Genomic DNA, 137,720 nt, shown 5'->3' on the forward strand with positions numbered 1-137,720 from the left:
TCTGTCCTTAAAGTAACGTCACCACGTCGCCACATATGACGCCTTGAAACCTTTGTCCATTGCTTCAAAAGAAACTGGAAAAGCCATAACGTTGCAAGGGACGCGTGAAATTCATCATTATGAACACATCAGCCTGTTGAAACTTGAAGTCAGTCGTGTATCTTCTTCAAAGACAACATTCACTCTAAATACTTGAGCAGAATCGAAAGACATTAATCTTTCATGTGAGTAATTTATTGCGTGCATTTCTGAAGAGAAATGGTGGATTGGCAAATAATTGAGAATTCACAGGAACATCGTGACTAATGTTAATTTCCTTCATCCCCATAGACCCACGAAAATGTTTTTCTGGCCAAAAACACGTGACACATTCTGGATTCCATACGAAAACTGCATCATTAATATTGGAGTACCCAGTATTTCAACTGGTACTGACAGAAATTACAGCATTTCTGAAGAAGAAATTCAAGCTACTGAAAAAACCTTCTCTAAAATTGGTGATAAGAGAACTTAGGCTCAATATTTCAAATTGCTACAATCAACCAAACATGTAAATGTTATATTATTATTATTATTATTATTATTATTATTATTATTATTATTATTATTATTATTATTATTATTATTTCATAAGAATCATCAACTATTGTAGAGGAACATACTTAGCCATGCAAGTCGTATTACTACACTCTAAAAAATGGTATAGCTGAATTGACAATAAAAGCATTGTTGATGAGTATTGCTAATTGGTAAATTAATATTGACTATAGTATAGTTGATGTATAAATACTGATTTGTTATTTATACAACACCTATTTTTTTAGTATGGCTGTGGTAAGAAAAAAATATTGCTAATATTAGTATGGTTAATAATATCATGCATATTGTTTATATAACCAGATTATTTAGTATTGCTAAAATAGCGATAGCATTATGGTTAGAATGGCTATTACAATATAAAACTCTTGTTATGGCAACTATGCGAAATCCCGCCTTTTACGAGTTGTCATGTAGCCGCAGATATGTATTTCTAAATTTTTATTTGAATTGTATTGCGCACAAGCAACAAAAGTCCCTTGTACGAAATAGTGTATTATTAAGCATTTATGACACTTCCAAAATATTATTTTGGTAATAGTATACATGAGAACCCCCTTGTTTTCCGTGCGCGAGGATACTTCATATTATATATTTATACGTTACCAAATTAAATCATTGCGCTGTCTTCATTATATGTGCTTAACATTCTATTTTTACTTTCTAGAATATATTTTGTGGATTTCGATTCGAAAAATGTTAAATATTTTTAAATGTATATCGTGATGCAGACCAAAATCCTTATTGCATATAATGTAATGCGCTATAGCATATAAAGTACAAGGGCAAATAGGTACGTTCTTTTTTATTTTTGTATCAGTCGATAAGTAAATAAAAGTCGCTTTGTTACCCCCTTGGTAAGTTCGTAGATACTCAATGAATAATCCCTAAAAGTATGAGCGTCCAGCTCCTTCGGGAACAGACGCGGCTTTACGTATACTATATCCATATGGTATTTTTATTATCACCAAATCAAAATACTTCAAAATAGAGACACGATGTGTTCACGCAATTGAGGGTAAGTTTAGAGTTTCTAGCCCGTTTTTACTTGGAATTACGATATTAGAACCTGTTTCAGTCACTGTTCTAGTCTAACCAGGTAACCTGAACTAACCTAACCTAACAATTTTTAATGTTTTAACTGCATTTTCGTAGGTTGGAAACTGGAGGGGCAAATCTAAACTTAAGCCCGAAAATGTACAGATGAAATTATATAAGGTATAATAATGATTTAAGACTTCTTGTAAGATGTTTGTGTGAAAAGTTGAGAGAAAGGTTATTATTAATGTGAGCGTTCGTACTATTTGGAAGAGGCTTAAGCTTTTGCAGAACGATTCGATGCTTGAGGATCATAGTGATCCTATGTTGATATTTCTACGTTGAATTTTACTTAATTGGGCATTTATTCCGAAGTTGGAGTCCGATACTTTTCTACCAAAATTGCGTAAAAGCTATTAAAATGTATAATTTTTCAATTTCGCGAGTTGGGAGAAAGTGTAGGTTAGGTTAGGTTACGTTAGGATCTATAATAAAAGTACCCTTCGACGGGAGCTTCACGAAATTCAACACTGTCAGTTCACATCCCGTACAGCGATTCGGTATATTACCCGCAATATTGATATTATGAATGCTCGTTACTTTCCCACAATGCAACTATTCGGTTACCTTGCGCGAGGTAGTTCTCTTCGCTCGCTTAGTAGTCCCATGTTTATAACCAATTATATATAACAAATATAGAGAGTGTTGTTGTATTATCTTTATATATTATCAAGCACACAAACGATCAAATTATACGTATCTTCCGTGCAAGTTTCAAAATTTTGCTGAAAACGGACGTCCAACTTTGGAATTTAAGCCCTTAATTGTTATACTTTGTGCCCTTATTACTTTCTACAAACAGTACAGATGGGATCAAGAATTTTAATAATAATTCACCCTTAATTTTTACTAATTAATGCTGAACAAGCGACAGCGAGCGAAAGTATGGTAGGATAGGCTAGTTTAGGTATGTGTAGCAAAAAGAAAACACGATAGGTTACGATTTAATGCTTTTTAAGTGTGCTTCTGTCGCTTTCAAATTATTACAGAAGGCCTTTCTCTTTGTGTTACACTAAGTGACACCACCTTTGCACTTTTAATTTAATTCATGATGGTGATGTCAAACTTCAAAGCACATAAATAAGAGGTTTTGCAGAAACCATTTTCTTTTTAAATCCGATATTTTGTTTGAACCAGTTCATTTTTTTTTTAATATATTTAGGTTAAATTAAAGTGGAGTAAACAAAGTCCCTATTTAAAACTAAGTAAAGATGGGGCGCTGATTGGATTGAGTGCTCGGTTTTGACCTCAAGAAGTGATCTAACCCGATCAGACTCGGTCAGAGGTCAACTAATTCCTCAAATGATGTACCAGTAGTTCACAAATTATTACCAGTCAGCCCATTCAGTAGTACTGAAGCTTGACCTAAGTTTAACCATTCAGTACCTTCGTACAAGGGACCATTATCTAATGAAACTAATATATAAGCTTAGTTGATCTCACAGTTTACTGAAATTAGTCAAGTATTCATACTGATTTTGTATGTGATTGTTCCCACGAAATGGAGCTTATTTAGCTTTGGGGTTAACTGGTGTATCACCGGAACAGTTTTAGAAAATTTGCCGGGTCAGTTGAATTTTTTTTTTTTTTTTTTTTTTTTTTTTATGAGCAAGAATGAGTGAAAGTCATGTAAGGGGAATAGTAAAAATGAAGAAATTGGTTATTTTTGATGTTGTAAGCGACACTGTATGTGGAGGCGGATGGACCATTTCGCGGAGAGATATAGTTGTTATGATGTAGTGGCGCGAAGAGGAGTATGAAAATAGCTCGTGTATGTCAAGGCTGTCACATGTCGTGTGTTACGTACATAGAACTGTTCAAAAATAACGAGCGACAGTTGTTGAAATTTTGTGAAAGACCAGTATACTGAAAAGGTTGACGGTGTGTGGAAAATGTGGAAATGAATTGAAAATACAGAAAGGAAAGGGAGCGTATTATTTTACAGCGTCAGGGAAGAAGGAAAACCATTTAGAGGGCTATTTAGCTGAGTACTTGTTTAAGGAAAGAAGACCCCAAGAAACTGTTGTTCACGATTTTGAAGGTAAGCGACTTCTGTTTTTGCAAGTAAAGCATTATTAGTATGGCAAGTGCTATTGAAATGTATATGATTGCGGAAACCAGATGTTTCGAGTACCCTCGCTTACGCGTGTGCACATCGTCGCTGACGCGCCTGCTCCCTCCGGGCACACTACCGCGCTGGTCCGCTATCTCCGCCCTACCTTGGCTCGGTTAGATAGCATTCGTGCACTTAGTGGCCACCTAGCACAAGTTGGTTTGTGTTTTTTGCACTGTAGTTTTTTATGCCCTTATCCTAATGTGAGGTAATCTAATGTAAGTTAATGTAGTCCAACAAAATATAACCGTATACAGTACATTTTGGTACTTTTTTTCGATTTTAATACTGGTCCGGCGATGCGGCAGTAATGCCTTAGCTTTGTAATAAGCGAGAAGAAAATATAAACGTCATAGAAATTACAAGGTTCTAGAACACATGTCCCACTTCCCATTTAGCTGTAATAAAAACAGAAAACAACGTATCCTGCGGTCTTCTAACCCGCTTTCACTTGCTGACGCTCGCTAGCAATATTCTGTGAAATAAAATTTAAATTTTGGTACAGAAAGGAACCAACCTTGCTAATCTATATGGGGAACCTGTATTCTAGAACTTCTTCTTAGCAATTATCTGGTTCACATGTTGCATTAGAGCGTACGTTAAGTTAGGATAAACGCCGGAAGTTTCAAACTTTTCATCGTGCCATTAACTGACAAAATAATGGAACTGGCGGTTGACGTGGAAAGTTGAAACTTGGCATACATATAGCCTTCAGAGAAAAATATACAGGATTTTTTTTCTTTTTAGTAGGTAAAAAGGAAGAATGAGTAAACATCCCATCTTATTTCGGTGTACTTTAAAAAAAAAGTCTTAGGAAATTGTATTTGAGTAAAAACTTTACATTCGGTATTCATGTAGGGTTTTCATAAAATTAACTAAGTAAATCACCAAAACTATACATTTCCTAGTTCAGTGAGGTTGTTTGGGAAAGTGAAAAATTTTCCTTTGTTATTTATATGGAGATACCTTCTACAGCCCAAAATTATTAAAAATTATTAAGTTAAATGATGTAGCCGGAAGGTTAGAGTGATGCAGTTTCGCATGTTTGTAGCCTTCTGGAAGTAACTCACAAAAAATATCAAAAGTAAATATTTTTAGTTTTTAGGGTAATTCTAAAATAAAAAGAAAGATTTCCGGTGCTATTTAAATGTATGTTTGTTTTGGGCATAAAATCTCATGTTTTAGGTAATTGAAATTGGAACAAAAGTTTGAAATTTGGTATGCTTGCAAGCTTTTGATAGCGATATGCAAGTTATTAACCAAACATAATATCTAGTTATAGAGGGATTTTTTAATTTTTTTATTTTTATTTATTTATATATTATTTATTTTAGAAAACTGAAAACTCACAGTTATTTAATATCATATCTTCTACATCTCAAAATGCTTAGACTTTTCCTGAACATCTGCGGATGACATTTGGCATACTTGTGGGTTTATAAGGTGCGAAACCTCCAGCTAGCCGAAGGCTAGTCTTCAGTAATACGCACAGCTGCTGCACATGTTGGAATTGGTAGTCATCGATTGCGAGGAAAACAGAGCTAGTTGACATTTGCCTTCGAGTTTGACCGGGTTACTGTTTTTTTCTAAAGCGTTCACCTCCGGTGCTTGGGGTCCCTGGTTCGATCCCAGCTCGCGCCGTGTGGACTTTGTGGTGGACAAACACCGTGCTCGTGGGTTTTCTCGGGGTTCTCCCGTTTCCTCCTACTCTTCATTCCACCATTTCACTCATCTCTCATCATCACCGTCTCCTTTAGCCTAACCGGCATAACCGTGGGACGTAAAACTTAGAGATTTCATTTTTGTTTTTTCTAAAGGGGTTGAAATCGAGCTCAATAGCACCAGTACCCTCAAATTACTTTATTCTTTTTTTAAAAAAAATAGTAGGGGTCATCGTTATTCCACTTTAAACTTTATTTGTTGAGATTACATATTAATGAAAATGTCTGGTCCATATATACTTATTCAACAGTGAGGTTATGAAGGACGGGAAATACAGTTTAAGGTTGGACCTGAATCACTACTCGGTTTACATCCAAGAGAAATTGTTCTTCACCTGGACTTGAACTCGGGATCCCTTGATTAGGAAGGGGATGAGTTTATAGACTAAACCTTAGGACACGTGATAGAAATATGTTTAACCGATTTGCATACTTGTGCATATTTTCCGTCACTTCAGGACAACTGCATAAGTGAAATCACTTTACAGACTTATAATTGAAATAAGGGGACACGGTGGCTCAGTGGTAGGGCGTTCACCTCTGGTGCGTGGGGTCCCTCGTTCGATCCCAGCTCGCGCCAGTGGGCCGTCTGTCGGACAACACCGTATGCGTAGGTTTTTCGGGGTTCTCCCATTTCCTCCTACTTTCTCCATTCCACCATTTCAGTCATTACTCATCATCACCGTCTCTCTTAGCTTCGGTGTATAAACGTGGCACGTTAAACTAAATATTTCATTTCATAATTGATATAAATGGACAATTTCAAAAGATTATACAGGTTACAGAAGATTACTTTAATTCAAGTAGTTCACTGCATCCGAAGTACAGCGTCCTAATTTAAATTGCTTAGAAGTGAATAAAGATACTAATAATTTGTGTTCACTCTGGCTGTGAACCATTTATTTTATATTTTTGGCTTAAACCAATTGGATTTTTTAAAAATTTAAACCATCTTGGTTTACACCAACCAACTCTGATAGATAATAATCAAAAATACACACAGCTAGTTTTGTGACTGCTTCCTTGAGTTAGTTACGTTTTAATTATATTCGTTTCGTGCCTATTCATTATTGAGGGACTTACATGTCCAGATAGTTTTGTGACCTCTGGCGTAGGGTAGTTACGGTTAGGTTATGCTCGTATTGGGCTGTTGCGTTTTGGTCTACCAGATAGAGATTTCACTTCCGAACCATAGTGCAGTCCAACTCTAAATGCAGTAAGATGTATTATTTCTACACTGCTTCTTACCGGGACACTAGCTCTTGTATACGGATCTTGAACAATCTTCCTGTACTTTACTGGAGTTCCATTTTCCTTTCATATACCTCCAAACTTCCTGACTTGGTACTCTGTCTTACGTCTTTGCCCATTCAGTAAATACTGCATCCTTATTGCTTTCCCTGACGCTTTTCCATTGTTTGCTTTAATAAGATTGCATCTACGGGCGTCGTTAGCGTGACGGGGACATGCCCCCCCGTAATTCTCTGTGTCGTGTATAAAGTTACCAGCTGGCCAGTATTTTATTTATTTATTTTTTTATTATTATTTGCACTGCATGAGTTACGGTATATCATTAATTTATTTCGATAAAATTAAACCAAATCATAATATGTAATTAGAAAATAACTTGCACATGTGAGATATATCATGTGTCCCCCCCCTAATATTTAAGAGCTAATGACGCCACTGATTGTATCAGTTGTACTCATCTGTAGCATGGATTCAACTGTTGTTTTTCTTTCTAAATCTTCATCGTCCAAGTGTTTATTGTATGTGGCATCAGCTTGATTCCTCGGTAATTTTCACAATTTTGTACATCTTCCTTCTCTTTGTATATAGATACAGTACTACTCTCTCTCTCTCTCTCTCTCTCTCTCTCTCTCTCTCCACTGACTTGGCATTTTTCTCTTGTCTGTAAACTGTTTTCATTAGATCCCATAGTATGCGGTAGGACAACTTCTGGTCCTAAGTACCCATGTTTTAGCTTGTAGTTGCTTTCCCTGTCTTCATTTTCTTTAAAGCATATTCTACCTCTTCTCAGCTTATTTCTGAGATCACAATAACTGTAACTCCCAAGATTTGGTGTTCCATTACAAAAGACCTGTCTTTGGTTTTCTTAATTTAGCAGCTGTTTCTTTGTTGATTCTTCTCCATCAACGTACAGGGCATAACTGCGGTACATGAAGCTAGATGTTTATACTTCATTCCTGTTTACTCAATTAAAGATATTTTTGCAATAGTAATTATGCTTTCCTCATTAGCATTGACAGATCCTTCATTCCATTCACATATTGAAGTCATCAAAAGTAAGATTTTCCGAAAGACCAAACAAATGAAGAAATAATATCAAGAGAAAAGGCACAGAACAGTACCTCCTTAGTTCTACTTTGCCTCTTCAGGACAGACCTTCAGTTATTTGTATCCCAACTTCCAAGTAGGATAAATACTTTTTGTACATGCAATCACTAAGCTGTATTTCCGAATAGTTTTTTTTTTTTTTTTTTTTTTTTTAAGAGCCATTTGGCTTAAAGAAGCTGACCCACAACTGAAAGATAGGAATATGGGAAAGATGTCGCTCAGGACCTATATTTTAAGATGCTAACCGGTTTGAATGACATTGAAGAAAATAGCTAAGACGTGACAAAAAGTTGAACATATTTGTATAATCTGCCTAATTTTATCATGTCGTTTTATAAAATTAAATTGAAAGAATGCAGAGTTGCAGGATTCAATTTTTTCTTATTTCAGGGAAGTTTTATTCATATTTCTTTATTTCCTTAGAGCTTCTTCACATCCAGTTTGTTTTGCCTAGCGCTTGTGGTGTGAGGAGTGACGGATTCGATTCCCGAAAGGAGCTCAAAATTTATGTTCACCCAGCATCGTGTACCTTAGATTCCGACATAATCTTTATATTGTTCGTTAAATAGGAGCTTTGTGCAATCTGTGTATTTCATTGAACAAACATTTGTTATTATTTCAGAGGAAGAAATCGATTATGAGGCATTCGAAAATTTAACTGTGGATGCAATAAAGGAATAAGGTATAGTTTCTGAACACCCATTGAAAATTAGACTTAATTGTATTAATATTTATTTTATCATTGTCTTCAGAACAAGGAGAAATTTACAATTTAACTTACAAGTGAACGTTTTCCATAACTTATCAGAATACATTTTTCAATGCTCATTTTATTGAAGTACTAAAGGAATCCAGAAAAAAAAAAAAAGAAATTCCAATATGTCTAATTTACAGCATATATATACAGTGAAACTTGTATAAGACGGAACGTCAAGGAACAAAATAATTTTCCGTTGTATGCAAATACGAAAAGTTAAGTTCTGTAACAATAACTGCTGGTAAAAATAATCTCGTAGTACTATACCTAGGTTAAAATGGTTGAGGTGAAAGATTAATTAACACAAAAATGTATTTACAACATAAACTCAATTTACAAAGTGAACTTATTTGAATAAGACAGACGCTTAAAGTAGAAACTACAAGTATGTATTATTTTATTATGTATTTCCTCTCACATTCCTCTTTACATTTTCACCGCCTTTTAAGGATTGTTTTCATTTTCTGGGTTTCAGTGTTGGAAATTTGCGTTTGCAACATTTGAAATGAACTTTATATTTTACAAACATTGTCTCTTTTTCTCTCTTCAATAATCGTATTGTGTCCTCCAAAGTAACAATAACATTTGTTTTTGCCGTATTTGTGCACAACACTGGGCACACAAACACGCCACACTGAAACCACATTTTCTGCAGCAGAAACAATGGAAATTTTCAACAACTGGTCTAAATTTCTACCATTTTTTTTTCAAAAATGACCGAATTCTTGGAAATGCATGTGTAATGACGGAGTAGCAAGCAGTAAGTCTTTAATTTATAAAGAAAGTTTTGACAGTAGAAAAGTGCTTATGTGTGTATCAACAAAAACAGGAAACAGGTAACTTAAATAACAGAAACATTATCTCCATTCTTGTTCACGGCCGAAAGATCTTAACTATTGAAAACAGAAGTTCAGTAGTAACGCCAACGCAGAGACAGACAGACTACAGTGCCCCTTCGTTTCGAGCTGGCAATCAGTTAAGAGAAAAATCTTTACCATATGGCAAATCAGAGTTACCGGGACTAAAAACTATTCATCTTCGGCAAATTTCCGGTTTATATAAGTTTCGTTTTAAACAGGTTTCCATGTATTTTGTTTCTCTGTGGAAATAATATAGTTTAATTGTAATTTTGTGTTGTGCAATAGGATATCAGGACTGTATATTATAACAGTAATTTGTTTTTCAAATAGCATACTTACTACGTCCCCTATAAAGCTGCTCAAGGGAAGAAGGTTTTGGCAAGAAGGAAACTTTGGGACAAATATTGCAACACAAGAAGGTATTTGCGGCAAAGTGGTGTTTTGCCTTTGAGAAACCCGTGTGCAGCTACAACTTCTACCGAAGTCGATTTAGATGGTGCGTTCATAGTTCTTTTTCATTTATTTACCTTCATGTTCATAAATTCTGTATTATAATTTTATCAGTAAATCACGATGCATAGTGTTTTATGCTATCTTATATTCAGACAAGGGTACAAAACTTCCTAAAAGAGATGCGTGCCGATTTTTTTACATGATTGCACATATTCACGTATTATGGTCAATCAACAGATTCACAGTTCAAGGGCACTACCTTCATTATAAATCAACAAATTTCCGTGAATTTGTGAAATCAGTATATCTGCTGTTCATCTGTGTGTAAAACTCTATCACTGCTTTCATATATTAACGGGACGTTTTGTAAATACATGTTCCGAACACCTCATATGACAATTGTGTTCAGAAGTATAATACTGTCTGTTTCACATGTTTATTGAAATATTATTTCTTGTACTTCTGTCCTAGAAATTAATACATATGTATTTACGTATACTGAGTATGTACGTTTCTTTCACACTGAATTATGTAGATGGTGTCCTTTATTTTCAGAGTCCACTGATAAATTTGCCGAGGAAGCTCTCACGTGGTTGAGAAATAATATAGAGCCATGGGAGAAAGTGTGTGATCTGTGGAAACAAACGACATTAAATCGGAGAGCAAATTACATTCAGTCAAAGAAGGATATCAGCTCCTACTTCAAGGAATTTCCTGCTTTAAAACAGCCTCTTGGATACACACTTGTAAGTGTAGTGACATTGCTAAGAAGTTTACATCTTTCTATTATTATTTTATGAATGTAACCGAAGAAAGAAAATACCTTTATATTATTTTATAGAAGTGTAATTCCGTATCACAGAACGAACTGTACTTAAAGGAAAATGAAAAAAAAAAAACGTGTAACAAAATTTAATGAGTTAAAAAAAAAATCATGAACATAGGGGTCTTATGTTGATGCTATATATAAATTGCGAACACGGCAGTTTTTCTTTGCAAAAAAAGCACCTAGCATGAGGCGAGAGAGTTTATAAATGTTTTTCGGTGTATGAAGTTGTACCCTGTCTTGCACTATGTTTCGGAATTTTTCGGTTCTAATTTTTTCCTGTGAGTAAGCTGATGGACGAGATGGTGCATCTTGTAGCAGGTAGAACGTTTAGTAATTCTGAGAAAATCAACCGGATTTTCAGTACACCAAATCCTGTATAGATTCAGAAATAATGAAAAATCAGAGTGAAAAAGTGCGAGTGGGCCGAAAATAGATCTTTTGTCTTCGACGTACAATGCCAATAAGTTAACCTCTACGCTACCCAGCCCGCTCCCCGATCAGCCCCACATCCTCACTCTTGTTGATAATGTTCCTATGAAAACATTTAATAGTTTATTTTAATTTGCAAATATACCAGCATCAGCGGCAGAAGGTTCAGAATTATGTAAGCTTACGTTAAAGACACGTTTTTGTGTAATTAAAAACCAACCAATGTATAAAACAATTACCAGAAATTAGATAAAATACACGTGCAGTGCATGCGCGCAAAGATTTAAGAAAGAAAAAAAAGCTTGTAAGAGCTTTCACCTTTTATGGCTTTGTTATTCAGGAAGAGAAAGACGAAAGTGGAAGAAGAAAGATACAGAGTAAGACGAGTTACGCCATATTTCTGGGGGGCGCGGTGGCTCAGTGGTAGAGCGTTCACCTCCGGTGCTTGGGGTCCCGGGTTCAAACCCTGCTCCCGCCGTGTGGACTTTGTGGTGGACAAACACCGTGCTCGTGGGTTTTCTCGGGTTCTCCCACTTTCTTCATTCCACCATTTCATTCATCTCTCATCATCACCGTCTCCTTTAGCCTAACCGGCATAACCGTGAGACGTAAAACTCAGAGATTTCATTTCATTTTGCCATATTTCTGCTAGGTGCTATGGTGGTCATGTGATCACGTGACTGCTGTCAAGTACTCATACGAGAAAGTAGAGAACCTTGTGGAGAAATCACTGTTGGTATAGGTGCGGTCCTTGTGTCTTTCTGTATTTCTTATTCCACTTTCGTCTTTGCGTCCTTGTATGACGACTCCATAAATGCGAAAGCGCTTGGAAGTTTGTTTTATATTTGCGTGTATTTTATCAGTTCCACTCTAAGTAATTGTTTTTTACATGCCTACTTTGGGATTTCTTTTTCAATGAGACATAGTATTTTCTGAAAATGGATACTATAGTGGGGTGAATGCCATTGATGTTCATAACTTGATTAAAAACGCTCAGTTGAAACAAAGATTATTTAATGAACTTCAAAGAAAACTATACTACCAAACTTTTGTATAAAGAGAAGAAAGCATAGAACATTATATCATCAAACAGCGTTAGGTATATGTGACAACAATTTCTTTTACTTTTCAGATCGACATTGATTTTGGCCAGTTATATCCTGGGAAAGATATAACATTTTTTTCAACGTGGAATGCAGACTTAAAGAAGATTCCGCATATACTTACCACGACCAAACAAACAACAAATGACGGAACCACATTAGTAGAACTTTTGCTGCAGGAGAACATCAGGGAAGGTAATTATTTTTCTTATTAAGGGGATCTTCTACCTCTTCGCTTATGTTTCTAACTTCCCATTTGAAAACATGTAAATTTTAATATGGTAATTTCTAACAAAGTATTGTAGGTAATGACTTGAAATTTTTAATACAAATAGACAAGACCCATATAAATCCAACCACGGTCTCCAATTTACGTTACATGCGTTAGATTAATTGCAATATATTCTTCAGTAAGTTTGGCAACAGAGAATAAAAAGTATGCTGCAGAGGGAAGAGGGCTGACCATCTGTTTGCTTGTTAGCTGCTTTAAAAAGGACGCTCTTACCAGAAAAATCACGTTGTGATTCTCACTTCTCAGTGGTTAGAATGGTCTGGACTGGAAGAGCCCAAAACCACTTCTTTCTTCCTTTCACGGTTTGTTTGTTTCTTCCACCCCCTGCTGTCACAAGAAGACAACTTGTTTCGGAAAGCATTTTGAATTAGTAGCGAAAAGTCAAACGAATGACACCACGGACGGATTAAAGGGAGGGGCGGTCACTCCCTCCGAGAACATTTGAATACTTTGAATAATCGGAGTAACAAACTAGAAATTGCGTAATCTAATAAGAAAAGTTTGTTGAAGTATACAAATCAAGACGCATTTTAATTGTCACAGCATTGTACTCTCATCCCCTCCCCTCCCAATTCCCTTCTGAAGAAGTTCTCTTTTGTTTCTCTGTTCCATATTAGCCTTTACACTTACACTTTCATTATCCAGTATTGATTTTTACCATACCATCTGCACAGAAGGCGAATAAGGTTTACGAGTCCTTCCTGCCCCCTTTTTTAAAAATTGCTAATTATAATAAAATTTATCGAAGTGCATAGAAGTAAGTTGTGACTGTGGAGAAATGGTGTACACATTGTTTATTATTTCATTAAGTATTGTTCACTATAATTATTAAAACGCAACACTGTTCAGCCTACTCCCGTAAGCAAAGAAAAGATCAATTACAGCTGCTCCGGCAATTTTCCCTTGTCTCCTTTTAGTCGTAAGTCCGAGCAGAATAAATCAAAATCTAGAAGAAAAATAAATGATAATTGTAAATCGACAACATATCGAGCACTTAAAAAAGCTCTGTTATTCTTTTGTTTCATTATTGAGCTCAGATCACGAGAAATATTTCAACTGCTGTGTAGTAATTGAACATTTTTCGTTTAATCTCCCAAAGAGTCTGAAATACTGACTTCAGTGACCAGTTTACATCCCTGAAATTAGTATTTACTTGAATAACAGTATATGAAGAAGATAGATTCAGTAGGGTTAATAAGCAGATATGAAATCCCTTTTGTAGCAATGAATGAAACTAATGTTTAGAATTTGTGACGAAAGAGCTTTTCCGCAGCGTATAGTCTTTAACTTGTTGTTAATTGTCTAGTTTGATTCATTAAGCTGTTCAATTTCTCTCTTTTTATCCGTATCTGTTGCAACTTCCCAAAGAGAAATACATACGTTGACTTTAACCTTTGGTTCTTGAAATAATATACTTCATGTACAGCTTTTATACACGTACTTATAGGCGATAGATAAGTATCGTATTAAGATTAGTTTTCACCATTATTTGGACCCAATATTTGCATATAAGAAACATCGCATTATCCCTTTGCCGAATCTGGGTGTAGTTACAAAAGATGATACTTTTTGTGTGTGTTTTTTTCAGACTGCTGTCCATTGCTTACAAAATGTAATTTCCTTTTTTCTTTGATTATTGACTTACAGTAATATACAGTATTCATTGCGTATCACAGAGCAAACCTCTGCAGGTATGAGAATGAATGCAGTAAGAAAGTTAGCACTTACATTCAAATAAATTAGTATAAAGTGGTCCAAAAGTGGGCGTACCCCCCTTTAGTTTCAACAGTATAGTGTTAGTTATGGTAGAATGTCTGTACACAGCTACCTTGAAGTCGTAAGAGTCGTAAACAAAGGTATGATCACCATCCATGTCATAACACAACTGAATTCTGCACAAAGTTCTGGCAGATGTTTTGCGGAGATACTCCGGAGTCAACGAGGGTGAAGGCGTGTTCCACAGCTGCTCGTAATTCCTGCGTTGTGTGATATCGAGTGTTTCTTACGTGTTGCTTCATGAAAGCCCAGGGAGCATTGTCTGATATCGTCAGATCGGGACTTCTTGGAGGCCTGGCAAAGAGCTGGATGCACAACCTCTTCCAATCCAGCGGCCAGGAACTGATCTGATAACTGTTACCAAGCAGAAAACAAATGGATAGCAATGTTGCCAGACAATGCAAAGGAATGTTACCAGACAATGCCAAGCAGTGTTACCAAACAAATGTAGGTAAAACCAAAAACTGTCAGAAAACACCAATTAGAGGTACGCCCACTTCCGGACCTCGCTGTATAAGCGTAAATTAATTACCTACAAATGTTCTTGATATTTCATTCTTTTCCAGATGCCAGAACAGTCGTAATATTAATACTTCTTGGAAGATATTTCCCATCTGTGACCACGTGTATCAAAAGGAAAGACGGAGGTGGATTATGGAAACCTTCCAAATACGAGGCACAGCAAGGATTCCTTTTTCATGTCAGAGTATGTACCATTATGTAATATAATGTATTAATATCTACACTTGATTACCACGAAATATGTCATTAACATTTAATTAGTGATTGGAGAATGGAGAACATTGCACGAAACCTTATCGAACAAACAAACTAACAAAAAAAATCAGCTTTTCTGGAAAAACTGCTATGCTCAAACAAAAATATTGTGTAAGCAAACACCATTTTCATCAAACCACGATCCACTCTGACTCACCACGTGTCACCATGATCTACTGATCTACTTCGACCTACTGACCGAATATGTCGAGAGTGGATCAAAGTGGAATGTGTTATATTGAGGACTACAATGAGTCAGTTGTTATTGTTGGGTTAGGGTAGTCATACGTAACAGTGGAACATGTAAATGTAACCCAAGATCCACTAAAGTATACTCAAAATTATCCCCACGTGATCCATAGCCACTGACCCGCTCCATCTTTGATGTGCACTCAATTGATATGATTACCATACCATATCAAGAGGATCATATTGGTGGTACATGGAAACAAAAAAGTTTGTTTAAGAAAAGGCCCCCTCGGGACAGCACGCCCTTGGTGGAGTGAGCTATCAACCATATTTTGCAATATACATGACTCTTCTTCATGCAATTAGTAAAGCATATATCGGTGTATGTGACGCGATTTGTATCTTACGAAGATATCGTGAACCTAAGTTGTGTAGATAGAAAGGAATATGCATAAAATAGGAAAACACAATATTTATTAGCCGCTAACGCCCTCGCCTTTGGTGCGAGCGGTTCTGGGTTCGATTCCCGGTGGGATCACTCGATCAAAGAAGTGTAACAGCTTTTTCAGGCCAATCATCCTGAGTGTTTTTTCCTGGGTTGAGTGAGTTTTTTTTTGTTTTTTAATCGCGTCGGATAATATAAACACAGTGAACGATGCTAAAAATGCCGGGATGGTACCTAACACACAGATCCCAGACCGCTTCCTTTCCCATCCATTCCTTTCTTGCTTCCCCTCTCTCGGATTGTGTGCTCTCCGAGGGACGACATCCCTCAAACGTGACGAACTTAAGGCCGACCTAAAAGTTACTCCTTCGTTGCTAGTACACTTATCTCCTTTGTTGGGCGACTGCGTTCGATTTCCCGGGAGGAAGGGGGAGGGGAGTTTAGGATGTTATTCGTATTTTCGGTTCCACTGTAGGTTTATGCCTTATGAAGTTCCCGTGATGAAACCCTATATTCCAATAACAATAGTAAACGTAAAAATGCTGTAAAACTTTCGGTGAATGCTATGTAAACTTTCTAAAACATAAGTAGAGGTTAAATATGTTTATGGTCATGGATAAAATGTTTACTTGGCTCAAAACAGCTTTTTCCCAGTGTCTTTAAAAATGTTCTTCATTCAACCCTTCAAATATTGGAACTATGATAGCACTCCTTTCTTCATTTTATGGCATAAATAAGTAAGAAGTGTTTATACTCGAGGTAATGATATGTGTGTAATATCAATCTTATAAAAATACTAAACAGCACGTAGGGGAACGGCACCAACCTTTTCGCGATCATTATTTTAAAAACTAATTCATTGATATGGTAGCATCCTTGCTTTTCAAATTTCCGCAAAGGTTTTTCTTTCTTCTTCCTGGAGATTTGTAACGTCAAGAATTGCGGTCATTGACGTACAGGATCTAAATTTATTTTATCTTTAAAATATCCGTGCTTACTTTATGTCTGGATGTGATTCCAAGTTTGCCACATTTAATTGAAATATTTATTACTGTAAATGTAAACCATTAAGTGTAAGCTTAGGACAGTTTTATTGATGTCGCAGTTATCTATTCACGTAACTACTGTCAAGTTTATAAGTGCAATAATTCAGATTGTTTTTTTTTTGTGATTATTCTCAAACCTTATACTAAAGGGTAGATTCCTCTAAGGAACTTTACTTATTTTTTCCAGAACTTTTCTTAATTGCATCGGATAATACAAACACAATGAACGGTATTAAAAATGTACAACTCAAGGGGTATAATAATACATTCGAAATACTGTCATTTTAACCTATATTAGTTTTCAAGACATTTCATATCGCGTAGAAGTGACTCGCGTCAATTATGACCTCATTACATTACATTTCTAGTATAGAAGAATGCCTGAAAACAGTTGGTAGCAGTTTAATTGGATTGCTATATATATTATTGGTGCACCTCGTGTTTAAAATACAAGCTAATTTTAATTATACGTGTATTTGTAGTTTTTGGAATTTGATAACGTGTTAATAGGTGTGTAACGTGATAATAATTCTGTGTACATGACTTACAGGAAGCGTCCGATCTTCAAACAGAGTTAGAAAGGCATCATCTAAAGATGCAGCGCTTTGGATGTAGTGTGCAGCCCATGCCCGTCGTTGTCGCTTCAAAAATAGATGAACCTCAAGCCTTCTACGTGAGTATTGAGGATAATCTCTACAGAGTTGAAACTCCACTGAAAGCAATCGATAGCACATTCAAGTCGTTTCAAGTACTGGATGCAGAATATCCGAAGGAATCGGAACAGGTGTGGACATTTGTGCAGAAACATATGTACAAAATTGAAAATGACTGCGACAAGAATTTTCCTTCAGTGAACACGCTTATCTCTGAAATATCAAAGGTGTAATGGCGGGAAAGGTTGTTTTCCGTTAATCATTTAGTTTGTAAAATAGTTTTTTCATGTATATATGTTCTTTTTAGTTTGTAAGAAGATGCCTAAGTGTTTTGTTTGTCATAGTGACTTAAGAACGAGTCAGTCTCTGTTACTTCATTTAAAATTTTGTCACAAATTAGGTGCCATGAGCCCCTTTCGTTGTGGGGAATCATTGTGTGGACGCGAATTTGATAACGCCAATTCATTCCGCAAACACTTGCTGAAACACGAAAGAACAAGTACGGGTGGTGATGGGAACCAGCCTTTTCGTGGATACCAAAATGAGGTGTGTCACATCAATGTTGAGAGACAGTTGACTGATAATGGTGATATACCAATTGAAACTTCTGTGGAAAGCCTTTCTCTTGAAGATTACCGTGAGGCTGTAAAGGAGGAAGCCCTTCTTTTTATTACTAAACTGTATAGTCAATGTAACTTAACCAGAACTCATATACAAAACCTTTGCGACTGGGTACACGGGTTTATGGGCGGTAGTGTGATGCAACTGCTAAGAGAGAAAATTTTACAAACGCTTCGAGGAAATCATGTGATGATAATATAGTAACTGAAGTAATGAACATGTTTAGTATAATGTCCAGTCCATTTTATAGCTTGGAAACCGAATATAGGCGATTTGGCATGTTAGAGACAATGGGCAGTTTGATAAAACCAATTGATTATGTTATTGGACAGAAATTATCTTCAAAGAGAAAGAAAGGCGAGGTTTCGGTGGAAACATTACAAGTGCTTGGAAAGTTTGTGCCTATGCGAAAAATGCTTAAACGATTTTTGGAGTTACCGAATGTTCTGTCAACGTTACTCCACTTCAAGAACAGTGCAGAACAAGAGACTGAAGTACTTTTCAGTAGTGTGCAAGGACTGCATTGCAGAAACGAGGTAACGGTTTCTGATGATCGTTTGATATTACCTTTATTTCTTTACTTTGACGATTATGAAATTAACAATTCTTTAAGTGGGCATGCTGGTACAAAAAAGATAGGGGTAGTTTATTATACAATTGCATGTATTCCACCGGAGTTTTTCGCGAAACTAGAGAACATATTTCTCGCCTTACTCTTTCATTCAAATGATAGAAAAACTTTCGGTAATAAAGCAACCTTTTCAATTCTTATTGAAGAGTTGCGTTTCCTAGAATGTGAAGGTATATGTGTAATGTATAATGGTTTAGAAGTACAGATTTATTTTAAGTTGTGTGTTATTACAGGTGACAATCTTGGATTGAATTCCGTTCTTGGCTTTACAGAGTCATTTTCTGCTAAGTACCCTTGCAGGTTTTGCCTTACATCAAAAACAGATTTACAGGCGCAGTCAAGAGAAAACGTCCGGAATTTGCGGGACGTTGAGAATTATGAACTACATGTAATTCTCGGAGATGCTTCACAGACAGGAGTAAAAGAGAATAGCACTTGGAACATGTTGCCGAGTTTTCATGTTACCAAAAATTACAGTGTGGACGTGATGCATGATCTTTTGGAAGGGGTGGGGAACTATGATATGATGCATATTTTGAAGTACTACATCAACGAAACACGTCTTTTCACAATGGATATTTTAAACAGTAGGATTTCGGCCTTTGCAAGCATGTCAGATGACGTAAATAAGCCGGCACCTTTATCTTCTGAAAATCTTGAAAAGAATAAATTAAACTTGTCTGCTGCTGAAATGTTATTTCTCATAAGGTACTTTGGTTTGATAATGGGTGACTTAATCCCCGAGGAAAATATCGTTTGGAAATTTTATACTCTGCTAAGAGAAATAACAGTCATATTAACATCAAAAGTTATTCACGTAAACACTTCTGAATTACTTTGTACATTAATTGAAGAACATCATGAGATATACAAATCTTTTTTTCAGGATACATTAAAACCTAAGCATCATCATATGGTTCACTATCCACGTTTAATGCGACATATAGGACCACTTGTTTTCACATGGTGTATGAGGTATGAATCCAAACACCAACCGTCCAAGATTGCTGCCCGTATTGCTTATTGTCGAAAGAATGTTCTAGAAACTATAGGTTTGAAACACCAATTGCAGATATGTTATAAGTTCTTTCAGAAAAACGGTTTTCATATTCAACAAGAAATTGGACCTGGAGCAAAGATATACCTTTCACAAGATCAGAATTTTCCATTGTTTTCAATGTGTTTACCTCCTTCGTTGTTGAAACTTTGTCGGTCAGTAGCTTGGTGCATATACAACGGATTTGTGTTCAAGTGTTGCATGGTAGCGTTCGAAATTCATGAAGATGGTTTAAACTTTTATAATATAAAAAAAATTTTGTTAGACGAAGAGTCGCACATTTTCCTTCTATGTAAGAAAATGAAAACAGTTGGCTATGACAGTCACTACTGTGCATATCATTTGTCTTTCACGCAAGAGTGGATCTGCATACCAGTAAATTTGAATTTTGCAGGGCCTCCTACGTATTATAAGATAATCGATAATAACAACATATATGTTTCTGTTTCGGTATGATTTTGTGTTGCATGTGGGGCAGTGTTTTCTAACATAATCGTAATAGGGCTCGAGCATAAGAAAATGTTTCTTAATCCATGTGATTTTCAGTCAAACAATATTATATCCACTAGCAAAGCATTTGCAATGAAGCATACATTCCTGTACTACTAGATGTTTTGCCTGCATGGTCCTATGGCCACCGAAGTAGGAACTAAACTTTTAAAAAACATGGTTGGTTCTATGTGAATTTTATACAGATTTTTTGTTCGGAATAGAAAAAGGTTACATATCGAGTGTAAGGAAAAGATCGCACAGCTTGGACAGAATCTGACTCTACAGCTGAAATGAAACGAAAATATCTTACGATATTTTGTCCTCCGAGGTTCCCTTTTGAAGTGACAGACGGGTAAAATTTGGACTATGAGGTAACACCTTGCGGTACTCTGTAGAAACACGTGATATCGGCTTTGGAGTTTAGTTTAAACTTCTTCGTTATCTAAGGTTTTTTAAATCAGTTTTTTTTTATTTTAACAACAAAATGGCTAGATTTGAAACGGCATGTTTTGTCATGATCTGGGCACAGAAAGCTTCTTTTTGTACGACATTTATTCAATTTGACATTTTAAATGTACGTTTTCATCTCTCCACATTTTCCCGCCACATTTCAGACCTTTTGCTGCATCCCATATTCCATACTTTTATTTTAAAAAAAGAAGAAGAAAAAGAAAAATGACAAAGAGCTTTGAAGTTAGGTACCTTCGTTTGAAGTACGGCACTTTCCTCTACTCCACGATAAACACCATTCCAAAGTCGCTGCTATCAAGTGTTGTTACGGACAACCCGTGCGATATTGCCATATCGACCAAAGTTTACCGGTCTCTCCCTTCCAAAAGGGGGCCTTAAAGGACAACTTTATAAAGACATTTTCGTATCGTTTTAGCTGTAGAATCAAGTCTGTCTGCCTGTACTACCTTTTCCTTACACCCGATATATATAAAACCGCTTTGGAAAAGGAATCTGTGTACCCAGTCACAAAAGTTTGTATGGGTTCGGGTTCCTTTATAAGAATGTAACTTGGATTTGCTAATGAAAAGGTTTAGTGTTACCGAAATGGGTTTAAAACAAAAGTTAAACAATATTGCGTGAAAGGAAGGTAAATCGTTGTCTGCCATTTTTAATTCTAAGTATTTTTTTTAATTGGGAAGGATGTCATGTGACACTAAGTTTAAACTACTAAAAATATATTTATGAAAGCAGTTTTTAATGGGTTTCTGCAATTCTAATATAAATGTGTCAAAGTCAAGAACCGTATCTTGGGAAGGTGTCCGTCTTAAGAAAAAACATATGATGCCATTAAATTCCGATTAATATTATATGGTAGTATGATGTGTCGTACGTCGAAAAGAATAGCTTTTATTGATTGCAAATACATTGCTAGTGGTCATAATATTTCTTCATTCAAAATCTCACTGAATTACATAAACCATTTACTATAACCTTTACTGAGTTCAAACTATACTTTGTTCTAATTTTAGAGTTGAAAATATGCTATTGGACGTAAGATTGAATCTAGGACGTCAGCCTGACGATTCCTGTTCTGATCCTTGGTGCACTAACAAAATTTTTACTCCTTAAAATGTAGATACTTGCAGGAGCTGCCCCAATTTCTTTGTTATACATTTTGTCTCCTCATTTTATTTTAAACTTATAAAAATAAGGAAAGTTTCTAGGAGAAATCGAATACTATTAAGGAATAAAAACCACAGGCGTGACGTCGCGAAAATCAAATGCCATTAACTCTTAAAAAGAGATAGGTACGGAAACATGTAGCGAACCTATGATAGAACATGAATCAGTAGATATTCTTTCGTATTGTAACGTTTATATTATGTGTTACGAAACGTTACGCTAACGATGGTTCTAATTATTGTCCCTTGTATTTAAGTATTTTATTTGTCCTTGTGCCTTTTCTTACAAGTCTTATTACTGCTTAGCAAATACTTTCGTATTATTGTTAGATGCAAATAATGCATATTGTACCAAGAAAATAATTTCAGAAAATGTAAAATAATAATAATTACTTCTAACGAAAATATTCGTCGTGAAATTGTGTCGTTTGTAATCCAGTCTGTGTGGGCATTTAATGTAAATTTTTGTTTGCGTTTATCATGTTAAATAATGTCATGTGTATGATGGGGTACTCAGTTTCCGCAGTGTCTGTACAGTAAAATTCCGGCAGATGGCTCCTCGTGCATCACTTGGTGGTCAATGCTTAAGCGACTTTGTGCTAGAAGATCACGTTTAATTTTTGCATATATTTCCACTCGTGTGTTTCGTGATGGCAGTTTCGCTTGAGTGTTGTATACTGTTAAATCCTCGGCCCTTGAAGTTGATTTCCATTCTGAAGAAGAAGAAAATGTTACACGGTGCAGAGTTGGGTAAATCCGATGGAAAGTTAGTAGTATAATTTTTTTCACAGTCTTTACAGCAAGTCTCTACACAGCCTTTACAGTAATCCTCCCATGTTCTCTTCGTGGTACAAAATCCTATGCCGATTGACGGGTATCCTGAACGGACATTATTTTCAACCGATGTTCTGTCACTTTTAACATGCTCTTACGTTTGACCATGGCCTAAAGCATCTTTTCCAAATGTTGACTTCAACATTTCATGTGTTTCTGAAGCAGATTTTCTAGCTTTACCTAGTTTCATAAATTTCGTCACCTTCAATTTCGCTGTTACTCAGCGCATAACTGGGGGAAGATACGCTTAAAAACTAAATGCGACTTCCTAGGACAAAGCCGCTTAGGACACTGACTCACAAAGGATGTACGAGGAATTGCTTGGTGGTGTTTAATCATTCTAGCTTAAACTTCACGAGCTGCAAAACTATTCTGAAAACTTTTCAGTACTCCGTTATATACGGTACACTTTAGAAAGAAAGAAAAAAAAAATGAGAGATTAAATGACATTAGAAATACGCACTACCAACTCCAAAAAGCTTTTTGAAAAATAAGTAATAATAAAATGATAAGGAAAATTCAGTTAATATAGCGAAACACTAATTCAGTTCAATCTTTAAGCTTTATTTTATGCATGTTTCCGTATTATTTATCAAACGTAGGAAGAAACACATTTATTATGATGTAGGTATTGACACTAAAGAACTACATGGTAGTTACAAAATTTTCCATTTAAAAAAAGCAGTCTTGTAACATGTTTTGTATTTTTTTCATATTATTTACATTTTTAATGCAAACGGTTACCAAGTTTCAAAAGAATTGTGTATATTTGTTAAGTTGTACTCATTTTTTTTTCTTCTTGGTTTTCTGTCTAAGATAAAACTTAGCAGTTTTGGTTGAAAAATGATTTATTGTATCAGTATTAGGAATGTGGAAAATAAATTAAAAATAAGTGCAATATGATCTTACAACAATAAAGTATTAGTGTTAAATTCATTAATAATAAAACGAATCAGCCATAAATCGTAATATAATATATTCATTATCAGTAAAACAGTAAGTCTGCGTCTAATGGAATAATACATATATATATTTGTTTTCTTCTGATTCCTGTTCTGTGTGAATCAGTTTAAGCACAAATACTTGCCACTAAATTTTCAAGTTTGAATTTAGAATGTGAAATGAATCAGCATTTAATTTCATTTGATATTCATTTACATGCTCCTTACTAGAATCAATATATTGACAACCTAGCCACTCAGTGCCTAATTGGGGATGCAAATTGAGTGCTACTAGGCGCCTACCACTCACCATCTAAAATGAGTGGGACAAACTATGAAATTAACTTGCGAGAGGTTTTCATTTGGGGATTAGACAAATAAAGATACGTCCACTTCATTTAAAATAAAACACTGTATTACGATAATTTTATGGATGAATTATAAGATCTATGAATGTTAGCTATAACGGATATTCGGATTCATTTGCCAGACAGGTACAGAACGATCAAGTATTGAGCTTTGAATTCTGACTCGGTGCCACACATACCTGGATTAAACTGGTGTATTCCCTCGTCGTTCTGGTGTTGAACTCTGCTCCTTAAGTTGACACTCCTTGTTGGTGGATGACGAAATTGGGCATTGAGGAATGGCTCCTCTCAATGCAAATCTCTGCCTAAGTTCTGCGTCGTTAGACTCTGTTGAAGTACAACGTACTGTCTTCTCCCCTCATCTGGCTGATTTTCAAATGAAACTCGATTCTCCAAAATCGAACCCAAGAATGATCACGGTAAATTGATCATGGACTTCTAAGAATTATTCGCTGTCGTAACTCTGCCAACTCTCCAAGGACTCATCCAAGAACTGTTCGTGAACTGTCAAGAACTGATTCCAAGAACTCCTCAGAACTCCACCCAAAACCTTCTCGTCCTCCGGTTTTGTTTGGCGGGGTCCAACTCCCATCGTCTGCTTTTTCGTCTGCTGCGGCACGTGTAACACCGTTTTCACATGGAGAGACAAATTCCTTCCATGTGTCAAAACTCAAAATTGCAATCCTCGACACGCTCTGATTTCCCGGTTCTAAGCAATTCTCCGTACATCCGTAATCTCATGAAATTCATAAAATCCTACAGATTCAGTTTATACAATTTCTAGAATCTGGCTAATGTGAGGAAAGACACATTGTCAACATTTCCTTCCTACATTGCCAGACTCATAACGATGACATTCTTATACACAAGTGTTTACAATAAATTGCTGACACAAACGTTAACCAGACTGTGCAGCTTGCATTTACTTCACATTTACAACATTAAATTCCCATAACCTTATTAACAATTCCGCGACATAAACATAAAAATAAAATCAAAATATACAACTTATTATCCTCGAAAATCGAGTACTTCCACAATATTTCTTGCTTGTATGCATACCGAAGTCGTAAGGAAATGAACTTTAGAACACTAACTCCTCTACTATGATTGACAGAGTTGATGTACCATATTCCGCTCAAGGGAGTAAAACTTTCAAATTTGAATATTTCATAGTTTTGTGTTGAAACGTAACGGATATGGTGGAGGCGGATTGTCCTGCGAAAAACGTTTTTCTTTGTAGTTTTAAGGACTTTACGAGGACCAGGTATTCAAAGTTCATTTTCCTGCGAATTCGAGTTCTGAATCACCGTGTATATATGTGTATTGTATTAAGTGAATCTTGATTCTTCAAAACTTCTAGTTTATGTAATTGGGGCAATTCTTAGTATCCAAATTAGAATTATATCTTGTCTAACACTCTGGTTGTACACCTGACAGCATCTTCAGATAGAGAAAAATAGGATGGGAAAAGAATGGATTACAAAATTGAATACTTCGAGTTCTTCTCAATTTCCTTACCCATTATTTTCCATCTTATTTCCTCTCTCTGAAGATGGTGTCAGATGTACACTGAAACTGTAAGATGAAAAATAATTCTAATTTGGACACATCATCAATATGTGTCTTTCGTGTTCAGTTACTTGGAATAACTGTTATTTAGTAACATCCACATTTTATAAAATACGTGTAAAAATATTAAGAAAGAAATGTAAATCAAAAGTATGTGGTATATTTTCATTGCATTGATTAAAAGATTTATATACTTTCATAACTGCATTATTGTAAAGTTCCTTTTTTGGTATTGCTGTGCTGCATTTCTAATTTTTCTGTAATGTATACTTGATTAAAGGAAAATAAAAGTAGTTGTTATAAATGCTGTGTAATTTCTGATCTACATTGCATACCACCTCAGTTCCATTGTTATAGAAACAACACTGCATGGTTACGATAGCTATAAACACATCACCTTGATTCTGCTTCATATCAAACTTCACAGAAGATAAGACAAAAGTATTATTAGAAACATTTCCATTATCCATTTAAAGAAGTATTGAAATGGTTACTGGAACTGTTTCTAATAATACCTTTGTCTTATCTTCTGTGAAGTTTAATATGAAGCAGAATCAAGGTGGTGTGTTTATGCGTGTTGTTTCTATAACAATTCCGAAATTGTTCCACACACTATGCTAGATTGTTCTGTCAACAATCTAGCATGGTAACAGCAAACATACTTTATCTTCAATATTACAATACGGCATGGCTACCATAGCAATATAATATGGTTATAGTACCTATGCAGGTTGTTCCATCTACCATCTTACATGGCTGCTTCAACAAGACGTTCTTGTTCACATAGCCATACCGTATTGTAGATATAGTCATATAATATTGCAACTACAGCAATATAGTATGGTTACATCAAGTATAAAATTTGGTGCACCTACCCTGCTATATGGTTGTCTCAATAAGACAGTATTGTTAAAATAGCCATACGGTATTGTAGGTACTGTAATTTAGTCTTGCAAATACAACAATATATAATGGTTACAATGACTATACGGTATGGTTGTCCACCTGTTGTCCAACCATCTAGTATCTTTGCAATACCTATACGGTATAGTATTCGAACGAATATGGTATTGTAGGCAGAGCTATAAAGGTATAGTTGGGATGTAGCTGTATTGTAATCTGCATGGTAATATTGACTATTAACTCCGATTATAGTTAAATTTACAATACAGAAATATGGTACTATTGCACATATGTATGGTAACAATAACCCGGATTTAATAGCCATACCTGTATGCTATTACTGGCCATAAGCATAGCTGTCCCTATATAAGCAATACTATTCTGGTATTATTAACCATTTAATGGTTATGCCAACTATACCATTTTTTAGGGTGTGTGTATGCTAACTTGACACACGTCATAACACACATCTTTTTCATATAGTACGATCCAGCGGCGTAGCGTAAGGGAACGCCGGTACGCCCGGCATCCCCTATTAATAAGAAAAAATACGTATTTCATTGTATATAAATTGTTTGCTTGTAATTATCACAATTATTTCCACTGCAACGTTCTGGATGTGCTCTCTCGCCTTACTTTGATAAGCGGAACCTACGCATGCGCGTCACTCAGATGCACATTTTCTATCTTTCCTCTTGTATGCTATGTTCCTTGGGCATCCAGGCCTACTGCAAGAAACGGGGTTTTTGTCTGCTTTCTGTGGAGTGCGCATGCGCAACTACTTGCTTTCTTAACTCCCTTCACCCCTTGCAACTCTACATTTTGCTTTAGATATACGCTGGCATATCTTCAAGTATTTCCAACTCTATCTATTTTGAACTAAGCTATAGTTTCTGTACAGAACGTACGAGCGCTAACGTCAAGGAAAGATAACAAAATAGAAATGGCTAGTTCAATGCCTTTTTGAAGCATGTCGGTTATGTAAATAATAGTATAAAAGTAGTTATGCTTTAATCGTAATTAAATGCATCGTAATTGTAATCGTAATTAAAAACAAACTATTAATCTTCATCATAAATACATAGTATGCCCAGTGGCCTTGCCAGAAACTCTTTGAGGGGGCTCACACATACAAGCATAAATATAAAGCATTCTGTAGAATCACAGTCACCGATCTGGTAGACCAAGAGAGCCAGCATTCTCGCCCCTCGCAAAGATTGCTTGGGCCCTTCAGTCATTAGCACATATCCCGAGGAGATGAGGGGGACATGTCCCCTCCACCCGATTTGAAATTGTGATGATTTGTATCCGAATGCCACAAAGGAAAGTGGGATGAAATTGTTTCCCTTGACTTGTTTCATTTTAAAAAAGAATCGTGTTTTTTTTTTTTAATATTTCATTATCATTTATTATTGTTAGTCTATTTTCAACTATTTGTTTAATTCCTGTAACGATTCCTATAATGCTATTGTGATCATCATAATTTTGCTCAAATAAGAGTATTGTTGCGCCATACATAGTTGATTTTCTTTCATAGTTTTTGGGAAGTGATTATTTATATTATTACAAAACAAGTGTCCTAAAATTTTAATGTGGATCATTGTGGATGCGTAAATAGAAACATATCAATTATAAATATGCATGTATTCAGATTTCAGAATGTGTTCACGACACTCGATACGTATCACAATTTTATCTACATCGCCTGGTATATAATATACAACAGGTTCACCTCAGAAATCAGATTCATCTACCGTAATAAGAGTTTCATCACCCCTCCCCCCAGAGTAAGCCTCAAATATGCCCTTTTCCCTCAAATTTGCCCTCCTCCAAATGTTGAAGACAACTCTGGTCCTCCACAGCATTGTTTTTCAACTTCATAAATATTTTGAACACCGCTTTAAAAAATGGGAACGGTCTTACCCTTTCCCCGAATGTTGAAGACAGATTTGCGCCCCTGCCTTCAGTATCTGGATATCTGACAACGAAATACATACTCAGAAACAGGCCCCCAGAGTTGGTTTAAGTGTTTTCTATTTACATCTTCAAATGATATACGTATACACCCAGGCCCATATTCACGAATGGGCGTCTGAGTTTCGGACTCAAGATGTGACTTTTTAAAGAACGAGATTGAAGTATGGTATGCGGAGAAAGAAACTGCCCACGAGAAAGAAATAAAGGGAACTATACTGAAAACAATGTTCATACAACAGCGGGGCCGAGTTTTCTTGTCACACGGTAGTGGTACGAAGAAGCTGAGACAATTGCTTATTGGCTTCTGACGTAATCCACGCATTTGCTTCTGTATGCCCCACTAGGCCACCAATTAGGGGGCCTCCCCTCTTAATTTTTTACAACCCTATATTTCCATCGGTATAGCTATGTATTGCTGATTTTAGTAGTATTATATCGCACAAGTGACTAACTTTGGCATCCCCACTTCGGAATACCACGCTACGCTACTGGTACGATCCTAGAATTTCAATAGTTCAACGTTGTATTCTACAGGCTTCATAAGTAAAACAACGAAATGTCACAAACACCCGTAGATTTATTTAATTCTGAAGCTGCGTATATCATAGCTCTGCACCACGACGTCATTTTAATGGATCAATTCTAGTCAACTATTGTCAACCTTTCTTGGTATTATGTAGATATTGTTGTTGCCTTAAGTTATCCCATAGATTTGTTAGGTATTCTTGTGTAAACTGGCGTTCAACTGTATCTGGAATTATGTTCGTAAATAAATAAAATAAATATTATTTTGCCCTCATTGTAATTTAGTCAGAGGCTGATCTAGCCCGGGGCCGGGGGCCTTGGCCTCCTGTTTTTTGAATGACAAAAATAATTTGAGTTATTATTTATATACTTTTGTAAGTTTATAGTAAACTCATGATATACAGTGAAACCTCTCAATAGCGGACAGCAATGGGACATGAAGTTTTGTCCGTTACTGAGAGGTGTCCGTTATAGAGAGGTTACAGAAATTTAATTTCTCATAAGGGTAATTGTATGCAGTAATATCAGTAAATACATTATGTATGGGCGTAAATACGTAAAATTCAATATGAAAATAGTCTTATTTAGTACAATTTGACTGGGAGGGATGAAGGAGAAATTCATTTCTATTAAATCATAGTCTATTATTGCTGGGCAATGTTTAACGAAATAGGCATGCTTTTTCCTCTACAACGGTAATAAAACTCATTAGCAAGTGTCCTCTAAAAATCCTCAGTACGATTGCAGAAGAAACAAGTGTGTGGGTGTGTTTGTGTACTGGCGCGGCATCTTCGTTGACAGAATGGATGAAAAGGCAAGCTATTTGGGGGTGCATATTTATTGACCCAGGCCCAATCACAAAGAATATCCTTTTAGAGAAAATGAAAGAGGAAGCCGGGAAAACTCCAACCCAGACTTGTTCCAGTATCATGAGTAAAAGAAAAATGTTTCTTTTCCAAAAAAGTAAGAGTGGTAGCATTGCTCGTTGAAAATGTTATTGTAAAACAAACAATGTTTGTTTTGTTATCTATGAAATTGTCGGTAAAGATGCAAGGTCCAGACGAAAAGAATTAAATTTGTTAGGGAAGGGAAGGTCTTTCGCATAGAATTCCTGGCCTTATGACTAACCCTGCATGAGTGTTATTGCTTATTGAAAATTTTCTAGGATTTCCACCAGAAACCAGTTTATTGCGGACAGAAAAAAAGAAGAAATTCAAGTTCAGCTTGAAGCTACTCTGTTTCATAGTTCATCAAGTCTAGACTCATGATAGGTCTTTGTGGGGAAAAGACTTCTGTCTACTGTAAATATATGGCAGAAACGAGAATAATTACTGTCCGTTATGAAGAGGTTATTCAAACGTTTTGCGGGAAAAAAGGACTGTCCGCGTCCGTATCTGAGAGTGTCCGTAAAAGGGAGGGTTTTGTTCCGTAAGAGAACATATATTTTTGCCGGGACAAAAAAATCTGTCCGTATTATAGAGGTGTCCGTTATTGAGAGGTGCCCGTTAAGGGAGGTTTCACTGTACCTATCATAGTCTTGGTTCTGGCGGCCCGCCCCCCAGGTTTTACCTTTTAGATTCGCCACTGAATTTAGTGTCTATATCAGTGATGGTAAAAAGAAAGTGAAAAAGTGTATGATTTGGTCCTGTTTCTTTCAACTCCATACGCATTGGAAACAGTATATTTGGTCCTCATAACATACCTGAATCAAAATTTGATTTTCAACCATCATTTTTTTTCTGTAACCTTTTGGTACCAACCTTATTCTGGAAGGTAAAACCGTTGACACCGATCAGAGTTTTGTTCTACATTAGATTATACAGGACGATCTAATAAAACTTTCACTTTTATTGGTGAGCTCCTTCGTGGCTAAGCGGTTAGCGTATGCGCCTTTGGCGTGGGACACCCGGCTTCGATTTCCGGCGGCAGTTCGTGTGATTCGGATTCCAATGTTAAACAGCAGGTCCCGTCTCATAGCCTCACTGCTGAAAGGGACGGTAAACTCAAAATCAACTCAACTCCACCTTTATTGATCGACTGTCAGTGAAGGGGCGAGAGGAGTAGGGGGTGGTTGCTTCCGCTTATCATTCTCCTGCCATTTCAGTTGACGTAGTTTGATCAGGAGCTCATCGCACGTACGCAGTCTAAATCTTTTTCAAAAGCATCAGTTTTGTGATTACAATGTAAAGAATTAAAGTTTGCTATTCCACGTAATGAAAATATTCCTGATCTGAAGATTATCTTGCAGTGGATTAAGACTTTCCGAACAACGAGTTCATCATTGAAAAAACAATCATCTGGACGTCTGAGAATATTGGGACTATGAGACAGTCTATTTTCTAATCCCCAAAACGTTCCGCAATAGAGCATGTTGCAGCTATTGATCTTCCTAGGGAGAGTGGAAGAATTTTACAAGAAGGCCTGGAGGAATTACAAACCGTTTTCAATTCCACTTTATATTTCTGAGGGGACTCGGTGGCTCAGTGGTAAAGCGCTTGCCTCTATTGCGTGGGGTTCATGGTTCGATCCCCAAACAATTAAGTTTGTGGTAGACAACCTGGATTCCTGGAAACCTGGAAATCGTGCCCGTGGATTTCTCAGGGTACTCCCGTTTAGCTCCATATTCTCATTCCACCGTTTCTTCCATAATCATTCATATGCCTTAATCACCGTCTCCCTTAGGATAAAGGGCATAATCGTGGGACGTTAAATTCAAACATTTCCTTCATTTAATTTCACATATTTTTGAACAAACAACTTTCTTTCCACAATACTCTTTTTTTAACTAGCTTTTAAAATGTGGCAGGGTGCGAGCGATCATCCCGGGTTCGATTCCCGATGGGGGCACTCGGTCGAAAAAGTGTAAAAAATCTTTTCCAGGCCTGCTATCCTGAATGAGGCGTTCCTTGGTTTTCCTCATTCACACCAGGCAAATGCCGGGGTGGTACCTAACTTATAGACCCAGGTTGCGTTCTCCCTTCCCTTTCCCCGGACAGCGTGCTCGCCGTGGGACGTGATCCCTCAGACGTGACGGGCTAAATAGCGTTAGATGCCGGAAGCCCAGAAATATAAATCCTAACTCTAATCCTAAAATGTGGTAGGTTTTGTTGGATCACCCTGTATTTGTTCAATTACTTTCTTTGAAAGTATGGGTAGAGAATGGTTTTTCTTTTATTATTATTATTTATATACACACACACAAATCTTATAATTTCTTCAAGTTCCCATTGCTTATGAATGAGCTTACCGGGATTTATAGTGTAGAAAAAAAAAGTTCATTACAAAAAATAAAGCTAAACAGATGAAGGAATACATTTGAGTATTTCGAAGCGTCCTGATTTCTAAGGTTCACTTTGTGATCGGTGACATGATTCTTGTAGTGTTTGTTTACTTGAAAACTGCTGCCATTTTTGATCTAATCGAGACCTGTGGATTTTAAATTCCATTGCACAATCATACTGTGAACATCATTGAACACTATCCGAATATTATTGGTATCAGTGGCGGTCGTGAAATGCCAATATAAAGTCCTTTCTTTCGTAGATATGTCAGCCATTATCTGAAATCCTGGGCCGAAACTGAGTCTTCGATCTTCCTGTAGATCCTTTTGCTTTGTAACATTCTGAAAATAAAATAAAAATAAGCTCTAATGTTGCTTTTATATACAAATAGCATCTCCATCACCACCTAGGACTACAACTTGAATCACGAACACTTCTAGACATGAATGAATTCGATCACGAACACAATTTCGGAGCAAATTTTGACTCGACCCGCGAACAATGCCTCGGGACACGACTGCACGTACGTATGCGGCTTAGACAGTGTTTGTAGGTTTCCCTAAGAAAATTTCCCTTAACTAAAACAAATTTAACTTTTTCTTATCAAATTTTCCCTAGTTTATTGAGTGTCCAATTCGTATGACAGAAGTTATGTAATAAGATTAATTTAGCTATATTAAAGAAAGTGCCAATCATATTTGTTTCGTTCACTTGTTTTTTGTTTATATTTCTCTTACTTTTTTCCTTAATTTGTTTATATATGTACGAAAACACAAAGAATGGGTACAAATTATGCTCCTTTGCTATTATATTGGTACATTTTTGAAGAACAAAGAAGAGTTTAAACATTTGTATTGGTCAACTAGTCTGCGCGAGAATTTCCCTGCATTTTCACATTTTATCGAAAAAAAAATCCCATTTTCCCTTTTTGGTAAATTTACGTACGAAATTCCCTATATTAGGGAAATTTCCCTCAAATTACGAATACTGGACTTAGGCGCCATGTAGTGATGCCAATTCGTGGGAAAAAATCCTATATTATGGGAATTTTTGACGATAATTTCTCGAAATGGGATAAAGGGAATTTTCGTAAAATTGACAGGATTTATGGGATTTTTCATATATCTATTTCATTGATGGAAACAAAATTGTCTATCGGTGAGTGGACAGACGAGTCTTTAATAAACATGAAATCATTGCTAATTGTCCATTTTTTAAGTATAAAATGCATATTAATATTAAAGTAATTTATACAGTGACTTGTGAATCTAGAAAGAAAAAAGGACCTAGGAACGTTCATTCTAGTCTGGTATTAAATAGAAATGAAAATCAGAATTAAGGAAAGAAAGTGAAACAAGAAACGTTTTTTTCCAAAACGTTCCATACGAAATAACTGAAGAATAAAGATTGTCTAGATTGATTACGTTCAGTGGAAGATCATGGCACAAAAGCTTGATGGAAATATTCAAATCGCGACAAAATTTACTTCTTTTCATCAGCATTTTTAATTCTCTCTTTCAATTGAGGAAAAATACGTGTTCATATGCTGTCTGATAAACATAGACGATCGGAATTTTTGGATAATTCACTCATATATTGTAGAAAATGACTACATTAATTTCACTGTTCATGTTTTCTGGGATCCCATGATACAATTTGTACCATACGGGTGTTTCATGGTACATTACGTTATAACTCTCCTATTTGAGTTTTTTCGTCCGTTTTTTTTCAAGTCCAGATGCATTGTAGAACACGTTACGTATGGTTTCACACCTTCCTGCGTCCAGATATAGGAAATGATGACATCATAATTTTAAATATATATTTTCTTTTATGTTTTCTTTTTCGCCTATGTTCATTATTTTTTGGCGGGCTTATATTTGCACGTAGAAGATTGAAATTTTGCACAAACATTCAGTGCACAGAGTAGTATTTAGCAGATTTTTTTTCTGATTTCTGCGTTAAAACAGGGGGGATCCAGAGGGGCAAAAAGTTGAAAAAAGGTATATTTGTACCAAAAATCCCTTTCTTCGGGATTTTCCCGCCTTATATACATGATGGAGACATGTGAATGGTACCGCCTGAAAGGCAGTTCTATTCTGAAGAGAATGACGGGCGAAACATGACCCTAGAGTAATTAGGGAAGTGTCAGGGAATTTTTATCAAAATATACTTCTGTATAGGGGGAATTTTGGACATTTATGGTATTTTTTTGCAGTATCTATTCAGTAGTATACGGGAATATGGGGGGTCCAGGGAAGCTAAAAGTTAAAAAAAAAAGGATATTTAGACCCAAAAAATCCCTTTTTTCAGGATTTTCTCGCCTTAGATACACGATAGAGACACGTGAATGGTACCGCCTGAAAGGCAGAATGATTGGCGGATTATAGTCTTAGGGTAAATAGAGATGTCCCAGGAAATTTTTTTACCTGAGATCATGGTGTTTTGTGGTAATTTGGGGCATTGTGGGGATTCTTGATAAAATTTCTCCCGCCCTTAGTATTCAAGATAGAAACTTGAAATTTGGCACACACATTCAGTATACCAAATACTATTTATCAGATTTTTTTAAGATCTCTACGTTCACACAGGGCCGTTCCAGAGGGGCCCAAAGTGTGAAAAAAATCCCTCCGAAATTTTCCCTTTGACATCATTTTTCCTTCTCCTGGTATATGGTATGAGCATACAAGTGGTACCATTTTAAAGCCGGTTCCATTCTGAAGAGAATGAGGTATGAACCATGATCCTAGGATAAATAGTGACGATGCAGTAGCTGCTTGACTGAAAGTCTAAAAAATACCCCCAAAAACCCAGGTTACAGAAAGGGTTAAGAAATCTTGTTATTAGTATAGCGTAGGAAAGTAAAAAGCAAAATGGGAATTTCTGCGTTTCATCGCTAACAGCAAAAGTTGTACTGCTAACAGCAGCAACATGAGAAAGAACACCAGGAATACCAAGAGAGGAAACACCTATGAAGTTTCTCGACGGTATTATGGAATGGGATTCTCCTTTGAAGGAACGGTCTTCCTCCTCTACCTGTGGCAGAAGCTATTAACCACAAAGGTAAATTATACTATATATTTTATATTACTATAATTATTTTTTTTTGGCTATAATTATAGTGATTGCACGGAGTCGTGAAGTTTGACCTAGATCTATCAATTTCAGCAACCAATAAAACGAGAGGGCGTGCCCTTGTTGTCAACCAACTTCATGAAATTTTGCCACCGTCTCTATCGTGCTATATTGATAATATCTCTCAAGCGTACAGTATTGTCACTGAGCATATATTTTTTTTGTATTTTTGTATTATCATTGTTAGCGTTTAATTCAAATAATTGTTAATGTTTTTATGTTATAATTGAAGCTTTTAGAGGATAAAGGTGTTATGTTACTTTTTTCGAACCGTGTTGAATACTGGCGGTTCATGCACGTGCCAGTATTCAACACATCACGTAGGTTAGTCATACTACGAAACACATCATTTAGTGAATCCTCGTCCGAGTGAAGAGATTTGGAAACGATGAAGGGCGTATGTTAACATAGTTGTGAAAGTCAGTTTTCTTGAAATGTACACTCATGTCTCAAATGATTGTCGCATATCTATAACTGTCTTCTTGTAAGAATATAATTTGATAATGATTTTGCAGGATACTTTTAATACTAATACTATGTGTATAATCGGAAAATGTATATTTGTGGTAAATTTCATAGGAAAAGAATTATAAATACGAAAATTAGAACGAGTAAAACAAAATGTTGCTAAATGGACAAGAAAGATTTATTTGCGTTGTATTGCTTTTATTTACTGCCCTTTTGACATGAAATTTGTCACATACTTGTCTTTGCCGATTATACACACACTAACATTATAAGAAATACCGAGCGAAATCGTTATCAAATTATATTCTTACAGCAACATATTTATAGACATGCGACAATAATTTTGGACATGGATGTACTATTTTTACACGGCATCTTTAGGGCGGATTTTTATGCAAACGTCTGTTGCTTGCGATTACTGTGTAGCAAACAGAAAGTGGTGTTACACATAGAACCGTACTTAAACAACTTTCTCAATTGGTTATTCAGCCAAATCGCAAGCAAAGAACGCAACGGATGCTTCCATGAAAATCCACCTTTTTCCTTTAACCGCTTCATGTATTTTGACTTCGTTCTCCATGTCTTCCAAGTTTGGCAACATTGTTCTTGCACTTCTGCCGTTCCACATTTTCTGAAATGTGTGTTCGGAAGGGTGCTCCAGGAATCGTATCGAATTCTTCCAATGCATCATACATGAAGGAAAACAGTTCTATGATGGATGTAGACCAGTGTTGGGAAGTAACGTAACGCAAGTAACGCGTTACTTGTAACGCGTTACTTTTTAAGTAACGTTTCCTAGTAACGCGTTACATTTTTTCCAAAGTAACTGTAACGGTCACGCGTTACAAATTTTTAAGTAACGTACCTAGTTTGCGTTACTTGTTTGGCGTTACATTTCTGATGAGTAACTACAATATATGTACATTTTTTTTTTCGGAAACAAATGTTTCTTTCCTGTAAGTGAATTTCTCAGAATGAAACAATCGAGCGTGAACTACGTACGTCAGTGACCGACAGTCACAGACACACAGAGAAACAGATAAGTTCGTAGTGCCACTTGCAGTTTTTTGAAGATGAGGACAGCCTTAGGGAAATCACGTGTACTGATTGCAAGCACCTGGAAGATTTTGTCGTAGATTTTGACAGCTCCAAATCAATACATTCAGTGAGTGAACTAGGAGTGAAATGGTGTCGGTAGTCTATTTTACTTTGATTGGTATTGTTTTTACAAAGATGGAGAACGAAAATATTTTACCGTTCGCACATTTGAAAGAATACTTTTTTCTTAAGAACTGAGGATGATGGTGGACAGAATTTAAAAGTAAAGTGTCTGAAGTGTCACGGCAGAAAATATTTATCAACAACTAGGGTGCCATAATTAACGATTTACAATAAGGGTTTAATATGAATAAACTGTGTTCTGATGAGCAGGACTACTTTATTAGTAGAAAATAGTTTGCTGATGGTATGTGATATTGGAATTCTTTCAGATCAGTTTGCTTATCCTACAGTCCAGTTGATTATAGAGTAGTGTAATGTTTCTCTATATTCTTTATTTTTAATTTTACATAACAACATTGTTATTATTATATAATTAGTTTAGCAGAAATGTTAATAAGCAACCACTTTTCTAACGCATAGGGATGAGCACGAGTCAAGCTAAAACTCGACTCGACTCGCATTCAAGTCGAGTTTCGAGTCAAGTCAAGGGTAATATCCTCGAGTCGAGTTCCGAACCGATTCAGTTTTTCACGTCGAGTTTCGAGTCCAGTTCGTTTTAAGTCGTCTTGAAATCATGGCCTACACTGGAAAACGAAAGCCATGAGAAATGTAAGCTAAACAGTAATATGGAATACTTTTATTGTTGCTCACGAGAGGGGACACTGCTCGCATCTTGTCTCGTCTCGATAGCGAGACCACAAGAGATTTTTTATAACAAGCTGAGCTCGGCTCGGCTCAACTGAGAAGATGGATCGAGCCGGCTCACTTGGGGTGAACCATCGGCTCGAGCTGGCTTGGTAGGGATGAGTCATTTGCTCGGTTCGGCTCAACTGAGCCGAGGGCTGTAGCCGAGTCGGTTGGGTGAGCTGTTGGCTCGGCTCACTTCTCGGTTCGGGTCGATAGTGAATGAGGTGTGAGCCGAGCTGCTCGAGTCCTTGAAAATTCTAAACCCGGGTCGAACAGTTTTGAAGATATTTGGCCAGTGACCTATAACTTTTAACATTGTTTGACTCGAGCCCGAATACTCAACCTAGTCCCTCAACCTAAATTCAGAAGCTCGTGTACAATGTCCTTGAATCCTAGACTTCACGACTACCGAGGATGGCAATCAATTAGTTTTTTTAGTATTCAAATACTAACCGCCTATCTTTCATTTTTATATACAATGTTGTTGTTATAATAATAATAATAATAATAATAATAATAATAATAAGTTGTAGTAGTAGTAGTCTCATTGATAATAATTATACTCTCTATGTAATATAGAATACTTGAAGAATGTACTCGAAACTACACACCGGATTTGGCTCGAGTCGACTCGAAACTTGACCCCAATTCGAGTTGAGTTGGAGAAAATTTTTCGAGTCGAGTTCTCGGGTCGAGCTCAAAGATGTCTGTTTCTAGTCGAATCGAGTGTGAAAGAAAACTCGATAGAACTCACTCGTGTCCATCCCTACGAGTAACGCAGTATGGCATTTTGTCAATGTTACATTATATGAAAATGTTCATATATCAAGTAAAAATTTGTCCTTGCATTTACATAAAGCGATTCAGAACGTGCAATAATAATAATAATAATAATAATAATAATAATAATAATAATAATAATTATAATTATTATTATTATTATTATTATTATTATTATTATTATTATTATTATTATTATTATAGTGGTAGTAATAGCAGTACGGAAAATTGAAGTCATATTTTTTTCACATTTTTAAAGTTTCGGACCTAAAAGTAACGCGTTAGTAACGCGTTACTTTCGAAGTAAAGTAACAGTTACTTTTGGGGGGCAAGTAACGCGTTACTAACGCGTTACATTTTAAGAGAAAGTAAAGTAACTTGTAACGCGTTACATTTTTACAAGTAACTTACCCAACACTGATGTAGACCCCAAGTTGGTGTTATCGCTTCAGATGGACGAACACCTGTAATAGACATACACCCGATTACGAGTGATTCGACGTATTAATTCTGTGGTAATATTGTGTTCTAGACTTGTGCTGTGTTCTTCAACTGTTTTCTTCGTGTGTTGTGCATTAGTGCAAGTTTTTTTTTTTTTTTTTTTTTGTCGCTGCTTAACATGGCAGCCTTACCTGATGGAACGTGCTTCGGACCACTAATATGGATACTTCTCCGCCTTCCAATTCTTCAAATACCCATCCATCCAATGTGCCCTATGCACATACTAACACTAATACTTACAAAGAATACCATCTTGGACCTTTTGTTGTCCATGTTGCATCTTTTTCTTCTCTGGGCAAACAACATCCCATGAAACTAGGTAGACTCCTATACAATAATAATCTAACTGATGTCACTGATATTCGTACTCTTAGACCTTAGGGCTTAAAGGTATTTTTTCGTACCAGCAAAGCCGCCAACGATTTCCTTCAACACCCATTATTGATAGTAAATAATTGGCGTGCTTACATTCCTAATTATGCCGTTTCTTGTCAGGGCATTTTACGTGGAGTCGACCCGTCCTTAACGGACGATAAACTCATCACTGCGTTGCGATGTAGTGCTCCTATTTTACATGTTCGCCGCATATTTCGTAAATGTCCTTCCTCTGATGATTCTTTTGTTACCATTCAGCTGACTCTCCTTTATTCCCTAACTCCCACCCTAACCCTTCTGTTACGGATTCCACATCCTCTTCCATCCCCACCGGAACAATTGTTGTTATTTTTGATGCCAACACTCTTCCCTCCCATTGCTTCTTTTCAATTTTCACCTTCCTGTTGAAACATATATCCCCCACCTAAAACAATGTACTAACTGCCTATTTTACGTCCATTTAAAGCACGTCTGTCGTGGTAAGCAATCTTGGGTCACGTGTGGCCAACCTGACTACCCTTCTTCCTCCTGCTCTGCACCTCCCAAGTGCAAGCACTGTGCTGGTGACCACGTGGCTACATTCCCTCAGTGTCCCGAACGTCTCATACAAATTCAAATTAACACCCTCATGACTACTGAACATCTCTCCTAGACCGATGCTAAACGACGATATTTGACTAAGATCCCTGCTCAACGCTCCTTAAAGGGAGATCAACCTCCCTATTCTCATTCGTCCTCTCCCGCCACTTCTAGCTTTACTCCGTCCATTATCCCTACCTCTGCTTCTTTTTCATATTTAACCGCTATCTCTTGACCTTCCTCTTCTCATTCTCCTTCCTCTCCTTCAGGTGTTAGAAAAAAGCGTTCTCTTAGTCCTCACTCTTCGCCATCTCTTTCTACCCGGTCCCCATCTATTCAAACTGAACGATCCCCATTAGCTTTTTCTCCCCTTCCCAGCACCGTCACAGCTTTTCAGAAACCGTCACATGCGGTAGATCCTATGCCTTGTTTTTCCTCTGCTGTTTCTTCTATCCTTTCTATTTTGGAAAAATCTCAACATAAATTTTCTCCTCCCGACTATAAATCATGCATCACCATACTCAAGCTATTAGAATCACATTCACTATAACATGTGGTTTACTCTTTTCCTATCTATTACAATGGAATATAAGGAGTTCTCGCAGTAACTTATACGCCTTACATCACCTTATATGTTTGTTCCATCCGTCTTTTCTCCTACTCTAAGAAACCTCGCTTACAGATTCCTACCGCTTTAACATCCCTTCCTATCATTGGCTTCATGATGTTCGCCCAGATGGTCGAGGGGGACTCTCTCTCGGCATTCACAAAACCTTACCTTACGTTCTACACCCTCCTCGCATCCAATACCCCGAAGTTCAATGTCAAATGGTCACTGTCCACTCTCTCACCCTGGTTAACCTTTATATTCCCCCGCACGTTCACTTTCCTGATCATCTGTGGCTCTATCTTTTTAATTTCCTCCCTGAATTTTAGGCAGTGATGTAAATTGTAACCACCCGTTCTGGGGGCTCCCTTTTCCAACCCAGCTGGCTCTGCCCTGTATCGCCCACTTCCCACCTTACCCTGTACCCTTCTGAATACTGGCACTCCTATACGTCTTCCCCGTCCCCACGAACTTCCTACCGGTCCTGATCTTACATTTTGTTCTCTTGCTTACTCTAGCTACCTCACATGAACTGTTTCTTCCGACTCATACGGCAGTGATCACTTCCCCATCATTTTACATAACGATAATTCTCCTCCCTTTCCTTCCTTATCCCCTACAGGTCACCCATATTCTACTAACCTCGATTGGTCCATTTATTCTTCCTGCTTTGACCAGTTTACTCCCCCTCCCTCGTCCCGCGATCCTTTACCTCTTCACACTGCTTTATGTTCTCGCCTTTCCCAGGCAGTATCACACTCCCACCCTGATCCCTTTCACTCAATTTGTTCCTCCATTGTCCATTCTCATTATCCTAAATGGTAGATTAGGGAATGTCAGCAATGAAGTTTCAGAAGGCGTCGAGCCCTTAAAACATACCTCACCACTCACTCCTATTCCAACTTCCTGGTATATCAACCATCCCAAGCCACCACGACCCATATTCTTCAACAAACCCGTCGTAATGCCTGGCGCCAATTTTGTTCAAGCCTACGTTATGGTTCCTCTCTATCCTCCATTTGGAAATTTTACCAGCCCCTTCGTAACAAGACGTGTCGTCCTCCATCTGGTGAATCTATTTCTTCTCCCTGGCTCCATTAATTCCACTCCCAATTAGCCTCATCCACTTGTCTCTTCCCTCCTCTCTGGCTTTCTCCGCTTTATTTCCCAAAACCATCCAGCCCTCTCCATCTTCCTTTCACCATGTCTGAACTCACTCTCATCTTAACGCGACTACCCAACTTTTCATGTGGCAAAGACGGCATACATTACCGTCACCTACAACACCTTCCTCCTCCGTATCAGCAATTCTTACTCACCTTATACGTATAACACTGTATGGTCTTCTGAACGAATTCCCCCTCCGTGGAAAGATTACCTTATTATTCCCATCCTCAAACCCATAAAACAACCTCGTATCGCTGAACATTATCGCTCTATTGCCCTCTCCTCATGTGTCTTAAAGGTCTTTGAACATCTCCTGAAACAACGCTTCCAATGGTTCTCTGAACACCACCTTTTATTTTACAAACAACAATACGGTTGTCGTCTTGGTTCCAGTGTTTCCGACTGCTTTTCCATTCTTATCTCCGATATTTGACTTGCTTTTTCCCGTACCTAGTTTGTTCTTGCAGTATTCATTGACCTTTCTCAGGCGTATGACTCTGTTCCTCTTTATGACCTGTTAGTACTGTTCTCTGCGGACGGTACTGCCAGTGTTCTGCAGCAGAGTTGCCAACCTCAGAGAACAAAATTATCGATTTTCGTCTTTAAAATTATCATATATTACAGAAAAAAATCATAGTATATTCGTTTTTCATATGATAATAGTAGAAACAAGTATAATATCATACTACTAATAATACCAATAATATATAATAAACTTATCTAGTCATCTTAAGTTCCGATCTCCAAATCAGTATCACTCTTCTCATCATTTTTTAAAAATCCTTTTTAAGACTACTCTGAACAAAAACAATATTTCCATCCCACTCGTAAACATAATTGAATTTAAAAAATGGAAGTAGGGTTGCCATTTGCCAATTCTCAAATCATTATTGATTTAGTTTAGCGGGAATGATGCTAAAAACCTCAGTGTGTGTGTGTGTGTGTGTGTTATAATTATTTAATGCACATCTACAATTTATGTACACATTCAAAAACTGCAAACAAAAAAGTGTAAGTTCTAAAATTATCGTATATTCACCTATTATCGCAAGCATATTATCATGTATAGCATTCGTACATTACGATAAATTATTGTATGGTTGGCAAGCCTGGTCTGGAGGCAATACGTGAAAGACAGCGTTACCTACTATCCAATGGTGGTTTGTGATGTTCTCTACAGCAATCAATAAGAGAAAATGAATGTTTGATATTTGTAACATTCACCAGGTATACTTAAGAATTGTTAAATCTGAAGGATAAATATTTTCTTGAAACAATTGAGTTTCCTTTTACGTTATGAGACTGTGGCAGACTTTTTAATTGCAGGTACTGACGTATCATTTATCGTATTGGTCCTACAGGAAACGGTCGATTTCTTCAAATTTCGGTTTGAAGAGACGATTGAGAGAGGAAATATCAAAACACAGCTTCTATCCAGTGGCGTCATTTCAGATTTTGCTTCAGGGGAGGAAGTTCTTACGGACATAAAATTATAACGTTTCTTTTTAAAAAATAGAAATTAGTGTACAATCGATTAAACTATATGCAATTACTTCTCGAATATTATGGGTGGACAATTGCTCCCTCCGCAAATGACGTTCCTGCTTCAATCTGTCTATTACAGTTTTGCTTTATTGGAGTCAGTGCTGAAACTAGTTTTGTCAACGGCTCGAGCGGCTCGGCTCACAGCTGAGTCACCACCGAGCCGAGCTCAGAAGTGAGCCGAGCCAACTGCTCACCGAACCGAGCCGCCTCGAGACCTCGGCTCAATTGGGCCGAACCGAGCCGAGCCTTCTCGAGCGGATGGCTCACCTGAGCTGAGCCGAACAGAGTTGATAGCTCATCGCAACCGAGCCAGCTCGAGCCGATAGCACATCTGAGCCGAGCCGGCTCGAGTCGATAGCTCACCTGAACCGACCCGGTGGCTCATCGCAACCGAACCGGCTCGAGGCGATGACTCGGGTGAACCGAGCCAAGCCGAGCCGGAGCTCAAACTGAGCCGGTGGCTCGGAACTCGAACCGAGCCGGTTGGGCGCCAGATTATCCTGATTAACAACAAGAAAAAAATACAAGTTCGCTTCGAAATATTTTTTCAGTTATTGATAAATAGATGGAAATAATAAAACAAAACAAGTCTCTAGATAAATACAAAAGATGCCTTTAGAAAATTACGTAGATGCTGTTACACTACCTTAACAATAATAGGGAATGCAATCAGTGGCGGCTAATGTTACTGTTGCAGCGTTGCGCAACGACCAAAGTATTTCAAGAAAAAAATATTATTAGCAATAGTACTAAAGAACAGAAAAAATACTTTCTAATACTCCCATATATACTTTAAATAACATATTTTTTTACTTCTGTAACTGTCCGTTTCGTTAATCCGTTTTAAAAAGCGAAAAATAATCCGTCACAGAGTCTCTAATTTATATTGTGTTGCAGCGAGCGTACAACGACCAGATTCCTTCAGCGCGGGAATTGGAGCAAATGTTAAGTCTCCCTTCCCCTATCTCAGAAGTTAAAGGGTCTGGTCGTTGCAGTGCTTCTGCAACACAGCACAGTTTCCAGTGAATGAGAAGGTTTTTCGCGCTAAATAAGCTTTCTGAATTTTATTTCACTAGCAATTAACAAGTGGAATTTGTTTTTATGCATTCATATTTTTATATTACGGTACTTATACTGGAGCAAATCAATATAATGACAATTAAAAAAAAGTGATAGCAGAATTACAAAATAAGAAAGAAAATATGTAGTAGACCAGAAATCAAATGAAAGTAGATCTGCATTTACAAGTTAATTCTTAGCTTATATAGATAATGAAGGTTTCTTCTATAGTAATTTGTGAACCAAACATTAATAAGTCAATATGCAGAATCCCCCCCCTTCTGTGGATAGTATTTTAGTATATACATATTTCTTTTATAAAATAAGTATATTTTATACTCTTGATAGAACTGTAAGGTGGGGAACGCCACATTGAATTTGGGACTAGTTAGCAATGCTCAGAGGCGTAGCCACGAGGGGAGTCCACCGGGCCCGAACCTCCCCAAAATTTCGAAACTCGACTAGCATTTGTAGACTTTCTTAACGAACTATACTTGTTTAACAGAGAAATGATTCATGTAGGCTAAATATTTTATTTTACGCCTCATCGTGTACTCTTTCTTTTCTTATAGAAATAATCGTTCTATCATGTTTTCTAAAAATATAGGTGACAGTAATTAAGAATTACTTATCTTTTCGGGTACAGTAAAAGACAGGTTCGTTATTACGTAGACGTATTAGGCCTTCCTCAAATACTTTGGACTTCTCCCAGCTAACATGTTGTTCCTATATCTGGCGGATTTCAAGGTTGCTTTGCAGAACGTTGATAAACATTGTTTCGCTTCATGTGGAAGTATATTGTGTTCATCGTGCATTGCGTAACAACCAAGACGAATGATTTGAAATGTAGTTTTTTTTTCTTTTACGCACATGTGTGTGTGTGTGTGTGTGTGTGTGTGTGTGTGTGTGTGTGTGTGTGTGTGTGTGTGTGTGTGGATATATGAATAGGGTTGCCAACTCTGTAAAATAAAAAAAAACGGCACTTCCTCAAAATTCTCTATGATATAGGTCTCAGCGTGAGGTATCTCTGTTCGGACTTATCCATGGAAAGGAAATGTACTATCGTGAACGAAAGTGCATTAACACATATATTCTGTATGTCCTTAGAACATTCACTAATAAGCTTAATAGATACATTGTGCTATAAATGAGAAACTGAAATTGATCAATCGGCATTGATCAATTTATTGTATTTACCAGTAACTACCATTTCTTTAAAATTATCGAAACAGATGAACAAAAGTATAATAATCTTTACGTGACAATTTTGGATTTGGAAAATGAAATTCACTCTTTAAACATATAGTCTCTACTTCAACTATAGGAAATTGCTTTAAGAAGTCCTTTTCCACTCTTAATAAATGTATAAAATTCCTTGAAAGTAAATTTCAAATTTTCCCTGATACAGTCCCTGTAATATCTCTAAAATTTTCTAAACAGGTGAACAAAATATATTAATCGTTGATAGATGGTGAAAGGTAACAGTTTTGAGTTTACAGAATGACAGCTACTTCTCAATATCTATACTTCGAACTAGATACAATTTTTTGAAAAAAAAAAAAAAAAAAGCGGTTATAAAGGGGCTGGTGAGAAGTTTGTACCCGTCACCGGCTTTAATCAAAATAACAGCAGTTTTTCCAGGAAAGCCGGTCAGTAGACAGCCCTATGTATGAATATGTGACATTCGCAATTCATATACTAGTATCTTTTTTGTGTCAGCTGTTTTGGTTATTAGTTATTAAATTTAACTTTATTGTGTGTACTTTAATTCTGTACATAACCTACAAATTCTGAATGAATTGCATATCATGACTTCTGTAAATAACATACAAAAAAAATTGCCCAGCTTTCAACTGAGGAAAAACTTACAATTAAGGCTTAGACAAAACAAGCAAAGTGCAATTCAGGAGAGTGTTCGAAAAAAAAAAAACGGTTTAAGTTTACAGGACATCTTATGGCAGTAATGTTGTATGCACTAGGTACATTTCCACAATCTATTTGAAATTTTCCTAGATAAATTGTGAATAAAGCGTGTTCAATGTACATTTTTTTATAACATTAATCTCTGCTACGAACTCTCTTCAGTCTACACTGAAGAGGAATTCGGATCACTGTCAGGGACTGAGTTTGCTAGAATGAATTGTTCACAAAAATCTAGAAAAAATATTTAGTGAATCTACAAAGCTTCTGCAATTAATATTAACTGTACCTATGGCGTCAGTAAAAGAAAAAAAGTTTTTTTTTCACATCAAAAAGAATTGACACTTTCAAGAAGTTGAATGTCCCAAGAAAGGTTATCACAATTGGTTATGCTTTCCATCGAAAAAGACCTGACAATAAGAATACTAGAGTTCAACCAGCATGTATTAGGCAGATTTGTTCCAATCAAAGAGAGAAGAATGAACTTACTAATTAAATAAGGTGATTAATCAGTTTAAATGTTCTGCATTTTTTATTTTTTAAAAACAGATTTTTATTTAATTTAACATTCACATAGCATTTGCATCTAAATTTATGCTGATTAGTCAATGAGTCCACTTTATATCTTCTGTCTCCGATCGTTCATACTGCAACACCCGAAACCCCAAACCACCGGCCGCCACTGAATGCAATACAAAAAGCCTCATTCTTTCCTCAGTTGGGTTATTTCAAAAGATTGCGATTATCACTTCTTGTTTAAGAAGGAGAACTTGCATTCTCCTAACCTTCCGCTTATCCACATAGCTTAAGAGACAACATACTTTAAAAAATGATGAATGTAAGACATAAAACCTCTGTACTTTTCCTCTATTTATAAAGGTATTAGTAACATCTAGAAATTCTTATTGTAGTTCCTGTAAAGAAAGATTGAACTCTTTACTTGCCGAGATTAGATCATATTCAATATACAATAGTGTTGTCACAGCTCAGTCACCACCGAGCCGAGCCAAGAAGTGAGCCGACACAACAGCTCACCCAACTGAGCCGGCTCGAGCCCTCGGCTCAGTTGGGCAGAGCCGAGCCAAGCCGATGGCTCACCTGAGCCGAGTCGAAACGAGCCAGTGGCTTAACTGAGGCGAGCCAAACCGAGCCGATGGCTCACCTGAGCCGAGCCGAACTAAGCCGTTGGCTCATCGTAACCGAGCTGGCTCGAGCCGGTAGCTCAGTTGAACCGAGCCGAGCCGGTTGACATCACTAGTTGAAACCGGAAATCGTATATTTGTAACACTTTCCATTTGAATAGAACTATAAGAGTTGAGACGAAATTTATTTTCCAGACAGCAAATGCATATCAAATTTCCGTTTCTTACCAGATCTGAACGCTTTTGCTATAACGAGATTTATATTGAAATCTAAAGATGTAATACATTTCTACCGCTTTCGGTTTTAGTAGATAGATAAAGCTAAAAATGGAACTTCTTTTTTTGGAAGCTGAATTTATTCAAATAGCTGTTTTACTCTATGGTGATCGATTTTGAAACCGGAAATGGTTGACTTCTACAATTTCCGGTTTGAACAAACGGTTAAAGGAGCAGATGGAACCTATTTTGACAACAGAGAATCCATATCAATAAACGGTTTGTCTCAATCCGTTACTGCTTTTGCTCTGACATTGCCGACAGAGGGAGGACTTGTTACGCGTAGCATCCCACATAGCACATGACGTCCCTAGGACGTCCCATTTTGATCCCAATTATATCATATAGTTCTCGGGATAATTTGGACAAGTAGACATCCCATGGACGTGCTAAAGGATTTCCCGTAGGATGTCCTGGATGGGACAGGAGATCCCAGGGAAATCCCACGTCGGACATACCTAGGACCACATCATCCCATGATTTACCAGTGGACATCCCTTTGAGCTCCCGTTTAATATCCCGTTTTCCGGAATATTAGCGAGGTCCTATGGATGTCCGGGGAGCCAATTCGGATGATCCCGGGATGTCCCGTTGTCATTAAGGGATCAGCGTCGGACGTCCTGTGGACGTCTGCGTGCTATATGGAATAGTTTGGAAGACTAACGGAGAAACTATACCACTAATTAATATCAACTCATATTTAAAAAGAAAAAAACTTGATCCAAAGAATACTTACAATAAACAAATCTCGAATAAAGCATTTTGATTTTGTATATTCGTCCTTCACAGCTCCATCTGGAAATAAAAACAAAATTAGTATTTAACCGATAATATTTGAACATGATAACAGTCAACAAATTGTTTAGGGAAACCTTAACTAATGTTGTGGGCAAATCATCTTTCAAGTGACGTCATTAGCCACATGATGCTGAAGTTGATCGCCTGTTCCACTGACAGCACAAATCTACTCTACCTATTAGGACTAAGTTTTAGGTAAATAGTGTTTAAACCTTCTAGTTATCGAATTAAAATTACAATTATTTGAAAATGGTCATGCATAATGTAAATATCGTTTACGCCCATTTTGTGTTTTACTGGGCGGCACAAAGTGTAGAAAAGCAGCTTCCCAGTTACCAGTTCTCTAATAACCGAAACAAACAAACAAGCAAACAAAAAATACTCCTAAAAGAGTGTTCAGATTTTTGAAAAAAAGAAAACTATGACTTACCTAAACTTTCACATAAAAATCGGAGTATAGAAGCCTGCTCACAATGTATCACTTCAATAAATAAATATAAGTAATTAAAGGGTGTCTCATAAAAAACGCAACTTTTGAAACGCCCGCCATTTCTGTTCTGGTAAGTTGGCAGCACTGAACGTTACACGATTTTCATGTGTTGTTTTTGTGTTTAGAAGTCAGGGAACGCCGAATAGCGTATGATCGCCATCTGTTTTCTGTAAGGGCAGCACTTCACGATGGAACGGGGTGTTGTCATAGTGAAAACTTATTACAAATGAGGTGAATATTGTATAGAGATTGTTCTCCGTGGAATGTTTGGTCACCATAATGCACTGAATAAGTCGACTGTGATGAGACTGATTGCTAAATTTGTGAAGACAGATTCGGAAACACTCGTGTTAGAGTTAATGTGTTGTCTAAGGGAGGGATATAAAGTCATCGTTACTCGTTAAAATGTTAACGGATTGATTCCATTAAGGAACTTGACCGAGACTGAATTCAAAAATTAGCTTTCACTCAAAAGTTATCGTGTGGGCTAACGGACGGACGTGCATTGCAGTTGCTCGTTAAAATGTTACCAGATTGGCTCGATTAGCGAATTCGGCTATGTTTCGAAAAAAGATTTAAAAATTAGCTTCCGTTCAAGATTATCATGTGGTGTAACGGACGGACGGACATACTAACATTTTCAAGTAGCAATAAAGCTTTCAGCCAGTTGGCGCGTGGTTGGTTTTGTCTTTCTACCCTTGCCCTTTCAACGCGTACTTTCATACAATCTGTCTTTTGTTCTACTTGCGAGCAATACTTTACGTCCTTCGCAGAGCATCATAGCATCACTGGTCGTTCATTGCCTATTGACTTGCCGCCAGCGTCAAATATTTGCGTCAGGCTTGAATGGAACACTGAATGAAAGGTGTCCCCATGTAACGAAGTTACTTGAATCCAGCTTGCGGCATGCTTGCACGCTTTCCAATCAAGCTTACAACAAGAGGTTTGCATATTATGAGTCCTACTTGTGTAATCCTATTTAAGAAATGAACTACAAACATGAAATAAAAGAAGAATACAAACGGCGAAAGAAACGTTTAGGAAGAAAAGGATCTAGTTCTAATTTTGTGGGTCTTTGAACCAAAATAGTTTCGTGTGAAGTACTGTACTCCATGAGTAAAAATGTGGATACCCTGCTAAAGCATGCATAAACGAGTGAACGCTTCTGAAATGTGGGTATGGAGAATAACGGAGAAAATTAAATGGGATCGAACGGAAAGCGCATAAGGAATAGTTCAGGACTATTGAATAGGGAAGAAAATAATAACTTTTAGAGAAAATTAGAAAGAGAATCTGCTTGAAACGTTGGCTAAGGAGGAAGTGTATCATGAAGACATGGAGAGTGCAGTGGAACGAATAGAAAGGGAGAGAATGAAAAGAGGCTACAATTGATGCATGATATTGTAAGAGAAGATTGCTACGTCAAGATGAAAATATTATCCAGGTAAGCTTACGAAATTGTGGAAGTAACCTACTGCTAATGGCAGAATATGTATTATTATTATTATTATTATTATTATTATTATTATTATTATTATTATTATTATTATTATTATTATTATTAAGATAAAGCACTAATTCTATTCTGCTTTATAATTGTTCTAATATGTTAACTGCATAATAATGAATGCCACAAAAGTATGTGTTAACACTTTCCACTAAGAGTTCCACTAAGCCTATGCCAATATTAAGTTTTTGAGCGGAAGGTATAAACTATAACTGTGCTACAAATTATTCTTAACTTATATTCAGAACTGAGTACCACAACATTCAATAGAGTACGTTCCTTCGCTCTGACTTAGGCTTAAGCATCCGTACAAACCAAATACATATAAGCACACTATTTACTCAAGAGATATTTACTACTCTGTACTTCTATATTCCACAATACAGATTCTGTTACTAATTTTTATCCAACTAATCCTCATATAATCATAATAACACAATCACAGAATCTAACCCTCACATAATCACAGAATGTATCCTAACAAGATATATTCAATATATAGGTATGTACACTCATGTCGAAAATGATTGTCGCATATGTATAACTGTCTTCTTGTAAGAATATAATTTGATAATGATTTTGCAGGGTACTTTTAATACTGATACTATGTGTATAATCGGAAAATGTATATTTGTGGTGAATTTCATAAGAAAAGAATTATAAATACGTAAATTAGAATGAGTAAAACAAAATGTTGCTAAATGGACAAGAAAGTTTTATTTTCGTTTTATGGTTCTTAATTACTGTTCTTTTGACATGAAATTTGCCACATACATGTCTTTGCCGATTATACACATACTAACATCATAAAAAAATACCGGGCGAATTCGTTATCAAATTATATTCCAAGAACAACACATTTATAGATATGCGACAATAATTTTGGACATGAGTGCATTATTCCGTAACAATACGTGTCCGTAGCCATGTATCCTAACTCCCAACAGTATAAAAGCATATTTTTATATAATTTTATATGCAGTAAAACGCGAATAGATGTTGTAACATATAAATTAAATGTTGATAGTTTAAATCGATCAATTTTAACACAAAATGACATTAGTCTCCATTTTAACTAAGTTCTCAACAACCCGAAGAAGTTTCAATAATAAATGTAGTGTGATGTTTAATTAGCAAATTACAGTTTCTCAATTTGTAAGTTATTACCATGGCTTTATTAATTTATCTTTTTGAAAATTGTATCTCAATTCGTGGTCTCCTAAAGCTTACCTTAATTTTTAATTAATATTATCATTAAAACTTTAAAATACTTGTTAATCATGCAAACTAAGTTAAAAAGAAGTGCGCTTCACATATCTCTTACTTAACATATTCTTACTTATTATTAAAAAACTGCAATTTATTATATTAAATATATTTATAATAAATATTAAACAATAATAATTACATTTCCTCTCAATCTACTCTCAGAATTAAGATAATGGATACTAACACTATTACTACTGAAAGATATGCTTTCACTTTTAGTAACATAAATATAATCATAATTTGGCCAACATTCTAAAAGCATAATCTTTGTTATATTGTAAAAGCATATCACAGTAGGTTAGAAAACTAAAATATTTTTTTTATATATAAGTATAGAAAATAAATCACAAAAGTAATCAATTCGAATAAACGACCAGACATATCCTAATGATAGTAAAATGTACCTTCTGGTTTAAGTTTGTACGAGTGATATTCTGGGAAGTAATCTCCTAATCTTCTGCCTTGTCTAATCTTCGCTTCCAGAATGTCCTGTTTATTAAAAAATATGATCACACCCGATTCCTTCAGAAACCTGAAAAGCAAACAGAATTTAGAACAAAAATTAAACGAAAATGTTATGATTTCGTTATGGAAGTTCACTTATATCTAGTAATTTAGATACAGTAGTCTCGTTTAAACGAATTTGGTATGACTTATGGTGTTTCGGTTGTATGAAATTTCGGTTAAAGCGGAGCAAAGGTTTTTTGATATACAGTACTACATATTTGATATATTTTGTATATTGTAATATTCGGTTGAGTAACAGTAGAAGAGTGTTCCCTCATCTTTCTTTTTATTACAAAACATGTTTATACAGTTTGTACACAAAATTACAAGTAACTAGATGTCTAATAGTTCTCTTTTTTAAAATTGGAACTCCTGCCCATTGCAGCTCGGAGGTTTTGAGGTTTGTTGGTTAAAATGGTCCTCCCAGATGCAGCTGGTTAAAGAAACATCTTGCTCGTTGCAGCTCAGAGATAGAGTAAAATCTCCTGCCCATTGCAGCTTAGAGATAGGGTAAAATCTCTTGCTTGTTGCAGCTCAGGGTTAGAGTTAGAGAAGTCTCTCTCGCCCGTTGCAGCTTGGAGAGAAGAAGTATCTGTTGAACGTTGCAGCTGAGAGATAGGTAGGAGATGACCAGTTCACAAGTGATATCTTCTGCCTCGAGATGTTCGTTTATATAGCCAGCAGTATTGCCAGATACGGCAAGCCAAATTACACACACCTTCCGTCCAAATTGCACAATTTTACACACAAACTGGAGGACAGTGCACACAAAATTGCACAATACATAACTACTTATCTATATGTAGCTATATTGTGCTTGATGATGTACATCCACCAGCCATTGTTCAAAGATTCAGAGTTTGATTTTTATTATTATTATAATAGTAAAACCGTCAACTTCTTCAAGCCCATTGTCACTTTAATTTTTTAATTGGACATCGGCCGGTCATCCTACCAAGTTTTTACCTTAGTCAAGCCACACCAGTTGATGTAGTCAGATAACTTGGTCGCAGTAGTAACTCATACCTTATACAAAATAACGCAATTCTACTGCGACCAGTTTTATCCTCCCCTTATCTTATCTGACCGTTAAAAATATCAAGACATGGTAGGACTGGTTCTATGTGTTAAAAGAGAGACATACATTTTTTCCCTTCATTAAAACAAAATTTGGTGGCTTTTTCTTTCAGTGTCCATAGATGGATAAAGTTTATTTAATTAGAGTAACCATAGGTATGGTTAATCATAGTTAACCATATAGAAAGACAGCAACTCTTTCAAATTCTACCTCCGCCGTTAACTCTAACAAAAATTTTTCAAGGTCTCCGTTTTTTGGCACGCGAATGCCGAGAACATACTCCATGATAAACTAAATTTGGAACGTAAAATTAAAAAAAAAAAAAAAAAAAAGCGGAATGAAAGAGTAATGATTTAACTTCTCTCTCTTTTTTATTTTAATTATTTATTTATTTTTAATTTTTGTCCTTCGTTTAATAAAAACCTCCTATCCCTCTCGTTTACTCTGTTGTTCATCTGTGTGCAAAATGACATTTCCTTGACAAGTGGTTCGAAGACAAAAAAGACTTCTTACCTCCCTATGCCTTATGTTTTGGCCAACATCGAGGGTCAACATTCATTTATATTGCTTTGCTTGAACAAAGCGGCTTTGGTTGGGAATGTGGACTCTGCTTCTGAAAACAAGAAGTGAGGTCCCAAGAAGTCAGGCGTTGGCGCTCGTAGTTTGTAGAAGGCAATTTTCAGGGGAAAAATAGAAATAACGAATATTTGAATGAAAGGAACTTCGCAAAAATAATCAATGATCAAAATTTTGAAGTGTGCCAAATTACACACAAAATGCACACAGATTGGCATTACACACAAAATACACACACAGGACAAAATTGCACATATTTTGTGTAATTACACACACATTGGCAACGGTGATAGTCAGTCTTCAGAGGTGTAGCCTGTAGACGGGTCAAAAGCGTATCATATCTCATCGGGCTCAATCGGTGACGACATCCGTTGGCTGCTTGCAAGTGCCGACGTACGTGGTTTTGTTTGCTAATATGAAGTGATACTGCAATATTTTCAGCGTAGATGGAGTTGGGAGACTGGATGAGTACGGCTAATAACACTAGTTAACAAATTTAAACTTTTTGTTTGTTACATGAGAAAAATCACCTGATCTTAAAGGAACTTTTTGCGCTGAATTCGAATATGCACTCGGTTTCTCTCCATCACGTACAGTTTTCCCGTAAGAGGGATTTTCGGGAAATTCCCTCAAAAATTTCCCTTTTTGAGATATTTTATTCCCCTAGCTCCTGTACCCTTACATATAGTAACATACAAATTATACCTAAGTATACCTTGATTTATATTTAATAAACCCTAAAAGTTTCGTAAAAATCGCTTTGTTCTTTCTAGAGAAATAAATATATTTGTATGTATACTGTGTGCACTGTTTATTGCACCTGATAGTAATGCTTTCAGATCTCCTGAGTTGGGGTAAAAACGATTTGCTTTATTACTACAAACACAGACATAAAAATGAATATTTACAATAGTCAACAACACACTTGTATTGCTCTCTGTAAATTAGAAACGTGTATAAAAATAGAATGTACTTCCAACGTATATTTTTTTTAAACGTACAGTATATGTATATCTTAATACATATATATACCTATTCCGCACGGATGAACTTCCACTTCCCGAGCCCCCTACCAACTGGGAAGAGATATGACCAAAAGACTCTGATGATGATCATGACCTTGATGAACCATCGACATCAACATGTACATCCAAGGATCCAACGTTCATCCCTGACTGTGTTCGCGAGCCACATTTCATCCGGCAATGTGAACTTAATGACCTAGTCCGTGATTTGCACCTGACAAAACAAGAGGCGGAACTTCTGGGATCAAGGCTCCAGCAGTGGAACTTATTGGATGCAGAAACGAACATATCAGTGTACAGGAAAAGGCATGTTCAATTTTCAAGCTATTTCTCAATGCAAGATAATGTGTGCGTATGTACGGATATAAATGGGTTGATGGCGGAGCTAGGAATTCCTTACGTTCCAGAAGAATGGAGGTTATTTATCGACGCGTCAAAGGTCAGCCTTAAAGCTGTCCTTTTACATAATGGAAATAAAAAAAACCTTCTATACCACTTGCGCACTCAGTGAAGATTAAGGAATCCTATGACACCATGTCAACTTTGCTAAATCTTATAAATTACAAGGACCATTGTTGGCAAATATGTGATCTCAAGGTAGTTGGTATTTTATTAGGACTGTAGTGCGGTTACACGAAGTACCAATGTTTTTTATGTTTATGGGATAGCCGAGCTGATGACAAACATTATCAAGTGAAGGAATGGGAACCTAGAGTGAATTACGTACCTGGAGAATGCAACGTCAAATACGCTCCTTTGGTAGATCCTAATAAGATATTACTACCGCCACTTCATATCAAGTTAGGACTTATGAAAAACTTTGTCAAAGCCATGGACACATCTGGTGAAGGTTTCAAGTATTTGCGAGATAAGTTCCCTAACCTGAGTGATGCTAAGATTTCAGCGGGAGTGTTTATTGGTCCCCAAATTAGGAAATTAATGCTTGATGATAGCTTTGACAGCAAGTTAAACAGTGCTGAGCTAGCTGCCTGGACAGCATTTAAGTGTGTTGTGCGCAACTTTCTGGGCAATAACAAAGCTGAGAGTTACACAGAAATCGTACAGGACATGATACAGAAATACAAAGAGTTGGGTTGTAGGATGTCTTTAAAAATCCACTTTTTGCACTCCCACCTCAGCTTCTTTCCTGCTAACCTAGGTGCTCTCAGCGACGAACAGGGGGAAAGATTCCACCAAGATATAATGGCAATGGAGAAAAGGTACCAGGGACGATGGGATCCTTCAATGATGGGGGACTATTGTTGGGGTCTTGTTAGAGAATGCAACATTTCTTACAAAAGAAGGAAGTAGTGTACGTTTTTGTAACCCAATGGAAGTTTCATATATTGTGATAGTTTTGATTGTCTTTTCATGACCTTTTGGTACATTTGTATTATTGTTTATTGTAAACTAGCAGCGTTCACCCCGCTTCGCTGCGGTCACCCCGGAACGCAATAAACTTTGTTACTTAGATAATTTTTACTTTTTCGCTTTCAAGTGATATGATAAAAACCATAGAAGATTGCAGTAAATCTTAACATTATATCGCCTGTCATTTATGTTAACCCGCCCCGCTTCGCTGCGGTCATCCCGGTGCTGGCATATTGTAAAAGTGTCTGTAAAAATAAGCAAATCAATTAAAAAATTTTAAACAGAAGATTCAAGCTATTTTCCGCTGTATATCGCCTGTCATTTATGTTAACCCGCCGAGTGACACGGTCATGCGGGTTGCATATAAATACGTTTATTTTTACCTATGATGAACTAACAAAGGATTTGTGGACACCTGAATGGTCAATTATCTCAAGACACTGGTAATTAAAAATTAAAGTGATATGATAAAAACCATCTAGGGTCCAAATCCTAATAACCCCCCAAAAATGAAAGAAATTGGTTCAGCCGTATTAGCGTGATGAGCGGACAAAGGATTTTGTACGTTCTCTTTTATATATATAGATTGTCACACTTGTAAATTATATTGTATTATATTTTATATATGTGTTTGTGGTAATAAAGCAAAACGTTTTACCTCGACTTAAGAGATCTGAAAGCATTACTATAAGGTGCAATAAACAGTACACACAGTATACATACAAACATATTTATTTCTCTAGAAAGAATAAAGCGATTATTACGAAACTTGGAGGGTTTGTTAAATATGAATCAAAGTATACTTAGGTATAATTTCTATGTTAGTATATGCAAGGGGACAAGATCTTGGGGTGTAAAATAAACGAAAAGGGAAATTTTTGAGGGATTTTCCCGAAAATCCCTCTGTTAGGGAAAATCGTACGTGATGGAGAAAAACCGAGTGCATATTCGAATTCAGCGCAAAAAGTTCCTTTAAGAACAGGTATTTCCTTTTATGTAACAAAACCTTTGTTAACTAGTGTAATCACAACAATGGAGTTTTCTTTGATAAATAACTTTTACTGTTAGACTAAACGAACACTACTCATTGTTGATGTTTTTCGATAAAAGTCATTCACGAGTCAAGTCTTTCTTTAAATGAGTCGGTTAACCTAGAGTTTTGGTTAATCGGAATTCTATTAAACGAGAGTTATAGGTCATCAGATTTGGAGTTTCGACTTTTCACAATTCATAAAACTCACCCAATCTTGACCAAACTTGGCACGATGGTGGACCTTGACAAGTTTAGTACACATATGGAATATTCTGTTCATGGAATGTTAAGTTTGGTTTCCGAATTATGGAGCATCAAATTCCAGATTCGATAGCGGAATCGCATCCGAAAGGAGTCAAACTTGGCATAGTGGTAGATCTTGACCTCTTATACAAAGATGTGTAATATTATGGTGTTCAAACGTTCGAGTTAGGGGCCATCATATTCAGGGTTTGGAAATTTTCGCAAAATAATTTTAATAAAAATTTACTTTAAAATCAGAGGAGAATTTCTTTGCGAAATAGGAAAGACTAACATTGATCAGTTTTACGATTTTTTTTCAAATTCCTAATAAGCAAATAGGGTACAAGGGTTCGCTGTATATTCTGTCATTGTCTGGTTGTAATACATAGCGTAATAACTTCGAACATAAATCTTTGATAGTTTTATCTGTCAGTTAACAAACTGAATATTTATCGAAAGATCTCTTAGACTGAACGATGATGAAATCTGGTAGTTAACATTCTATCATTAAGTATCCTATAAATAATTTACTTAAAGTGAGCTATTACAAAACATACCGTATTTATTATGGGAAAATATTTACCCATCTACATCAAGTAAATAATTTCTTAATTTAAATAACCGATTTGTTACTCTAATAGCGCGGAATTTATTGTAACAAGGTAACCTAAAAGTGTTTGTCACTTTGGACGTCTCATTCAATGAAGTGCTCACAGAGGGGAAGGTGGGCAAGTCAGCAGCCGCATCGAGTCATTGAACAACGTCAGGGATTTCGGAAAAGTGTCCTTGAATGAACGCACCAACAGATATTGGTTGCAGAAGTACAGGTCAGGATCTTTATGGCTTCATCACGAACTCACACTGGGCGATCACAGATGTTGATTGACAATGACAGGAAAGTAGCAACGGAGGAGGACAGGAGTCCGTGTGGTGAACGTAACGGACGCCTCACGGTTTACAAGAACATACTCAGATTTTTCCTGCACCACATGAGGAAGTCAACCCCATACGTTGTCGGCAGCCAAGAAGAAACAATGAGTAACAGCCTGTTTGTCGTTGCTGTCTCGGCACCGCAACACACTTATGTCTGATCAAGTGTTTACGAGAGACGAAAAGTGTCAAGATCGTCCAGTATGACACTCCTAAGAGGTCACCATGTCACCCTGTGCCTCACACGTCTACGCCTATATAAGATCATACTCTGTGAACCAGTCACCAATTAATGTATTAAGAGCTCCTACCACCAGGCCGTACCATCACTGCAGACGTACAGTATATTTACAACACTTGCAACGGATGTAACATGCATTGCAGCAGAAGGAGGCAGAGTTGGTTAATCTCAAGGGTGTGCTTTTCTTCCACAATAGTGCGAGATGACACGTAGCAAGAACGACCAGGGGTACCATTCAGTTACTTGGCTTTGAGACTCTGTCTCAGCCACAAGATTTATCGGATCCAGCACTATCAATTTACTACCTGATTCATTACCTGGACAAACATTTCCATTGGAAATCCTTCGATATGTGTCAGACCTGCAGCATGCAATCTAGACTTTGTTGCATCCAAGATTCCCCGGAGTTTCATCGCCAGAGCATTGAGCAGCTGCAGGAACGTTAGCAAAGGGTGCTGGATGTTGATGGAGATGACTTCGAGAACTAACGCTAAGTACCATGAGCTGTGTGTGTTGTGTTTCTGACGATCACGAACGGTAGGAACTTTTTTGGCCACTTCGTACATATATTAAATATTATCCTTCTCAAATAACTAAACCAAGACGCATGGATTTCTCTTACATAGATTAACTTAACCTCATCGTAAGCCAATAAATACAGTTGAATTGGCTGATTTTAAAATGTGGAAGCGCTCTGCCCAAAGGGCTCCGATTTCTGTATAACTTCAGGGGGCATTCAGATGTGTGTTTGGTTGCAGACAAGGGTCTAAGAAAGCATAATGAAGATTTTAAGACAAATTGAATCAAATTATGCCAAATATTGAATATTCATAAAAAATACATATAAAAATTACATATTCATAAAATATATATGGGGCCCGCATGACATTAGGGGGGCCCGCCCCCCTACGATTAGCACCCTTGCTCTGCCCGTAGGTTTAATGGGCAGTCAGTGTGGTGCAATCTAGTAACCTGAGGCGTTAGGCTGAGGCAAAAACCAGGAGGAATTTCGAGTAGCTCTGCAGAGCACAGGCGAACTCTTAAGTGTTCTCAAAGTGCTGTGCTCGTGTCCGTGTCGTATCAGATTAGGCACAAAAGAGATTAAATATATGATCATAGAGATAAATGTCCGGTTTGTGCGGTTTTTCTTAAAAGAAGAAGACAGTCTTTGGAGCATGAGTGTTGAAAGAGACGCTAACCTCTAAACATAGCAACGAACCTAAATCTATAAATCATTTATGTTGTTAACTTCATTACAGAGTTGCTTATTATACTACAGTAACAATGTAAATAATAGAGTAAACTTAATAAAATAATCTGTTACCTGCTTCTCCATACATTTTCGAAAAGCTTAATAGCTTCTCTTAAACGATTTATTTACGTCTTCTCGAAGAGTTTGGTCGAAACTACTGGACGCTACTAGAAACACAATCGCATGGATTCCTTCAAATACCTGCAAAAAATATTATTCAGTATTTCTAAGTGAACAACAGAAGTTTATTGCAAAAGAAAAACAATTTGACAGCGTAATTGTACATCAGATAGAATTATAATTTAACATCACCACGAATAAATTACTAAACATCTTTGTTTTTATTTATTTTTCAAAACTTGATATAATTGCTTGTCGTGCACCAAAATAGACACGTTACACTGGTTTTCTGTGCCTGTTTCAACTGGTTTTATATTACGTTTCCAAGTAATGTTTGTTTTGCAATTCAAAATTATACTTTCGATATGGTTTTTCACAATGTACTTCCAGTGTGGTTTTGTAGGCTCAACATGGTTGATGGAGACAGTAGATTCACAGTGCTGCGAAGTCGTTATTGTGAAAACAGAAAGGTCTATATCTTAAACAAGCGAGATGAAACCACAGTAAAATTGCAAACTACTGTATGTGACTTGAATACTGGATCCAGTAATAGTAGATCTGTTACTTTCATATCATGGGCACCCGAAGGGTAGGGCATGAGCCCCTCCTGGCACACGAAAATGTATTAAATTTCTTAAGATTATTTAAATACAAACAAAAAAATACCAAAGTAATATAGCAACCAGAGAGATGAGCCCCCCTAGAAAAATTTTCTTCGAGCGCCCATGTTCCAGATTCATTAGAAAGGGTACATTCTTCGGACGTTGAATTCATAACAAAAACATTTCTAACAATTTTGATATTATTATATAGGAATCAATATTTAAACCAGAAATTGTACTAGTTTATACCAGTGGTTCTCAACCGATGTGTCGCACCATACTGGTGTGTCAAGCAGTCCCTTAAGGTGTATCGCGAAATTTTAGAATTTAAAAATCATGAAGAATTTAATAATAATAATAATTAGTTAAAATCGAGACAGAGTGTACTAGTCAACAGCTCCAGCGGTAAGAATAATGCTCAGTGCTAAATAGAGTCGTTATAAAAACTAATTGATTTCACTATTATCATAGGTATTATTATTATTATTATTATTATTATTTATAATAAAAATACCAAACAAGTGTGTCCTGCACGTTCAGTAAAGTGTGCCGTTGGTCAAAAAAGGTTGAGAACCACTGGTTTATACTACTACTGGTTTCAGTGGAAGAATAAGAACTAAGATGAAATAAATCTATTCTTGAGATGCCAATTGCGTATTAAAAAAAAATATTTATCACTTTCTGTTACCATTTTCGCCCTTTAAGAATTAATGTGAGAGCCAGAACTGGTTGTGGATTCTTACCATTTTCGGTTGTAATGGAGAAAGTCAGAGATGATACTTGTTCTTGTAGTACTGAATCCACATAAAAATCAGATTATTGATATCTATGACCGTTCTCTCCTTATGACGGTCAGTATTGGAATCGAAAATTGTATAGATATGTCTACACCTACTTTTTTCAATAGAGGAAACAAGGTCAGGATGAATCGGTTCCGGAAAACTGGTTCTCACCTTACTATTTTTGCTCTGATAGCTGTTGACAGACGGATGGACGGACGCATATGGCCGTACTACAAGACTTTCCATACTTTTCCATAGCATAATTTGGAACTGTAAAACCATTTCTCACCCTCTCTTAACTGATCTTCTTCTATGACTATCAATGTTGTAAGCCGGAAGTAGTATTTTTCTGCTACTTCCCGTTACAACAAGTGGATTAGAGAATACATTTAACGTATTTCTGGGACACTTAATTCATATTTTAAAACAAAAATGCTATATTTTAACTTTTTGCTTATCTGGCGATAGTGCTGAATCCGGAAATGACATATAACGTTCACTTCCGTTAGATATAGAGCCGTACCAATGGAGATGAAACCCTTCCAAGGACACTAAATTGACACCAAAAACCCGTTTCTCGTAAATGTCTTGGGGTCCGCGGCGCCTCAATGGTAGAGCGTTCACCTCTGGTACGCCGAGTTCTTGCTTCAATGCCAGCTCGCGCCAAGTGGACTTTATGGTGGACAAACACTGTATGCGTGGGTTTTCTCGGGGTTTCTTCCGTTTCCTTCCGCTTTATTTATTCCACTATTGCATTAATTTCTCGTCATCAGTGTCTCCTTTAGCCTATCCGGCATGACCGTGGGACATAAAACTTAAAAATTTCGTTTCATTTCATTTCGATATTTCTTACCGTTTTGTTGTATAGAGGATGTAGCGTGAATTTTCGTCAGAAAAAAAAATGTAAATGTTTTTTGGAAAGATCTTGTTATCCATCTATGTGACGGTAAATGCTCGCTTTGATTAAGTGATTCGCGTTTTTAACGCTAGGGTGAGCTGAGTCTAAGCCTTGACTGCGATGTCACTGTTTGATCTGACATCTAGTGGCCGAATCAAAAACCTGTTCAACTGAACGTGTTATCTTTAGTTCTATGGACAGGTGAGGCAGGAGGAAGACGTGTATTCCTTTTGATCCATTAGATAACGTTTAGAATTAGTTAAATTGAATAAGAATGAGTAACATTTAAGTTTGCTATATTCACTGTCTTGGGAGGCTATTTAATTAGGCTAATGTTTTCTAAATTTAAACCTTTTCTTTTTCTCCTTCGATCAGTGAATATTAGTAATATTTTTTTTTTTTTTTTTTGGAAATTAAATCCAGAAATTAATAATGGTATTTTTTGGCTACTTAACTAGAAATTGCTTAGACGTAGTAGTGAATGACTTTCGGTACATCATTATATTTTGAAGTGCTTATTTATATTTTTTCGTGTTTGTTAATTAGGTTCCATTTGGTACGTACTAAAAATCATTTAATCAACTCGTGCACTTACTGCAATATTCATTATTCTTGTGTGTTAAAATTGCTTAAAGATTTTTGCTCCTTTAAAAACCAGTTATATAGAGCTGTCAAAGTTTGCTCCTTCAGAGCCAGAAATATAAGCTTTAAACGATTTATATTATTTGTTTGTTGTTTGGCTTTACGTTATTTGTTATATACAAAGATATTCATATTAATAGTTGTTGTTGAAAATTTACATTTGGAAAAAAAAGTAAAAAAATAAAAGTTTACTAGCATGTATTTCATGGAGTCTTAATAAAACGAACCGAGGTCCCTATGTATGCGGTGTATTTCGCTACAAGGATCAACATTGAAACTGAAAGTCGGACTAAATTTCAACTATTTACAGATTGAATGAGCCATTAGAGGTGGAGAATGGGTCTATTCTTGAGACGCTGAATAAATATTTAAAAATCGGTTCTCTCAATCTGTTAGTGATTTTGCTCAATGGCGCTTACGCTGCCATGCGCTGATATCGAAAATAATAGTTTCCGACCACTTACACTTTGTATAGAGGAGCAATGATGGAAATATAATGTTTTTAGGTCTTGGACGCTGAATTCACACCAGAAAACTGTTTCTCGATATCTCTTAACACTTTTTGCTCTGACCTGTCGAGAGACGAACGGACCGATGCACATCACCGATCTATAAGTTAACACTTCCTCTACTTATGTGGCGAGTGTGGAAGTTTAACACTCCATTATGGACAGAAGTACAGTATATTCTACGTGCTGGTACCGTGGAATGGGGGCAAAAGGGGGAAGTTACCCTCATTGGTTTTTCGAAGGGTATTCGATCATTGGAAATCCATGTCAAAACACACTAATTTGCTCTCACACACTATACAGTGTGTTATAAAAAATTGTCACAATATTTTGAGAATAGAATCCTCTCATCAAAATAAGAAAAAAGTTCATATGGACATGCGGTCGGAAATGCATCGTTTCGTAGTTATAGGCTGCCAAAAACTTGAATAAAATAAATTTTAAGGTGCATAGTTCCACTACTATAGGAAAGATCGTAGTCGGGTCAAGACATCACTGAGGAACTATATATTGTTCAGCGTAAGCTCTAAACTCCGATAAACAAAATATTTGTATCCTTCCGCTTGTCACAAATAGGATTGGCTAGTGATGTATCACTCCCACTCCCCACGGGGAGGAGCAAATTATAGACGTGCATTTTGACAATATTGTCTCGTGTCGTCCAGATACTTACAGCAGCAGCAGAAAAAAAAGAAAAGAAACTAGAAAGATTAAAAAAAAAAAAAGAAGTATTTGAATTTCGCTCGTAAACAATTGTTGTTTAGTGAGTAAAGGTTTGCCTTGTTGGTGTTTCATCACAACACTCGCGGAACCGGGATTCATGCCAGTCATCTTTCAGACTTTAAAAGCAGAACACCCGTCCACAGTTGAGTTGGCGCCATAATTACTGCGCATGCTTAGTGTTTATTTCTATTGTTTCATTAGCCACATTCGATTCCAGTATTATTAGATAATCCGTATTATATTTTTATCATTTATAATAATATAGCAGTTTTATATGAAGCTTCATAGTGAAAGTAATAATGCAATCACATGAACTATTTTGCGGAGGAGTACAAGCGTCGGTAGGACAACAGCAAATCAGTGAGTTTTAGTTTCACGTGGCTTTGTTTATCGCAGTTTAGAGCTTACGCCGAACAATGTATAGTATCTGAACCATCCAAACATCCATCTTTCAGAACCTCCGGTACTTGCACAATCATTTTTACAGAGGCTGTTTGGGAGTACTTGATCACTCTCCACCTACCTTTAAAAATTGCCGTGCAAGTACTGGAGCACTCTTAAACATGGATATTTGGATAGTTCGTATGGTAGTTCCTTACTGATGTCTTCACCCGACTACGATGAGTCCCATAATAGTGGAGCTATGAACTTTTATAATTCACCCATTACACGTTTTCAGCACCCTATAACCCCGAAACTATCCACTTTCGAGAACAGTTCCATATGAACTTTTTTTATGTGAGTAATCTGTTCCCAAAATATTGTGACATGTTTGTAAAACCCTGTATAATGCTCAGAACATTTATATTCAATACTATAGGACTATAGCTTATTCACTGTAAGTAACAAGAACATGTGTGGGTATAATTCTTTTCATACTCTTTATGATATACTGTATTATCTATTGAAGCTTTCCTGGCGACGTATTGTGAACAGGTCTTCTCGGGCTAGCAGCCAGGTAAATACTGTTATATCTTGCGACGTTTCGAGGGCTTACATTGTCCTCATCTTCAGGCGAATATGATGGTGCAATGGAGTGTATGGAATATATATACTCATGTGTGTGTGATTGGACTCTTCTGATTGGTGGTAGAAATGGCGGCTTCTGATTGGTGCTTGAAATGGCGGGATATGATTGGTGTCCATGTTTTACTCAGTTGGAATCCTGTGTCTCTGTTAAGGTTCGTTTTTTCTTGTATGATTGCAACGGCTTCTTTTATCAACCTGTCCCAAACTCTTGAGCATTTTGCTATTATTTCGGCATCTGCGAACAAAATCTTATGTTGCTGTTTGATGCTATGTTCAGCCAGTCCGGAATTTTCTGGTTGGTTTAGTCTGATGTAACTGTTGTGTTCTTTGCATCTGGCTTCAATGGTTCGTCCTGTTTGTCTAATATATGACTTACCACATTCACATGGAATGCGGTAAACTCCAGGAGTTCGGAGGCCCAGGTCGTCTTTGGTTGATCGTATTAAGTTTTTTATTTTTGCTGGAGGCTTGTGTATTGTCCTGATGTTGTACCTGGCAAATAGTCTGCTGAGCTTTCCAGAAGTGTTCCCGGTGTATGGGAGGCAGATTGTGTTCTTCCGTTTTTCATTCACCGTCTCTTCTGCACTTTTGTCCTTGTTGTCACTGTCCTTCGTTCTGGTCCTTTTCAGGGCCATATTTATATCTCGCATTGAGTATCCATTCTGTAGCATGGCGCTGCGAAGGTGATTAAGTTCCTCTATTATACAATCCTTGTCAGAGATGGAAAATACTCTGTGTGCTAAAGTGTTGAGAACTCCAAGCCGTTGAGCTTTGTGATGAAAACTGTTTGCGTTCAGATATAAATCTGTATGTGTTGGTTTCCTGTATACCCTGTGGCCTAGGCTGCCATCCGGTCTTCTGTATATCATGATGTCAAGAAATGGTAGACGTCCATCTTGTTCAACTTCCATTGTGAATTTAATATTCGGATGCTGGTTATTGAGATGCTGCAGGAATTCCTGTAAGGAGTTGCGTCCATGTGGCCAGATAGTGAAGGTGTCATCAACATATCTATAGAAATGTGTGGGTGCAAGTGGTGCTTTCTTCAGTGCTTCATGTTCAAAGTGCTCCATATAAAAATTGGCTACTGCAGGTGAGAGTGGAGAACCCATGGCGACGCCGTCTGTTTGCTCATAATACTGACCACGGTATAGGAAGAAGGTTGAAGTGAGAACATGTTGAAAGAGATCCAATATCTCAGGCCGGAAGTGTTTCCCAAGAAGCAGTATTGTATCCTTGACCGGAACTCTGGTAAACAATGATACCACGTCGAAACTAACCATAAGATCTTTGGAAGAGATCTTCATCGTCTTCAGGCTTTTTACAAACTCTGTTGAGTTTTTCACATGGTGTTCACACTTGCCCACGTATGGTTGGAGTAATGTTGTAAGATATTTGGCCAAAGGGTAGGGTGGGCTTCCTATTGCACTAACAATTGGTCTCAGGGGTATCCCTGCTTTATGTATTTTTGGTAACCCATACAGTCTCGGAGGTATGCTGCAGTGTGGTGTAAGTTGTTTACGTGTATCTTCGTCCAGTCCCGACTTCTTTAGCAGTGAGACTGTTCTTCTTTCTACTGCTGATGAAAACAAACAGTTTTCATCACAAAGCTCAACGGCTTGGAGTTCTCAACACTTTAGCACACAGAGTATTTTCCATCTCTGACAAGGATTGTATAATAGAGGAACTTAATCACCTTCGCAGCACCATGCTACAGAATGGATACTCAATGCGAGATATAAATATGGCCCTGAAAAGGACAGTGACAACAAGGACAAACGTGCAGAAGAGACGGTGAATGAAAAACGGAAGAACACAATCTGCCTCCCATACACCGGGAACACTTCTGGAAAGCTCAGCAGACTATTTGCCAGGTACAACATCAGGACAATACACAAGCCTCCAGCAAAAATTAAAAACTTAATACGATCAACCAAAGACGACCTGGGCCTCCGAACTTCTGGAGTTTACCGCATTCCATGTGAATGTGGTAAGTCATATATTAGACAAACAGGACGAACCATTGAAGCCAGATGCAAAGAACACAGCAGTTACATCAGACTAAACCAACCAGAAAAATCCGGACTGGCTGAACATAGCATCAAACAGCAACATAAGATTTTGTTCACAGATGCCGAAATAATAGCAAAATGCTCAAGAGTTTGGGACAGGAGGATAAAAGAAGCCGTTGCAATCATACAAGAAAAAACGAACCTTAACAGAGACACAGGATTCCAACTGAGTAAAACATGGACACCAATCATATCCCGCCATTTCAAGCACCAATCAGAAGCCGCCATTTCTACCACCAATCAGAAGAGTCCAATCACACACACATGAGTATATATATTCCATACACTCCATTGCACCATCATGAATCTGGATTGGAGATGCTGCAGCTGAACAGAGGAATCATCATCAACATGACTGTGGAGACCTTGCGGTGTTAACTAAGCAGTCATTGACTGGAATCACAGCCAGAAATAGCGGCGAGTAAAAACTTTTGTGAGCAGAGAAGAGTACTAGCCACAGGATAGTCTTTTCAGATAATTCTGTGAGCATCGTAAGAGAGAGAGTTAGTGTAAAATAAAGAACTAAAAATTACATACACAGTACACACACCGCTTCCTGGAGAAATAGGAATTGTTTTACGTCGGCTGGACCCTCTATCGTGAGTCAAGCTTCGCGCTGGCCATATAGGTTGTACAGCTTTTGGCGACAGTCGGCTGACGTGAACACAATACTATCTCTTTGGGATAGCATTAGAGAGGCAAAAAAACACAAAACTTAGAGAAACCTTTCCCTTCTCACCGAAAGAAATTTGATCACAAACCAAGAAGTGCGGCCCTTTCCAGAGACATGCCCAGACCCCGAAAGAAGACACCAAAGAGAAGACCGGCGCAGACAAATACAGAAGAGGTGCAACCAGAGCATGAGGCCTACATGGAACCCTTCTTGCAAGTTGCCCCAGTGATCATCCAGGACGTGTACCCAACTTTTTGTGAACTGGACGTAGTCAGAACCATAGCAAGAAAGCTTCACAGATACGAGTTTGAAGTGAAGCGCTTAAGTGAACATAACTATAGTGTGTATTTCAGAACAGAAGTGTCACGAAACATGTTCCTGAAGATCTTCAAAAACACGGAACCAGCTGCAACTTTCGGCTCTACGTCAGTTCTTCTGGAAGGACACGATGCCAATCAACACGGAACTGCAAAATCTCCAGATCCTCAACAAGACGATGACACACAGGCAGAGAAACCAGCGCCCACACAGGTGAAAAAACCACACTCCGGCTCTTATGAGGGCCACACAAACATGCAGGTGAAAAACCAATCAAGTCAAGTGACGAAGCCACACACATTAGAGAAATCCGGCTCTTATGAGGACCACAGAGAAACCACACCAGAGAAGAGATCAGCACAAAAAGAAGAAAACAAACATCAAGACAACTCTTCCGAACGCGAAGAAGCTCAGAAAGAAGTGCAAAATAACCAGACGGATGAGAGCGATTTCCAAATTGTGCACAAGAAAAATAGAAGAAAACCCAATGTTACTACCAGGAAGGCAGAAAAGAAACCACAACGAGAAACAACATATATTTGCGTGATCAAAGGAGTTCCCGTCACAAGCAGCATAGAACCAATCAGAACAGCACTCATGGAGCAGAATATTAGTTTCACGAATCTCATTCGTATTCAAACGAAAACAGGCCCAGCACCTATGCTGCGACTATTCTCTACCAGTGCAGACGACGTAGACAAGCTAACAACTCGTGGACTAACAGCCCAAAATAGACGATATAAAGTAGAAAACTCCAAACTTCAGCCAAGACCGTTGCCCTGCTGGAATTGCTACCAGTACGGGCATCGCCGCAACCAATGTACAGCACAGCAAGTATGTTTCCGTTGTGGTCAATCTCACTCAGAAGACTGTAGAAAACCCATTAACAAAAACTTCTGCGCTACTTGCAAAGAAGAAAACCACAGAACTGGAAGCAGCAGCTGCCCCAAAAAACCGAAGGTATTTAAGCAACAGAAATTCGCCAATATCTCAATAGAACAGTCAACTACCACAACTGGCCCTTTTCAGGACCAGAACATGCAGGAATCATTACCATCCAGCGAACTTCAACATCACAACCCAACAGAAGAACAAATCAACACAGCAATAGAGTCTGCAACCAACCACATCATCACATGGGTAACTACAGTTTTAGCAATAACAACACCACTCAACGAACGCCATAGAATGCTAGACGCCATACAAATTGCAACAAAGAAAGTTTTCTCCAAAACTATAAATGCACTGACGACAACATCCGGTAAGCTCCACATTACTAGGCCCACCTATGCTGAAAAATTGAAAGAACAAGAAAAACCTACTAGCACTGACGACACAGAAGACAAGACCACCAATAGGAGTAAGGAAATCCAGCCTCCTCAAAATACACGCAGTAGTAGCAGCAGAAAGAAAAGATAGGTGAAGAAAAAGTAAGCTGCAGCCTGCAACCCGATGACAACCACAGCACAGACATGGACTACGAGATGGATAATCTTGCATGCTAAAAAAATAGCAGTTATCCCACTAACAAAACACTACCCCATTACAGACAACACAGATTTGAATTAACAATTAACAGATTTTAAGATAGGTTTACAATTAAAACAGATAAGTTATTAATTTATTACTACAGACTAGTTTACATGGATTTTTTCCACCCTTCATAAGTGGTTTTGCCATGTAAATACTTATGCATGCAGCATGACCGATTAAGGGTTTTTTTTCCTGGTTTCCAGGTTTTTTATCCCTCTCTCAAAACATAATAAATCTTCTCTCGCGCTTTCCTATCATCTAATATACTCTTCTTTCCTTCTATTTACACAACTTTAGATCCGCGGAAAGTGTCTTCGTATAAGATAGAAGCCGCGACATACACTCCCACCCGACAGATGCTATAGATTACTAACTGCATGTCAGGAGAGGCATGTAGACAAATAGTTGATGCCTTACTCTATCAGGGCGCGGGCTATCCTGAGGGGCGTCCTTATTTTTAACTTTTCTGTTTCTGTTTTGCACCATCATATTCGCCTGAAGATGAGGACAATGTAAGCCCTCGAAACGTCGCAAGATATAACAGTATTCACCTGGCTGCTAGCCCGAGAAGACCTGTTCACAATACTGTATTATGTGCACACGCTCTTCTGGCCCCATGGAATCGGTGTTTTGTTGCCTTAGAATTGGCTGTTTGCCACTCCTTGAAAGCGTTCTTTCTGCCTCCTTGGAACTTGTCGTCCCCTTCCTCGGAAAAGATCATATTGGCACCCCTGTCTACGTGTGTGATTATTTTTTTTCAAATTTACATCTGTTTTTATTACCTGCGAATCTAATTTATTAAGTATAATAAAATTGGAAATTTCACAAAGAAATAAATAATAGTTGAAATTGCTTTTTACCTGAATCCACTTTCTTCTCTCTCCTCTCTGACCACCTACATCAAACATCCAAAACGGTTTTTTCCCTCCGCCGAATTTCTTCGGAATTTCAACCGTGAATTCGATCTTCTGTATACTAGTTGTGGTTCTTCGACATCGGAGAATATCCTGAAACAGAGTTTCATTGTATTACGTTTAACGAAGGAATTACTATGGGGAAAAAGAGAAGGAAATTACTCTCTCTAGTACAGTATGTCTCCAGGTTTTTACGTTCTGTTCTTCGGTATTATGAAAGTATCAGTTTTAAAATTGGTTTCGTTAAAGGATTTCCTTAGATATAATAGAGGGTCATTTGGGTTTTCAAACTACTTCGAAGTTTTTTTTTTTTTGTTTTTTTTTAATAAAGTCTATAGCAACCATTATTTTCAAATTTAAGCACAAATTCCTGGAATATTCTAGTTGAATGGAATTAGGTGAACCCTTTAATTTCTTTCTTTTTTTTTAACTGCCGTATTTAAGAGTGTAGATAAAACTTTTTAAGTTGAGGGTAAATTATTGTTATAAAGAATATAGGCTGTAAATGGTGAGAAAGTGTATAACGCAAATATACTTTTTTTTTGATGCTACACTTCACTAATTCGCATACTGATCTCTGTTTATTCCACATATAGGAAATACTTTGAGAAGGCCTTTCTCCCTTAGAGTTTGGTGATCGATTCCTAGAACTAAGCTAAATTACTTTGTGATTACACATCACTCTTGTGCAGCAATACGTATACGCAGTGGCGTATTTACGATTTTGTTTCGGGAGGGATTTTGCTAAATTTATTCTGGAAGTGTGAAAATTCCTCAAGACATTTCATATATTTTAAAATAGCAAATAAAATCTCGGGGAGGGGGTCTTAGCCCAGAAGTCCCCCTCCTTAAATAAGGCACTGCGTATACGTATGTAATATACGTAAGAATGTTAGATGTCAGACATCCTGCAGCTACATGATGCAACATCTAAGCGGAAAAAAGGCAGTTCGTATGTATCATATGAATAATGTATTCTCTGTACAGATTTCCGTTGTAAACATATGGATTCCGTATATTCGTACAATATACCGTTGTCCGGATCACAGATTTTTCCCAGTGTACTAAACTTTACACCAAGAATCATTGCGATTAATTCTTTTTTCTGTTCTTCGCGATTGATTACCAGCAATTTAAAACTTTTTTTGAATTACACTTTCGGTCATTTGAACAATAACTAAAATTCAACGTTATGGATTCTTTTAAATTTCGTTACAAAAGATTCACGCATCTATTCTTCTTGCTTCAAAAGATATTAAGACAGGATTAAAGTCCAGGTTGCCTGACTTCACGTACAAACTGTGGAAAGGCTCTGAGAAATGGGTCTCATCAACTGTTTTTGTCAACACAAGAGTCAAAATTTCTTTTATAAAAATGAAACGTACTCCTTTTCATTCAGCACAGGTACGGCTTCATATTTACTGAAATTCCGTACAGACAGGAAATCCGGTGATATATTCAGCATACACTCTGGTCGCCTTTATCCCCCAAGTACCATTTTCAGAGATTCGCTAAACATCTATATCAAGAATGAAATGACAAATATTTTCCGCCTGTATCGGAGATCGAACCTGGACCGAGTGGTTGATAGGTAGAGGCGTTACCGACTATCCCACACAGCTCAAAATAAATTTAAAGTAGTAAATTTAATCCAGAACAATGTGCTAATTGAAATATAGCATGGAAACACGGAAGAGTAGTCTGGGTCTCAGAAATGCAGGACGCTTCGCCACTGTGTTTTTCGCTTTAGCATAGAGTCAAAGGTTTCGGAGTAAGCGCTACAAGCTTTCTCTTATTCTATCAGAGGCGATAGTAAAGCAAATAGTTATAAAATAATTGCATCTGCTAGTCGAAAGGAATATTATGTTAGCTAATGAAGAAAACTTGCAAGGTACATTCGCGAAGTGTTCCTCGGGATTCGTGTAAGATTGATGCGAAAGCAAAGTTTTCCGCGGCCCAATGTGTATTGTACTAATTTTAGTGGCCCATACCGGTAATATCCATATTTATGGGCCTTTCTATATTCGGAATTCAATCATACATTACTATAACGCTCGGACAGAAAATTACTTTTAGTTTCTTTAGAAGTAACTGGACATGAATATCGTCATATGCAAAACAAATTAGATCAGGTACTGCTTCTATGACACATGTTACCCATATCGGCCGCCATCTTAAATTCGCCATATTGGATTAAACTTTCGGTTTTTCAAATTAACATAGGTGCAAGTGATACATCAAATTCATGTACCACTTTCTCGTAAATTCACTTGTGTAGTGAATTTTATCGTAGCTTGTAACGTTTGGAATATATTACATGTTAAATCCTTCCAGGTACTTCGCGAAAGATATTAAATAGTTGCAGACATAGTTGCAGAGTAAAATCAGTCACGCTTACATTTTTGATGTTGACAAATCAAAACAATTTCTAACTGGAAAAATACTGTAGGTATAAACACACACTTTACAATATTAGTGTCATAATCTTATTACATTTCTATGAGTGATTATTATTACTTCAATGTTATACTATTACAAGGAAGTATGTATTACAGTCAAAATGCCTAATGTAAATCCAGATAGACCAGATTGGGTGAAGACCTAACATTTATGTATTGACGTTTGTGTGTCTGATGTACGTTCAGAGCAGTGGCGGCTAATGCTAGTGTTGCAGCGTTGCGCAACGACCAAAGTATTTCAAGAAAAAATATTATTATCAATAGTAGTAAAGAACAGAAAAATACTTTTTAATACACTTTAAATAACATATTTTTTTACTTCTGTAACTGTCCGTTCCGTTAAGCCGTTTTAAAAAGCGAAAAATAATCCGTCACAGAGTCTCTAATTTATACTGTGTTGCAGTGAGCATGCAACGACCAGATTCCTTCAGCGCGGCAATTGGAGCGAATGTTAAGTCACCTTTCCCCTATCTCAGAAGTTAAAGGGACTGGTCGTTGCAGTGCTTCTGCAACACAGCACGGTTTCCAGTGAACGAGAAGGTTTTTCGCGCTAAATAAGATCTCTGAATTTTATTTCACTGACAATTAACAAATGGAATTTGTTTTTATGCATTCATATTTTTAAATTACAGGACCATACTGAAGTAAATCAATATAATGACAAGTAAAAAAAAGTGATTGCAGAATTACAAAATAAGAAAGAAAATATCTAGTAGAGCAGAAAACAAATGAAAGTAGACCCGCATTTACAAGTTAATTCTTAGCTTATATTGATAATGAAGGCTTCTTCCACAGTAATTTGTGATTCAAATATCAATAAGTCAGTATGTAGAACTGCCCCTCTCCCTCTGTGGATAGCCTAGTATTTTAGTATATACATATTTCTTTTATAAAATAAGTATATTTTATACTCTTGATAATTTCCACATAAAACTGTATGATAGGGAACGCCACATTGAATCTGGGACTAGTTAGCAATGCTCAGGGGCGTAGCCACGAGGGGGGTCCACCGGGTCCGGACCTCCCAAAAATTTCGAAACTCGGCTAACATTTGTAGACTTTCCTAACGAACTATACTTGTTTAACAGAGAAACGATTGATGTAGGCTAAATATTTTATTTTACGCCTCATCATGTACTCTCTCTTTTCTTAAAACAATCGTTCTATCATTTTTTTTTTTTTTTTTTTTGCTAAGAATATAGGTAATATAGAATATAGAATTACTTATCGTCTTTTCGGATGCAGAATAAGAAAGGTATATATTGCATGGACGTATCGAACCCCTCCCAACACACATTTCTGGGTGTAGAACTGGCAATGCTGTTTGTTTTGATGTTCTTCGACTTTTACCTTCTGTTAGGTATAAATGCTGATCCTACATCTGGCGGATTTCGAGGTTTCCTTTCCAAAACATACGACATTGATAAGCATTGTTTCGCCTCATGTGGAAGTATATTGTGTTCATCGTGCATTGCGTAACAACCAAGACGGATGATTTGGAATGTAGTTTTTTCTTTTACGCACATATGTGTGTGTTGATGTATGAATATGTGACATTCGGAATTCATATACCAGTATATCTTTTGTATCACTGTTTTGGTTTTTATTTATTAGATTTAATTTTATTGTGTGTGCTTTAATTCTGTAAATAACTTACAAATTCTGAATGAATTGTATACCGTGACTTCTGTAAATAACTTACAAAAAAACATTGACCAGCTTTCAACTGAGGAAAAACTTGCAATTAAGACTTAGACAAAACAAGCAAAGGACAATTCAGGAGAGTGTTCGAAAAAAATCCAGTTTAAATTTACAATATGTTTTATGGTAGTAATGTTGTTTGCACCAGATACATTTCCTCAATTTATTTTAAATTTTCCTGGATAAACTGTGAATAAAGTGTGTTCAATGGACAATTTTTATAACACTAATCTCTGTTCGAACTCTCTTCGGTCAACGCTGAAGAGGAATTCGGATCACTGTCAGGGACTGAGTTTGCTAGAATGAATCGTTTGCAATAATCTAGAAAAAATATTTAGTTAATCTACAAAGCTTCTGAAATTAATATTAACTGTACCTATGGCGTCAGCAAGAGACGAAAAGTTTTTTTCCACATGAGAAAGAATTGACACTTTCAAGGAATTGAATGTCCCAAGAAAGGTTATCACCATTGGTTATGCTTTCCATAAAAAAAGACCTGACAATAAGAATACCAGAGTTCAACCAGCTTGTATTAGACAGATTTGTTCGAATCAAAGAGAGGAGAATGAACTTACTAATTAATTAAGGTGGTTAATCAGATAAAATGTTCTGCATTTTTTATTTTTTTAAAACAGAATTTTATTTAATTTAACATGTCACATAGCATTTGCATCTAAAGTTCTGCTGATTAGTCAATGAGTCCACTTTATATCTTCTGTCTCCGATCGTTCGTACTGCAACACCCGAAACCACACCACCGGCCGCCACTGGTTCAGAGACTATTTCGTTTAGGATAAATCACGTAAAATATTACATATACACACGGGGCAGTGCAAAGCTTACTATTTGGTTCAATATTCGTGAAGTGTCTGATATTTAACATGCAATACATTGCAAACTGTATAAGCTACGGTAAAACTCACTACACCAATGAATTTCCGAGAAAACTGTACAAGAATTTGATGTATCACTCGTACCCATTCCTATTTGAAAAACCGAGAGTTGAATCCAATATGGCGGATCCAAGATGGCGGCCGGGTCGGGTCACATGTGCCAGAAAAGCAGCACTTAATCCAATTTGTTCTGCATATGCCGACATTTATGTTCAGTTACATCTAAAGAAACTAAAAGCGATTTTGTGTCCGAGTATTCTATTAGTGTATGATTGAATTCTGGATATATGAAGCGTCACAAATATGCAAATTACCGGCATGAGCCACTAAAATTAGTACAATACTCATTGGGCCGCGGAGAATTTTGCTTTAGAATCAATTTTACACGAATGCCGAGGGGATACTTCGCGAATGTACCTTGTAAGACATAAGGAACCTTAAGCTTATATTGAAAACTGACCTGATCCGAAGGCACGTAGTTAGGCTTTCGGATTTCATCCAGTCTGTCTAGGAAGCTGGAAAGACAACAAAGTATACACGTTAGATAGAATCTCCTTGCGTTCTACACATTTCTTCTTATACAGTAATATGTAACAATATATCTGAAATACACGGGGGCGGACTGGGTATATTAGGGCCTAGGCCGCTGTTACCATGGAGGACCCACAGACTATAACACCAATTTCTAAAATAGCGTACAACCAGTTTCGCAACTAGCAATGAGCTCGAGAGGCCCAGGCCCTCCCCGAAACAAGCCTGGCCTATTTTATACAGCAGCGCTGCAGACAAATTTTGGTGAAATTTCAAAATAGATCAATACATAATTGAATATTGAATTAAATCAAAGCAGTGTATGAAAGGAGAAATACTCAGTGGAAACTCTACATTAATATCTTTGAGTAATAAATGTTTGTAAAGACTACGTCATTTTATGCAAAAATAAAGATTTACAAAATAATAATTATAGTGCAAGTTTTAAAACATGTAACCGTTAATAATTGAGAATTTGTGAATTTGAATTTTCATTTGAAGGTCTTTTAGGATGTTAATAATAAAGATAACTAAATTGCTTGTAATGAGGAAAATTCAAACTTTCAATTTTGTCCATAATAGATGGTGTAGCACGTCGTTTGCAGACTACTGTACTGGATATTCTTATCCCCTCCCGAAATAAAATCCTGGTTGCGCCACTGCGTACAATGAACACCTGCGATGAACCATCGCGTTATGCAGTTGTAAATTCGTTGTTACTTGATAGTTTTTGCAAGCTATGAGTTATGCTCAGGGATATGCTTTAGGGATATGCTCAGTCAAATTTATCATAACCAAATGAAGAGCATGAGCCATGCATTGGGTGTAACTGATTTCAGGATTATCCTTCTCCAAAATGCTTTAACTCCTTTGTATCATCACTCAAGTTAGCAGCTCCATCAAAAGAGCAGCTTACAATATCAGACATCAAAACATTGTTGGCACAAAGTACTATTTTGATTTCATCATAAGTTACTTGTCTTGTAGTGTCACTGTTTACGACAACTGCTAACAGCCTCTCAAGTACTTGAGCGTTTATAACGTAGCGGATTACTATAGCCAGCTGATTGAACAATGAAACATATTGGTAGAATAAACCATTACGTTGAAAATGCTCGCTTTCTTGACGGCTTCCATTATTTTCTTCTGCAATTTTATAAACGTTTTAATAGAAAATATTTTTTTAATGCGCTGTTTTTCCATTTTTGAGTTACCAAATATAGACTTACAAGCGGTATCAACATCCACAAAGGACCAATCAGCTTGTGGTTAAATATGGGCCCAGCTACAAACCAGGCCCCAGTCTTCAAACGATGGAAGGGCCTCAACTGCCCAACATAATGAAAGACTGCCCAACATTATAAAAAACTGTCCAACATAATGATAAAAGGGCCCAGGTCCCAACAGCCCAACATGATGAAAAAAGGCCTAGGGCTTCAACTGCTCAATGTTATGAAAGAAGGACCCCAACTGCTCAATATAATGAAAGAAGGGCCCCAACTGCCCAAAATAATGAAAAATGGCTACGAGGCCCCAACTGCTCAACGTAATGTAAGAGGGGCCCCAACTGTCCAATATATTAAATGAAGGGCCCAAGGCCCCAGGCACAAACTAAATCACAGTTTCTAATAATAAAAGACCATAGCGAAAGATGGGCCTAGCCACAAATCCAGTAACAAAAGGGCCCTATTGAAAAACTTAACTTATTGATGGAAGGATGGAAGAGGTGTGTGTGTTGGCAGCATAATAATAGTGATTTTCCGAATTATTTAGCTTTCTTCTGTTTTAGCTTTTCTCTCTTTCTCTTTCTTTCTTTATTGTTTTATTAATTTTTTTCAGAGAGGGCCTAGGCCGAGATTGCGGCCTAGCGGCCCTGGCCAGTCCGCCCCTGGAAATACAATGGCGTTCGCAGAATATTATTATCTGCAAATACGGGAGGGGAGATAACACCATTTGTTTATCTAACATATGTTTGTGAGTTGTGTTTCACTAAATTATTACATCTCCAAATATCATCCCAATCTAGCCTCATGTTCATGATCAAAGATCATAAAATTCCCTTTCGAATAGAATTTAAAAAAGATTGATAATAAAGAGCATTTATTCACACCATATTTCATAATATTCCATTATCCTGTATATCTCTTACCGAGTCGAAGATATAATCCTTGAGGGGGCCAGCGCACGCTTGCACAAAAATGCCGTTTTAGTAGCAGCTAATGCATCCACCCATTGTGATGGGTAAGGCGAACCCCCGCATCTCAAGGATGCGTCACGCTAAAGAAAAATATAAATATAAAACATGCCATTTCGGCACAATAGCGTCAGTAATGCAACTTTGTAATCAGTATGCTATGGTCCGACAACAGAAACTGGAAGCAGAGTCCATAGCGGGAGGGGAAGATGATGATGAAATGGTAACAGCAGGACAACAACCAGAGAAGATGAAATTTGCCAAGGAGAAGGAAGACACTCCAGGAGAAATCGCCCTCCCGGATCTAGCAGCTAAGAAGGTCCCGCCTATCTTCATATCTGATATTAAGAACACATATGTACAAACGTAGGTAGCTACCTATACCAAACTTCCTGATGTGTTCCATAACCACGAGCTAGTCAAAATTCATTGGGCCAATATGCGGGACCAACGGCGCCGACTTTCCAAAATTTATGTAGGTACATATCAATGACGGGACGTGTTAGCCTATATGTTTTCAGGGAAGTATCGATATCTGATTGATTTATTTTAGTTAAAAATCTTTTATGAACACTGTCATAAGGGCTGTGCTGTGATAAATTAAAATATATCGTTACTATAAGGATAAGTTAGGACTGTCCTAGCCCAGTCGGTAACACGGCTGAGTTAAACTAAAAAGAAACGGGTTCAAACCGGCTCCAAACTAAAAGTCTTGTGGGTGCAGCGCACTTACAAGATTATTTCTGTCGGTCCTGGAGCCCCGGAGCACCCACGTAGTCGGCGCGTATGTACAGGACAACCAGAGAATTGAAGCTTACTGCATTCAAACACAAGCTTCGTATTAATTGGATCTCCCCAATTAAGCCTGATCCTCAAAAGTGGTGACTAAAAATTACTAATTGTTACAGTAGCAAAATATATCCACAAAGCGCTGGAAAAGCTGAGATACACTCAATCAGCGTAATCACTGCTCAAAGGTCGTCCAGATGGAAAGGGAACAAGACTAGACTTCCCCTGTCTTCTAGGTCACCTTTTCAAACTAGCAGATTTACAATCTTCGTCTTCTGCTGCACTTCAAGGTCGAGATTGAACCATGTAAGGGTGTAGACATTCGTACAATGTTACAGGTGCCAGAGAACAGGACATTTCCAACTGGCCTGCTAGTTCAGTACTTAGTGTGTAGAGTAACGGGCATCATTAGAATCACCGTTAGTTTTAAAATGTTAATGAATAGACTCCATTAACCGAGATAATCATTTTTGCTATCTACTGCAGAGAAAAAAAAGAATTTGAAAGTTCACTTTGGTTCAAGAGTTATTGTGTGGAGTAAACGGACGGGTTTAAATCAATGTTACCCATTAAACCGTTAAGGGATTAATTCCCACATAGCACACGGACATCCACGAGACGTCCGAAACTGATCCGGAATGGACAGCAGGACATCCCGGAATGATCCGAATTTGCCCCGGGACATCCATAGGACCTCCGCGGAATATCCAGATGACAGCTAATATTCCGTAAAACGGGATATTCAACGGGACCTCAAAGGGATATCTACTGGTAAATCATGGGGTAATGTGATCCTAGGTATGTTCGGCGTGGGATTTCCCTGGGATCTCCTGTCCATCCGGAACGTCCCGTGGACATCCTACGTAGAATTCCTTTAGGGCGTTCCATGCAGGACGTCCATTGGATGTCTACTCATATTCTTGATATCCTGGGAACTATATGGGATAATTGGGATCAAAATGGGACATCCCAGAAACATCGTGTGTTGTGTGGGTTCTGTTAAGGACTGCCAATATAGTAGATCTAGTTATCTACTGCAAAAAATAAAAAATAAAATAGATAAAATAAAAAGCAAAAAATTGCTTCCGTTCTAGTTATAGTGTGGAGCAACGTAGTACGTACTAACATTACAATATTAAATGTCCTACTTGCCTATTCGTAAAAATAAGTAAACAGAAATCCCCATCCATATGTTGCATAATTCTTATCTGTTAGCGAACAAAGTACAGGCACGTTACAGGGCCGCAGTGGCTCAGTGGTAGAGCGTTCACCTCGTGTGCTTGGGGTCCCGGGTTCGATCCCAGCCCCCGCCAAGTGAACTTTGTGGTAGACAAAGACCGTGTGCGTGGGTTTTCTCGGGGTTCTCCCGTTTCCTCCCACTTTCTTCATTCCACCATTTCATACATTACTTATCATCACCGTCTCCTTTAGCCTAACCGGCATAACCGCGGGACGTACAACTCAAAGATTTCATTTCATTTCAGACACGTTACAAGACAAAGAAAAATAAATTTGCATTTTTTAAGTCTTCATACTGCATACTATAATATATGAAGTGAACATGATGTTGGTACATTTGAAAGTATGATTACATAATTGTTATGTAGATAGCAAATTATTAAAGGAAGGCTAATAAATACTTACTATTTTGCACTGTCAATCAGTTGAAACTCATTCGACTTTTTAAAACAATTTCGAACACCTTCGTCAGCCCATAATTGTTTGGCGTGCACGTAGAACTCCTGAAACAATTTATATTTAAATAAAATAAAATTAAAACAGCTTCCTGTCTAGCAATAAAGTAGCCTACGTATATTTTATCTCAAGAATTATATCTGTTATTGTCATGTCATAAAAAGTATATACTGTATATGTATATAAAACAACTATGAAATTCTTTACGAAGCAAATATTAATAAAGAAGAAATCGTTTGACATATTCTGCAGTACCACCACATTAACACTGTTGCCAACACAACATGTAAGTTTTTATTTCACTGTTTTAGACTAGTATATATTTCAAAATCTATATGCTAAACGAAAATTTACATTACTAAATTTATTATTCTATTTCGGAGGCCTACGACATTATACTACGCCAATCTGGAAGCATACGACATTATCCTACGCTATTCTGGAGACCTACAACATTATCCTATGCGACTCTGGAGGCATACGGCACTATTCTACGCTATTCTGGAGGTCTACGACATTATTCTACGCTATTTTGGAGACCTTTATTATCCTACGCTATTTCCGGGACTCACGACATTATATCATGCTATTCTGAAGGCCTACAACATTATCCTACGCTATCCTGGAGACCTACGATACTATCCTATGGTATTCTGGAGGTCTACGTTATTATTCTGTACTATTTTGGAGGCTTACGACATTATCGTACGCTATTTTGAGGGCCTACGACATTATCCTACGCTATTCTGGAGACCTACAACATTATCCTACGCTATTCTGAGGGTCTAGGACATTATTTTACGCTATTCTGGAGACCTACGACATTATCCTATGCTATTCTGGAGTCCTAGAACATTATCCTGCGCTATTCTGGAGGCATCTACAATAGTAATAATCTCCTGTAACGATCATAGAGAAGTCCACGTGGAATATTTGCATATATGAAATACGGATAGACACCATTAGTCACCGTTATTTGTTAAGAAGTTAGATGTACTTCATTACAGAATTCGGCGGAGATAATCGTTCTAGTTATCTGATGCAAGAAACATAATTCAAAAATTCGCTTGCATGTACGGAATATGCGATAGAGATACCCACCGTTACAGTCAGCGATATCCGTTAATACGTTAAAGGATTAATTCCATTAACGAACTTGGACGAGATGATTGCTCTAGCTATTGCAGAAAATAGAATTTAAAAAATGCGTTACAATAATTGTATATGGACTATAGAAAGCTATCGTTAAAGTTGCCATTATCCGTTAATCCTTTAACGGATTTGTTCCATTAACGAGCTCGGGTGAGATAATCTTTTGAGCAATAGATGGACGAACGGAACGATGGTCGGACATATTAAAAACACAATAAGTCTCACTACGTAATCCTAATAAGGGAAATGAAATTGACTAGTCAACACCAATGCAAGGAACCTTCGTAAAAAATGAAATGAAATGAAATATTTAAGTTTATGTCCCACGAATATGCCAACCAAGCTAATGGAGAGGGTGATGAAAAATGAATGAAATGATGGAATGAAAGACTGGGAGGAAATGTGAGAACCTTGAGAAAACCCACACATATGGTGTTTGTCAACCACAAAGCTCACTTGGCGCGAGCTGGGATCAAACCAAAGATTTTATACACCAGAGGTGAATGCTCTACCACTGAGCCACCGCGGCTGCAGGAACCTTCGTGTCGAATACTTTGATCATACGATGTATCTCGAATCTATATATTAAAATGGTAGGTTTATGTGTTTATTGTCACGGAAAGTTTTCACGTTTGTGGACAATAATTTCAACAATGAAATCTCGAACTGCAGAAGTACTCGAAACGTGTGGTTTTCGCTGGTCGATGCCAAATTTTCGCTAGATTGTTCAGTTCTAATTGAATATTAAAAAAAAAAAAAAAAAAAATGGCCGCGCTAAATGAAGACAAAACTTTTCAGGTCATTTCAATTGCAGATCAAGAAGACAATTACAGAAAATATACACTAAATTCATTGTGAGAAACTTTCAAAATTTTAGTTACAGAGATATTCTTATGCTAAAATATTTAAGAAGAGTGCTACTTATGAAGGCATTACCTGCGAATAGTGTCTGGGCGTTTCTATTACGTGAGAGCCTCTTTGTTGGAATGTATCGAGGGATAGAATTTGTACAGGTGGCGGCAGCGACAATATGAAATCTACACTCTTCTCATTTTCCGCTTTCTCTAACTCAATTGGTGGATTAAATTTTCTCATGTTGTTAATAATACTGTAAATAGCTTCGTGTACATTTTGCCTTATGTCAGGAATCTTCTCTATTCTTTCTCTGGAAAGAAATACACATATATATAGACAGACAATAATTAGAACAACGTACGACAATTATACCTTGTAATGAGGAAGAAATTAGGACGTTAGATGATAAAGGCTTAACCCTTGGACTACCAAGGGGGGGGGGAGTGCTTTGTGCCCCCTCAGAATATTTTTTGTAATTACTCTTCTAATTATTTCTAAAAAAAAAAATGTAAGAAAATATGTTATTGCTCAGCATGTTTAACTAAAGCGTATACCTTACGATGGTGCAAATTTAACGTTAGTTTGTCTCATAAAATTTGCTATCTTAAGTTGATGGACACAAAGTACCACCTCCCGTTGGTAAGAGATGTGACTGACATTTAGAAGTGTCACTCCTAGATGCATAGGCGGCGATTAGGGGGGGCAAAGGGGGCAGTTGCCCCCGCACTTTTTTGAAGTAACCCATTAATGTATATAGTTTCATTTAGAAATGTAAATTTTTTGTATATATTATTGGTTCATAGATAAAATGGTGCCATATATTTGCCGTTCCGTGAGTACGTATTGCTTGTCTTCCCGTGGAGTAAAGAAAACAGGAATTGCGTTTTAATTGCCACAGAAAATAACCCCATAATTAACCTATTGGAGCACAACAATTTCAGCATACTTTCACTTTTTACAAGGGTTCGATATGTTAGTCAGCCGCTTTGAAACTAATTCAGAGAGCATTTCGTAAAAGAAGAAAAAAAGTATTTCACAAGTTATTTTTTAATTGCACAAAAATTGGCAGTTCCTAAAATGTCTTTTCTTCTTTCTAAAGTAAGGGAAAATAGCGTAGTAAGAAACAACTTCTATCTTTTCCATATGAGTGAAGTAGGTGTTAGGGGTGTACGAGTGTATATACAATTAAATTTAGTGAATTCAAGATAATTCTAGGTTTTAGTGTTATTTTGTATAACTGGAGTATGGAGTGAATCTAAGTATTGTCGTGTTTTGATGTGCTCCAAGAAAGTGAAAACTGCACCTAATGGCAACGAATATGTTTCGGGAAGTTGCAAAAGCAAATATTTCTTTAAATGTCGTACCGTAGCATATGTTTGTAGTATTTACTGTCTTTCATTTTCTAAGAGTAATAACACATTTAATAGCATGTGTGGAATTAAAAATTAAGTTGTTCATTAATCCCTGTTTCAATATGACTTTTGCTAAACAAGCATCATTATTTATTACTATGATTAATATTATCCTTTCTATTTATTTGTTTTGCAAATTTGTTATTCAATAATCTGATATCACAGTTTTCCAGACAGAATTTTAAAATGTTCATGAGCAAGGAATCAAATCTCTTCTTACACTTTTGTTGTTTAAGAGTACAAAGGGCTACTACCTACTGGCGTTGCTCTTGTCACCTTACTTAATAAAATATGAAATACTATATACGGTATTTTAACTGAAAAAGATAGTATCCTATTAGTTATACAACCTTTCGTCAAACAAAATATTAGAAACAAGCAGGAAAATTAACATTCATATGCAAATATTCAGATCATGTCTTGCCCCTCCACTTTTAACGTCCAACCGCCGACACTGCCTAGATGGAAGCATAATAAATAGTTATTAGTTTTATCCTACATACTGTTCACTTCAGTCACTGTAGATTTTTGTGAGAGTTTCTAATTTGTTTGCGAGATATATTTAATTTTAACAGGTGAGCACAATATGGCCTCCCTTGATAGTCTGCGTTACGAAAAGATACCTAGGTAGTGCGAGGGTTAACGACTGTTCATATGTTAAATATTACAAAGAAACAATCGGATTATTGCTGTTGCCTTCGAAGCCCAATCAGATCACTCTTCCTTCTTAATTTTCGATATTCTTTTTACTACAATACAATGTAACGCAATATTTTAAATAAGTATGTTCAGGAAGGTTAATATATAAAATAATTTGCTCGGGCAAATTGACATTCTAGGAGAAAAGAAAATGTCCCTATCGAAGTCCTTGCCATTTCCCAATCACAACATCATCAGTGTGGCACGTAACATGTTGACGTCATTGAATTTTATTTCACAGCAACTACATAGTACATTCATGAAGGTTTTGTAAAGTCTCATTACCATTTCAATCAGAACTCCGACACTTCAATGTTGTGTTAACAGTTCTTTTCTGTTTAGATTTGACATTAATGACAACGACAGCATAATCAGGTAAAAAAATCTTGTTGTGTGTGGTGCTGCACCAAGATTAAGACACACATTACTGTTCAATTAGAATTCCGGTAGGAATATGTGTAAGCTTCATCCTCCAAATCCTGTATAATGAGATAAATGAGTAAGTCCCAAGAGGTTGGAAACGGTTACAACTTGGGTCGAAATGGATGACCAAGTGTGAGTCAACAAAATGTGGATTGGAAAATTGTCAGAGGTGTGTCTATGATAGCTGGAAGTCTATTGAATTCAGTAGGGAGCCTGGTGGACGACCTATGTCTTTATATAAACTACACATTGATGTATGTGGAATGTTGGAAAAGGTATCATGTAATTTTCAGCTCAAAATACCGTGACCCGAACTTTTACCGCTTTGGTTTCATAGTATTGGGTTGGCCCATAAGTCCTAGCGATTTATTTAGTGAAAATTTTGGGTGAAAAATAAAATGTTTTGCAACGCATTTTATGTTATTCGATAAAGAATTATGTGCTCTACAAAACAGTGTGTTTAGTTTTTTTTTATGCTGAAATACTTTTTCTTTTCAGTTCATTAAAATGAGTGTCAAGTCAACAAAATATATAATTTTCGACACCTTCTGCTTTTTGCGTTTAATCGAGGTGCCAAAGCCACAGAAGTTGCTCGGGAGATTTGTGAACTGTATGGCGAAGAAGCGATACCTCTTAAGACATCTCAAAATTGGTTTAAACAATTCAAAGACGGAAATTTCGACCTCAAAGACATGCGTCGCACCGAATTGGCAGAGACAATGGAATGCTCCCACAGTACCATAGAGCGTTACCTTCACGCGATGCGAAAGGTTGAAAAAAATACCTGAGCTTATGAGCCAACCCAATACTTCATATACTATAAACTGCTAAATTTTCCTTATCTAACATTGACTTTTGTTTGACACTTGTTTCGCAAATTCTGTGGAGGAAGGATCTTGAACTTTACACGTGAGGAAATTGTGCAAATGCTTCTGCCAAGCATACACAGTGTGGCAATAAAGTTCCTGATTTGTTTGTTTGTTTTGCAAGCAGAGGGAGAAGCTTATCACAGGAATGACAATATGGACGCGAGCACACATGTTTACAAGGTAACTTGAACAAGCTTCAACTTAGCAGAGACCAGCAGAGCATGCAGTGCAGTCTACCAGTGGTACAAGCTGCACAGCAATCGTGCTTTTAGAATATAGCAGAGGGCTGGAATCAAGTTTTGTGAAGTAAAACTGGAAAGTCAGACATGGGAATCAATTACTTTTATATAATACCTATGCAAATGATACATTGCGTAGAACAAGCATTTTTGAGTAGTATAAGTGGTCTTCACCTGTGGATACTGTTCTCAACAATCATAATTTCATTCTTCCCACACTGATACAAACTGTCGGTGGAAATTTGATTCAAGCGTATTTTATCGAGATCATTGAATTTAATTTTACTGTCATTCCTAACCCGTATTTAGTTCTTTATGCAATTGTGATGTATACCTTGCTTTGGATTTAACCCTCCCAAATTTCTCTGTCTCTAGTAAAGGAACCATAGTAATGCTTGTGGCACAAGTCAAGATAAAGCTCTCACCTTTCACTAAAGCCCTGGATATGTAGTATTTTCATTTGTTTCAATATTGTGGTCTTTCCAGCTTCTCCCGCTCCTGAAAAAATCAATTTACTTTTTAAAATCGGATTTATTAGTTCTAATGTTTAAAAATTAAATAAATAAAGAGTGATATATTATTTTTTGGATCACAATATCTAGTAGTAGACCACAAAAATGAAAAGATAATATCAGCACTAAAGAATAAATACGTACGTAGTTATTCTCAAAATGCTTTGATGGAAGATATCATATTTAAGAACTTCCGGAAGAGTTCATAGATCTGCACCAAAGTCAGTAGGTTACAAGAAGATGCAGGAAGGTAGTAGTAATCCCAAAATGGCGCCTGTGAGATATCTCAGACTTATTACAAAGACTGTTCAGAAACGCAAAGTACTCAGTGAAGCAGCACGTCTAAGAACCTCGAGCGGGCACAAAAGCAGCTTTTAAGGTAGGAAATGTTTATATGGATGTTATATGAATGGTCTGTGTAGATCCTGGCGCAGGTGGATATTAGTTGTTACGAAAACCCTTGTGCCGGTCAGGCGCTCTCCTACCATGTTCTACAGATGCTCGAAAGAACTTAGTCTGGGAAGGTTGAAAACACATACTAAATAGTGAGTAAAGTGCGTTGGATTCTCCTGGTGTTATGCAGACGCGCGTTCGTCCTGTATGGCAAATGCGAACCTAAAATGACTTATTCCATTCACTTGTACGTCTACGTGCACTGTGTAGACATCACTGTGTCCAAGATGACTTCTGTTGCAAGGTAGCAACGCCCTCCACTCGCGTTGCCATTGTAGTCTCTCCAGACGAAAACCAAAGATTTCTTGGTGTGTGCACAAGTGCGTGACTAGTGATGGGCAGTGGGAATACTCCCGGTGGGAAAGAAAATAAAAAATGAGAATATTCCCGGGTTTTTTCCCTGGTATATAAATTCCCGGGAAGGAATTTATTTCCATTTCTTTACTTTATCTTCCAAATTATAAGAGCCGTATGACTAATTATTTTCATTTAACATTTACTTCTAGGTTTTAACTAATTTGGAGGTTAAAAAAATTGAAGTTCATTGACTGTGCATTATATAACTAACTAGCATAAATTACCCTCTTCGCTGGGTTGAAATAAATAATTTAAATGCACACTGATATTACTCATTTTCGATCATTATAATGTATGTCAACCCTCCTCATCCCCCAAGTGTCGGGCTGAAAATTGATTTAAACAGCATCAGAAGTGTCACTGTTCATCTCGGCGACCCAAGAACTATAGATTCAACAGTAGTATCTGTCATTTTTTACCATTTATATATATATATATATCCCCCTCTTCCAAGTCCCAGTGCTTATTTTAAATTTAAACCAGATCGGAAAGGTCACTGTTCATCTGAATGATCCTGAAAACTGTGGATTAGACACTAATATTGGTCATTTTCGATCATTATTATATATAGCTCCCCCTCCCCCTCCTCTGTGCTGCGGCACACGGCATCAGAATTGTCACTGTTAATCTCAGCTAATTCTAAAAGTATGGACTCGACACTAACATTAGTCATTTTCGAACATTTTTAAATGTTTATCCTCTTCCCCTACGTTGTACCCTCATCCTTCCCAACGATTAGGGCTGATTCTGGATTGAAACAGCATCAGAAGTGTCACTGTTTCTCTCATCGACCCCAAAAACTATGGATTCAACACTAATATCGGTCATTTTTGATCATTTTTAAATTTCTCTCCCCTTCCCCTCCCCTACATTGCATCGTCAAAGCGAATAGCCTAAAGTAATCCCTACCCCTAAACTCATGTATGTTGAAATTTGATTGGGATCGGTCTTGTGGTTCAAGAGTGATGAAGTCGCAAAGGCAGTCATTTTTATTATTTTTTTTTCATATATCTTCTTTATCCTTACAAACGATAGACATCTTTCAAATAGATTCGAATCATGATGTATTTCTCGAAGTAAGAAGCATTTACCTTCACGTTTTTGTCCACTTTATGTAACTCCATTATGTAGTTTCTCTCGCAATCCTATTTTGCGACAATCATAATTCTCTGCTGGAAACTTTCTCGGCACTGGCGGTAAGACCAGGTACATCCCTTGCGAGAGGTGTTACTATGCATAATTATATACATGTTACAATTACCTTGGCGGTAAAAGTAATCCTAATATGACAACTGTTTTCGATTTTTACTGCGTCAAAACTCCTTTCGCACACTTTGGAGCAGTTTGCCCTGCGCTCAGTAATACGGCGCGGAAAAAGTTGTAAACTAGCGTCCTATTTACAAATCACAAGATGGGCGCCAAGCGTATGCTAAGTTAATAATTGTGATCGTGTATGTCTGTAACCAATGGTCCTATGAAGATTTTGATTGACACTTAATTTAAAATGTTGTGGTCTTCAGTTTTGACGGGACGAAAGATTTGTGAAAAAGCACGATTCTGTTGGAAATCTCCCTTTTTTATTGTCAAAAATTACATACGACAAACTTGATGCAAATTCCAGCATTTTCACTTATTTAAGCTTTGGTAACGCTCATTCTAGCATTTTGTTAAGCAAATAACAGAGTAAAACTACTTATGAACTTTTAAGGATTGTGCCCGCTGTGGCTTAGTAGTAGAGGGTTTACCTCTGGGATGCATGGTAACCCTGGTTCGACTCCAGATTGCGCCAACTGAACTTTCTGGTGAACAAACAGCGTGTGCGTGGGTTTTCTAGGGATTGTCCCTTTTCCTCCCAGTTTCTTCATTCCACCATTTCATTCATTTCTCATCATCACCGTCTCCTTTAACCAAGGCGGCCTACGCGTGGGACGTAAAACTTAAAGATTTCATTTCACTTTTAAGGGTTATACAGCGTTGAACTGACGTGTTTATTCTTCGTCTCTTCACATGCTGTAAATTTAGAGATACTGGATGTGAAAACATGTTGATGACATTTTCTGCAGGGAAAACAAAAAGACGAGAAGTATATCAATGTTGTAACTCATAAACTCGGATGTAGTCTGTGTGAAATTCTTCCAAGATTACATAGTCCGACCGGATGTGATACAACCCACAAAACTGGAATCAAAGAAAGTGCTCTAAAAATCATTCCAGGATCTCTAATTGCAAAATAAATAAATAAATAAATAAATAAATAAATAAATAAATAAATAAATAAATAAATAAATAAATAAATAAATAAACATAAAAATAAATAAATAAATAATAATAAATAAAAATAAAAAAAATAAGCTTTGATATCCTTCTCTGGTCCTAACATACTGTCTAGCGAATCTATCAAGCAAATTGACAAATTCTTTCCATCAATCCTCAGAAAGAAAGGTGACTCTTGTGATGAAAGCATATACGACGAATTTGTGAGAAGGCTACATATACTGTCAAAGCCATCTAACTGCCAGCAACATCTCATTCCTTTCCACTTCATATTTTAAGATATATACCAGAGACGTACACTTAAGGACAAACTATAAATCAAATTATGGATAATCTGAATCCGTTCTCCTACGGCTTTTCAAAAACTGAAACGCTGCGGGTTCTCCAATTCATGACCCAAATTGCAATTTAAACAGATCTGCTTCAGCCTTCCAATTCCACAAAATGCATAACGCCGCAACTGCTCGAGTGAGTTATGTGTTGGGTAATAATCAATTAAAATCAGTCGCAATTAATCAAAAATAAATACTCTGAAAAGTAATTTCAATTGATTTCAATTTCTCTTTTACAATTAATACCAATTGCCATTGAATTCAATCACAAAATTTGCAATTTATAATGGTAACCAAGAAAGTTCGGTCGCTTTTTCGACCACCACCTTCGAACATTGATACGTCACCTAAGACATACATGGAAGATCTAAAATAGTCCCCATTAGCATTGACGATTTCCTGCCAATGTTCTGGAAGGCCATGGATTCCATTGCAGCAGAACTTGGTGGGCCCTGAAGCGAAGAAAGTATCAAGTGCATTTTGCACATCTACTAGGGATTTGAACTGGCGTCCTCTAAGGCGATTGTCCAAGGAATGGAACAGGTGATAATCGGCCACGTGGAGCTTAGCGTTCTCCTGTAACAGGAGAACTCTTTTGCGATGCAGAAGTGCTTTCTCCAGAGTTTTAAGTTTTCCTTGAACACGGCTCAACTGCTGACAGTACACAGTTGCATTGATGCTCTGACCAGCTGGTAGTAGTTCCCGATACACGATGCCACGAGCAGTCCACCAGACACAGAGGAGGACCTTCTTCTGGTACAGTGCTGTTATCGGCTGTTTTGAAACCAATGATGATCAATGATGACAGCGCCGTGGAGCTTCGTACAGGACCTCCTCTCATCACCTGTCAACACCCTGTCCAGAAATAGTTCCTTCCTCAGACGTCTGTCATCAACATGTTTTCACAAGTGTCTGCTCGCATTGCCTTCTGAGCCGGAGTCAAATCATGTGGGACCCATCGACCCAACTTGTAGTGCTTCCCAAGTTGATGAAGGTGCTGCCGAATGGTTTCTCCACTCACACTGAATTGTAATCCCAGTTCCTCACATGTCTGGTCACTTTTCGCTTCAATTGCTGTCTGAAGATCTTCATTTTGTACATGTGTTTGTCTTCCGGCACGTGGTGCGTCTTCTAATGTTTCGTCACAGTCTTTAAACTTGTTAAACCACCGCTGCACTGTCCGCGTGGTCACGGCAACCTCACCAAAGGCCTGGCATTTTTTCCGCTCCGCTGCAGCGGCGTTTGACTCCAGTTTGAACTCGTAAAGCATTAAAAGCCCTTATGACGCTCCGTGGATGTCTCATGTTCACTCTGTCCTTATGCAAGTTCACGGTGTAACTGAACTGTCACAACCACGTAATATGTTGAATATACCCACACCAACAACCAGGGGCGGATTTCGGGTGGGGCGATCGCCCCCTCCCCCAGAAGAGGAAACTGTCTTATTTTATATATATAAATAAAACCCATCCCAAAGTTTGGAGCCTTAAGAGTAGCAGTATAACATCCCACCGCCCCCCAGAAGTCGGTCCTGGATCCGCCCCTGCCAACAACTGACTTTCACCTTATCTCCATTCACATTCAACTGACGTTGTGAGGGCCAATTGAGCACAAACCTTCATAAAAAGCGAGAGAACTTTCTTGGTTATGTTTATAATTTAAGTGAATCGTTAATTGGTCACCAAGGAATTGAAACTTGTAATTGTTAATTGTCAATTGCAAAAGTTTAATGTTTAATTGTTAATTACAAATGAGCAATTGAAATTGTAATTGTTAATTGCAATGGAAGTTAGCAATCAAAAGTGAAGATAAGATGATCAATGGCACCCATGTTGTGGTTTCCAAGGAAGGCGGTGGGGCAAGTATAAGCGACATTTCACATATAGTTTCAAATTTTAATGTAACTATTCTAAAAATTCTATTGAGTTTTCGATATTCCGAAGTACAATTTCTTCTAGGGGGGGGGCAGCGCCCCACCTTGCCTCCCCTGATGGGCGCCCTTGAAGGTGATGTGCATATATTGTGTTGTCCACTTGTTATTACTGTTTTTATATATTTGAAATAAGGTACTTATATGAAATGTTGGATAACAATCATTCTCTCACCCCTCCGAAAAAAAGGAGAGGAAGTATTTTGATAGCCTATTGTGTTTATGCCCCTGGAGAAATATCTATTTTCTTGTCATACTCACAATTTACGGATAAACATCGATTGCTAAAATCGAAACGAGTGCTGACGAAATCAATGATTAGCAGGGCTCCTTCGTGGCTAAGCGGTTAGCGTATGAGCCTTTGGCGTGGGAGACCCGGGTTCGATTCCCGGCGGGAGCTCATGTGATTCGGATTCCACGTTAATCAGTGGGTCCACGTCTCATATAGCCTCGCTGCTGAACGGGACGTAAAATTCAAAATCAATCAATCAATCAATGATTAGCAAAACACATACTATCAATAAGAGGAGTCTTAAAATTAGCGGGTAATTTAATTTCGCAGCTGAGTACCCTCAAATAGTTGTAATGTTCCCTGCCAGATGATTTGCAGTGCAAGTAACAGTTATAAATAACCAACGATTATTGAATATTCCTTATTGAAGTTTGTCAATTGTTTATTGCACCAAATTGCAAGTCTCACACCAATACTGAAACATCAGAAAGGGAGTTTCATTTCACAGTGTGAAACTACGATAAACTTCCAAAGTATACTAGAAGGATTTCAGAATCCTTATCAATAATCCGTTGCTCGTTATCTTTCGCTTTTTCTTTTTCTTTTTTTTTTTTTTTTTTTTTTTTTTACTCTGAATAGCTTAACGCTGAAACCGGAAGTCCTAATTAGTCTATCATCTTTTCTTACAATAAAGGAGTAAAATCAGAGGCTTAACATGTCCTTGCGGCACTGAATCCTTATCAAAAAATGCTTATTGCTATCTATTTAAGTTTTATTTGTAATGCTTTCAGTATTGTAGCCAAAAAGCCGATCTTCTTGACTTCCGGTTTTAATAGATAGGTAAAAGTCAAGACAAAACTCATTGCTGGGACGTAGAATCTGTTAAAAAAAAAAAAAAAAAAACGCTTTTCGAAATCCCTTCGAAACGGCTTCGACTTATGTAAGTAAGTATTGACATCGGAAGTACTAGTAAATTTAAAGTACTTACGGTTTTCGTAGAATGATATGTTCTTTTCAGCCACTGAATCGATTGTTCAAAATCACTTGTCGAATCACATTCCACGAATCACATTGCTTGAATCATTATTACCGTTCTTGTTCTATAGCAATCAACGCTGAAACCGGAATTGACTGACTTCTATCACTTCCAATTTGAGCAAAGGTTTCATAATGGAGATGGAACCTATTCTTGGGAAGCTCAATCGAATTCAAAAAAACAGCTTCTCGATGTCTTTTACTGTTATTGTTCTATGAAAATCAACATTGAAACCGGAGGTACTAGCACATTTTAACAAATTCTCGTTTCCGTACATTGTTGCTGGGATATATTCTTGGGACACTGAAGCGATTAATAAAAAGGCAAAAATTGGAACGTGATGTGCATGTTGCCTATCTTCGGCCGATGAAACTTTGACCTTGAGAACTTTCTTTGAGTTTTACGTCCCACGATTATGCCGGCTAGGCTAAAGGAGACGCTGATGAGAAATGAATGAATGAAATAGTGGAATGAAGAATGTGGGAAGAAGCGGGAGAACCCCGAGGAAACACACGTACACGGTGTTTGTCCACCACAAGGTTCAGTTGGTGCGGGCTGGGATCGAACCAGGGACCCCATGCACCAGAGCACCGCGGCCCCAACTTTGACCTTGAGGTAGAGTAAGCAGTTGTCCAAAAAATTTGAAATTTTGCATTCAAACTACTCTAAGCCAACGACATTCTTACCAGAACTCTAAAAGGAAAATAAAGTTAGACTGACCCGTCTATTGTACTTCACAGATCTTATTAGCTTATTAAAGTGTTGTGATCAGACAGTGTCTTAAATTTTCTACACTCGTATTTATTGATTTTCTTTTTTTTTGGGGGGGGGGGGGAGGAATTTTTATAGTGGCCTGGGATGGCAAAAATGTTAAAATCGACCCTGGTTTCGATGTATTATCGAAGTATTATCGTTTTCCTATTGTAGAAGTTAATAATTATTATAAATGTACAAGAAATGAAGGTAATTAACTTTTTACTATTACTGATTTTTTGTGTTCGTTTCAAATTGCACTCTTAAGAAATTATGTTAATGGGAACGATTTTTAGACACAATTGAGAAGTGGGCACAGTGGCTTAGTGGTAGAGCGTTCATCTCTAGTGTGACCGTTCCTTGTTTGATTCCCATGTACGTGTTGTGGCGGTAGACCCAAGCCATAAACGTTGCCATAAACGTCGCCAAGAACTAGGGCCCACTTACCGGTAAATGTCGATTGTCGCTATAGCGACGCGTCGAAGGATTGTCGCTAGTGTGCCACTGGCAGCCGGTTTCGTCCAGTCGAAACAAATATCTAGAGTTGGGATGTTGAAGTTACCACCGCATAGCAGAGAGGACATCCGCGTTTCTCCGGTTCGTCGCGGAGAATCACGAAGGAAGCAACACGAACTATCGCCAGTCATGTGCATGCGGTTATTATTATATTTTTTTTCTCTGATGAATTGTTCCTAAAGTGAGCTCCGGGGGTCAAGAATAACCTCTGCCTCAACATCATGAAGTGAAAAATCCGTGTGTAATTGTATGAATTTAGATGGCAACTGTCGCAGATCATTACAAAGTGAATATGGGAGAATTATGAAATAAAGTAATTAGATGAGCGTCATCTTGGTATAAAATTACTTGGCGAACACACTTTATCAGATCCCAAACGGTTATCGTCGAATATACACAGTTAAAGGAGCACTCTGATTGGCCAAATTAAAAAGACCTCAACGATTTATCCCTCTACAAGCAATATTTTCTTCATCCCCTGTTTGGCGAAGTCGCAAGAGCATGCGCCTAGTAATCATAAGGTTGGTGGTTCGCGCCCATTCCGACCTACTTTTTTTTCAGACTCACCTTAATGTAAACAAATCAGGCATATAGGCAATTTAACATATGTTGAGGGAGTAATTTTGTGGTTCATTGACGTTTTGTCGCGTCTCGGCCGCTGATGGTAAAATTTTCAAAACGGAAGTGGGGCCAGCGCGGATCGTCCCTAAAGTGCTCCCAAAACTAGAAACAAATTGACAGCTCAAAACTACATGCAGATTTGTTTTGAAAAAGGGAATCTACGTCGCATAGTTACTGCGGTCACTCAGCGAGGGTCAAATCATAAACGTCATTTCAGCAACAGTGGGTGGAGGGTTTCCTTGGCAACAGACCTCAACATTCCAAGGTGGCCGCTATATAGTAAACACGTGTTTTCAGGCGGAAAGAAGCTATTTTAGTCTTTCTTTTTTTGTGCGTAGAAGTGATTAAAACACACACACACACACACACACACACACACACATATATATATATATATATATATATATATATATATATATATATATATATATATATATATATATATATATATATATATACCTGTCCTTCCCAACATGCACGAACTGAGAAGATAAACATACCATTTCATTCATCCAAACAGACCAATATTTAGATTTTTCCTTTTTGTTAAGACTCACAGGACAGTTCCAGTTGATGACTCACCGGGATGGGCACGATGTGGCAACCACGTGCTTCTCCAAACGTCAATTTGTGTCTAGTTTTGAAAACACTATAGTTACCCAACGGTCCACCTATGTTTACGGGATGGGATCATGTATAGACGGGTGGGTTCTCCTGTTTCCTTCATACATTCTCATTCTCTAATTCTTTCAACATTGACATTCGATGATTCATCCATCACCTTTAGCCCAAAGGGCAGACAATGGAACGTAAAACCAGAAATTTATTTTTTTCAGAATCCATTGATAAAATTGAAGTGAAGAAATTGATTCTGCTGGCAACGTCAATTACGTTTCACTTCTTGAATAGGTTGAACTATTTGTACTAAGTAAAGTATGCCAAACAAAGTTAAATAATTCTGTATGTAAAACCAGTGTTGGGTAAGTTACTTGTAAAAATGTAACGCGTTACAAGTTACTTTACTTTCTCTTAAAATGTAACGCGTTAGTAACGCGTTACTTGACCCAAAAAAGTAACTTACTTTACTTCGAAAGTAACGCGTTACTAACGCGTTACTTTTAGGTCCGAAACTTTAAATATGTGGAAAAAATTATTACTTCAATTATCCATACTACTATTACTACCGCTATTATTATTATTATTATTATTATTATTATTATTATTATTATTATTATTATTATTATTATTATTATTATTATTATTATTATTATTATTATTGCATGTTCTGAATCGCTTTATGTAAATGCAGGGACAAATTTTTACTTGATATATGAACATTTTCATATAATGTTGTAACATTGATAAAATGCCATACTGCGTTACTCGTAGGGATGGGCACGAGCGAGTTCAAGCGAGTTTTTTTTTAAAACTCGATTCGACTAGAAACAAATATCTTTGAGCTCGACACGAGAACTCGGCTCGAAAAGTTTCCTCCAACTCGACTCGAGTCGAGCCAAATCCGGTGTGTAATTTCGAGTACTCTCTTCAAGTATAGTACATAGACAATATAATTATTATCAATGACACTACTACTACTACTACTTATATTATTATTATTATTAATTATAACAACACTGTATATAAACATGGAAGATAGGTGGTTTGTGTTTAAATACTAAAAGGCTAGTTGATTGCCAAACTCGGTAGTCGTGAAGTCTAGGAGTCAAGGACATTATTCACGAGCTTTTGAATTTGGATTGAGGGTCTAGGTTGAGTATTCGAGTTCGAGCCAAACACTGTTAAAACTTACAGGGCACTGGCCAAATATCTTCAAAACTGCTCGGTCCGGGTTTAGAATTGTCAACGACTCGAGCAGTTCGGCTCACAGCTCATTCACTATCGACCCGAACCGAGAAGTGATCCGAGTCAACAGCTCACCCAACCGACTCGGCTAGAGCCCTCGGCTCAGTTGAGCCAAACCGAGCAGTTGGCTCATCTCAACCAAGCCAGCTCGAGCCGATGGTTCATCCCAAGCGAGCCCGCTCGAGCCATCTTCTCAGTTGAGCCGAGCCGAGCTGAGCTTGTTATAAAAAATCTCTTTTGATCTCGTATCGAGACGAGACGAGATGCGAGCAGTGTCCCCTCTCGTGAGCAACACTAAAAGTATTTCATTTTACTACTTAGCTTACATTTCTCATGGCTTTCACTTTCCAGTGTAATCAGGCCATGATTTCAAGACGAGTTAAAACGAACGAGCCATTTATGAAACTCGACTGAAATCGAAACTCGACGCGAAAAACTGAATCGGCGGAACTCGACTAGTACTCATCTCTATGCGTTAGAAAAAATGGTTGCTTATTATTATTCTGCTAAACTAATTATATGATAATAACAATGTTGTTATGTAAAATTAAAAATACAGAATATAGAGAAACATTACACTACAACTAATAAAGTGAGAACACATGAACTGGGAGTGAATCAAAACTTGCCAGTAACTCTAAAATCGATACATGCTTTTTAAAGCTAGTTTCAAACTCTATAACGAACGGGACTCTAGGATAAGCAAACTGATCTGAAAAAACTCCAATATTACATACCATCAGCAAACTATTTTCTACTAATAAAGTAGACCTGCTAATCAGAACACAGTTTATTCATATTAACCCCTTACTGTATATCGTTAATTATGGCACGCTAGTTGTTGATAAATATTTTCCGCCGAGGCACTTCAGACACTTTACTTTTAAATTCTGTTCACCATCATCCTCAGCTCTTAAAAAAGTATTCTTTCAAATGTTCGAACGGTAAAATATTTTCGTTCTCCATCTTTATAAAAACAACACCAATCAAAGTAAAATAGACTACCGGTATCATTGCACTCCTAGTTCACTCACTGAATGTATTGATTTGAAGCTGTCAAAATCTAGGACAAAATCTTGCAGGTTCTTGCAATTAGTACACGTGATTTCCCTTAAGCTGTCCTCATCTTCCAAAAACAGCAAGTGGCACTACGAACTTAATCTGTTTCTCTGTGTGTCGGTGACTGTGGGTCAGGCCCGTAGCCAGCCGAAAAATGTAGGGGAGGCCCAGCTGAAGTTAGGAGGGGCCCGATCCAACCATATGATAGTTCATCGCCATATTATAATTCTTTTGCAAGCCTACTGTAAAAATTTTGAGGGGCCAGCAAAAATGTAGGGGGGCCCGGCCCCCCTAGACCCCCCTGCATACGGGCCTGCTATGGGTCACTGACATACATAGTTCATGCTCCATTGTTTCATTCTGAGAAATTCACTTACAGGAAAGAAACATTTGTTTCCGAAAAAAAAAATATACATATATTGTAGTTACTCATCCGAAATGTAACGCGAAAAAAGTAACGCGAACTAGGTACGTTACTTAAAAATTTGTAACGCATTACCGTTACAGTTACTTTGGAAAAAAATGTAACGCGTTACTAGGAAACGTTACTTAAAAAGTAACGCGTTACTTGCGTTACGTTACTTCCCAAGACTGTGTAAGACATCCGTCTATCTTCTATATAAACAAAAATGAAAGTGTCTTTGTTGTGACTTAATAACTCTTGAACCACCCGACTGATCTCGATCAAATTTTCAACATAGATGAGGTTCGGATCTGGGATGGTTTTTATACTTCACTTTGATAGTCCAACTTAAAGGACAAGGAATGCGAGATATATAAAAATGATCGAAAATGACCGATATTAAGTATCGAAGCCATAGTTTTCTGGTCGCTGAGATGAACAGTGACACTTCCGATGCCGTTTAAATCCAAATTCAGACCCGAAACTTGGGGTAGAGGGTGAAACAGATATATATATATATATATATATAATATTAGTGACCTATATTAGTGTCGAATCCAAAGTTTTCGAGGTCCCTGAGACGAACGGTGACACTTCCGATGCCCTTTAAATCCAAATTCAGCCCCATTGCCCTTTATATCCAAAATGATACGTATTCTCCTCGTGCGAAGAATCTGCTAATCTGCTAATCTGCTAATAATAATATAAATTATAATTTTTGTAAGACTATAAGCTTCTGTTAAGTAGTGAGAATGACCCTATGTATTACTGGGAATTATTGCTACCGCTGAAGAAGTTGAATGGTACAATCTGTCTCAAAATTGGTTTTAACTAATTAGTATATTCATGATATATGATCTTTATATTCTAAAAGTTCGCGACACACTACATGGGACACAGCCTGGAAACCTCTGCTCTAAACTAACCGGAGATAACCAAAGCTGAAAATGTTAAATTATGTATATTTTACTTTATGTAGGATTGTAAGCAATACCTGAACACTTACTTTACCGAGAATATTTTTGCACTCTAATATAAAGTTGTTTAATTTTGAAGTTGTGCGTGGAAGACTTATCGTATCTTCGTTAGCCCCAGCGGAAGTCAGCTAACGTCTTGTGATACCCTTCTTTCCTTTGTTTCTTTGCTTCAATACGCGAATGGTGTGACGGAATATTTCCTTGAGTTCATCTAATTCTGCACGTACGATTCGGAGAAAAACGTCAAAGTGATTATGAAGGAAATTAAAATTTTGTGACACATTTGTAGCCCACGGCTTCAGAGTTTAGTGTGTATTTAATTGTAAGATTTCCTGTTTCTCAAGAAGTTTCTTATCAATCTTCCTGTACGACCCACGCTCTTTGCTCTGTTTCATTCCGAGTTGTACGGAATTTAAGATTTTTCATTTCTTGCCTTGACCTTCACACACATTTGCTTTATTATCTTTTGATTTGAAATGTAAGGAGGTTGTTTCTTTAGATAATAATAATCAGCAGTTTTTTTCTCTCTCTAGAGCCTTCACTAGAAGTTCCCTAAATAAGTGAAATGAAATATTTCAGTTTATCATCCCATGTTTATGCGTTTTAGGCTAAGGTAGATGATGATAAAGGCAAGTGAATGATGATAGAAGAATTGGTGGAATGATAAAGTAGGAGGAAACGGGAATACCTCGAGAAAACTGATGGATACGATGTTATCCAAAGCAAACTTACTTCACCGAAGATTGAACCAGGAACCCGACACACCTGAGATAAGCGTTGTACCGCCAAACCACCGTACACTAGAGATCTGCACGGGCCAAATTTTTCGGCCCGAGTGCAATCCAGCCCGAATGTACCTAGGCCCGGCCCAGTTGGGGCTCGAAAAGTTTTGGAGATTTTCGGCCCGAGCCCAGCCCGGCCCGATAAGTTTTTTTTTTAAATTCTTGGCCCAAGTGCGGCCCGGGCCCGATAACTTTTAAAAGCTTGTGGCCCCACCCTGGCCCGATAAATTTTTAAAAATTTAGCTCAAGCCCTAATGTTTCTCAAAATTTAGTATTAAACTTGACCTAACCCTCAGAAACATTTTCTAAACTCTGGTTCACAACCTGACGCTTGCCTCCCGAATGGTACCATTGCCTCCTAGAACTTTGCTTGTCATCGAGAGAACAAAAACTCCATTTCCTGTAACGGAGATCTAACTTAATTGATTTTTAGCATAAAGTGAAGATGGCAATATTGTTTAGCGACAGGCAAAACTTTCCCACCCGTTCTTGTCATATTTGGGTTTCAGTGAAGGTAAAGGTCAGAGCTCAATTTACCGCGCAATGCCTGCAATCCTCTATAGTGAAAGTGCAGCCGCTAAGCAACACAAACTGTAAATAGCTATTGCATGCTTTGTAACATTTTTCACGGGCACTTCCTCAACGTTTGCCTTTATTCCAATTATCGTTTAACGAAAGTCAATAATTATTAAAGAATTGCAAATAATCGGCCCCAGCCCGGCCCGACCTGAAGAGAAATCAGTCTCGGCCCGCCCAAGCCCGGCCCGTGCATGTCTACCGTACACCCAACGAAAAGTCTCGTCAACACTAATTTAACACTTGATCATGCAAGGAAATCTAGATTAATAAGAGAATGGTTACTGCCAAGCTAAGGACGTTCTTGCAGTCCAGTGTTGAGTATAAAAGCGCATTTCTTTAATTCCTTCTGCTATCTCCATTCAAAGAACTTTAAAGTCGCCACAGAAATGCCACAGATGTTCGTAATACTGCCAAGTAAAAATCTGATATTAGTAACTGATTTACAAAAGATGAAGTGTAGAAAATCCACGTCTTCTAAAGTTTCAATACTCTAAATTACCAAATTAAGATTGGAAATTTCAAAGAACGCAGGAGAGGGATTATAGTGGCTTAATCATGATATTGTTTTCACATCTGTTGCGAGACATTACTGCTTCGATTTTGGGTCATCTGATTTTTCGGTGGACAATATCGTGTCCGTGGTTTTCCTCGGGTTCTCCTGTTTTCCTCCCACATTCTCATTCCAATAATTATTTTATAATCAGCCATTTCTTTCGGCCTATAGGGCACAAGCGTGGAAGATAAAACTGAAATTTCATTTCACGCTGACCGTACCGTCAAGGAATGGGGATGAACACATACTCTTCTAAACTTCGAGTTACTTCCTTCAAAGTTTGCAAATGGTTACGACTCTATTAAGTTATAACTCTTCTTAAACATAGAGGAGTCCCCGGGGGGGAGGGAGTGCGAGATCGAAATCAATTTTGTTGACCAAACTTGGCAACCAAGTGAGGATATCAAGAAACGAGCATAAGCAAAATTTAAAATGCTTCTGTCCATAAAGACGGGCAAAATGGTCAAAAATATGATTGATCAGAATAAGCCGGAGCAATGTGTAGCTGATTTTTTAAAATATGATACACCAAGACACCACACACCAAAGGTGAACGTTCTACAACTAAGCCACTGTGGTCGCGCCGGTTAAAATGTCATACATTTCGTTTGTAGGTATGTACGTAGTGGGGAATTTCAGATGGATTGCTTTAAGTAGAAGTAGCGGAATCAAGTTCAAAGATTGAGTCATTGTCTCTGTATCTGTAGACAATTAAATGCTAAAACGGATCGGTTAATTAATTTATTTTTGTCTATATTTATATTTATATTTACAGGAATAGAATACTTTCCAAGATTCTAAGAATTTAGGTTTCGTATAGATAAAATCTTGTTAAATTAACTGACATTTACCTATTATGCGCCTTGTGAAACGAATAACGATCAGAATCATAACAACAGTAAAGCGACAAAGCACATATTGGTTGAAGACAACTATTTCATACAAAACCGTGCAGAGAACCAGTCGTCAAGCCTTGGTATCGATTCTGATGATATCGGACATCCAAATAATAATAATAATAATAATAATAAAATTTTGAGGGAAGTTCTGTAAACACACAATTTCTGTATAAAGTAAACAAAATTTTCAGAAAAGGATTCAAATTAGTTTCACAAATTAGTCTGTCTCTCTTCCTGATTTCGTTTCTGCAATTTGAAAAGCAGCTTGTTTAATTGACGACTCAGAAATAAAAATAACTCAGGATCGAAAACTTGTACGGAATTTTTGATTACTGATAATCAGAAACGTAGCAAACCAAAAATCAAGAAATTAGTAGAATAGTTTAACAATTGGCTAGAGGGGCACAATTCCTCTGTGAAGTCTGACAATTGCAACATGTTTACTGTTAGAGATGGAAGCTATAGAAGGTGAATAAATTCGATTTATAAGATATTTGGTTCTAATTCAGTGTCAGACATCGTTAAAAAGGTGAATTCGTTTTTAGAAGAACTATCGTTTGTTAATAATAGTACAGTTTAAGCTTTAAATATTGATATTTGTAAAGCCGTAGCTGTTGTTAATGTCTAGCTGTTAAAGGTAATACGATTGGTTGCAGAAATTATAGTAGGAATATAACGATCCTTTTAGAATTCCCAGGAAAGAGAATAGATGAGTATCACTAGGTATTTTAAAATAGAAAAGTAGTATATTTCGATTACATAATATCATAGTGAGAATTATAGGTAACTAAGAATTTTATTAGGAAAAGTTAAAATTGTGAGGCATGGTCTTTTATCAAGTCTTTTCCCAACCTCCGTTAGGTCACCGAGGAGAAGCTCGTGAAATGACGAAACGGGGATGGATGTTACGTATCACACCGATAGAAAAATTATCATTCAATCATTGTGGAGTCGTGAGCATGTAAACTTAGAGATTCCAATCGAAGCCCCGCCAAGTATGAAGTACGCGATATGATTCGATTTCTCCAGGTGGCGTCTGAGTTCCCTGAAATTCCATAATCAGACACTTAACAAATTATAATCTGCACCAGTCTTTCCCAACCTGGGGTCCGCAAGCCAGTCTGAGAAAGGCACGCACAGCGGTGTGAAGTACACCATTTTAAGTTAAATGATCGAATTAATGACAAGTCAGTTTGCGTGAGAAGTGATATTTGACCTAAAAAAAAAAGTTGCTTATATTCCAACGGCATTTTCATGTTAACTTGTTCAAGTTAACACTTTTTTTTTTAAGTAAATACCTGATGGTTAGGCAATTGTAGTTTAGTTGTGTTTACGTATAAGATTTATTTATATATTTGCAACATCTTAGTCAAAGTGTCCGGCCCCACGTTTGAAACTCAGGACCACCTATTTCCGGTGGTCACTCATCACTCTTAACATTCTAACATACCACTCTAACCTGACTATACCACTGCAAAGAAAAATATAAACCCTCCCATATATATAATAACGTGTGGAAGATATAAATACTAACCGTACTTATTGCAAGGGGTCCTTCACATGTGTTGTAGACTAAAGGGGGCCGCAGTGTGAAAAGATTGGGAGAGACTGATCTACACCTTTCGTCAACCACATGATTCATGCGTTCATCAACCACAGACGTCTGTCGCCACAGATTTCCACCTTTGACTACTTTCATCGTGTACGTCAGTGAGTCCTTTAAACTCTGCGTAGCATTTGTGGACACAGCCATCAGTCGTAAATATTTGTTGTAATCACACGACTAAGTATTGCGACTGTATTATGCCATTTCCCCTGGAGAAATTGAATTATATGATGTAGTTCACACTTGGCGGGCGCTTCGATTTCACTCGATACGTTTTCACGTTCGTTGTTCTACAATGGTTGAAAGACAAAGTCTGTTTATCGGTATAGGGGATAGGCGACGTCCAATTAATAGTTTTTTTTCTTTTTTTTCCCGTATACCTTCTGGTGGCTTAACGGAAGTTAATAATAATAATAATAATAATAACTCCCGTAGTAAATAGCAGCAGTTGAATTTTGTCCATTGTTTTGAAAATAGTTTTTGAGACTTTTTCCTGATCCTTTGTTTTGTTGTTATTATTTTTGTAACCTATTATAGATGATGTGATGTTTCTTGAAATTTATTGAAGTTTGAATGTTTTTGTCACGAACAGTGCGGCCTCAGAGCTCAGCCAGCCCGTACAAGAAACCCGGAATCCTAGCGACTCCATCGTCTTCGGTGAAAACCCAAGAAGCTCCTCGAGTTGTTGGAGCGGAAGTGTGTGCAGCGGCCTCGACGAGTGGTAGTGCCAGTTGGCAGGGAGCAGCTGACAAACCAGAGGAGGCTAAAATGCAGGTACGAAATTCATCAGTTGCTTTGGAGACGTACTTTATTTTTGTTCTGTTAATACATGTTGCTGTTCGAGTTAATAAACTACTACCAAGCAATTCCAAAACAATTAGTGAAAATATTAGCATTGCAAGACGGTGCGTTGTATCGTCAGTTACTGATCCTAGTGCAGTAGTTATCATTAAAGTGTTAGTGTCTTTTTGTGGTAGACATATCCTTTTCGGAACGTACATTTTAGGGAGCGTGAAAGAATGTACAATGAGGAACGCAAAATACTTGGCGTGAGATTCACAGTATGTACAATGTTTACTCTTCAGCGAAAAATAAAGCGTGTAAAACTGGCAGGTTATTGATGAGTGGGGGTATACCTCCTCGGTTCATCGTTATGAATAAAGAGAAGTTAGTACTTAGGCACTTGCCAGTAATACATAAGGTGACTGTACTAAATAGAGTTGATTCACTTGCTTAGTTCTTGCAAAAGAAATTCTGTATAACAGTGAAGTCAAGTTTTTTAGGGCCTAAATGTTTAAATTAAAGATTTCTTTAAGTATTCATTGAACACGTTGTTGTAAACTGTGCAGTACTTACAAGTGTCTCTGTATTTATTCTTCTGGTTACTAAAAGTTTTAAACAATAAAAGGGTTGGCAGTGGGTGATGTTTGGTTTTACTATTTGCAGACATTGTAAATCACAAATTCAAAATTTCACAGAATTTGAGGCTCAGATATTTTCACAACCAAAATCAAGATCAATTGGAGTCTCAACAGCGATTGAATACTGTCGATTCGAATTTAACTTTTATAGTTAGGAAACAAGAAGAGCTTTTGATTATTTTTAAAAATGCAAATGTAGTGAAACCTTTGAATAACGACAAGACATGATTATGACTTAAATGAAATGTGTCCGTTACAAAGACGTTACACAGGGTGTCTACTGATACTGGAAATACTTGAATTATGCTGGAATTTAATTTTGATTATGGAAATATACTGGAATTTTGATCCACATACTGGAAAAATCACGAAACTGGTAATTTGTCAACAAAGCAATGAATGGAGTGGAGAGCTGTGAGAGGACTTGGGAGGCTGTTTTAAAAATGTTAAAAAATCATTTGTATTTCAAAAAAAAAAAAAAAAATCAAGGCTAAGTAAATTTATTAAAAATAAAATATTCTTTTGATGGTAAAACAGTTACAAATCTGAAATCATCAAGAGTGTGATTATTCCTAAAGAACTTTTATAAAATGATTGTATTAGGTACTGAAAGTTTGGTGATAGTTACACTGAATATACTGGAAATATACTGGAATTTTGAAAGTGAAAGTCAGTAGACACCCTGTCACACAAATTGAGGTACCTCAGTTCCTGTGATACTTGCGTACAGTGTACAGTAAATACAATAGCTATAAATGTAAATGTAGGCAGATATTGAAGTATTATACTCAGTGTTTGGATTACTGCGGAAATGATTGGAAAATGTGCCCCTGTAAAGAAATAAAAGTGTGTTTATATGGGCGTGTACTGTCAAATATAATTCTTGTTATAATTTTCTTCCCAATTACACGTCATATCTTCGTACCGTAATTCGCGTACTCACTGTATTAAAAGAGTAAGTAACCCAATAACAACAGGCAACATTATTATTATTATTAACAATTAATCAATGAAGACGGTTTATGAATCCGTCGGAAAATCTGAGATAGTTATCTGCCGTGTAAGCCTGCAGACAGTAGTTTCTGATCGAAGTTTCCTTGTAACTGTTGGGTGAGTTGAAGATTTATTCCCGTCCGTTATGAAGAAGTTCCTAACACATGATTGTAAAGAAGACTGTTCGTGTTTACAAATGGGAGGGTTCTCTTCAGTAATAATACATGTATTTCTGACGGGACAAAAAAAAAAAATGTTATGGAGGTGTCCGTTCAAGGAGATTTCACTGCATTCGGGAAAGGTAGCAGCTTTTAAGTCAAGCGGAAATAAATACAGAAACTCTTCTGAGTATTGCATGATACCTAAATTAAAAGTTATATGCATGGTAAGTTCTTCGGGGAGCTGTTACTTAGAGAAAGAAAGAGAAGATTGATAGAAAAAAAACAGAAATAGAAATACGATAAAAGAGAAGGTATTGCTCATCATTAGACGTTAATTTTGAAATAGCAGTTATAACTTAAAGAGGTGTTTCTAAACTTATAAAAGAAGGAATACTTCAATTTTAATGATTAATAAGAAACAAAATATCTCGCAAAGCAACTTGAATTAATTATTAGAAAAATGAAACAAAATAAATTTTACGGTTTCGGTCATATAGTGCATATGAGGTACAAGGTAACCAAAATAGTTGTCGCCGTTTTTCACGTCCAGTTAATCAAGCGAAATGACGTACGTGCATGCTGTAACTGTGCTGCAGTGAAATTAACATTATTTAACGTTAATTTCAATAGATGGCAGGACAATACAGAACTGCTGTGAATCACGCAAGGAAATCTGACATCTATAGCAAATCAGTGACAGTTCAATGTCTCATTTTGTCAACTGTCTATTGGAATTAGTTATTAAGGAGTTTTTTTTAACATCTCTGTTACAATGTCTAGCGATCGGCAGTTAGTCTGATCATTGACACTCAGTAACACAGGAATGTTGCGCACACACGGCAGTCATAGCTCGTCTAGTGTCGAAGAGAAATGGAAGTATTGGAGCAGCTTGTTCGCGTGTGTGTGTGTGTGTGTTATATGGCTTAAAATGAGCCTGTCAGTTGCTGTGCGAAGTCGCCGCATATGCCAGGCATTAGGGCAGAATGTCGTGAATGAACACACCGCCAGGCATTGGCTCCAGAAATTCCGTTCGGGAGATGCGAGTCTTTCGGATGAACCTAGCAGTGGATGACCACATGTGTTGAGTGTGAGGCCCTGAAAGTAGAATGGTCTAATGTGTGATGAATTGCAGGAAGGTTCCATGTTACGCTGAAATAGACTGCACATGCATGGCATACGGAAGTCATACAAGTTAAGCAAATGGGTGCCCCACACGTTGTCGGCAGTCAGCAAAGAGCAACGAGTGACAGCCTGTTTGTTCTTGCTTACTCGGCACCTGAACACATCCCTTTTTGGTTGCTTGCACACTGGTGATGAAAAATGGGTCTTCTATGATACTTCCAACCGTACCAGACATTGGCTTTCGTCAGGTAACCCTGTTCCTCACATCTTAAGACCACCTCTGTACTCAGAAAATGTAATGCTCTTTGTGTTGTGGAATTGTCAGCAAGTGGTGCATTATGAGCTCCTTCCACCCAGTCAGACCATGAATGCTGACCTATACTCTCGGCAGTTGCAAAGGGTGTACCGTGCATTGTGGCAGAAGGAGCAGGCATTGGTGAATCGAAAGGATGTGCTGTTCCTGCTCGACAGTGCCAAGTTAGCCCGGAAACCCTTCAACAATTTGGCTGGGAGACATTGTGCCATGCACCATATTCACCGAACGTTGGGCCAACAGATTACCACGTGTTCATTTTCTCGACAACCACCTCCGTGGGAGATCCTTCGCAAATGAGAGAGACTGGCTTCTTAGCATCCACCATCGCCAGTATATTGTGCAGCTGCAGGAATATTCGCGAAAGGTTTTGGATGCTGACTGAGATTACTTCGAAACATAAAGGCGCGAACTGTCCACTGTATTACTCTGTTTATCACTGCTCTAGAATTGCAGCTCTTTACAGCAGCGTTCAAGTAATCCCATTACAAAACTTCCTTACTTTTTTTTTTTTTTTTTTTTAGTTCTTTTGTGAAATTTAAGAAACTTCCAATTTTTACAGATTTCATTATAATTTTACTAACATTCAAAGGAAAAGAATTAAACCTATATGACTCCACGATTTTTTACAGTTTAGCATATTAGGAAAGAAGTTATTTTATAATGAGAAAGACGTTTTCCTCATTTGTAATTACCCCTGCTTCCCCTATATTACAGGTAGTCGGCTTCGTGGTTATGCTTCTTACTCTCACTCAAGAATACATACTTTCTAATGTGAAGACAAAAGAAACAAAGGGTCCATGACATTTGGGCGCAAAACCTTTTATCCAAATAGGTTTACCTATCTACATATGTTATAGTGTAGACGCGCATTTTTTTCTTTCTGCAATTTACTAGAACTAAGCCAAGCATTTATTGCGACTAAGAATGAAATGAAATCTTTGAGTTTTACGTCCCACGGTTATGCCGGTTAGGCTAAAGGAGACGGTGATTATGAGAAATGAATGAAATGGTGGAATGAAGAAAGTGGGAGGAAACGTGAGAACCCCGAGAAAACCCACGCACACGGTGTTTGTCCACTACAAAGTTCACTTGGCGGGGGCTGGGATCGAACCCGGGACCCCAAGCACCAGAGGTAAACGCTCTACCACTGAGCCACCGCGGCCCCTGCAACTAAGACTTTCAATGACTGTTTACTATAGAACATGCTATAACATAACGAAAATTTGGGGTTTTTGAAAATGGCTTTCTTTAGGAAAATTGGATCAAATTTCACTTTTCTGAATTTTTTAAGTTGTGCAGTTATTTTTTGTGACAAATCTCATCTAAGTAGATTAACCTATTTAGATATATGACTTTGCGTCCAAACGTCGCGCATCCAAACATCCTACTGTGCAAAGAAACACGAAAAAGGTCAATTTTGATTCTAAAATACTTAAAACAGCATTTTCAACAGGGTCGATTTTCACACTTTCCTGAGGGGCCGCGGTGGCTCAATGTATAGCGTTCATCTCTGGTGCATGGGGTTCTTGCTTCGATCCCAGCTCACGCGAAGTGAGCTTTGTGGTGGACAAACACCGTGTGCGTGGGTTTTCTCGGGGTTCTCCCGTTTCCTCCCACTTTCTTCATTCCACCATTTCATTTATTTCTTATCATCACCGTCTCTTTTAATCTAGCCAGCATAACAATGGGACGTAAAACTTAAAGATGTTTTCAAACTTTCCTGAGGAGAACCCCGCCCCCCCTAAGCCTGAGTGATAATCCATACCCGAAGACCCTCGGACGTGAATTGTGAGAGCCCCTTATTGATTTTCGAAACCCTTGGCACTAACTGAATTCTAGAATTAATTTCAAACGTTTCCTGTGATGCAATCATTTTTACTCTTTCTTTGTGTGATGCATTTATTTAGATATAAGGGTGTTTCAAGACAATACCGACAACGTTTGGGACCTACCGCAGTCGGGTCAAGATTTCACTTAGGAACTAGTATGTGCGCTATCCAAAAATACATGTTTCAGAATCTTGTGATACTTCCGTAACGATTTTTATAGAGGGAGTTTGGCTACGGGCATATAATTTAAAGTACTCACCTATATCCTCTATAAAAATTGTTGGAGGAAGTACCGCAGGACTCTGAAACATGATATTTGGGTTGGACATATACTAGTTCCTAAATGAAGTCTTGATTCGACTTCGGTAGGTCCCAGAGAATTGGAGCTATGGACCTTTAAAGTTCATTTTTTCATGCTTTCGGTTGCCTATAACTCCGAAATGACGGATTTCTGCACCCAAGTTGGTCTATACTGTTTGTCTTATCTTGGTGTCAAGAACTACCTCCCAAACGTTGTCGGTGTTGTTTTGAAACACCCTGTATTTACAACGTTAATACCTGTATACAATGGAGAGAGAAATTTTCGTAATGTTATTTCAATGTTTCTTTCATTGTTGTAGAGGGTAATGTTTTTGTTGTTCTATTGCAGCCTTCGTACAGCACTGAAGAACTGAATCAGGAGATGGCAAACCTCGAAGGCCTTATGAAGGATCTCAATGCAATCACAGCTTCCGAATTCGAGTGTTGAAGAGAACAATGTGTATGATCACGATACGTGGCAGCTATTTAAAGAAAGAAAGACATTTTTACACGATAATTTTTGTAAAGTGACGTTGCTGTCTTTATTAGACAATTTTTACAATTAACAGTTAACTGTTGCTGTCAACCTTGATACCTATTGCCTAAGAAGTGAACGTAATGTGAGGTAGTGCTTAATTAGAAGATCTGAAAGTGAAAGGTGTGCTGCAAAAGACGTGTGTGTTTGAGAGTTGTACTGCTCAAGACAAAAGTTCTGCAGCTTTTCGACACGTGTACATATATATATCTATTCTTTTTACAGCTAATGAAGTGATTGTTTTAATACTCATGACATTGAACGAATGACTGATTAAACAAAAGAGAACATAAACTGTCTCGCAGTCTATGCATGTGACGTCTGAAATGATTGATGTATGTGTTTTTACGGTGTTTTTAATTTACTTTGTACTGTGACTGAGTGTGAAGAATAACTGACGTGCTTTATTAATGATTCAGAAAAATGTTTTTTTTGATAAGTACCTCTTTTGTATAAATGATATGGCTTTATATATAAAATTGAAACAACCCAGTAGCGTACCCAGGAATTTATTTCGGGGGGGTCCAAACTAAATATGAAGCTATTTTATATTAAAATTGCTAAAATTGCCCCTAAAATTAGGCTAAATTTTTAAAAAGTTGAAATTTCGGGGGGGGTCCGGACCCCCGTGTCCCCCCCCTTCCGTACGTCCCTGAAACAACCATAAACTTGTATTGTGTTCATTCATTTTTGCTGGGTCAAGTGTCGATAGTAGACGGAATAGCTTTCAGGAGTTTGGTTTATCAAAGCACTTTATATACACTTGTGTGTCTACTAAATCTGAAGACTGGCATTATCAGAAAGTAATGCGGAAGAGAATTACATTGATTGGCTGCTAATCTTCAGTATATGGCTCTTCTTGTTGTATACAGGAATTGCACAGCTGTGTAGTTTCTGGATTCCTTTCTGGAAGTCCTCTTGTCCGACAGTGTTGAGTTCTTTCGTCACAGCCCTTTGGATGTCCGAAATTGAGTCAGAATGTTTTTTCTGTCAACGTCATTTTGACCTTTCGAAACAAATAGTGTGCTGAGACCAGGGCGGATTGTTGAAACATGACACTTTTTTTTTTTTCAAAAATATCTGTACTTCAATGACTGTGGCTTGGTGCATTGTCGTGCAACAAGAGCCAGTCCTCAAATGAATCATTTCCGAAAGAATCCCTTGCATTGTCTGCAGTAAGCGTGCTAAAATGTGTCTGTAAATTGTAGCATTCACAGTTTGTTCTTCGGCAATGAATTCTTTATGCACAGCATCTTGCGAGTCGAAAAACACCATTAGCATTGTCTTCAGACGTGACTTCTGGATGCGAAGTTTTTCTTCATCATGAGGAATTCTTCCGCCACCCATGCTGCTCATTGTCACTTTGTGGCAGGATCGTACGTGTGAAATAGTGATTCATTACCAGTTATGATTTCTTAAACCATTCTGGGTCATTTTCGGCCAGTTGGACCCACTCCTGACACGACGGTCTTCCGGTCTTCTCTTTGCTCTTCTGTCAGACTGAGGGACACAAATTCGGAACAAATCTTCCTCTAATGTAGATCTTGTTCCACGATCTTCCGAACAGTGTCTTTACCAATGTTCAAGTCCTCGGCAATCATCCTGAGGAACTGACAGCTATTTTCAGTCAGCTTTTCCCGCACTTTTTCAACATTTTCGTCATTTCGAACGGTTACCGGACGGCCAGGTGTTAGGTCGTCCGTGACCACCTCCCGACCCTCACGAACACAAAAATGTTCGCTCGAGAAAGAGCATCATTGTTGGAAGCAGATTGAATTACGTCCACGGTCTCCGTGCCTGTTTTCCCAAGTTATACAGAAAACTTGATAGCTACTTTCTGCTCGACTTTACTATGCATGACGAACAAAGAAAACAAAGTTCATTGGAATCATTATAACATAAAATTCGGAACATCAATTCGTGAATTCTTCACACAATACACAACACACTCGATACTAAAAGCTACACATAATAACCACTTTGTGGCTGCAGCGGTCAGGGTTGCCACACTCCAGACTCGCGATGATGCCAAACACAGGTCTTAATTATGCTAGATTTTTGTAAATTATGCCAGATTTTCAAATTATCCTTCCTAACTAATTTTAAAGACCCGCCCCTACTTATCTTCATTATTTTAATGAAGTGTTTCAACTGTATTCATGTACAAAGCTAATATGACGCTGTCAGGAATGATAATGAAATAAATTGTAAATGGTACATTATAGGCGAGGAAGGTCGAATTTATATTTTATGAATGGATAACATTTTAAGAAACATATGCACAACATGCCGCTTCCGACACAGCCCTGAAGCATTTCTTTTAGTGTATTACTAGCTGTCCCCCTGATACTCATATCCCTCCTCTCTCAAGTTGTAAATTGAAAGGGACAGAAACATCCCACACATTCAGATCTCAGTTGGCAGTAATAAAACTATGGGTAAGTAAATATGTTTTGTAGAGTCACGTTTTGCTATTTCTGAACATTTCTCTGAATTCAACAAGTTACAATCAGGGAAATACTGACTAGTTTCATTGCTCCAACCATCGCTTCAACTAAGAAGAATAATTCCAGACAGTTCTTGAACCATCTAAATGTTCGTTCTTTTTCTGTTCACCAGAGGGAAGAATAAAATTATGCTAGATTTGGCCAAGATGCTAAAGTCAAGATGCTAGATGCTAAATGCATGTGAATTATGATAGATCTAGCACCAAGATGCTAGATATGGCCTCACTGGCAGCGGTTTTCTTAACAGTGTTGCCAGTCTTAAAATTTAGTAGACAGAATGGGTCTTATGCAGAGTCGTTCTGACGCGTGATTAGTGCCATTCTAAGGAGTTCGACTAATGTATATTTCCTGCAGTAGTTAGGCCTTTAGTATGACGCTAATCATACTTCAAAACGATTCTGCAAAGGGCCCAGAGTGTATTTACTCTGTCCGTGTGTCCGTTTCGATGACTCTTCAACAAATTCGGTCAGGAGGTAGATACTCAAAAGCAAGGGATCGAGTTGGTCGATGGAGGCCATATTCGGACCGGACATGCTAGAAATCAACAATTCCTGGTTTTTACGTTGATCATTGTAGAGCAAAAGCGGTAGTAGATAGCAAGATTTTTTTTTTTTTTTTTTTTGTAATCAATCTACTAAGCGTCCCAAGAATACATTTTAATTTCCATCTCTAAGTGTCCACGAAAGCTGGAAGAGAGAGAAATCCATTATTAACTTTTGCTTTCAATCAGTGGCGGATCTAGGTCAGGGCAGGGGGAGGGGCTAGACCCCTAGTTTTTGAGTGACAAAAATAATGATTTATATACGAGGGTAAGTCAAAAATTATCCGCAGTTTTGACATAACTCTTCTTATAGTGCTCGTACTAACCTCTGTCGTAGTTTATTTTATTGTTATGCTGTTGTGGTGACGCTAGGAAAATTTGATCCTAATTCCTCCATTTGTCTTCCTTTTGTTGCAAATAGATTATGGCCGCTCCATTAGAAGATTGCACCAAAGAGAAACAACGAGTAGTGATCCGGTTTCTGTGGTCCGAAGGTGTATCAGGGGCCGCAATCCATCAAAGACTTTCGGAACTGTGTCTTACCGCAACGGAGGGTCAACGAATGGATTGGAAAATTCAAAACTGGTCGCACGAGGAAGGAGCCGGACGAAGATCTACGGCCACGTATGACAACAACATTGAGCGTGCACGTGACATGGTTCTGTTAAACAGATCAATCACTATTGATGAAGTGGGACATCGTCTGAAAATTAGTCATGATTCCTGATACATCTTCCGACCACGGAAACCGGATCACTGCTCGTTCCCCTTTGGTGCAAACTTCTAATGGAGCTTTCATGACCTGCAACAAAAGGAAGCGGATGGAGGAATTACGATCAAACTTTAGTAGCATGACCGCAACAGGATAACAATAAAATAAACGAAGACAGAGATCAGAGATGTACGAAGAGTTATATGAAAACTGCAGATAATTTTGGGCTTAGCCTCGTATTTTTGAAAGTTTATAGTAAACTCATGATATACGTATCATAGTCTGGGTTGTTGATGGCCACCCCAGTTTTTACCTTCCAGATCCGCCACTGCTTTCAATATTGATCTACGTAGAGCAAAATCGATAAGAAATAGCGAGAAGCCGTTTTTGGAATCAATTTAGTGTTCTAAAATTACAATACCATTTTCTATCTTAACCCGCTACTCAACCAAAAGTAGCATAAGTTAACCAGTGCGTCCAGTAAGAGAACGTCTCTGACAGCTCGCAGTGACATTGCCACTACTCGCGTGTCAAGGTTTTTTTCGGTGCAATTGTAGTGGCAATTTAATTAATGGTATAGGACAGAGTGATCGTGGTTGGTAACACTGGTATCAAAGTAGGGACTGCAATGTCGCACTGCATGTGGTAAGAAACGTCAGAGACCATCTCTTGTTGGCCGTGCTATAACATTGATCGCCGTAGAAAAAAAAAATCGTAATAGAATAGGGAGAAGTGGTTTTCTATTATCAATCCCAATAATATATTTCACCTTGATTCTGATCTCTCTCTACTAAAACCGAAAGTGATAGAAATCAATTACTTCCGATTTTAACGTTTGTTATGGAGTAAACACGGTACCCTAGCAAGCGGTTTTCTGCAATCAGTTGAATAATTCAAGAATATAATCTAATCTACATAAAACCGATAGTAGTAGGAAGCTACTAAACCTTCTGGTTTCAGTATTAAGAAACATCCTGTCGTAGGAACCAAACTCCTCCAAACTCATACTGCTGATTGTTAATTTAATGCTGCACACTAAGGATTACTAATAATGAATGCAAGTGATGAAGATTAGATATTTTGTTGATTTTACTCTCATTTTTCCAATTATATACAAAGTGTTTCCCTATATGGACACCCTTTTGGAAGTAAGTTCACAAATGAAAACAAGATAAAATGTTTTGTGTCCGGCAGTGGGTAGTTTAGGAGTTTCAGGCTTCCAAAATCCTCAGAAAATGATGTTTCGAACTGATTATTGCCATAATATGTTACCCATTGTAGACTTGTAGTCAGCCCTATCCAAAACAACACGTTTCAGCATCATGTGGTGGCTACACGTGGGAGTTCCTCATAAGGCGAAAAAGGTCCGTGGTGGCTCTGGGAAGCAAATGAGTATGGGCACAAATACATCACGAATTATCACAAATGAAATAGTTCAAGTATGTACAGGAATGAACATGTAGCGCTTGATTTAAAAGACATGTATCAATTACCCAATTCGCCCCAATAGTAAGAGAGGGGATGAAGCAGGTAGACCTATGTGCGAAGTGGATTTATTCTACTGCTGCTACACGTAGGTGCAATGTGAACTCTGAAAACAGATTTTCAGGCGTAAAATAAAGAGTTTATTCCGTAAAAGGTGCGATTTCAATGAAAGACTCCATATCCTTGGCCAGATAACGTAGAGAAAAGTAAAAAAAGCACAGAAATGATCTCTTTTGACCATACAACTTTTCATAAACGGTACAGTGCATGCATTGTAATACATTGAGGTGAAAGTGAAAAAAAATGTTTGCAACAGGGTTTGAAAAACCCAACCCATATGGGTTTTTCGGGTTTAATTGTTTTTTTGTTTTTTTCCGAAATATTTCAGTGTCTTTGGGGTAAAAGTATTAAAATGTGATTTCTATTTCAAGATTATCATTTTTTTATTCATTACTGTTTTGAAAAACTAACCGCTATTTTGAAATTTTAGATTGGATCGCCGCCAAAATATATACAGCTAATTTAGATTGTCTCGTGCTTCTTCTTTGAAAATTTCAACTTAAAAGATTGAAAATTGCGCTTTGTATCGTCGATACCAGATATATATATATATATTTTAAATCATCTTGAAATTTTACGTTGGTATGGTGCCAAAATCTATACAGGAAATTGAGACTGTCTCGTGCTTGTACCCTGAAAATTTTAAACTTGAAAGACCGAAAGTTGTACCCTGTAGTGTGTGTGGTACAGGCAGACAAACGAACAAATATAGATCGAGTCATTCCAGGAGCCTCTGTGATGTTCGCCAAATATGAATACTAAATATATTAATTTAAAACAAAGATATACAAAGGGTACTAGGAAACTTTTACAATACGACCTTATTTCTTATATTTTTTCAAAGTGCTTTCCACCACAAATTACACATTTTTCCATTCTTCGAAACCAGCCGTCGAACAAACTCTGCCATCTTTCGGTAGAGATCTGGACACACTCATCGTCCCAAGCCCTTAGTAGGGCGGCACCGCTTGTGAAACTCCTTTCTTTCCGTCTGGTTTTCACATGGGGAAACAGCACAAAGTCACAGGGAACAAGATCTGGACTCTACGGAGGATGCTGACCAAATACTCTAAGCAAACTTTTGAACGGTGCGCTGCAGCGTTCTCGTGTTGGAGAAACCATGTGTCCATCCTTGAGTTTGGACGCAACTTCTTGAGAGCTGTAAGAACTTTAAGCAGACATTCCTAAGTATATCACTTCCCTGGGACTATCTTCTGTGTTTCTAAGGCAGCTCGCTCGACAACTAAACACTCACACTAAAAAATACCGCCACCATTCTCTTCTTCACTGATATGGACTTTCGAACAGCCACGGAGGTCTCCTCATCTTCGAACACTCACACTGAGTTTTGAGCCTTCGTTGAGACGTCATAGTAATGGAGCCTAGTTTCGTCACTTGTCACAATACTATTCGCAGAGGAAGATTTTCCATTTTTAAATTTTTCCAACATTTTACGGCACCATGAAACACTGTGTGCTATCTGCTCCTCGGTCAAGTCATGTGGTACCCAAAGGGTAAAAAGTTTTCTAACTCGAAGGTGATTGGGGAGAATAGCACGAAGTGCTGGTACGTTAATGCCCAAGCATACCTCTATTTAATGATATGTAACCCGTTTACCTGTCTCAAGCATTTCCCTTAGTGCATCAATGTTTTGTTCAGTCACAGATGAGATGGCAGATCTGACCTTGCAGCGTTTTCAAGGTTGAAATTTCCTTTTTGAAACTCTCGGTACCACCTAAATATCGTTGTACGATGAGGACAATCCTCTCCAAGCACAGAACTCAATTCATCTAAACACTGATCAACACAAACCACGTGCAAAATTGTAGAACAAAATTGCCCAGTATTCAGTTTTTGACCACGACGACATATCCACCTCTTTTCACTAACACAGCTAAAAATCGACTGACACTGAGACAAAGACTATAGCTTCTACAGGGCACGTTTGGACGTGTCTAAACACGCGCTAAATTGCAAACTCCTGTGATGATCCGTTTTGTTCTATTGCAAAACTTTCCTAGTGTCCTTTGTAATTCATGTTTTATAAGATGTTTCAAAATGTCTTATAGGAAATAAATATTTCCCAGCGTAAAATATATGGTTTTATTGTTGATGTTCATTTCCGATACTTTGTACGTTCAATTACCGGAATTTCCCGTGCTTATCGCAAGACGTTTCTTTCCCGAAAAATTAATTTGAAACTATTAACAAAGATATAATTCATATTTTATAAAATAAATGTTTCAAAATGTCTTAAATGAAATTAAATATCTTCCAGCTTAAAATAAATAGTTTTATTGTTGAACTATTCAGTCCCGATGCTTTGTGCGTTCAATTACGGAGTTTCTCGAGCACTATTTTTACGACGGGTTTTTCCCGAAAATGCAGCTTTCTTTACTGTACGTTGAAACTTAGTTGTACGGAAGTTTGAATTCAGCACTTGAAATAATAAAACGTTAGGTAATCTTCGGAACTCCGAGCATTAAGATTCTTAAATTTGACAAGAATTTTTACAGTATTACTGGTGTTGATTCTACAGAACACTTATTTCAAGAGTAACAACAAATGACTGAACTAAACTGTTGGAAAACCAAATTTTGAGCTCCATGGCTACACAGCGTACGCGCATTTGGCGTGGGAGGCCCGGTTTCGATTCCTGGCGGGAGCTCATGTGGTTCGGATTCCACATTAATAGTTCCACGTCTCATATAGCTTCGCTCCTGAAAGGGACGTTAAACTCAAAATCAACTCAAAACCAAATTTTACTGAAGAATAGTTGTGTTATCATCAGAGGTAAGAAATAATATAGTTTTACTATCGTATTTACAGGCACGTAGCCAGGATTCCGTAATGGTGGTGGTGGTGGTGGGGGCATGACATGAAATACTGTGGTTATCATTCCAAGGGCTCGATCATTCTAAACTATTTTACTGGCAACATATATTGGTTCGTTTAGCCAGGATTTCGTAATGGGGGAGGGTGACATGAAATACTGTGTTTATCACATCAGCAGCTCCATCAATCTAAACTATTTTAGTGGCTAAGTGTCTGATATTGGTTAAGTAGGACAATAAAATGAAGATACGTTAGTAAGTATTTTAATAACAAACCATGAAGAAACCTCGAATAAAAGAATATAAAAAAATATTGAAAAAGATTTTACAATATCATCTACGTTCCTTCTGTTCGTTCGAATATAACACTTTTCCTTTGATTATGACCTTAATTAAGTACACATCCAATCTGTGTTCCTTTCTCTGTTGAATCAAATCTTAACACAACTTTCTTTCCATATAACTTTTTATTTTTATTATTCCGTTAACTACTGTCTGTTCCAAATGAAATGGAAAATTTAACTTTTAGTAAAGACTTTACTTCGAAAAGGTTCTGACATGACGTCTCATCATGTAGATGCTTCCAAAAGACTTAAATGATCGTAATGTCATTTACAACAATTGCTATTTCAAAACGCTTCAGAGAAAACTGTTTCTGAAATAATATGTTTGATATTGCAGGGAAGCAATGATGAAAAATTATTATAAAAAATGTCCACGCTAATACAGAACGGCACTATGTTTTCGAAAGCTTGAAATTTCCCTGACTAGCAGCAGAAATTCTGAGAATTCCGTAATATTTCTAGAAATTTCAAATTCCCTGACTTCCAGGCTATCCCGCTCATTCGCCAGGATATCCCATTCATTTAAGTGTAACTAGACCCTATGCTACCAGGCTCATATTATTGGTGATTGTGGACATTTCTTAAGTTCTACCTGAGAATCTATCTGATAGAACCGGTTTATCGCTTGTCATTTGAAGCCCATAGGATTAGCATAGAGCTAGATGGATTTCGGAATGCTCCGTTACAATCATATCCATTTTTAACTTCACACTCCACCCATTTCCTCTACAAAGCTCCTCAGAAGAAAGAGTAAACAAACGCTTGGTGTAGCTTTTTATTTCTAACGTTGATTCTTCTTTATTTCATGTATTTTTGTTTTATCCTTCCTCACTTTTTTCATGTTTCGAAGGAGGGGAGTGCGGACCCCCCTCTTGGCTACGTGCCTGGTATTTACATATTTACTGGCACTCATGGCCTTAAACCCGCCAAACGTATGAGGGATAACGTCCCTTGGCGTCGCCGAGTCTGCGAGCACACTGTTCACGGAAAGTATTTTCTAAAGTACAAAATTGCATATTTTACTTCAAATAGGTTATAAGCATAATCCATGCATTAATTTGTTCTATAATTACCTGAAGCTAAGGTAAGTTTTTTTTTTTTTAAATTTATTCACTCAGTGCATTCAGAACTTTATAAAGGTCTTGTGTTGAATGTTGTTGTATACCTTAACGTGAAAGCATCTAATTCGCCCAAGGAAAGTCCAAAATCTCATAAAAATAACTTTCAATGGGATCACCTTAGTTGTACCAAGAGTATACTAACAAAAAGCTCAAAAATCCAGGTGGGTCCAACCCACTGGGCCCACTTGAGCAAACCCTGGTTATAAATGGCTTTTATACTTCCAAACTATGCTATGGGAAGTGCCAGAAGTCATAGAACGGTCTTCTCCGTTCGTCCATCTTTCGACAAACATCAGAGCAAAAATGGTAAGAGAGATGGAGACGCTGTTTCTTGCAATCGATTGAGCGTCCCAAGAATGGGTTCCAACTCCTTCCTTAACTCTCTGTTCAAATCATAAGTGGTTGAAATTAGTCATTTCTGGTTTCAACGTTTAGTGCCATACGATGAAAATAGTCCTGAATAGTTTTTCCTCCGTTACACCAGTGAACGCTGGGATGGTAAATTTACATACAAAGCAGCCCTTAGGTAACTGACTCTTTTCTACGTCATTTTCTTTCCCTGTACGTCAAATGGGCACAGAGATTTTCAAAAATAGGAAAAGAGGACAACAAACTTAATCTTTCCTTGCGAAAAAATATGCGAACTCCCATGGACATACAGTGTGCACTTTTGCGTTTTGGGTATTTATGATTAGAGCTGTTGAAAGAAGACATCGGAATAAAAGTAAAATTTTTATTATCAAAACATCATGTTACACATAAAGGGAGAAAAAATTACTCGTGTGTAAAAGAACAGACACACTTGCCACTATGTAACGTATCATGTTTATTTTCATAGCACATTCCTTTGACATTTGTTAGAATTGATTTGCAGAGCTCATCACATATTATGTGTTTCTGATGTTCAGGCAGATTAGAACACCGTTTCCCGTGTGGTAGACGAGCCAGCTCCATTCTACTCCCTGGAACAATGAAATGTCTTAATACCATTATTCAAAATAAAATTAAAAATCTTAATTTTAGTTTATTACAGTTTCAAACTATGCTAAGCACAAGTAGCGGAAGCCTTATAGAACGGCTATGTTATGTCCGTCCGTCTATCTGCCGACAGGTATCAGACCAAAAACAGTAAGAGATATAGTAAAGCTGTTTCTTTGCAAACGGTTCAGCGTCCCAAAACTAGGTTCAATCTCCTCTGTTAGCCCCATATTCGCATCGGAAGTAGTTGAAATTAACCAATTCTGGTTTCAACGGTTATCAGCACAGAACAAAAATAGTAAAATATATTAAAAAACTGCTTTTGGAATCGATTGATCGTCTTAAGAAAACATTGTCACCAGAGGTGGCGTCTGTCAATGAAAGTTTGACCCACCAGTCACCAAAATCCACTGTCATCAGATCTAACCCAAGATCCATGCCCCCCTCTCTACTGACTTAAGAGTTTACACTCGTAGTAAAATAAGGCTGTGAAATTATATCACTAATCGGAGTTTGAATTTCCAGGGCCAATTGCTTAAGCACCGGTGTTACAATACCGGTGGATCTGATCTTTACAATATAAAATGGTAAACTGTCATGGATCATGTTACATGAATTTCAATTTAATTATGATATATAATTACTTCCTTGTTGAATTACAGATACTTTTCAGTGGAAAACAGGATGAAATTTGAAAGGATGTTTTTTATCATTTCACTTCGGTGATGCTACTTTAGGGAGGGGGAGTTAAGATATTTAAAAATGATCGAAAATGAAATATCGCTGATTTGCTGCAACAGTGACACAACTCAAAAATCGCAACCTTTCAGAAGACGAGTTTAAAGGTTTCGACATGTTATAGTTTCAACAGTAATTTATATAAAGAAACTTTTCCCTCAGCTAATTTTGCAATTTCAGATGTCTCGCTCTAGCAATAGAACGTATGTAATGTACCATTACAGTTGAAAGTAATGGCAATTTTTTTTTACGCACCCTGTACCTAGTAATTTTTTTTCAATTTCGGTTTAGTTACACAATTTATTTACTCTCTTTACTTCGAATTAAATATAATGAATCCAAAGGTTTCATTAGTAACCATATTCCCACTGAATAATATATTTTATTTATATTTTGATTAAGTGTAAATCCCATTTTCGGATATATAAGTTGAATAGTTACAAGGTTTACCATTCTGACGTCATACCGAAACATAGTTCCGTCATTGGATATAAATTTTCTTAATTTCAGACCAATGTAGAATTTAGTCAGGTACCTAATCTTTCCCTCACCCCCTCTCACTAGTCCATAGTCACTTTCAGATCCGGTTATATCTGGATTTGCCAAATTTCTATTTGCTTTGTAATTTCCGCGGCTAAAGTTTTCGTTCTGATTGGAGGAATTCTCCTACCTCTGGCTTTTTCGGCGCAATGTTATCAGAATAATCGAAGACACGTCACGAAGCACTATCTGTGGAAGTGATCACCATATTTTGACTCCATTAGAACTGAAATTCAAACGAACTTAAGGTAATATCCAGTTAATTTCATTGATAAACGTCGTGTGATCATATAGGAGCCAGAAATACATATTTTTGTTCAAAGAACTGAAAACCAGGGGAAAATATCTGACTTCCGGATTTCTGTTTACTAGGAAGCCATGTTTGCTGCCTATCTAGAATAGACAAGAGTGAAATAGTGACTTTACTTTCTTTTTTATTTCAAATTCAATTAGGGATTAGGGAAATTACGACCTGTTTAGTGCATGTTGTTCGTGTATACAGTAAATGTGATTTTTTATTATTTATTTAGTAATTGCATGTACGTAGTAGGTTTGATAGTTGTAATGTAAATAATCATAATGGCAGCTTAAGTTAGCTTAAAAGGGCTCCTATCCCCTTTTCCAAATTGAACCAGTTCTAGCGGGGGAATGGGTTAGTTATTGTTTGTTTTAGGGCCTTTTCCCCTCTCAGGGGAAGGGTCCCTCAATAAACCTCGTTAAGGTGCCCCCAGGGCATCAATCTTTAGCAATCATTATGTAAACAATTGGTCAGGTCAATTGGACCTAGGGTTACCTTTCTCATTTTGCCCCCCTTTAAGTTTAATAGAGCCGACTGTATATACCAACAAGGGAGTATTTTTCGTCAACATGCATGTAATTAAATGGTGCATGTTTGCAAGGACGGATATAAGGGGGGGGGCTAAAGGGCTATAGCCCCCCCCCCCTTGACGCTCAGGTTTACAGTAGATAAAATGGGCTTCAATTCAGCTTTACACTGGATAAAACGGCAAATTATGGTTTAGCCCCTCCCTTGATCATATCCTGGATCCGCCACTGCATGTTTGGTTTAGTTAGTTGTCTTTATGTATAGTACTAACAGTGGTGTATGTAGTTAGTAGTTTTGTGTGAGTGTGTGAATTTTCGGTTAGGACAGTGTATAAATATGCGTTAATTTAGTACCATTTGTCTAACTCGAAGTATACTAAACCGGAGTAAATATTAAATTTCTGATTAATGAGTACAAGTATATATTTCAGTACACGGTAAATTATGCCTCCACCACAGCGCCATAGTGTCTGTTTTCGGTAGTCAGTTGTTTGTTGACATTACGACATCGCCTGACTTAGTGATCTAGATTGTTTGATTTTGGCCATTTATTCGCAAATTACTTCCCGTGGACATGGTTTTCGGTTCAGATGAGTATACCTTCATATAAGATAGCATGAGATCTTACTGTACTGAAAATTTCAGCTTGCTAGGTCCAGTAGTAATTGAAATATCCGCTGAAATAAAGAATATCTATTTTCTTAATAGAAGTAAAGCCCATATGCTGTTACTGTTTGTTTCAAAATGTAGTATTAAATTCTCTTTTCCCGTGGCTGTAGAAAAATTCCATTGTTGCTTTAGTTTTATCAGCAAATTGGAAATAGATTAATCGTTGACAAATTAACTTTCAGTGAATACACGTATGATTTTTTTTTAAACCTGCGAAGTAAATACAATTTGGGTGCTTCGAAACAAAGAGTACGTGGTTCGATGAATGTTATCGTGTGGTAGTTTGAGCGTGATAGATTGTGATAATTATATATTTATTAGTGTGTAATATAAATATGTGTATGGCCTGCGTGTAAAATGTATGAAATAGGGTGTCTGTAAAATATTACTTCGCGCGAAAATTAGTAGATAATGAATGAATGTAATGATATATTAATAATATGATATAAAATATGAATGAGATGATGACACCTATATTTAAATGGATAGGCCTAGTGTATGTTATATAGTGAAAATATGAATACGTTTACTAAAAAAAAAATCTCTCGCGTTTTGACTTCTACACCAGTACATTCATCCAACCGAGTTTGCTACTTGGATAGTAAATTGTAGTTGGGAATTGTGTGTTACTTCGCATTTAAGTACCTCATAATAACAGCCCCGGATCTTAAGCCTTTCAATAGATAGGGTAGCATGATGTGGGAATTACTCCTAAAGGTTGACAGAAATGATAATTAAGAAAAATAACTGCTATTTCCTGTGATCATCGAAAAGTACAGGTTTCGGTCATTTGTACCTTTAACATTCATTGCCTCTCCGAGATTTTTTTTTCCGTTGCTTACCTTATTTATTTATTGTGCAGTGTTCATATAACTCAGTTCGGACTATCCGATTAAATCAACTGCTACTAAATTAATATTCATGTCATTAGCGTACCCGGACGTCGACCCCTAGTCCCCTTAAGTATTTTCATGTCTTTTCTTAGTTTAATTAGATGAGGGAAATTAACGACGTCCCAGACTGTGGCATGTCTGCGCGGGGTAGCCATCGGTGATGTTTGGTTATTGAAATCACCGATCCAAAATTCAGTTTATTTAATTTTTTTATTTATTTTGGCAAATTCTAATTAGGGATATCTTAGCTATTACTCTAATTTCATTACTATTCTGGAATCTTCTAGTTTCCAAGAGGTCGGATGATTTTTTTTCTTTTGAAATTCTAAATTAACGCCGTCTCTAACCTTCCGGAGGATTTTCGGGACCCTGCTGGTTTGGGCCGGATACGGGGATCGGATTTCAATCTTACAACCAAACTCTTGTGGGATTGGGATCTGATGGACACAGAACTTGCATCCTTGGCAGCAGGGCGCTCCTTGAGTCTACGTATTTGAGTAGACCACCCTTTTGGCATGTTAAGAATATTTTGGCTATGGATTTTGTTGAGAGCGAAATTCGACTTCTATCTTTGTAGCGTTAGTTATTTCCCACTTAAGTCTTTGGCGCCCCTATTCTTCGTCTTCCTTCTTCTCTATCTCTCTCTCTGTCTTCATTACTTCGAGATTTTTTTTTTTCAAAATTTTTTAACCTCCCCCCCCCCGGTTTCTGAAACTCATGAAAACATACAATATTCATATCACTTATTTCGATCGTATGTACTAACTGAGACATCGAGGGATGCAATTCGTGGAGGTATTGCAGCACATCTCAGGACCATTTTCGCGATATTCAATCCACCACGGGAGAAATTGACGAGAAGGTACACTATGCTTTCAGGTTCCTAGAAACATTTGTTATTCATTGATCGTACAAATTATACCCATTGACGACTGATTTCTGGTCTTATTTCTATTGATTGGTCATATAGTGTGTATGTATTAGTAGTTTGGGCCCACTAGTTTCGAATAACATTGACTTTTTTTTCTGTATATACATCTATATATGTACTTACATAGTTTTAAAAGTTACGTGCCTGCTCTATTTGTTGTATTTCCACCTCTTATGTCAACTTATTAAATAATACCAACTATTTTTTTATATACGCGGATCTTTAGTAAATTGAGAATGATTATTGATTATCGGGTTTATATATATAAAGTTCAATGTCGCAACCTTATAAAAAAAATAATAATTTTTGTTAGTCAGGGTTTTTGTTTATTTTGAGCCAATAAAATATGAATACTTATCGAATATAAAAAGGTTATGTAGATATTAAATGTCGACGAAATACTGAGATTTATATTAGAGTGAAATTGATTATATTGAGTAATATGAATATATATATATATGCGAGTATGTATGTAAAGGGCTCGGTATTTACCCTGGTTGTTTTAGGTTGCCATAGATTTTTGACACCCGATATTAACCAACTCTTTGTGATATATAGTATTACCGCGTAAATTGTAATAAATTACATTTTGTTGAGTTGTTATTGATGTTTGTAACTATTAAAGTTGAATATCATGTTAAATACTGCATGTAAATAAAACAAGTAGCAGGTCGTAAGACAAGTAAAAATAACCCTAATCCTTATCCAAATTTACTTTGCGAGATCATAGTGAAATCAGTAAGCTACGAAACAGTGTGCCCCACCAACGAATCCTTCTATCAGTAAACTATGAAACAAATCCTTCCCCTACGATCGGAAACCTAACTATTCAGTGACTAGAATCTTTTGACTACACGATCTATACTAGAAAAAAAAATAGTGATCTTAAATTCAACGAACTGAAATTAGGTTAATAATTTAATGTGAATACAGGAATATGGAAATATGTTCCCAATGTTTGGGACTGGACTCGATATTTTAAATCTCGATAAACTTTGAAATTTTATATCAAGTGCGTCAAGTGACGAAATGAGAAATTTATATATATATGTGATATGAAGCAACTATTTGTCTATAGTTAAAACAAAAACGATTAAATACTCTCATGGACACAAATCACAGTGCGTAAAGAGAGTTGAAAAAGGAGTTATTATCGACGTGAGAACAAAGACTCATAAAATTGTCGAAATGTCTCCTCTTGGGACAGAGACTCAATAAAATGCTACTAAAGTGCTTTTTTTTTTTAAGAATGATTAACCAATTATATTTTTTTCTTTCTTTTGCCCGCAATGATATGTATTCATTGCACTGAATCTTAAATATATTGACCTTTGAATTTTCTTTTTTTCCCTTTATTTTCTGTCTTTCGTTTTTTTTTTTTTGTCGATTTTTTTTTCATGTAATCCAACTTTTAATATATCTAGAAAGAGAAATGTGTTATTTGATTTTGTTGAAAGTAGCGGATTTCTGTGCATGCTTATGAAACATTCTTTTCATGTATTAAATTTTTTCCTGTTATGTCAAACTAAGTTTTCTTTTATTGAAATGTAATAAATGTCTATAGAAATGTAGTTAGGTTAGTTTAATTCAACTAAATACAACCTGAAGTATACATTGTCCTGTATGAATGTGTGTGTGAGTGAAATGTAGGTTTAGTATTAAGTGCACCAATTATTTTGACATATATGTGTGACTTATTATAATTAATGGTAGTTGGCAATTAAAGTCATTGAATGTCAATACTAACTTAATTTAAGTTGGCCCTATGAAGGAAGTAAAAAGGACTGAAGTAGCCTGAACGAATGATCAGCATGGGAGAACTGTGAAAGTCAAAATCTTCGACAAATATGTGATACTCTGATTTTTTTTTCCTCTGTGGTCGATTCTAACATGCCATCAACTTCGTCGTTCATTTTTCAAATATTGGATATTAGTCTAGAACTTCTGGAAATATTGAATAAACGGTAAAATTAAACTTTCTCATCTATCTCAGAGCTAGATTGGGATAATTCGGTAGTTGGGGTTAAATGGATCTAGGTCGGGGATGTATGGGTTAACATGTGTCTACCTTTGATCACCTTAATACCAAACATTCACCCAATAGCTATTGGAAATGATCCCAATTCGATAATTATTCACTTTCCCTTTACCATATTTCTCAAAATATCCAGTAACAGTTTCCTCATTATCACCTTCTTACTTTACCTCTTTTCTCTTCTATCTTCCTTTTCCTTTCTTCATCTTCTTCTTCTAATTTTTAAATAAAACTGAAAAGGGGGTCGTGACTGGGAATTCTATATGTAATAAACACGGTCATGTATTTATTTATTTTATTTTATTTTCTTCAGAAGTCCGATAAAAAGTTTTCTCATTTCGATCGAACCTAGTATGTTCGAAATTAAGAAATGGATATTATAGTCCAATATAATTAGACATAAGCTGATAGCTTCATGAACATCCCCACCAGGGGGAAGGGTTCCCACTCACGACTTATTCCGTGCATCACATTTGTTGCAGATTCTTTTTTCCCTCAATCAGTTTTAGATTGACGAGCCGTGACGGGATTCGTTGTTATGGAAACGGTGGTTTCTATGGCAACGGGCCCTTTTTTCAGTTTTAGAGTGGCGACACGTGACAAGACTGTTGCCATGGTAACGCATGTTTGCTATGGTAACGGATCTGAAAATGCTTATTGAATAATACCAGTTATCATGCCAATCAGTTTTAGATTGGTGAACCGCGACAAGAATGGTTGTCATGGCAACGTTTGTTCCCATGGCAACGGATCTCAGTTTAAATGGCGACCGATAGATCTGAAATTTTTTAAGAATGTCAAAGAGTGAGGTTGAAGGCATGTTGAATTGATTACAACATTGAAATTAATAAGAGAAATTTTAGTCAAGTGAAACAAGTAGAGTCGTTGGCTACTTTGTCATTTTTGCTTCCTTTTCTAAGGGGGAAAAAGAGAAGGAGTGTCAAAATTTTTTCTAAATTGGAACTAAACGCTAGAAGGGTTTCAAGGAAGGAAAGAGAATGGGAGTCCTTTAATTTATGAATAATACTTGTCTTGATAGCGAATAAGTATTTTATAGTATATGTGTATTTTTTATATATATCTTGTCTTTTGTAAAGTGTGTCAAAGCTATGGCAACAAATAAAAAAGTTGTTTTGTCACAGGACGAATGTGAAGTCACGTGCACTCAATGCACGTTAGATGAAAAAGAGAAAAGATCTCGCGCCCCGCGGAGATTAATAAGATGCACCGGTTGTGGACTAAAATGGATCCACTTTGCTTGCACCAATTTGGATGATACGGCTGAAAATGCAGAAAAAGTTCAAACCGGCGAAATAATAAAATATTGTGAGGATTGTGAAAAGGACCGAGGCCAAATATCTCCAGCGGAGATATCTGACCTCGATGATGAGGAAAAGAATGGAAATCACAGTGATTCTCGGAATCAGACGGCAAACCCGAAGGAAGGAATGTCATCTGGAGGGTCTGACACGTCTGCATTAATTCGCCAGATGATGGAAATGATGAATGAAAAATTTTCTAACATGGAAGTTAAAATAGAACAGAACGGTGCAGATCTGAGACGTGAGAATGCAGAAATGAGGCGTGAGAATGCAGAAATGAGACGTGAAATAAATGAAAAGTTTGATACCTCGAAACGAGAGACCGATGCTCGATTCGAGGTACTAAACAATAAATTTGACCAGATCTGTTTAGACTTTGCTTCTTCGATTAGCAAATTGAAAGAGCAAACGTCTACTGAACTAGAGCAGGTTAGATACCAGGCCCAACATTCTACCGAGCAGCTCAGAGACGAAACAAATGAAAAATTAAATGAAATAGATGTAAGGTTTGAGAGCACAAACAAAAGATTTTGTGACATCGAACAAAAGGTTGAACAGCAGCAGGCTGAAATAAGTAAATTAAATGTTGTAATATTTAACCTATCAATAGAAACCAAACTAGAGTCGGTTGATCAAAGAATTAGTCAAATTCAAACCGAAGTAGACAGTCTTAAGGGGAATATTACTAAATTGGAACTCGTCAAGTCTGATATCTCCTATCCTTTTCCTGATGGCGATTCTCCAGGGAAAATTTTCCCAGAAACAAGTAACGTCCCACCGGGAAAGAGTCAAGTGTTGCCTGATGCACGGGACACAGCAATGTATTGTCCCCCGCATCAGCCAACCTCGAAATCATGGTTGAGTAATTTCGATGTACCGATGCAGTCGAGTGTTGTGACTACAACAGTCACTAGCGTAAATGCTCACTCTACCTTTGGAATGGTACAATCTTACAGCGTGCTGCCAGGAGGGGAAAGGAGATGTGCCGGACCGTCGGTTACTGCCGTGGTGGGTTCTAAGTTCGAACCTCACATGGTCAACACTAATTATAAAACCTCTCTTGGTCATATGGGAGCGTTCAGTTCGGTGACCACTCCGTCGGTGGCAAATCCGGTGACAACCCCAACCGCTCAGGATAACGCGTTGATTCCAATAGATTCTTTTCCTGCCCCGTATAGTATGAGCTCTAAAGTTTCCCTCCGGGATATTGAACGTTTTCCCACTTTCGATGGGAACATTGCTAACGGGTTACCTCGAGTTTTTCTGCGAAGATTGCAGCAATATCTAGATATGTACAAACTTACTGATGGGGAACGCCTACAAATAGTCGAAAAATGTTTGATCGCCGCTTCGGGCGCATGGTTTGCCTCGGTTAAATACCAAATCCGGACGTTCAGTGATTTTTTGATTCTTTTCAAAGAAGAGTATTGTAATGAGCACATCGAACGGCTCCAAAAGAGAAACTTACAATCACTCCGGTATGATCGCTCCAAGTATGGGTCCCTCTTGGACTATGCTTGGAAAATCATCGAACTATATTATCAGATAGCTGAACATCCCTCTCAGGCCGAACTGGTAGATATTATAGTTAACGCTCTTCTACCCGATGAGTCCCGGGCCATAGCGTCCCACTTGTGCCAAACGGTGCGAGAAGTCACCTCACGTTTAGCTGCCTTGTGCGGCAAGGAAGTTGGTGGTCCACCAAAACGATACTTCGCCCGACAGGCAAAGATTCTAAAACCGACGAAGACGAAGGTAACGGCAAGTTGCCAGACAGATTTCCTGAGTTATACCCAAGCTGGATCTCGTTATCCTAGTGGGTATGGCTCAGAAAACAACACTAATGGCCGGCGACTATTCAGGAATCGGCCCATGTTCAACAATCGCCGGAGTTATCGTCCCTATGACCGTACCAACATGGAATCGAACCCGGATAGGGGCGATAACACCAGGAGGAATTTTAACAGGACGTACGGAAGAAGGGAGAACGGTAATAGTCAGGGCAATAATAATAACAATAATAGTAACAATAATGTAAATCGACCCCAGAATTCAGTCCCTTCGCAAGTGCGTGGTAACGGTGAGCCTAGAACAATATTAAATGGCAGTGATAGACGGGAAACTGCGGCCTAATGTCATCAGATATACTAGTCGACGGCTGAAGCCTTACGAATTGTCTCTGTCGATTTCTCAGTTAGAACTTCTGTCCGTTCTATTGCTATATGAACACTACTGAAAAAAAAGTATCGGAACTCACAATTTTCGAAATTTAAAGATTTTCAATTGTACAGAAGATAAACGTAGTGAATTACTCGCGCAATACCCCAAGTAGATATAATATACTGTCCTAGTGAGACTGGTAACGTTTGAATGGGATGAATGAGTGTGTTAACTTAACAAGCATCAGTAGTTAGTATTCCCAATTAGCAAAATTTTGTTATTCTAACAAAATTTTGTTAATGGGCCGGGGAAAACTGTAATGTACCATTACAGTTGAAAGTAATGGCAATTTTTTTTACGCACCCTGTACCTAGTAATTTTTTTTCAATTTCGGTTTAGTTACACAATTTATTTACTCTCTTTACTTCGAATTAAATATAATGAATCCAAAGGTTTCATTAGTAACCATATTCCCACTGAATAATATATTTTATTTATATTTTGATTAAGTGTAAATCCCATTTTCGGATATATAAGTTGAATAGTTACAAGGTTTACCATTCTGACGTCATACCGAAACATAGTTCCGTCATTGGATATAAATTTTCTTAATTTCAGACCAATGTAGAATTTAGTCAGGTACCTAATCTTTCCCTCACCCCCTCTCACTAGTCCATAGTCACTTTCAGATCCGGTTATATCTGGATTTGCCAAATTTCTATTTGCTTTGTAATTTCCGCGGCTAAAGTTTTCGTTCTGATTGGAGGAATTCTCCTACCTCTGGCTTTTTCGGCGCAATGTTATCAGAATAATCGAAGACACGTCACGAAGCACTATCTGTGGAAGTGATCACCATATTTTGACTCCATTAGAACTGAAATTCAAACGAACTTAAGGTAATATCCAGTTAATTTCATTGATAAACGTCGTGTGATCATATAGGAGCCAGAAATACATATTTTTGTTCAAAGAACTGAAAACCAGGGGAAAATATCTGACTTCCGGATTTCTGTTTACTAGGAAGCCATGTTTGCTGCCTATCTAGAATAGACAAGAGTGAAATAGTGACTTTACTTTCTTTTTTATTTCAAATTCAATTAGGGATTAGGGAAATTACGACCTGTTTAGTGCATGTTGTTCGTGTATACAGTAAATGTGATTTTTTATTATTTATTTAGTAATTGCATGTACGTAGTAGGTTTGATAGTTGTAATGTAAATAATCATAATGGCAGCTTAAGTTAGCTTAAAAGGGCTCCTATCCCCTTTTCCAAATTGAACCAGTTCTAGCGGGGGAATGGGTTAGTTATTGTTTGTTTTAGGGCCTTTTCCCCTCTCAGGGGAAGGGTCCCTCAATAAACCTCGTTAAGGTGCCCCCAGGGCATCAATCTTTAGCAATCATTATGTAAACAATTGGTCAGGTCAATTGGACCTAGGGTTACCTTTCTCATTTTGCCCCCCTTTAAGTTTAATAGAGCCGACTGTATATACCAACAAGGGAGTATTTTTCGTCAACATGCATGTAATTAAATGGTGCATGTTTGCAAGGACGGATATAAGGGGGGGGCTAAAGGGCTATAGCCCCCCCCCCTTGACGCTCAGGTTTACAGTAGATAAAATGGGCTTCAATTCAGCTTTACACTGGATAAAACGGCAAATTATGGTTTAGCCCCTCCCTTGATCATATCCTGGATCCGCCACTGCATGTTTGGTTTAGTTAGTTGTCTTTATGTATAGTACTAACAGTGGTGTATGTAGTTAGTAGTTTTGTGTGAGTGTGTGAATTTTCGGTTAGGACAGTGTATAAATATGCGTTAATTTAGTACCATTTGTCTAACTCGAAGTATACTAAACCGGAGTAAATATTAAATTTCTGATTAATGAGTACAAGTATATATTTCAGTACATGGTAAATTATGCCTCCACCACAGCGCCATAGTGTCTGTTTTCGGTAGTCAGTTGTTTGTTGACATTACGACATCGCCTGACTTAGTGATCTAGATTGTTTGATTTTGGCCATTTATTCGCAAATTACTTCCCGTGGACATGGTTTTCGGTTCAGATGAGTATACCTTCATATAAGATAGCATGAGATCTTACTGTACTGAAAATTTCAGCTTGCTAGGTCCAGTAGTAATTGAAATATCCGCTGAAATAAAGAATATCTATTTTCTTAATAGAAGTAAAGCCCATATGCTGTTACTGTTTGTTTCAAAATGTAGTATTAAATTCTCTTTTCCCGTGGCTGTAGAAAAATTCCATTGTTGCTTTAGTTTTATCAGCAAATTGGAAATAGATTAATCGTTGACAAATTAACTTTCAGTGAATACACGTATGATTTTTTTTTAAACCTGCGAAGTAAATACAATTTGGGTGCTTCGAAACAAAGAGTACGTGGTTCGATGAATGTTATCGTGTGGTAGTTTGAGCGTGATAGATTGTGATAATTATATATTTATTAGTGTGTAATATAAATATGTGTATGGCCTGCGTGTAAAATGTATGAAATAGGGTGTCTGTAAAATATTACTTCGCGCGAAAATTAGTAGATAATGAATGAATGTAATGATATATTAATAATATGATATAAAATATGAATGAGATGATGACACCTATATTTAAATGGATAGGCCTAGTGTATGTTATATAGTGAAAATATGAATACGTTTACTAAAAAAAAATCTCTCGCGTTTTGACTTCTACACCAGTACATTCATCCAACCGAGTTTGCTACTTGGATAGTAAATTGTAGTTGGGAATTGTGTGTTACTTCGCATTTAAGTACCTCATAATAACAGCCCCGGATCTTAAGCCTTTCAATAGATAGGGTAGCATGATGTGGGAATTACTCCTAAAGGTTGACAGAAATGATAATTAAGAAAAATAACTGCTATTTCCTGTGATCATCGAAAAGTACAGGTTTCGGTCATTTGTACCTTTAACATTCATTGCCTCTCCGAGATTTTTTTTTCCGTTGCTTACCTTATTTATTTATTGTGCAGTGTTCATATAACTCAGTTCGGACTATCCGATTAAATCAACTGCTACTAAATTAATATTCATGTCATTAGCGTACCCGGACGTCGACCCCTAGTCCCCTTAAGTATTTTCATGTCTTTTCTTAGTTTAATTAGATGAGGGAAATTAACGACGTCCCAGACTGTGGCATGTCTGCGCGGGGTAGCCATCGGTGATGTTTGGTTATTGAAATCACCGATCCAAAATTCAGTTTATTTAATTTTTTTATTTATTTTGGCAAATTCTAATTAGGGATATCTTAGCTATTACTCTAATTTCATTACTATTCTGGAATCTTCTAGTTTCCAAGAGGTCGGATGATTTTTTTTCTTTTGAAATTCTAAATTAACGCCGTCTCTAACCTTCCGGAGGATTTTCGGGACCCTGCTGGTTTGGGCCGGATACGGGGATCGGATTTCAATCTTACAACCAAACTCTTGTGGGATTGGGATCTGATGGACACAGAACTTGCATCCTTGGCAGCAGGGCGCTCCTTGAGTCTACGTATTTGAGTAGACCACCCTTTTGGCATGTTAAGAATATTTTGGCTATGGATTTTGTTGAGAGCGAAATTCGACTTCTATCTTTGTAGCGTTAGTTATTTCCCACTTAAGTCTTTGGCGCCCCTATTCTTCGTCTTCCTTCTTCTCTATCTCTCTCTCTGTCTTCATTACTTCGAGATTTTTTTTTCAAAATTTTTTAACCTCCCCCCCCCCCGGTTTCTGAAACTCATGAAAACATACAATATTCATATCACTTATTTCGATCGTATGTACTAACTGAGACATCGAGGGATGCAATTCGTGGAGGTATTGCAGCACATCTCAGGACCATTTTCGCGATATTCAATCCACCACGGGAGAAATTGACGAGAAGGTACACTATGCTTTCAGGTTCCTAGAAACATTTGTTATTCATTGATCGTACAAATTATACCCATTGACGACTGATTTCTGGTCTTATTTCTATTGATTGGTCATATAGTGTGTATGTATTAGTAGTTTGGGCCCACTAGTTTCGAATAACATTGACTTTTTTTTCTGTATATACATCTATATATGTACTTACATAGTTTTAAAAGTTACGTGCCTGCTCTATTTGTTGTATTTCCACCTCTTATGTCAACTTATTAAATAATACCAACTATTTTTTTATATACGCGGATCTTTAGTAAATTGAGAATGATTATTGATTATCGGGTTTATATATATAAAGTTCAATGTCGCAACCTTATAAAAAAAATAATAATTTTTGTTAGTCAGGGTTTTTGTTTATTTTGAGCCAATAAAATATGAATACTTATCGAATATAAAAAGTTTATGTAGATATTAAATGTCGACGAAATACTGAGATTTATATTAGAGTGAAATTGATTATATTGAGTAATATGAATATATATATATATGCGAGTATGTATGTAAAGGGCTCGGTATTTACCCTGGTTGTTTTAGGTTGCCATAGATTTTTGACACCCGATATTAACCAACTCTTTGTGATATATAGTATTACCGCGTAAATTGTAATAAATTACATTTTGTTGAGTTGTTATTGATGTTTGTAACTATTAAAGTTGAATATCATGTTAAATACTGCATGTAAATAAAACAAGTAGCAGGTCGTAAGACAAGTAAAAATAACCCTAATCCTTATCCAAATTTACTTTGCGAGATCATAGTGAAATCAGTAAGCTACGAAACAGTGTGCCCCACCAACGAATCCTTCTATCAGTAAACTATGAAACAAATCCTTCCCCTACGATCGGAAACCTAACTATTCAGTGACTAGAATCTTTTGACTACACGATCTATACTAGAAAAAAAAATAGTGATCTTAAATTCAACGAACTGAAATTAGGTTAATAATTTAATGTGAATACAGGAATATGGAAATATGTTCCCAATGTTTGGGACTGGACTCGATATTTTAAATCTCGATAAACTTTGAAATTTTATATCAAGTGCGTCAAGTGACGAAATGAGAAATTTATATATATATGTGATATGAAGCAACTATTTGTCTATAGTTAAAACAAAAACGATTAAATACTCTCATGGACACAAATCACAGTGCGTAAAGAGAGTTGAAAAAGGAGTTATTATCGACGTGAGAACAAAGACTCATAAAATTGTCGAAATGTCTCCTCTTGGGACAGAGACTCAATAAAATGCTACTAAAGTGCTTTTTTTTTTAAGAATGATTAACCAATTATATTTTTTTCTTTCTTTTGCCCGCAATGATATGTATTCATTGCACTGAATCTTAAATATATTGACCTTTGAATTTTCTTTTTTTCCCTTTATTTTCTGTCTTTCGTTTTTTTTTTGTCGATTTTTTTTTCATGTAATCCAACTTTTAATATATCTAGAAAGAGAAATGTGTTATTTGATTTTGTTGAAAGTAGCGGATTTCTGTGCATGCTTATGAAACATTCTTTTCATGTATTAAATTTTTTCCTGTTATGTCAAACTAAGTTTTCTTTTATTGAAATGTAATAAATGTCTATAGAAATGTAGTTAGGTTAGTTTAATTCAACTAAATACAACCTGAAGTATACATTGTCCTGTATGAATGTGTGTGTGAGTGAAATGTAGGTTTAGTATTAAGTGCACCAATTATTTTGACATATATGTGTGACTTATTATAATTAATGGTAGTTGGCAATTAAAGTCATTGAATGTCAATACTAACTTAATTTAAGTTGGCCCTATGAAGGAAGTAAAAAGGACTGAAGTAGCCTGAACGAATGATCAGCAT

At 37.2% G+C, this 137,720-nt stretch overlaps 3 protein-coding genes, 1 long non-coding RNA gene and 1 pseudogene across 5 annotated transcripts in view; 3 read left to right on the top strand and 2 right to left on the bottom strand.

Moving 5' to 3' along the window:
* Positions 1-3,552: 3,552 nt before the first annotated feature.
* Positions 3,553-17,729, top strand: LOC145676583 (uncharacterized; the record flags this gene model as incomplete). Its single annotated transcript, XM_081747418.1, has 5 exons — positions 3,553-3,736; positions 10,513-10,703; positions 12,348-12,513; positions 14,953-15,092; positions 17,394-17,729. Coding segments are annotated over 5 exons (1,017 nt in total), but the record flags the coding sequence as incomplete, so codon positions are not given.
* Positions 17,730-18,347: 618 nt separating this feature from the next.
* On the top strand, positions 18,348-20,261 carry LOC145676580 (uncharacterized). The gene has a single exon (XM_081747416.1). The coding sequence runs from the start codon at positions 18,348-18,350 to the stop codon at positions 20,259-20,261; it is 1,914 nt and encodes a 637-aa protein (XP_081603542.1).
* Positions 20,262-32,263: 12,002 nt separating this feature from the next.
* Positions 32,264-95,366, bottom strand: LOC145676581 (guanine nucleotide-binding protein G(f) subunit alpha-like; annotated as a pseudogene). The gene is made up of 10 exons (XR_014129403.1): positions 95,167-95,366; positions 87,266-87,355; positions 83,280-83,508; positions 81,141-81,238; positions 76,443-76,497; positions 70,876-71,022; positions 60,187-60,315; positions 52,263-52,390; positions 48,531-48,589; positions 32,264-32,673 (listed from the first exon to the last, which is right to left on the bottom strand). The product of XR_014129403.1 is annotated as a guanine nucleotide-binding protein G(f) subunit alpha-like (transcript).
* A 9,673-nt stretch (positions 95,367-105,039) lies between these two features.
* On the top strand, positions 105,040-111,738 carry LOC145676584 (uncharacterized). The gene is made up of 2 exons (XR_014129405.1): positions 105,040-105,351; positions 111,069-111,738. It is a non-coding gene; the product is annotated as an uncharacterized LOC145676584 (long non-coding RNA).
* A 9,839-nt stretch (positions 111,739-121,577) lies between these two features.
* LOC145676585 (uncharacterized) overlaps positions 121,578-137,720 on the bottom strand; it is a 40,720-nt gene continuing 24,577 nt past the window's right edge. Inside the window, exon 3 of the mRNA XM_081747419.1 lies at positions 121,578-121,820. Within this exon, the coding sequence (XP_081603545.1) occupies positions 121,633-121,820 (188 nt within the window). The 3' untranslated portion in view covers positions 121,578-121,632. The remainder of the gene's footprint in view (positions 121,821-137,720) is intronic.

The sequence above is a fragment of the Thermobia domestica genome, unplaced genomic scaffold, assembly GCF_964235325.1.
Source record: "Thermobia domestica unplaced genomic scaffold, izTheDome1.hap1.1 HAP1_SCAFFOLD_231, whole genome shotgun sequence".
Taxonomy (NCBI): domain Eukaryota; kingdom Metazoa; phylum Arthropoda; class Insecta; order Zygentoma; family Lepismatidae; genus Thermobia; species Thermobia domestica.

Bases quoted from the DNA above. Each gene is read 5' to 3' on its own strand.
- LOC145676580 (XM_081747416.1), top strand. From the start codon at position 18,348: ATGTCCAGTCCATTTTATAGCTTGGAAACCGAATATAGGCGATTTGGC.